The sequence below is a fragment of the Emys orbicularis genome, chromosome 4 (assembly GCF_028017835.1).
Source record: "Emys orbicularis isolate rEmyOrb1 chromosome 4, rEmyOrb1.hap1, whole genome shotgun sequence".
NCBI lineage: Eukaryota > Metazoa > Chordata > Testudines > Emydidae > Emys > Emys orbicularis.
This window is the reverse complement of record NC_088686.1, coordinates 29,904,947-30,049,125: the sequence shown is the minus strand read 5'-3', so window position 1 is coordinate 30,049,125 and position 144,179 is coordinate 29,904,947. Positions and strand designations below refer to the sequence as shown.

At 40.9% G+C, this 144,179-nt stretch overlaps 1 protein-coding gene across 1 annotated transcript; it reads left to right on the top strand.

The window, feature by feature from the left end:
* The first annotated feature begins 26,221 nt into the window (after positions 1-26,221).
* Positions 26,222-141,911, top strand: PPP4R4 (protein phosphatase 4 regulatory subunit 4). Its single transcript, XM_065403997.1, has 25 exons — positions 26,222-26,332; positions 26,832-26,905; positions 67,039-67,141; positions 80,116-80,263; positions 80,985-81,058; positions 83,026-83,132; positions 86,896-87,003; positions 92,515-92,636; positions 109,991-110,113; positions 111,242-111,411; positions 113,199-113,318; positions 115,522-115,599; positions 117,604-117,687; positions 118,534-118,716; positions 121,345-121,450; positions 122,310-122,457; positions 125,261-125,405; positions 128,314-128,355; positions 128,461-128,535; positions 132,002-132,077; positions 132,501-132,581; positions 132,937-133,030; positions 134,738-134,808; positions 137,153-137,303; positions 141,887-141,911. The coding sequence occupies exons 1-25, from the start codon at positions 26,243-26,245 to the stop codon at positions 141,909-141,911; spliced, it is 2,598 nt and encodes an 865-aa protein (XP_065260069.1). The 5' UTR covers positions 26,222-26,242.
* Positions 141,912-144,179: the final 2,268 nt, after the last annotated feature.

Below are 144,179 nucleotides of genomic sequence, written 5' to 3'. Positions count from 1 at the left end.
CATGGCGTGGTCAAGTGTCCTACCATGGAGGACGGAATAAGGCTGCACTGCCCAGAAACCTTGTGGCAAGGCTTTTGGAGTACCTCCAGGAGAGCTTCATGGAGATGTCCCTGGAGGATTTCCGCTCCATCCCCAGACACGTTAACAGACTTTTCCAGTAGCTGTACTGGCCGCGAATGCATCCCAAGTCCTCAGGGCAAAGTAATCATTAAAAAACGCTTGCTTTTAAAACAAGTTTTATATTTTAAAAGGTAAACTCACCTGAGGTCCCTTCCATGGGGTCATGGTCTTGGATACTGGGTTGGGAGGGTACTTCAGTCAGGCTGAGAAAAAGATCCTGGCTGTTGGGGAGAACGGAGTGCTGGGTGCTCTCTGCAAGCTCGTCCTCCTCCTCCTCCTCCTCTTCCCCATCTGCAGAATCCTCAGGTGTAGCTGATGAGACTATCCCCGACCCGGAATCCACGGTCACAGGTGGGGTAGTGGTGGCGGCCCCCCCTAGAATTGCATGCAGCTCGGCGTAGAAGCGGCATGTCCGCAGCTCTGACCCGGAGCGACCGTTTGCCTCCTTTGTTTTTTGGTAGGCTTGTCTGAGCTCCTTGACTTTCACGCGGCACTGATCTGAGTCCCTATTGTGGCCTCTCTCCATCATGCCCTTGGAGATTTTTTCAAAAGTTTTGGCATTTCGTCTTTTCGAACGAAGTTCTGCTAGCACTGAATCCTCTCCCCATATAGCGATCAGATCCAGTACCTCCCGTACGGTCCATGCTGGTGCTCTTTTTCGATTATCAGCCTGCATGGTTACCTGTGCTGATGAGCTGAGCTATCTGTGGTCACCTGTGCTCTCCACGCTGGGCAAACAGGAAATGAAATTCAAATTTTCCTGGGGCTTTTCCTGTCTACCTGGCCAGTGCATGCGAGTTCAGATTGCTGTCCAGAGCGGTCACAATGGTGCACTCTGGGACAGCTCCCGAAGGCCAATACCATCGAATTGCGGCCACACTAACCCTAATTCGAAATGACAAAATCGATTTTGGCGCTACTCCGCTCGTCGGGGTGGAGTACAGAAATCGATTTTAAGAGCCCTTTATTTCGAAATAAATGGCTCCGTTGTGTGGACGGGTGCAGGGTTAATTCGATTTAACGCTGCTAATTCCGAATTAAAGTCATAGTGTAGACCAGGCCTAAGAAGAAGCTCTGATGCAGTACTGCAATACAGCAGAGGGAGCAATACGCAAATCTGTTTACCTTTGGTATTTTTATTTGTAAGAAGCTTTTCAAAACCCACAGTGTGTGTGTGTATGTATATGTGTATATATATAATTTAAAAAACCTTCCATCCACCATTAAGAAAGCATGCATAAAGGGCTCTTTGGATCTAGTATCTAACACCAGCAATACTATGAGTGTAAATGTCACCAGAACCGCTCCTGCAACAACAGCCGTGTTATTTGCGCTTACTTTTCTATTACTCAGTTCTTTTCCTATTGTGCTCCATTTAAAAGAGTGTCATGGACAAAGTAACTTGATTTGAAGAAATAACTATAGATGGAAAGCATACCACAGAGGTCACAGTGTGCTATTTTCTCTCCTATGTGATCAAGTGCTCTTTGCAGGTTGGCAAGGAAAAAGTACTGTATAAATTCTCTGTTATAATAATAGAAGATTTTTAGTTCTACTTAAAGATTGGCAGATGGTCGGAACAGCTTCTTTTGCTATGAGACATGCAGACAGATAGAAAACAGGAGGTTTCTGGGTGAGAGAGACCAGGGCTAGAAAGTGAAGCACAATTATTGCAACGATTGTGATTATTTCCTCTCAGCGGTGTCTGCAGATGCTTGTTGGCTATGGTGAGAGGACTAGAATAATAGAGGATTATTTTTGAATGCATAGTGGCAGAGGGCAGAAGTAAGAGAGGCAAACTTGGTATCTCAAGGACATTTCCAGTTCCAGGGAATCATTATTGTGTTAGTGGATTTGCAGTTGCACAAGGGGATTGATTTCAACTTTTTTCCTACAGAATAAAAGGATGAAGTGTCAAATTCCGCTTGGCTTGCTCACAGGAGTAGCCTAATTGGGGACAATGGGAGTCCTTGTGTGTGCTAGGTGAACAGGATTTGACCTGATGGCTGTAGGGCTTAATCCTGCAAACCTTATACATATGCGACAGTCCTTACTCACAAGTGTAGATACACTGAACTGGGAAGTTCTTGGTGGCTTACACATAATTGCAAAGGGGTAGCAGGTGTGGAAGCTGGGGCCCAAATGTGATAACCCTCCTGATGAGGAGCTTCATTGACTCCAATGGGACTACATGCATTTGTAAGGAACACTTACTTTTTTTTTTTCTGAAATTGTTTTTAGTTTCTTTTCCAACCAAAACAATTCTACAAAACCGACACAAATTCATGAAATGTTAGTATCACCAAAACTTCCAGTTTTTGCTGAAAAAAGTTTGGGTTGAAACATTTTGCCCAGCTTTACCTGGAACCTTTTATTGACACTAAAACTTTGGGTTCAGTCCTTCGCTCACAGAAATGACTTAGTGTGCACAAAGGCTGATTGGTGTCAACTGGCAAAGAGTTCACTGCAACTCCTAACAGGCCTGGCATACTCTCTACACCAGATGTGGGCAAACTTTTTGGCCTGAGGGCCACATCTGGGTATGGAAATTGTATAGTGGGCCATGAATGCTCAAGAAATTGGGGTTGGGGTGGAGAAGGGGGTATGTGCTCTGGGGTGGGACCAGAAATGAGCTCAGGATGTTGGCTGGGGAAGAGGGTTGGGGTGGGAGGGGGGTGAGGGCTCCGGCTGGGGGTGCGGTGGCTGGGGACGAGGGGTTTGGGTGCAAGAGGGTGCTCTGGGCTGGAATCGAGGGGTTCGGACAGTGGGAGGGGCTCGGGGTGCAGGCTCCGAGCAGCGCTTACCTCAAGCAACTCCTGGAAGCAGTGGCATGTCCCCCCTCCAGCTTCTACATGGAGGCACGGCCAGGCGGCTCAGCCCACTGCCTCGTCCGCAGGCACTGCCCCTGCAGCTCCCATTGGCTACAGTTCCCAGCCAATGGGAGCTGCAGGGGCAGCACTTGGGGTGGGGGCAGTGTGCAAAGCCCCCTGGCTTCCCCTAAGCTTAGGAGCCGGAGCGGGGACATACCACTGCTTCCAGGAGCAGCACGGAGCCGTGGCACGCACATGCGGCGCGGCCCCCCATGCCCCAACCCCGTTCCCTGGCTGGAGCGCGGAAGCGGGACTAGCCCCAGACCCCACTCCCCAGTGGGAGCTTGAGGGCCGGATTAAATTGGCTGGTGGGCCGGATGTGGCCCGGGGGCTGTAGTTTGCCCACCCCTGCTCTACACCTAGCACACTGCTTTCATTATATTTATCCACAAATTATGTCATGTGAGGTCTCTAATAAAAGTTTATGCCATACTTACTGATCCTCATGATCAGTGCAAGTTATATGCATGGATGATATGTAAGGAGTTGTGTATATGTATTGAAAATATGTTTTAAAGTCTGTGTCCAAGGCAGAGCTGATAAGTGTGTTTTAGGTAAGACAAAGGATGTTGATTCACATCTCTCTCTCTCAGCCATGTAGATAAGCATTGCAAGCCAACACAATGGAAACTCCATCTACATATATAGTCAACTGGAAAGGAGCACTCAGGAAAAAGCAAGCTTCGGGGGCTAGTGTGGCCATGTGCAAAGACAATGAACTTGGGGGATATAGTTAGAGGGCAAGGAGACACCCCTTTATTTTGCATTGAGGAAAGTAAACAGACAGCATGTTTACATTCATGAAAATGGGATCCCAACCAGCCATGGTTGGAAGCGCTGCAAAGGGCATTTGGGGTGAGATAAGCTTCTTTAGACAGATGGTTAGCCTATTAATGTTTAAATTTAGTCTCTAGGAATTATGTTATGATTTTGTTTTATTTGCAACCCTTCTGTTTCCATTATCCTTACTCATTGTCTCTCAAATCTTAATCTTTGATATTAAACTTACTGTTGTTTTCACTATAAACATGTCTCAGTGCTGTAATGTTATGTATGAGCTGACCCTGAGCTGAATCAAACAAGCTGGCTATTCCTTTAGGCACAGCATACTTGGTATTAGGGTGACCAGATGTCCCGATTTTATAGGGACAGTCCCGATTTTGGGGTATTTTTCTTATATAGGCTCCTATTACCCTCCACCCCGTCCCGATTTTTCACACTTGCTGTCTGGTCACCCTACCTGGTATTACTGTGAGTGTTCAGTGGATAAGGGGCTGCACACTACAGGGGGATGCTTAAATGAGGCTTGGGGAATGGGGTACACCTACTGCTAATCTGCAAGGCAAAGTAAGAGCTGGCATAGCCCTGAGGAGATTGTTAGGGAGCTGACACCCCATTAACCACCAGCACCCTCTCTTGTGCTGGAAGCTGAGAATAACAAGGTGATTCACAGTCCTGGGCAACTTGAGAGCCATCACACTTAGATATAATGGAACTTTCATGTGAATCAACCAACCCTGGCTTTGATTTGGCCTCCTTGGTACATCTCTTGTTTCTTCTCTTTTGTCAGGGAGTTGTATCTATGCTTCTTAGTTTAAACTGAACCACAAGGGGCTAATAAATCATGTCATACACAGTGAAATCCCTTTGTATTAATCTTAAAATTTTCTGGCTTGTTTCAGACAAAAAAGACCTAGGCATCCGCTGATCGTTGAAGCCCTGCAAGCCTCCTGTGCTCTGCAGGCTGTAAAGGCTGTCCCCCTTGTGAGTTTCTGTGGAATGGCAGATTAGGCCTATGATGGATTCATAGATTCCAAAGCCAGAAGGGACCATTTTGATCATCTAGTCTGGACTCCTGTATAATATAGGCCATAGAACTTCCCCAGAATAATTTCTAGAGCACATCTTTTAGGTAAACACCCAATCTTGATTTAAAGATTGTCAGTAACAGAGAATCCACCATGTCCCTTGGTAAATTGTTCCAATGGCTAATTACCTTCACTGTTAAAAATTTATGGCATATTTCCAGACTGAATTTGTCTAGCTTCAACTTCCAGCTATTGGATCATGTTATATCTTCCTTAGCTAGATTAAAGAGCCTATTATCGAATATTTGTTCCCCTTGTAAGTACTTACATTGTGATCAAATCACCTATTAATCTTCTCTTTAACTTAAATAAATTGAGTTCATTGAATTAATCACTATAAGGCATGTTTTCCAGTCTTCTAATCATTCTCATGTCTCTTTTCTGAACCCTCTCCAATGTATCAACATCCTTCTTGAATTGTGGAAACCATAATTGGACACAGTATTCCAGCAGTGGTTGAACCAGTGCCAAATACAGAGGTAAAATAGCCTCACTACTCCTATGTGTTTATGTATTCAAGGATTGTATTAGCTCTTTAGGCCACAGAATTGCACTAGGAGCTCATGTTCAACTGATTATCCATCACGACCCCCAAATCTTTTTTCAGAGTCATTGCTTCCCATCCTGCAAGTATGGCTTATATTTGTTGTCCATATATGTATATGTTTACATTTAGCTGCATTAAACCTGTGTGGCACTTCTTGCTGTCTGCCATCTCTGACAGAAGCATGGAACCCACACAGCTCTGCAGTATTGTCATGAGTGTTGCAAACACAGGACGAATGATCTTGTGTTTGCAGAGCTGCAAGAAGAACCCTAGCAGTGGTGGACATGATGATTTTATGGAGGACAGATTGCTGTGGGACATAGCAAAACCCAAGGATGTTTGTGGTGTTCATGGAACAGCTGCAGACAGTGGAGTGCCACCTCAGGCCTCAAGAAACAAGCACTGACTGGTGCGATTGCATCATAACGCAGGTTTGGAATGATGTGAAAGGCCCCATTCCTAGGTCTGTGTACCAAACTCAACTCAGTCCTCCAGTGCAGGGACTCTAGAGTGAGAGCTGCGCTGACAGTGGAGAAGCAAGTGATGATTGCATTGTAGAAGCTTGCAATGCCAGATTACTACTAGTCAGCAGAAAATCATCATGGAGTTGGAAAATCCACAGTTGGGGCCATTGTCATGCAAGTATGCAGGGCCATTTAGTCATCTGCTACGCAGGCCTGTGACGCTCAGTAACGTGCAAGACTTGGGGATAGATTGGCAGCAATAGAGTTCCCTAACTGCAGTGGGGCAATAGATGGCATGCATTTCCCTGTTTTGGAATTGTGTGGCCCACAGCCCATAAATAGGAAAGGCTACTTTTCTATGGCTTTGCAAGCATTGATGGATCACCGGGGACGCTTCACTGACATCAGTGGTTGGCTGGTCAAGGAAAGTGCATATGACGCTTGCACTATTAAGAACACAGGACTGTTCAGAAAGCTGCAAGCAGGGACATTCTTTCCTGATAGCTGAATTAGCATTGGTGATGTTGAAATGCCACTAGTGATCCTGGGGGACCCAGCCTACTCCTTGCTCCCCTGGCTTGTGAAGCTGAATACCAGCCAGCTCAACAGCACCAAGGAAAGATTTAACTACCAGCTCACCAGGTGCAGAATGACAGCTGAATGTGCTTTTGGTAGATTGAAGAGATGCTGGCGTTGGTAATCACCAGATTGGATCTCTGTGAGAAAAATATGTCAATGGTTATAGCTGCCAGTTGTGTTCTGCATAGTATCTGTGAAGCAAATGTTTCAGCAATGTGGAAAGCTGAGGTTTGAACAGCCAGACCAGACAAAAGGATTATTAGTAGAGCTCAACGCAGAGCTGTGTGGCTGAAGGAGACCTTGAAAGAGCATGTCATTGTCTGCATTTAGTCACAGTGATGTGGTGGGCTGGGCTGTACCTGGCCCTAAAGTTTTGGGTGGCTGTTAGGAATTGTGTGGTGCTTGCTGTCTGTTAATGCAGCTATTGATTGTGTGGTGCCTGCAGTATATGTATAATAATTACATATTTGTCACTGATCCTATGAGCTCTGTCGCCTGGCACAATAACAAGCAGTGGGCCCTTTCAGTAGTGCTTGGCATTCTGCAGCATATGATGTAATAAAGATTAATTATTTTCCCGTAAAAAAATATTTTTATTGCATACCAAAACCAGTACTCTTCCATTTGAAGTATCTTTCCACCTCATTTGCTCTCCATCTATTTTTAAGTCTGATCTAAAAACATCTTTTCTCCTTTGCCTGTACCTCTTACTTTCTCTCTCCCTACTTTTGTTCTTTGTTTTATTTTTGCAACTAAGTTATTTATTTAACTTGGCAAAGCATGTTGGGATACAGCTCTCCTTGTTAAAGATTCAACATGCTGCCTCCTTTAACTAACGGCTGAGAAAGTTCCCAATCTTCTTCTCTGTAGGCCTGATCCTGCACCATCGAACTCATTGGATTTTTACCATTTATTTCAACAGGAGCAGAATCAAACCCCTAGGTTCTGCAAGGGAGAGCTCCAGCAAAAACAAGAAAGACAATATTTGACATTTATATTATATCTAAATTAAAAATATTCCATTAAAACAAGAAACAACCTTCTTTATGTTGGTACATTTTAAATAGGTAAACAAGGATTTCCCTCCCCTCTTTTGCAGGTGATTTTTAAAGTAAGAGGGAAGAGTTATAATTTCACCAGGACTTTATTCAAGTAATCTCATAATAGATCCTTAGAGATAACATAATCAATCAAGCAAACAAAACCCCCAAATAAATATTTTATGTAAAAAATGAAAAGAAATTGTTTGGCATTTTCTATGCTAGTATAAACAATCTTTTCTTTAACATCTTTCCTTTTTCATGTTATATTAGAGGGTACTAGACTATAGAACAGCAAACAGCAAGCCAACAGTACAGGTGATGAAAATTTAAATTATATGTTCCGTTATTTTCCATTATGTTCATTCTAATTATGCTGTTATAATGAACTGACACAAAGTGGCAAAGGAACAACCAGAATTCTGCAAATGACAATAAAACTTTGAAGCAGCAGTTTCTTAGCAACAAACTGGAAACTGTGTTAAGTAGTATTTTTATTTTTATCGAGACGTGTGTGTACTAGCTTCCAGGTATTTTTCTAATATATATGCAGATATTTCTATATGTTGTTTTCTTCTAGTTTAACATCCCTAATATCTATTTTATTCTGTTGTATGGAATGTAATGTGAAAACCCTAAGGAGTCAAATCTGCTCCCATTCATGGTTTCCAAGGCCAGAAGGGACCATTCTGATCATCTAGTCTGGACTCATGTATAATATAGGCCATAGAACTTCCCCTAAATAATTCCTAAAGCATAGTTTTTAGAAAACCATCCAATCTTGATTTAAAAATTGGAGTCAAAGGATAGAGTGAATGGTGATGTGGTGACTGGGAGAGGTGGCTCAGGACAAAAGGTCAAGAAAGAAGACAAGGGAAAGGAGGTGAGGCTTAGTGAGAACATTAAAGCAAAAGTCAGACAACGAGGAAGGTGGATTGTGAGAAGACAGAGAGACAGGTGTCAAAATCAGAGGAGAGAGGTGGGGAAAAAGGGAGAGGTAGGTGGCAGAAGACAGCTGTCACAGGTGTGGCTGTGGTTACAGTCACCCTGAGGTTACAATCACAAAGGATATGAACAAAACAAAGGGAATTCATAAACTGACAAATTCCCCAAACTGTCACAGCAGTGTGGAATGGGGAGTCTCATGTAGTGTGTCTTGGAGGAAGAAAATGACTGGAAAGGGTGAGGAGAAGGAAAGAAGTGTGAAGCCTCCCTGCAGTCCTGTGGGGACAATTCAAGGTGAAGGAGTGAGAGGACAGACCATTAAGGGAGAAAGTGACTGAAGAGTGAATATCAGATGGGGAAATGCTGTTTTGTTTTGTTTTGTTTTTGTTTTTAAATTAGAGTTTGGAACAAAACCTGCAAGCTTCACTGTTATATCTGGCAGGTGTACAGAGTTTTCATTCAGAATAACAACATAAGAATGGCCCTACTGTGTCAGACCAAAGGTCCATCTAGCCCAGTATCCTGTCTTCTGACAGTGGCCAATGCCAGGTGCCCCAGAGGGAATGAACAGAACAGGTAATCATCAAGTGATCCATTCCCTGTCACCCATTCCCAGCTTCTCGCAAACAGAGGCTAGGGATATCATCCTTGCCCATCCTGGCTAATAGTCATTGATGGACCTATCCTCCATGAATTTATCTAGTTCTTTTTTGAACCCTGTTATAGTCTTTGCCTTCACAACATCCTCTGGCAAAGAGTTCCACAAGTTGACTGTGCATTGTGTGAAGAAATACTTCCTTTTGTTTGTTTTAAACCTGCTGCCTATTAATTTCATTTGGTGACCCCTAGTTTGTGTGTTATGAGGAGGAGTAAATAACACTTCCTTATTTACGTTCTCCACACCAGTCATGATTTTATAGACCACTATCATATCCCCCCTTAGTCGTCTCTTTTCCAAGCTGAAAAGTCCCAGTCTTCTTAATCTCTCCTCATATGGAAGCTGTTCCATACCCCTAATCATTTTTGTTGCCCTTTTCTGAACCTTTTCCAATTCCAATATTTATTTATTTATTTATTTGAGATGGGGCAACCACATTTGCACGCAGTATTCAAGATGTGGGCATACCATGGATTTATATAGAGGCAATATGATATTTTCTATCTTATTATCTATCCCTTTCTTAATGATTCTCAACATTCTGTTTGCTTTTTTGACTGCCGCTGCACATTGAGTGGATGTTTTCAGTGTACTATCCACAATGACTCCAAGATCTCTCTCTTGAGTGGTAACAGCTAATTTGGACCCCATCATTTTATATGTATAGTTGGGATTATGTTTTCCAATGTGCATTACTTTGCATTATCAGCATTGAATTTCATCTGCCATTTTGTTGCCCAGTCACCCAATTTTGGGAGAGCCTTTTGTAGCTCTTTGCAGTCTGCTTGAGATGTAACTATCTTGAGAATGAGAGATGTGTATTGACTGTGGCCAAGCTAAAGCATTCTTAGATGAACATTGTGGCTGGTATTTATTTTACTGTGTTATTTCATTATAATAAGTTATATTATACTCTTCTCACCTACTGGATGTTCATGCAGTCCTGTAAAAAAAAAACTATTCATTCTAAAGTTAATGGGAATTATAGTTGCATAAAGTTTACAGGACTTGACCTTTAGGGCCAGATTTTAAGAGGTATTTAGGCACCTAAAGATGCAGATAATCGCTTTTGCAAATCTCACTAGACTAGACTCTTTGAGACAGGCATCTTTCTGCTTCTTTAGGTGCCTTAATGCATTTAAACAGCTGTCCCTTAGTGTCTCATAACATTTTATAATAAAAGTAAATTGAAAAGTCAATCACATTATACATTTTTAAACTTTGGTCTTTAATTCAGTCTTGAAAACTGGGTTTTGAAATGCTGAATATTAAAAGGCTGCAAGTTCCAAAAAGGGAATGGTCTTAGTCTCAGAGGAATCTTTACAAGCTGAAATAACTGAAACTTGGCTGTGAAAGAGCTTACAAAAGGATTTTCTTAATTAATTAGGACTGGACTCTGAAGATACCTTTCTAATACTTTATCATCAGCAGAAGCCTGGATGTCAGAATCCTGAAAATTTGGGAACAGAACATTTCATGTAATTTATTTTCTTTCAGTGGCTAATTAATGAGCTACACTGCAAAGGGCTTAAATTTGGTGCACCTGTATTATATTTGATGTTATTAATTTTCCTTACTTAAAAGGACACCATCAAGGAATTTTTCAAAACACCATCAACATTTTTTTCAAAAATTTTCAAAAGGAATGTTCTTTATTATACTGCCTTGTAACCATGACATTGAAATCTGTATCCCTGTTGGATGTTTTGGTCTTCTGCTGCATCTACACAATAGTTTATTGTTTTATTGTTGCTCGTAAGTGCTTGAGATGCGGGCATTGGGCCAGACTCTCATCTCAGTTACCCTGGTGTAACTTTGAAGTCAGTGAAGTTATTCTAGATTTTTACTGGAGTAACTGAGAGAAGAATTTGGTCCATTTATTTTATACAGAGAGCCAAGAAGCACTGTGGGGTTTTTTGTTTATTTGTTTTTAAATAAATACAGAATTACATACAGAAAAACACAAGATAAAAAGTAGATCAGATTTTGAGCAACACACCTTCACACTTATTTGAACATAAAACGCCAATAGATTCTTGGGAATTATTGTCACATTTTTCTTATATTAAACAAAATCTAGCAGATGATACCTTTGTTTTCAAAGTAATAGTAAAGTATTTTCATCCATTCAATTGTTGGTAGGTAGAGCTTTGTGCAGTATTTTAAAAAATGTTTTTCATTACTATCGCCATTGGGTGTTTGGATCATATGAATTCTTTATAACTGTGAAGACAGTTACACTGAAGTCAATGGGACTAATCAGGTTAGCAAGTTTTGCACCCAGTAGTAAGTGTATGCAGAATCTTGCCCTCAATACATATCCTATCCCTATCAACTGTATATAAAACACATTTTATCATATGAAAATAATTTTTAAAAGACATTTTTCCGTAACTCAGACTGATAAACTTTAAGGCCAAAAGGGACCGTCGTGATCATCTAGTCTGACCTGCATATTGCAGGCCACAGAACCTTACCCACCCACACCTGCAATAGGACCACAACCTCCAGCTGAGTTCCTGAAGTCTTCAAATCTTAATGTAAAGACTTTAAGTTACAGCGAATGCAGCATTTACTTTGGTTTAAACCAGCAAGTGACCCATGCCCCATGCTGTAGAGGAAGGCAATACCCACCCAGGGTCTCTGCCAATTCGACCTTGGAGAAAATTCCTTTCCAATCCCAAACATGGCGATCAGTTAGACCCTAAACATGTGGGCAAGACCCACCAGCCAGACACCTGGGAAAGAATTCTCTGTGGTAACTCAGAGCCCTCACCATCTAGTGTCCCATATCAGGTTATTGGAGATATTTGCTAATAAGCAGGTGCGAAAGGGCCACATACCATTGTAGGCAACCTCTTCGTACCATCCCCTCCATAAACTTATCAAACTCTGTCTTGAAACAAGTTAGGTTTTTGACCTCACTACTCCCCTTGGAAGGCTGTTCCAGAACTTCATTCCTCTGATGGTTAGAAACCTTCATCCAATTTCAAACTTAAACTTGTTGATGGCCAGTTTATATTCATTTGTTCTTGTGCCAACCTTTGCTCTTAATGTAATTAACTCCTTTCTTTCCCTGGTGTTTATCCCTCTGATATATTTATAGAGAGCAATCATATCTCCCCTCAGCTTTCATTTTGTTAGGCTAAACAAGACAAGCTCCTTAAGTCTCCTCTCGTAAGACAGGTTCTCCATTACTCTGATCATCCTAGTAGCCCTTTTCTGCACCTGTTTCAATTTGAATTGAATTCAGTTTCTTGAACATGGGACACCAGAATTGCACACACTGTTCCAGCTGAGGTCTCAGCAGTGTCTTGTATAATGGTAATAACACTTCCCTATCTCTACTGGAAATAACTCACTTAGTGCTTCCTAGAATTGTATTAGCCTTTTTTCACAGCCGCATCACATTGGTGGCTCATAGTCATCCTGCGATGGACCAATACACCAACGTCTTTCTCCTCCTCTGTGGCTTCCAACCGGTAAATCCACAGCTTATAGCAAAATCTCTTGTTAAGAGCCACAATGCATGACTGTACTGTTAAATTCATCCCATTTATATTACTCCAGTTTTCAAGGTTGTCCAAATCTTCTTGTATGATATTCTGGTCCTCCTCAGTATTGGCAATACCACCTGACTTTGTGTCATCCGCAGATTTTATTAGCCAACTCTCACTTTTTGTGTCAAGGTCATTAATGAAAATTAGGGCTGTTGATTAATCACAGTTAACTCACACGATTAACTCAAAAAATTAATTGCGATAAAAAAATGAATTGCACTGTTAAACAATAGAATGCCAATTGAAATTTATTTAATATTTTGGATGTTTTTCTACATCTTCAAATATGGTATATTGATTTCTATTACAACACAGAATACAAAGTGTACAGTGCTCACTTTATATTCTTATTTTTGATTTCAAATATTTGCACTGTAAAAATGATAAAAGAAATAGTATTTTTCAATTCACCTCTTACAAGCACTGTAGAACAATCTCTTTATCATGAAAGTGTAACTTACAAATATAGATTTTTTTTTATGTAACTGCACTCAAAAACAAAACAACGTAAAACTTTAGAGCCTACAAATCCACTCAGTCCTACTTTATATTCTGCCAATCACTAAGACAAACAAGTTTGTTTACATATATGGGAGAATTCGTGCTAGCTGATGAATTCCTTCATCAAGTAGTTGCTGAACCGACGAGGGGGGATGCCATTTTAGATTTGGTTTTGGTGAGTAGTGAAGACCTCGTTGAGGAAATGGTGGTAGGGGACAACCTTGGCTCGAGTGATCATGAGCTAATTCAGTTTAAACTAAATGGAAGGATTAACAGAATTAAATCTGAGAATAGGGTTTACGATTTCAAAAGGGCTAACTTTAATAAATTAAGGCGACTAGTTAGGGAAGTGGACTGGACTAACATATTTATGGATCTAAAGGCGGAAGGCGCCTGGGATTATTTCAAGTTAAAGTTACAGGAGCTGTCGGAGGCCTGTATCCCGAGAAAGGGAAAACGGTTCGTAGGCATGAGATTTAGACCGAGCTGGATGAGCGAGCGTCTCAGAGGGGTGATTAAGAAAAAACAGAAAGCATACAAAGATGGAAGAGGGGAGGGATCGACAAAGAAACCTACCTTATTGAGGTCAGAGCATGTAGAGATGGAGTGAGAAAGGCCAAAAGCCGTGTAGAGTTGAACCTTGCGAGGGGAATCAAAACCAATAGCAAGAGGTTTTATAGCCATATAAATAGGAAGAAAACAAAGAAAGAAGAAGTGGGACCGCTGAAGACTGTAGATGGAGTGGAGATTAAGGATAATCTAGGCATGGCACAATATCTAAACGAATATTTTGCATCGGTCTTTAATGAGGCTAATGAAGGGCTTAGGAATATAGGCAGTGTGACAGAGGGGAATAAAGGAGGGGGGGTTGACATTACCGTATCCGAGGTAGAAGCCAAACTCGAACAGCTTAACGGGACTAAATCGGGCCGACCGGATGATCTTCATCCGAGAATATTAAAGGAACTGGCGCGAGAAATTGCAAGCCCGTTAGTGATAATTTTTAATGAATCTGTAAACTCGGGGGTGGTACCGTTGGACTGGAGAATAGCTAATGTGGTTCCTATTTTCAAGAAGGGGGAAAAAAGTGACCCGGGTAACTACAGGCCTGTTAGTTTAACATCTGTAATATGCAAGGTCTTGGAAAAAATTTTGAAGGAGAAAGTAGTTAAGGACCTTGAGGTCAGTGGCAATTGGGACAAATTACAACATGGCTTTACGAAAGGCAGATCGTGCCAAACCAACCTGATCTCCTTCTTTGAGAAAGTAACAGATTTTTTAGATAAAGGAAATGCTGTGGATCTAATATACCTCGATTTCAGTAAAGCGTTTGATACGGTACCTCATGAGGAATTATTGGTTAAATTAGAAAAGATGGGGATCGATATGAAAATCCAGAGGTGGATAAAGAACTGGTTAAAGGGGAGACTGCAGCGGGTCGTACTGAAAGGTGAACTGTCAGGTTGGAGGGAGGTGACCAGTGGAGTTCCGCAAGGTTCGGTTTTGGGTCCGATTTTATTTAATCTATTTATTACTGACCTCGGAACTGAATGTAGAAGTGGGCTGATAAAGTTTGCGGATGACACAAAGTTGGGAGGTATTGCCAATTCGGAGAAGGGATATCCTGCAGGGAGACTTGGATGACCTTGTAAACTGGAGTAATAGGATGAAATTTAATAGTGAAAAGTGTAAAGTGATGCATTTAGGGATGATTAACAAGAATTTAGTTATAAGCTGGGGACGCATCGGTTAGAAGTAATGGAGGAGGAGAAGGACCTCGGAGTCCTGGTTGATCGCAGGATGACTATGAGTCGGCAATGTGACGTGGCCGTGAAAAAATCTAATGTGGTCTTGGGATGCATTAGGCGAGGTATTTCTAGTAGGGATAAGGAGGTGCTGCTTCCGTTATACAAGGCGCTGGTGAGACCTCATTTGGAGTACTGTGTGCAGTTCTGGTCTCCCATGTTTAAAAAGGATGAACTCAAACTGGAACGGGTGCAGAGAAGGGCCACTAGGATGATCCGAGGAATGGAAAACCTGTCGTATGAAAGGAGACTCGAGGAGCTTGGTTTGTTTACCCTAACCAAAAGAAGGCTGAGAGGGGATATGATTGCTCTCTTTAAATATATCAGATGGATAAATACCAGGGAGGGAGAGGAATTATTTCAGCTCAGTACTAATGTGGACACGAGAACGAATGGATATAAACTGGCCGTCGGGAAGTTTAGGGTTGAAATTAGACGACGGTTTCTAACCGTCAGAGGGGTGAAGTTCTGGAACAGCCTTCCGAGGGAAACGGTGGGGGCGAAAGATCTCTCTGGCTTTAAGATTAAGCTTGATAAGTTTATGGAGGGGATGGTTTGATGGGATAACGTGATTTTAGTCAATAGGTCAATAACGTGCCATCGCAGGTAATTAGTATCAATGGTCAATGCGGGTCTGGCTGGAGAATCTTGCCCGCATGCTCGGGGTTCTGCTGATCACCATATTTGGGGTCGGGAAGGAATTTTCCTCCAGGGTAGATTGGCAAAGGCCCTGGAGGTTTTTCGCCGTCCTCCGCAGCATGGGGCAGGGGTCGCTGGCCGGAGGATTCTCTGCGACTTGAAGTCTTCCAATCATGATTTGGGGACTTCAACAGCTGAGTCAAGGGAGAGAATTATTCCAGGAGTGGGTGGGTCAGCTTTTGTGGCCTGCATCATGCAGGAGGTCAGACTAGATGATCATATTGGTCCCTTCTGACCTTAAAGTCTATGAGTCTATAAAAGAGATAGTGCTGCCCGCTTCTTATTTACAGTGTCACCTGAAAGTGAGAACAGGTGTTTGCGTGACACTTTTGTAGCTGGCATTGCAAGGTATTTACGTGCCAGATATGCTAAACATTCGTATGTCCCTTCATGCTTCGGCCACCATTCTCACAACCCTGGGTTTAGCAGGCCAATGCTCAGACCACTGAGCTATCCTTCTCCCCTAAATTCAACTTTCATGATAAAGAGATTGCACTACAGTATTGTATTAGATCAATTGAAAAATACTATTTCTTTTGGTTTTTACAGTGCAAATGTTTGTAATAAAATAAATATAAAGTGAGTGCTGTAAACTTTGTATTCTGTGTTGTAATTGAAATCAATATATTTGAAAATGTAGAAAACATCAAAACTATTCTGGTTTTTCTTCCGTAAGTGTAGCATCTTATAGTTGTCTTTGCTGAATTTAATTGTGTTGTTTATAGACCATGTGATGGGTTCCCCCCAGGGTGCCACTTGGAACTGGGGTACCACTGAGCTTGCCTGCCCCACCAGCCTGGTTTCCCATTATACTGTATTGCTGAGGCAAGCCAGCCAAGCCCTCCCTCAGGCTTCAGACTGCACTTTACCAGCACACATACAGGTAGGGACACACCCAGCTGCAGCTATACATACCGATGCTGAGATCAGCTCTGCTGCATGGGAAGGCTCAGCTAAGGAATTTCCCAGCACTCAAGTGCACTCCCCCTGTGGAGTGTAAACCCAAAATTGTACTGTCTTGCACTTCACATAGAACTATACAGCATAAGCTCATGAACTTTGCCCCCTCCCTCAATGTGGAGGAAGATATGCACAGCTTTTGCCTCCCGGTTATGAATTCCACAAACTAGTTTTAGAGAAAACAAAAACAAGTATATTAACTACAAAAGATAGATTTTAAGTGATTATAAGTGTTAGCAAACAGATCAAAGTAGATTACCTACCAAATGAAACAAACATGCAATCTAAGCTTAAGATACTAAAGAAACGGGTTACAAGTAGTAATTTTTCATCCTAAAAGTTGTTTTAGGCAGATTGCAGAGATTTTTGAAGTCCAGCTGTAATTGCTTGCAGCTTAAAACTTCAGATATTTCTTTCACAGGCTAGACAACCTTCCAGCCTGGGCTCAGTCCTTCTCCCCTCGTTCAGTCTTTGTTTCTTAGCTGTTTCCAGCAGTCATCTTGGGCAGGGATTCAGTGAAGAACGACCAAGATGATGTCACTCTCCTGCCTTAAATAGTTTTTGCATATGGCGGGAATCCTTTGTCTCTCAGTGTGATTCCCACGCCTGGTCAGTGGAAAAATACTAGTATTGCCATGGAGTCCAGTACCAGGTGACTCGACCACATGACCTTGCTGTGTCAGAGCAGCCATGAGTCAGAGGCTGGTTGTAAGGTCCACAGAAAGCCTCCCCCGTTGGAGATAAACATCTTCTAAGACCTATTGTTCTCTCTAATGGCCCTTCCCATCCAGCCTTTTGCCTAGTGGGTGTTCTTTTGCCTAGTGGGTGTTCACCAGGTGAAAACACTTTTGTAACAGATGTATAGTCAATATTTCTAACATCAGATACAAAAATGATGCATGCATACAAATAGGATAATCATATTCAGTAAATCATAACCTTTCCAATGATATCTCATATGACCCATCTTGCATAAAACATATCCTAGTTATGCCATAATCATATCATATTTCTATGAAGAATATGCGGTGTAATGTCACAGACCAGTTCTCCAATTTATCAAGATTCCTCTTAATTTTAGCTTTATCCTCCAAGGTTTTGGCAACCCACCTAGCTTTGTGTCGTCTGCAAACTTGATCAGTATGCTCTCCATAACTACATCCAGGTCATTAATAAAGATGTTAAACAACACTGGACCCAGAACAGATCCCTGTGGAACCCCACTCCAATCTGACACCATTCCATTAATACTCTTTGTTTGTGGTTGTTTAACCAATTATGTATCCACTTAATGGTCATTCTATCGAGCCCGGATTTCTCCAGTTCACGTATCAGAATGTCATGTGGGACTGTGTCAAAAGCTTTGCTGAAGTCCAGGTATATTATGTCCACCACCTTCCCCCATCCACCAAATCAGTTACCCTGTCAAAGAAGGAAATCAAGCTGATTTGGCATGATTTGTTCTTGGTAAATCCATCCTGGCTGCTAGTGATTACCCCTTCATCCTCCAGGTATTTGCAAATTGAATGTTTGATACATTGCTCTAGTGGCTAACCAGGAATCAAAGTCAGTCTGACTGGTCTATAGTTCCCTGTCTACTCCTTTCCCCCCTTTTTAAAGATGGGCACTATGTTAGCCCTTCTCCAGTCTTCCGGGACCTTTCCTGTTATCCATGAGTTGGTAAATATTATTTCCAGTGGCTCCAAGATTTCTTCAGCTAATTCCTTCAGTACTTTCAGGTGAATAGCATCTGGCCCCACTGATTTGAATTCATTCAAATTGGTCAGAAGATCTCTGACGTGTTCTTTACTTACCTTGATCTGCATCCTCTGCCCTTTATTGTCTAAGGTAAGCTTGCTAGTCGTCTGGTCACATGTTATTTTTTGTGAGAAGACTGAAGTAAAGTAGGCATTGAGCAGCTCTGCCTTTCTGTCATCTGTCATCAGCTCACCTTCTCCATTGAGCAGCGGACCTACCCCATCTTTAATATTTCTTGTTTGTCTGACGTATTTGAAGAATGCCTTCCTGTTGTCTCTAATATTTCTTGCCAGCTGTAACTCATTCTTTGCCTTGGCTTTCCTGATTTTCTCCGTACATGCTCGTTCTATTCCCATGTTTACTTCTTTGGTGACATGCCCCTCCTTCCATTTCCTGTATGTATCCCTTTTGGTTTTTAGATAGCTAAAAAGCTCCTTGTGCAGCCACATTGGCCTCCTGTACCTCTTCTTATTTTTCTTCTGCTTCAGAATAGCTTGATGTTGAGCCTCTAGTACAGGGGTAGGCAACCTATGGCACGCATGCCGAAGGCGGCACGTGAGCTGATTTTCAGTGGCACTCAGACTGCCCGGCTCCTGGCCACCGGTTCAGGGGGCTCTGCATTTTAATTTAATTTTAAATGAAGCTTCTTAAACATTTTAAAAACCTTATTTATTTTACATGCAACAATAGTTTAGTTATATATTATAGACTTCTAGAAAGAGACCTTCTAAAAGTGTTAAAATTTATTACTGGCATGCGAAACCTTAACTTAGAGTGAATAAATGAAGACTCGTCACACCACTTCTGAAAGGTTGCCGACCCCTGCTCTAGTATTACATCTTTTAAGAACTGCCAGTCCCCTTCGATTCCTTTTCTTCCTAATTGGTCTTTCCATGGGACCTTGCCTACCATTTCTCTGAGTCAGTTGAAATCTGTCTTTCTGAAGTCCAATGTCCTTGTTTTGCTGTTCTCATGTCCTCCTTTCCATAGGATATTGAATTCTATCAGATCATGATCACTTCCTCCCATGTTCCCGACCAACTTCACGTTCGCAACTAATTCATCCCTGTTGGTTAAAACCAGATCCAAAATGGACAACCTCCTACTTGTTTCCTCAGCTTTCTGAATCAGCAAGCTGTCCCCTACACACATTAAGAATTTGCAGGATGTATTATATTTTGCTGCAATAGTCTTTCAACAGATATCAGGGAAATTAAAATCCTTTATTAATATACTCTTGGGGGAATTCTGTGCCACTGTGCTTGTGCAGAATTCATGTCCCCCACAGATTTCTTTGTTTCCCTGCAGAAAAATGACTTTCTGATTGGAAAGCAAAAGGAACCCAAAAGAACAGTCAGACACCCCTCCCCATTAACAGCTGCCAGAGAGGTAAATCAGTGGGGGGCGACAGGACTGGGATGCTCCGGCCAGTGGCTTCTACCCTTCGTCGGGCTCAGCTGCAGTCCTGGCTGGACTGGGGGAGGGGAAGGACAGGACTTCCTTTTTCCTTGCAAGGAGCGGCAGGAGCTGGGTCAGACCCACCCCAGAAACCTCCCCTGGCTGTAGGAAGCTCTGCATTCCCCCCCCACACACTTCCTGCCCCCATCGCTCCTCAGCGATGGGGGGGAGAGGTCGCTGTATGGAGAGCTGCTCCCCCATCCACCCAATCCCCGTGCATCTGGACCCCTCAGACCCTGACCCCCCCCCACTGAGTCTCACCCCCCTGCATCCAGAAATCCCCCACTGAGTCCCCCACACCCAAACCTCCACTGTACCAAGCCCCACCCCCTGCATTCAGAGCCCCCCTGCACCTGGAACCCTCCTGCTGAGCCCCAACCCTCTGCACCCAGACCACCCCCCCCCCACTGAGTGCCCCTCACTCAAACTCCAACCCCAACAAGACTCAACCAGCTGCACCCGGCCCCCCACCAAGCCCCACTCCCCCAGCACCCTCCTGCTAAACCCCCAAAATGAAGATCCCTCCTGCCAAGCCCCAACCACCTTCACCTGCCCCCCCGGCGGAATCCCATTGCCCCTGAACCTGGAACTCTGCAATGAGCCCCTGTGCATCCAGATCCCTCCCATCAGGGCCGGCTCCAGGCACCAGCTGAGCAAGCTGGTGCTTGGGGCGGCAGATTGTTCGAGGCGGCATTCTACCCAATCCTAGGGCGGCACGGCCGCTTTTTTTTGTTGTTGTTCCGCTCCGGCTGCCCTGTAGGGGGCGGCGGCGCAGAGAACCACAGCGCCCTGCAGGGCAGTCCTCTTCCTTCCCTCCCTGCCGACTGGAACGGAGCCCTCGCGGCAGGCGGCAGGAGGCGGCACAGCGGGAGGGGCTGCGTGGCAGCTGGTCCCCCTGCACCCGCGCTCTGGCCGTGCTGCAGGTTTTTGTTTTTGTTTTGCTTTGCCGTTCTGGCCGCCCCGTTTTTTTTTTTTTTGCTTGGGGCGGCCAAAAAGCCAGAGCAGGCCCTGCCTCCCATACCCATACCCCCGTATCAAGCTGCCCACAACCAGATTGCCCCACACAGAACCCTCTCACCCCACATTTGGATCCCCCCACACTAAGCCCCTCTTCTCTTGGATCCTGCCAGGCTGAACTTGCCTGTCCACACCTGGTGCACCTGTCGCAGAGGGGCAGGGCCCCAGGGTGTTTCTGGGGCAGGCCTGGCCTTTGTGCTGTGTTAGTGTCGGGTGCAGCCTCATCTCTGAGTCTGTGTCCTGGTGGGAGGGCTGCAGGGTGATCTCTCACCTTTGTGCAGCCAGTGGCCTGTGCTCCCCAGTGTCATGCTGGAGCCTCCACATTTATTTATTGACAAATAAAATTTGGAGAATTTTGCAGAATTTTAAAATATTGTGTGCAGAATTTTTATTTTTTTGATGCAGAATTCCCTTGGGAGTAATTCATATTAGCTCATGTGTGTTAGCTAATCTTGTTACCTGCTTGTAGAATGGCTATAATAGACCCCCACCATAATATTGTTACTATTCTTTTCCCTTGTTATCCTCACCCAGAGACTCTCAGTAGGTCTGTTGCTCACTTCCCCTTGGACCGCGGAGCAAGTGTATACATTCTTGACGTCAGCACAACACCTCCTCCTTTTTTCCCACACCAATCCTTTCGGAACAAGCTAGATCCCTCAGTGCTATACTCCAATTATGGAAGTTGTGCCACCAAGTCTCTATGATGCCAATTAAGTCATAATTTTCTTCATATACCATGACTTTCAGTTCATTCTGCTTGTTCCCCATACTCCTTCCATTTGTGTACAGGCATCGAAGATATTTTGCAGACTGACCTGGAATACCTGTATGCTAGTCATGACTACTATTCCACCATATTTCCATTATCCCTATAATACAGGGGTCGGCAACGTTCGGCACGCGGCTCACCAGGGTAAGCACCCTGGCGGGCCGGGCCAGTTTTATTTACCTGCTGACGCGGCAGGTTCGGCCGATCGCGGCCCCCACTGGCCGCGGTTTGCTGTCCCGGGCCAATGGGGGCGGCGAGAAGCTGCGGCCAGCACATCGCTCGCCTGCGCCGCTTCTCGCCGCCCCCATTGGCCCGGGACGGCGAACCGCGGCCAGTGGGGGCCACGATCGGCCGAACCTGCCGCGTCAGCAGATAAATAAAACTGGCCCGGCCCGCCAGGGTGCTTACTCTGGCGAGCCGCGTGCCGAACGTTGCCGACCCCTGCTATAATATCTGATTTCATTTCCTGCACTACAAGTTCTAGTTCCTCCATTTTGTGGCCCAGGCTCCTTGTAGTGGTATACAAACATCTTTGTTCGTTCTGATTGGCCTCACCCAGATTCCTGGCCTGATTAGGACAGTTATTTTACTGCCAGTATTGCCTACCTGACTGTTTCTGTCATTGGTACTATCTTTCCTCCTATAGTCCATTCTGCTACCTTCTGTAGTTCCTTTCTCCACTTCTGTATACTCTGATTTGCTTTTCCTTCTGCTCAATATTAGAGTCAAGCATGGAGATTACAAGAGCATCTCCCAGTCATCATCCCCGCCCCCAGATTCCTAGTTTAAAGCTCTTGTATTAAGTTATGCCAACCTGCATCCCAGACGTCTATTATCCTTCCTACTCAATTCAGGTGGAGTCCATCCCATGAGAACAGACTTCTATCATGAATGCCTCCCTATGATCGAACATCCCAAAGCCCTCCTTATAGCACCATTGCCTGAGCCATCTGTTGATCATCATAATCTTGTCTTGCCTTTGCTCTCCTTCTCTAGTGATAGGTAGAATCCCACTGATGTTCACCTGGGCCTCTGTTACTTTAAGCATCTTCTCCAGCCTGATGTAGTCTTCCTTGATGCATCCCAGTGAGAATGTAGCAGTATCATTTGTTTCCATGTGAAGCACAAACAGTGGTTCTTTTCTGCTCCCATTAGGATCTTCTTCAGCATCAGGTCCCCATCCTGTATCTTAGATACCGGCAGACAACACACCCTTCTGTTCTTCAACTCAGCTCTGGTGACAGGTCTATCTGCTCTTTTTAGTAGAGAGTCCCAATTAAATCAACTAGTGATTCTCAAGCCTTCCCACCTCTCTTTTTTTTTCTTGCTGCAAGTCTTTTTGTCTTCTCTTCTCACTTGCAATCTTCTGTGAGTGTGATGGAGGAGAGAGCCCTGACAGTTTGGCAATTTGCCCATCAGCTATATCTAAAAACAGGATGCTATTATTTCAAAATAATATTGAATATTCTTTCTCTCCACCCAAATATGTATTTGTCAGGCAGAATGATAAATTTTACTGTAAGTTGAGAGTGCTTATAAAAATCAAGTAGTACAATAATAAACTCTGCCTTATTATTGTATGATTAAGTATGAACAATATCTAACCAGAGCCAAGGGAAAAAAATAAATAAGGAGCTGAATAGTACAAGGTATTATTACTGGAGATCCCTTCCATTCTCCATTGCAGACCTGGTGCCAAGTCCCGTTTATCTGAAGATAAATTCCTTGAATGGAGATTAATTTTAAGGGAGCTTTTAAAAGCTTCTAGCATAAAAGGAATTTGCTGCATATTTCATGACACGCTTTCACAAACATTTCTGAAAATCTGATCTCACTCATAAAGGTCTATTTTGAAATAGACCAGACATTGGGCTTTTTATTGGGACACTCCGGTGTGAGATGGAAGAACAGCCCTGACATAGGAGGAAGAGGGCTTATGAATAAGGCTATGACTTAGTCGGGTATTTTTAGTAAAAGTCATGGACAGGTCATGGGCAATAAACAAAAGTTCACGGCCTGTGACCTGTCCATGTCTTATATTAAAAATATCGGTGATTAAAATTGCGGGGGGTGGGGAGACCGCACTGGGCCACTGCTGGGGGATGTCTGTGAGGGGTGCTGCTGGGGGGGGAGCATCCGGGGCCAGTGGCACCAGCTGCCTGGGCCAGTAGACCGCAGCTACTCCAGTCAGCGGGCCAGCTGGCTGGGGACCGCTGCCCGGGCCAGAGGACAGCGGCTGCTCTGGCTGGCCAGCCAGAGACCACTGAAGGGGGTCACCAGAGCAGCAGCTGGTGTGGCTGTCCACTGGGCCACTCCAGCAGTGGCTGGTGTGACTGTCCCAGGGGCCACCTGAGCAGCTGGCCCCAGAGTCAGCCACACACCCTGCAGAAGTCACGGAGGTCGTGGAAGTGACGGATTCTGTGATTTTCATGACCTCTGTGACAGACACAGAGCCCTACTTGTGAGGAACACTCTGACGTTGAACATAAGAATGGCCATACTGGGTCAGACCAATGGCCTAGCTAGCTCAGTATCCTGCCTTCCAACAGTGACTGGTGCTAGATGTTTCAGAGGGAATGAACAGAACAGGGAAATTTATTGAGTGACCCAGTCCCTATGGTCCTGCCCCAGCTTCTGGCAGTCCAAGATTTAGGGACACCCAGAGCATGGGACACTAGGTGTGTGATGGAGGAGTACTGACATTGGTGGGAAGAGGGGTATGATGGGTCAGAGCTGTGCCATTGGGGACATGAGTCCTATTGCTGGTGGTGGAGTGATCTATAATATATAATATAATATACGACAGCCCTCATGCTCTATGTGTGTGCATGTGTTGGAGGAGAGAGCCCTGGTGTGTTGTGTAAGTGTGTGTGTGGGAAGAGAGCCCTCACACTGGTGTGTGTGTGTGATTGAAGAGAGAGCTCTCACACTGTGTGTGTGTATGTGAAAGAGAGATGGAGAAGAGAGCTTTGACACTGGATATGAGGGGGGTGTGACATGGAGGAGAGCCGTGAAATAGGGGTGTGTGATGGTGGAGAGCTCTGACGTTATTTGTGTGTGGTTCTGAGGTGTGTGATGGAGGTGAGAGCCCTGACACTGTGTGTGTGTGTGTGTGTGTGAGAGAGAGAGAGAGAGAGAGAGGTAGGGGTGGGAAGAGGAAAGAGCTCTGACATTTCCCTTGGGGGCACGGGGGGGACGACTTAGACAATGTGTGGGGGGAAGGAGGATGAGACCGAACGAGGAAAGAGCCCCGACACGGTGCGTGTGTGAATGTGAGATGGCGGAGAGAGCTCTGACACTGGGGTGCGTGAGGGAGAAGAACCCAGACACAGGTGTGTGTGGGTGTGCGATAGAGGAGAGCCCCGTCATCGGGTGTGGGTGATATGGAGGCGAGCCCTGACACAGGGCTGGGGGTGGGTGGGTGTGAGATAGACGAGAGCCCTGCCATCGGGTGTGAGGAGAGCCTTGACACGGGGCTGTGTAAGACAAGCGGGAGCCCCGCTCCTGGCCGGCGGGGGTCGCCTCTCTCCTGGAGATCGAGCCCTGCCATTCCGGGGTGACCTGCGGCGGGGTGGTGCCGCCGGCGCCCCTCCCCGTATCCCCCAGCGCGTTTGGATATTGCTGTGCTCGGGCAACTCTTTTGCCCCGCGAAGGCTGCTGTAGCGGCGCGTTGCCCCGGCGACCAGCTCCGCGGTGCTGGGGGCGGCTCCTGCCCTGCTCTCGGTCGTTGAGCGGCGGCTCTGCGCTTCGCGGGGGCCTCGCCGGAGAAGGGAGCGCAGCCCGGCGCCTGGAAAGCCACTGTCCTGCCCGAGGGCCGTCCCGGGGCGATGGCACCGCACCCCCCTCACTGATGACCTACCCTGGCGGATAACGACCCGGGGCTCCGGGGATGCGCAAGGGGAGCGGGGCCTAACCGCGCCCGCCAACACCTCCTCTTGGAGGAGCTGCTCCCCATCCACCGCTCTTGGGGAGCCTGCGGCAGAAGGACCAACTGCCCCCCAACCTGCCCCGTTTCGGGGACTTGCCCCCATCTGCCCCCTTTACGTGGAGGCTCCACAAACAACTGCGCCCTTCAACCCGATCCCTTGAGGGGGCGACACCCACGGGCTGCTGCCTACCGGAGGAGAGGGGCCGCCGCCCCCGGCATAGCTTGCCTCCTCCTCCGCCTCCCCCCAGCCTGAAGACAAGAGCATCGCTTCTGCGTGGAGGAGAAAGTCGAAGCAACCGCCCCCCTTCAACCTACAGCAGGGCACGCGGAGCAAAGGGTGGGAATATGCTGGTGCCTGCCGCTCCCTGCAGACGCTGGAGAGACTAAGGGAAGTAAAGCAGCTGGAGAAAGTTTCCTTCCAGGAGGTTGTGTTGAGAGTGGAGTGATGCTCACAGAGAAGCAGCAGTAGGTTGTGCTGGTGCCGCATTGTGTTTGCTGAGGCCCCTCCTGGGTGGTGTGGGCTCAGCAGCTTCCTATGAGGAAGAGGCAGTCACTGCTCGACACTCAAGTGCATCGGTGGAAGGGGGTGTTGCGTGGACTCCTCTCCTACTGAATGCAATGTGAGGCTTGGATGGATCATGGTTTGCCAAGGGCTGTAGTTATTACGTGCATCCTTTAATCATCTCCTCCAAAATGGATTTTAGTCAGAACAATTTATTTGGGTACATAGAAGACCTGCAGGAACTTACTATTATAGAAAGGCCGGTGCGCAGGAGTTTAAAGGTATATACTTTAAAACCAGAATGATGCTTTAAAATCCAGCTGGAATTATTTCAGGCTTGTATTTGTGCGTAGCTGGCTGCTCAGGCAGCACCTTATTTTTAAAAATTGTTTTCAATTGTGGTGAAATTAACATCCTTGAATTCTGTTTAGTAAAGCCTTAATGTTTCTAGGTATAAACAAAAATGTAAGTAAGAAAAAATAGAGAAAAGGTAGTTGGTGTTTACAGTAACTTTCATATGTCTATGTTAATTATAAATATGCATGAAATATATATTATAAGAATAACTGTTAGAACAGAATCTTATTAGAGTCACTAACATATTTCTGGCTAAAGATTTATCTGACTGTATTTTAAGCCTTATTTGAGATTTTAAGGGTTAAATTCCTATTAACCATGTAATTATCTCTGGAGGTTGGGAGAAAGGGTTGTTATAAGACAACTAAAACAGGGAAATAGTAAGGTATTTTAAAATCATATTTTGTATTTCATACTTGATAGACACCAGAAGAAATAGAGAGATTGACAGTTGATGAAGAACTCAACGATATTGAAAGGGCTGTATATCTACTCAGGTATGACCTAAAATATTGTTGTGAAATGTTGCTGTCCATATTGACAACATCCAGTTTTTATTTTAGTCCCCTATTTCTGTTACCTTGTGTTTTCTGTCTCTAATGTTTCTTGGTTTTATTCTTCTTACTGTTTGGATGATTACAAATAGAGGCAAGATAAAATAGGTGTGTTACCCTATCATTTTGTTAAACTTACACAAACTGGCATTGGATAGTATACCCCTATAGACCTACAAGTGTTTATTTGCTGAGTAAGTTCCTGAGATGGCCCTCTCCATTAATGAGTTGTACTTCATATTTTTTTTTCTGAGTGTTGGTATTAAAGAGAGCCTTCAGCGACTAACTTCATATTCACTCTATAGCAAGAGCAATGATTATGCAGACATGGAACAGAGCTGTTTGAGTTTATTGCATGCTTCTTGGCAGTATAAAAAGGGGTACTGTTTGAGAGATCAGTCTCACAGTCCTAAGAAAATACTGTGTAACAGATTATTTTAATATTTAACTATGCTCTTGTTTCTCATTTTACCCTCCTCTTCCAGTTCCCTAAAGTGTCTAGTTACTGTTGCTTAATTGTTTTAAATTATAATTGTTTCAAACCCAGATCTCTTTTGACTCTACTGCAGATGTCAACTTTGAGGGGATAAGTGTTCTGAAGGATTTTGATTTGAATATATACTTTTATACAATACTCAGTAATTGGAGAGCCAGCTGCTAGCTTCCTCCCAATTTATCTATCCGCTGTCTTTAGTGCTCTCTGAATCCATGCTTGTCTTCAAAATTTTCAGTATGTTTTTCAGTTCCCTAATTATTTTTTTTTTGGTCTGGTCTGCTTGGCAGTATTGTTAGGCCTGCATTTTTGGCCATCTGCTGTACTTTTGGTAATAAATTTTAGCTATGGCTTATTTTTTTAATTTTGAATGTTCTAATTATTAAAGGTCTGATCTTGCAACGTTTACTAATGCAATTATGTGAGTAGTCCTATTGATTCCAATGGAAGTACAAGAGAATAGGGATCAGAGCTCTAGTTTGTAGTTATACAGTGTTTTAGGTCATTATCTCATAACAATCAGTAGTTTCTTTTCTGCATGATGGCAAAATTTTTTCTTCCTTTCATGATTAAAGATCATGTTTCCAACAATATGTCATTATTGGAACACTGTCTGGCTAAAGGGTAAGAAAAAGGCTCATTTTCATATCTTTCATTTTACTAGTTGCTTTTCAACCTGGCCTTGGACTCTTCTTGACTTTCTTTTCTCCTTTCTCTGTGACCTGCACAGCTGTTCCAGGGACATACTTTTTTGCCTTGAAAAGATGTTTGTATGTCTATCTAATTGTAGTCCTTATATTGTTGAAAGTAACTTTTATCTATACTTGATAAGCTTTTTTATGAAATGGTTTCTCATTGTAATAAAACTGTGCGGGGTATATATGTTTATCCAGTGGAAGCTTTTGTCATTTGATACTATGGAGGAAATTTCCCCTCTCATGCTGGGTGGGCTATAAGTGTGGGGGAAAAGAGCTGGAATGGCACCCAGCCTGTAGCAGAAGTGGCATCCTCTCTATATCACACAATGATGTATTTTTGTCTCCAATATTCTTATCTATTATATCACATTGTCTCTTCCCCCGTCCCCCCCGTCCCCCCCGTCCCCACCTATTCCTCTTTGCCAGTGATGTCAGCTTCTCACCCCAAGGTCTGTGTACCTTCTTCTGTGCTGGTCCTTGCGCATAGGCACTGATACCTATGAAAAATTAATCAATTTAGTGAGGACTGGGTTGAGTTCTAGATGGAGATAGTTGATGCTTTGTCTGTTTATAATAATTTAAGAAATTCCATTTTTATGTGTGTATATATGTAAAAGTATATTTTATATTATGATTGTATCCCTCTTGCTCTATCTTTCCTATTGTCAACTTATCTTCTTAGGGCCCTGATCCAGCAAACACATGCATGGATGCTTAACTTTACTAAAGTGAGTAGTTCTTGTTTGTACAACACCTAGCACAATAGGGCTCCAATCCTGCCTAAGGCATTTAGATGGCTACAATAATATAAATATTTGATAATAATAAAAAGCACCTGAAAGCGAGAGTCCTGTCTGAATCCTCACATTACAACATACATTAGTCTCTTAAAACAAAACAAACAATATTTTTTTATATTATTTCCTACATGCTAATGTAAGTTTTGTTGTGCTCAGTTATTTTTCTCAAGTCATTTGCTACTGAATCACTAGTCTGCAGTTAGATGTCACCTTTCTTGTGGAGAACAGTAGTAACATTTTAGTTGTCTGAGATTTTTGATGCATGAATTACTTTATTTTCTGCTATTGAATTTCCCCGCATACTCTATGATGATGTCTTAATTCCTCAGCTTTCTTATCAGTCTCATCAGTCAGTGCCTATTTTTCAGGTCTTGTTATACTTGCTCCCTTCATATTTTAGGCAGAACTGATAGGAGTAACATTAATATGGGTTTGAAGTGCAGAACTGATGATGGACTGTAAAGGGCAGGATTGATTTTTGGGGTGCAATTGCTAGGCAGGGAGCATGGGTAGATGTGTGGGTAATGAGACACTCCACACACTTTTTTTCAGGTTGCTTTAAGCACTGATTGTGTGTGTGTGTGTGTGTGTGTGTGTGTGTGTGTGTGTGTGTGTAGTGCATAATATACTGGAGCCCCAATCCTTGATTGGAGCCTCTAGGTGCTACTGCAATTCAAAAAAACACTGATCTGCTTTTGGTGAGGTATTACTTTCATGAGGATGTTGTTTTATTTTAAGTATAGTTTGATCACTGCCTGTGAACAGATTTTTGTTTTGTTGACTCAACAATACTGTTTTTTTTTTTGTAACTTTGATTGTCTTGTCTACATTGTTTCTACAAAGGTTGCAGGTAAATCCTCCCTTACCCAAGTGACTTTTGAGAACAGTCAAATTTTGAAGAATGAAATTCTGGTGTTAAGGGGATGTTTTATAATTTCAGATAATCAGTGTTTTGGAGAACTGGGTTTGAATAACTGGTGTTACTTGTATTTTTAGAGCAATAATTGAAAGGCAGCATGGTCTAGTGCAGCCATGGGCAAACTACTGCCCGCCGGCCACATCCGGCCCATGGGACCGTCCTGCACGGCCCTTGAGCTCCCAGCTAGACTGTCCCTGCCCTAAGGAGCTTACAATCTAAGTTTGATACAAGAGACAACAGATGGACATAGACAGACAAGAGAGCCCAGCTAAACAATGAGACTGTATTGGTCAGCATGATATGCAGTGATGGATTATGACTGTTAAAAGGTACATATTGTTTGTTGCAAAGATATATTGATTTGGTATTGGGATAGTATCTATCACTGGCATGCACACTGTTCTGTGATTATTTTCTGAAGCCTTCTGTGATAAATTTCCCTAGTGGTCTTACTTTACTGCATGTAGAGTATTGTATTCAGCTACTCTGGTTTGTTTCTTTATGCTTGCTTATTTTTGAAAGCTTCCAGGACTTGCCATTTCTGTTGTATTGAAAACGACAGAGGAATAATATGTTATCAAGTTAGAAGGTTCAATTATTCACCCTTTTGGGAACATGCTTTGTAGTAGGAGGCATCTTGTCTCACAGTTTTAAAAAAATCACTATATTTTAGCAAAGCATTTAACACAGAAGACTATTGTAGACTAAGTAAAACCTGCTATAGATATGAAAGAATGCAACTCTTAGAACCTTAGCATGTTTATATAAGCACAATAACTGCTGCAGAAACACTACCTTATCACAGACATCTTAGATCAACTGGTGTATTTGCAAATTTTAGTGAACTTTTATAAATTTACATTGTTGCTAACATCAAGCAATTCAAAAATCATGAGATTTTACTAATAATAAATCTTGGGTTTTTTCTTTGCCTTCTGACTTTTCAGCTTTTAGGGCTCCTCTGCAACTGTGAGGGCTAGCACTTTACTTTTTGTTGTAGATGAGAGCTGAGATTTTCATTTAAGTGTACAGCTCCAGTAGCTGAAGATTTTAAGATAATTTCATTGCAAGTCTTGCAGTATTTGAGGTTATGAGAACTGGTAAAACTGCTTCAAAACATAGGACTTCACATTTTGTGGCCATGGTGCCTACACAGGATTTTGAAATATCCAATTGTTGGATTCAGCAGTGTAGCAAAATATTCTGTTATCTGCATCATTAAGCTGCAAATATTAACATTACAAACAAGACTTTCTTTCTCTTCACTCTTCCTTTATGTTCTTAGGCATGCTTGTGATTGTAGCCTAACAGCTTTTTGTTCTTATTTTGTAAACTGCAATTTAAATTATATTGAAGTTGAGTTATTGACCCATTTATTTGCATAAATTAGTTGTCTGACATTGTTTCTGTTATGCAAATAAATTCACTGATAAGAAGTTAGTGAAGCAAAAAATCCAAAAAGAGAACTTTTTTCTGAGTTAGTGCTAAGTAGCTTTTTTTAAATTCAGTTCTGTGAAAATATTATCTTTGCTTATATTGACTACTTTAAAATATTTTAAATGCAACAAACGAGTCTGTAAAAAGTCAAAGGTAATTAAATATTTGTCATATCTGAACTTTGAAAGGTAGTTGAGAGTGACTCAGCTATACAGAGTGGAGGGTAGCACCGTGCTCCTGAGAAGCCTCTTAACCCTGAGGATAGGGAAGAGGTAAAACTGTTGCAGACTCTCCCTGCTCTCACAGACATTGGATGGCCTTCTGTACAATCAGGAACTGGTGAGATGGAGTGGGGAAGATGGGGCAGCAGCTGTTCTGTACGCCACTATCCCCCTTGAGAGACAGAAGCTTCCCAGGCTTGAGAAATAAAAGAGCTTCTAATAAAAAAATTAATGCTGCAGTGACATCTTTAGCCAAAGATATGGTTATTCCCTCAGAGGAAGACTTGTACAAATACCATATTGAATGGAAGGTAGAAAAAGAACTTGGCATCTAGATACCACTGTGATAAGATCACTAGAAATGTGTAAAACTCTGCGATGTTATTTCCCAAAGTTAACATTTTAGTGGTATTCTAAATTTAGATTTCAGAGCTCTTTCAAAACATACTCGCTTTTCCATATCAGCCTTTGGATAGAACTTGCCAGTCTGAGACCTAGCTTATGTTCTTCAGTACTTAGCCTTACCAGTCTTTGGAAAGATGGGACTACTGAGCCAAATGTCTCAATTTATTAAAACTTGCTTTCTCATGGCTGTCATGTCCACCAGAGTTTATGAAATCACTGCTCTCGCTGTAACTAACTCTGCTGTATCTTCCATAAGAAGATCATTTTAAGAACACACCTTTATTTGCCATTGAATGCTAGCTGTGGGGTACAAAGAGTAATTTAAATTGTGTTGAATGTCAAGTAATTTTATCTCCTCCCCAAATACTAAAAATATTTAGTCTAGAGAAACAAGAAATGATAGGCCAGCTCTTAGTAAGGGCACGTCTTCACTACCCGCTGGATCGGCGGGTAGCAATCTATCTATCGGGGATCGATTTATTGCGTCTAGTGTAGACGCGATAAAATCGATCCCCGATCGCTCTGCCGTCGACTCCAGAACTCCACCGCAGCGAGAGGCGGAAGCGGAGTCAACGGGGGAGTGGCAGCGGTCAACTCGCCGCCGTCCTCACAGCCAGGTAAGTCGACCTAAAATATGCAACTTCAGCTACGCTATTTGTGTAGCTGAAGTTGCATATCTTAGGTCGACGACCCCCCCCCCCCCCCCCGTAGTGTAGACCTAGCCTAATTGTCTCTCTTACTGACCATTTAGGGATGTTACTCCCATTCTTCTAATCACAGGGGGTCTTTTACATATCTTAGACTCATAGACTTTAAGGTCATAAGGAACCATCATGATCATCTAGTCTGACCTCTTGCACATTGCTGGCCACAGAACCTCACTCACCCACTCCTGAAATAGACTCCTAACGTCTGGCTGAGTTACTGAAGTCCTCAAAATAGAGACTTCAAGTTACAGAGAATTCACCATTTACACTAGTTTAAACCTGCAAGTGACCTGTGCCCCATGCTGCAAAGGAAGGTGAAAACCCTCTAGGGTCTCTGCCAATCTGATCTGGGGGCAATTCCTTCCCGATCCCAAATATGGGAATCAGACCCTGAGCATGTGGGCATGACCCACCAGGCAGATAACTGGCAAAGAATTTTCTGTAGTAACTCAGAGCCTCCCCATCTAGTGTCCCGTCTCCAGCCACTGGGGATTTTTGCTACTGGCAGATGCTGATGGGCCACGTGCCGTCGTAGGCAGTCCCTTCATACCGTTCCCTCCATAAACTAATCAAGCTCAGTCTTGAAGCTAGTTAGGTTTTTTGCCCCCACAGCTTCCCTTGGAAGGCTGTTGCAGAACTTCACTCCTCTGATAGTTAGAAACTTTCCCTTAATTTCAAGCCTGAAGTTGTTGATGGCCAGTTTATAGCCATCTTATTTATACATTAGTGCTTAACTTAAATAACTCCTCTCTGTGATGGGTTTCTCCCTCCCCCCCCCCAGGGTGCCACTTGGAACTGGGGTACCACTGAGCCCGCCTGACCCACCAGCCTGGGTTCCCTTTACACTGCACTGCTATGCAGCTTGTCAAGGCCTTTTCCAGGCTTCAGACTGCACTTTACCAGCACACATACAGGTAGGGACACATCCAGCTACAGCTATACACACAGATGCCGAGATCAGCTCTGCATGGGACAACTCAGCTAAGGAATTGCCTAGTACTCAAGTGCACACACCCCTCTAGAGGGTAAACCCAAAGTTGTACTGTCTTGCATTACACAGAGAACTGTACAGCATAAGCTCATGAAATTCGCCCCCTTCCCTCAATGTGGAGAGGGATATACACAGCTTTCTGCCCCAATTTATGATTTCCACACACATTGGTTTTAGAAAAAACAAAACAAGTTTATTAACTACAAGAGATAGTTTTTAAGTGATTGTAAGGGACAGCAAACAGATCAAAGCAGATTACCTAGCAAATAAAACAAACATGCAATCTAAGCTTAGTATACTAAAGAAACAGGTTATAAGTAGCAAATTCTCACCCTAACTGTTGTTTTAGGTAGATTGCAGAGATCCTTGAAGCCGAGCTGCACTGGCTTGCAGCTTAAAACTCCAGATATTCCTTTCACAGGCGAGACAACTCTCTCGCCTGGGCTCAGCAGTTTTCCCCTAGTCCAGTCTTTTTCTTCTCAGGTGTTTCCCTCAGTCCTCTTTCTTGGGTGGTGAGTCAATGAAGAATGAACCACGATGATGTCAATCCCCTGCCTTAAATAGTTTTTACATATGGCAGGAATCCTTTGTCTCCCAGTGTTATTTCCACCCCCAGTCAGTGGAAAAATACTAATATTATCATGGAGTCCAGTACCAGGTGACTTGGTCACATGTCCCTGCAGCCATAACTCAGAGGCTGTTTGTAGCGTCCCCAGGAAGACTTCCTGGTGGGAGATTAGCATCTTCAATTACTTATTGTTTTCCCTAATGGCCCTTCCCAACTGTTGTCAGTAGCTGCTGGTGTGGTGCTCTGCTCTCGTTCAATGATGATAACAGTCGGCTGCGTGCGTGTTCCCTCTGTATGCTGCCCCGGCTCTGCGCAGATAGCTGACATAGCAAACTCCGAGAGAACCCCCAAAGACCACAGACTCTAGTAAGGTACGAAGGAACCCGAGCCAGGTTTATTGTCAAACGAAGCACAGTAATAGTTTCCCGTAGACTCTACAAGACATACTACGAATTTGTGCCCCCTGGCAATGGACCGGCTCAGTCAGTGGCGGGACTTTCCACTGCTCCCTAGGCCAGACAAAGATGCGCACTCTGGGACCTACTTTTATACAGTTACAGGACAGATTACTCATCCCTACTGACGTATTGAAGTACAGCCCCTTGACTCATTGGGGGCTGTCTCCTCCTTTGATCATGTTGTTTCAAACAGATCTATCCATCATGCTGTCCTTTTGACCCTGTCTTTAAGATGCACCTGCTTCTAGCAGCCCTCTTCTTGCCAACTTCTGTGAGTGGGGCCTGCCTCTGCCAGACTGGGCCTCTGACACAAGAGGTTATGTTTCAGGGTCTCATCTTACTACACCAACCGGCTATGCAGACTAATTTCATTCTGTCTAGTGCGCGTTCCCTTGGTGTAAACACATTTGTAATAGATGCATAGACAGTATTCCTAACTTGAGGTACAAAAATAATACATGCATACAAATAGGTTAATCATATTCAGTAAATTCTATCCTTTCCAATGATATCTGATATGACCCATCTTGCATAAAATACATCTTAGTTATGCCATAATCATATCATAACCATATCTCTATGAAGAATATGGGGTGTAGTGTCTCACACTCCGTCCCTGGTATTTATCCCTCTTATGTATTTATAGAGAGCAATCATATTTCACCTCATCCTTCTTTTGGTTAGGCTAAACAAGCCAAGTTCTTTGAGTCTCCTCTCATAAGTTAGTTTTTCCATTCCTTGGATCATCCTAGTAGCCCTTCTCCACACCTTTTCCACTTTGAATTAATCTTTCTTAAACATGGGAGACCAGAATTGTACACGGTATTCCAGATAAGGTCTCACTAGTGCCTTGTATAAGGTTACTAGCACTTCCCTGTCTCTACTGAAATACCTTGCCTGATGCATCCTAGGACAGCATTAGGCTTTTTCACAGATCACATTGACGGATCATAGTCATCCTGTGATCAACCAATACACCCAGGTCTTTCTCCTCTCCTGTTGCTTCCAACTGATAAGTTCCTAAATGCATGACCTTGCACTTTGTACTATTAAATTTCATCCCATTTCTATTTCTCCAGTTTACAAGGTCATCCAGTTCTTCTTGTATGATATTCTGGTTCTCCTCCTTATTGGCTATACCTCTCAACTTTGTGTCATCCACAAATTTTATTAACACACTCACACTTTTTGTGCCAAGGTTATTAATGACAATGTTAAATAAGATTGGTCCCAAGAATGGTTCTTGAGGAATTCCAATAGTAACTTCTCTCCAACCTGACAGTTTACCTTTCAGTATGACCCATTGTAGTCTCCCCTTTAACTAATTCCTTATCTACCTTTCAATTCTCATATTAATCCCCATCTTTTCCAATTTAATAATTTCCCATGTGGAACTGTATCAAATACCTTACTGAAATCCAGGTAGATTAGATCTACTGCATTTCCTTTGTCTAAAAAATCAGTTATCTTCTCAAAGAAGGAAATCAGGTTGGTCTGGTGTGATCTATCTTTTGTAAAACCATGTTGTATTTTATCTCGATTACTGTTCACTACTTTCTCTTTCAAAATTTGTTCCAAGACCTTTCATACAACAGAGGTCAAACTAACAGGCCTGTAGTTTCCTGGATCACTTTGTTTCCCTTTCTTAAGCATAGGAACTATATTGGCAATTCTTCAGTCATAGGGTACAACCCCCGAGTTTATAGATTCCTTAAAAATCCTTGCTATTGGGCTTCCAATTTCATGTGCCAGTTCCTTTAATATTCTTGGATGGAGATTATCCAGGCCCCCTGATTTAGTCCCATTAAACTGTTTGAGTTTGACTTTCATCTCGGATGTGGTAATTTTTATCTCCATATCCTTGTTACCATTAGCCACCCTGCCACTACCCCAAGCTCTTCATTAGCCTCATTAAAAACTGAGGGAAAGTATTTGCTTAGGTGTTGGGCCATGCCTAGATAATCTTTAATCTCCACCCCATCCTCAGTGTTTAGGGGATACTGTGATTGAAAGCAAATAAAATAATCACCGTTTTGGCTATTTTATTAATATTATATTAAAGAAAGAAAAATAAACATTAAACAACATAAATAACAGAACACAAATGACTAGTTACTTCAGTTACAATCTCTTTTCTGTGCTTCTCTGAGGAGAGCTTTTCACGTGGATTACACCTTTGAGAGTGGGCCTGCTTTTGGTGGGGCACTTCTTTCTTGGTAAATCGAAACCAAGGTCTTATTTCCCAAAATTATTGAGAGTCCAGTCTTAGTATTTCATAGATAATAAGGTTATTTTTGGGTAAGCAAAATAATTGTTTAAGGACATGTAGATCATGTTGGTTAATTATTAATAACCAGAGAGTTTATGGGTGGGCAAGGTAAGCAATCTTAACTAAATTGTATGAAATAGAAAAAAAAAATCAATCATTTACTTTAGAAGAAGCTATTTAAAGAACTGTCTTAAGAAAGGCCAATTAATGAAGGAATCTTAAATAAAAGTAAATCTCACTATTCTCTGTTTACTAGTGTTTAGTCCCTGTCTCCTTTCATGTTTGGCCCCTCTGTGCTGTCCTCACATACAGGTCTAAACATTTGGTGATTAACAACAGTTAATATTGTTACACTAATTGGAGTGGCTCACAATTGTGAGTTCCTACCTCAGGGCAGACTTTCAGAAACAGAGCACATACCCAAAACTGGTGATGTGTTCTATCATTAGATTTCACCAAGCCAGTACCAAATATGAACTCCTGGATCACTATACCATTCTTACCATGGAGTCACAGACAGTCCCCTTAGACTGTCCATCCTATCTTGCCATCCAGAGAAACTGGACTTTGTGATAAAACAACTTAAGCCAAAAATTACACCACATCATGTTTCTCCCAGTCCCGAGAGACCAGTCACTTACCCCATATCAATTGGTACTCCAGATCTTACACCAGACAACACTAGTAAACTAACTAAAGATTTATTAGCTAAGAGAAGGAAATGAGAGCGATTGAGAGGTTAAAGCAGGTAAAATATATGTACAGGTGAATCACAGTTTGTAATTCCAAATGATGGCAGAGTTGTAATAAACTGCCAGCTTCCCCAAAGTCTTTACAGGGTACCCAGATTGTCTCTGGGGATCTCCGCTTTGCATCTGGTACACTTCCCTGTAAGAGTCCAAACAGTTCAGAGATAAAGGATCTTTCTTTGAATCCCTTCTTATAGCTTCTTCTCACAGAAAACAAGCTGACAATCTTTCTCTAGCCACATGGGCTTTTCCTTTGATAATGGTGAGCGAGGAGTGCACTTTGTGAGTAATGGCCATTTGCTTTGGAATTAGCACTTTATCAGAAAAAGTCCTTCATTAACATTCCTCAAGGCTTCTTTGATGTCTGATGGTATTTAGTTACAGGGGTATTTATAATGTAAATATTTGTTATTACATTATGACAGGACACAGATAAGTAAAACCAATGCATATAACATCTGTGACACATCATGTGCCAGCAATGCCCCTCTGCCATGTACATTGGCCAAACCGGACAGTCTCTACATAAAAGAATAAATGGACACAAATCAGACATCAGGAATGGTAACATACAAAAGCCAGTAGGAGAACACTTCAATCTCACTGGACATTCAATGACAGATTTAAAAGTAGCCATCCTGCAACAAAAAAAGTCATAAACAGATTTTAAAGAGAAACTGCAGAGCTACAATTCATTTGCAAACTTAACACCATTAATTTGGGCTTGAATAGGAACTGGGAGTGGCTGGCTCACTACAAAAGCAATTTTCCCTCTCTTGGTATTGACACCTCCTCATCAATTATTGGGATTGGACCACATCCACCCTGATTGAATTGGCCTTGTCATCACTGGTTCTCCACTTGTAAGGTAACTCCCTTCTCTTCATGCGCCAGTATATTTATGCTTGTATCTGTAATTATCACTCCATGTATCTGAAGAAGTGGTTTTTTACCCGCAAAAGCTTATGCCCAAATAAATCTGTTAGTCTTTAAGGTGCCACCGGACTCCTTGTTGTTTTTGTGGATACAGACTAACATGGCTACCCCTCTGATACTTGACAATGAATACTGTTTCTTAGTCATTACATCACTGCAAAAGGATTGGAAAATATGCCTTATGGTGATAGACTCAAGGACCTCAATCTGCTTAGCTTAACAAAGAGAAGGTTAAGGGGTAACTTGATCACAATCTATAAGTACCTACATGGGAAACATATATTTGACAATGGGCTCTTCAGTCTAGCAAACAGAGGTATAACAATGCAATGGCTGGAAGTTGTAGCTAGATAAAATTCAGACTGGAAATAAGGCGTATGTTTTTAACGGTGAGAGTAATCAACCATTGGAACAATTTAACAAAGATCATGATGGGTTCTCCATTACTGACAATTTTTAAATCAAGATTGGATGTTTTTCTAAAAGGTATACTCTAGGAATTATTTTGGGGAAGTTATATGATCTGTGCTCTACAGGAGGTTGGACTAGATGATCACAATGGTCCCTTCTCACCTTAGAATCTGTGAAAGCCACACTGTGAGTGATCATAGGAACATGGTACAGTGTGGATTTAATACTAAAATTAAAAAGTAATATTGTATAATGCTCTTTGTTCATCTCTAACTTTTACTCTTCTTTCTAGCTAGAGGGCATGGAACATCAGATTCAAGCCTGATGCAAACTAATTCACATGAATGGAGTTGTACCTACTTAGAGGAGGTCTGGGTCCAGAGGATAAAGACTGTTACTAGATATCTTGTAACGAAACTTCCAGTTTTGTTCTTAGTTTAGCTACGAAAGTGTTTGCACTTGTGCAGACCTTTTCTTTCACTTTCTTTTCTTTGAGTTATGTATTCTTAGGTGCCCATTACTATGGAATCTAAATAACTTGCAAAAACTAGGGAGCATTGACTGCACCCTCAGAGGGCTGTAATCTCATTCTCTCCTTTCCCATCTGATTGTTTTTTTTGGGAGGGATGGGGATGGGGAAGGAGAGGAGTTATTTATCCATCCTTCTGTCTTCTGTCTTCTTCCTTCTTCTCTGCCCCACTCTCATGGATCTGCTAGTTTAGGTAGACCACTTGTTCTCGTTTTGGAAATTGGTCTCTGTAGCCAGTTTTCTTTCAGTGAAGCCTGTTTCTCTTTGACTTTTGGAGGCAAGCCACCCATCTCAGAATGGATATGCTTCCCAGACTATTTCCCAGTTCCTCTTTACTCAGAAGCATGTCATAAAGGTTTTTGGGTATTTTTGTTGGTTTTTTTTACTAGAGATGCACTAATTTATTTATTTTTTGTGGGGGAAACTATAGCAGCTGCAAATGTAGTGAGTACTCACTTCTAGTGCAAGTTCAAATTACTGTTTTGTTCCTTTCATGTTGGAAAGAGAGACAGTTAGTGTTAGTTGACCACAGTTGTCTGGCCTGGGTGTGCTTGGACCAATGGTAATGTAATACTTGTTGTGTCTCCTTGGGACAGGACAAGTTCAGAAAACAGGTGACTTATAACCACTCTGGCTAGTGGCTTTAGATCTAATCATTCTATATGTCACCTGAATATTTACTGAGAAACAGCCATGTTTTTTTCCAAAGGAAAATCTTCAAGTAGCCATAGATGATACACCTTTACCAACAATAGCTCTGGGATATTGGAAAGTTTTCTTTTGTGGATTTAACTTGGTGAGAAATAACTCCAGCTCAGATTCTTTTTCAGGAAAAAAAAAGAGAACTCTGTAGGTGCATCTTAAAAACCCACCTTGTCAAGATAGGAAAAAAATATAAAAAATACTTCAGATATTTAAATCTTGAGGATTTACATAGAAAGAGTTCTAGGAATCTGGTTTATGAAAAAAGAACATATCTCCTGGTGTGTCTTCAGCTAACTAAAGCAAACATCCATCCCTCCAAGAGAGGCAGAAGTGCCACAATATGGGAAATATATGAATGTTTCTATTAATAATCATAAATAGTAATACCTTTTCTGTAACTTTATTAAATAGCTCGTTTTGGATTAGGGAATGCAGCTCCCTACCATATCAGGAGCTGGAAGAGTTATTTAGATTATAAAATCTTCAAGGCAGGGATGTCTGTTTTTTGTGGTTTTGGTTGAGATTTTTTTTTGGACTAGATCAAGCACAGTCTGTGCTAAATAAATACATAACAGAGAAAAGGAAGATGACAATTTAAATAGGGGTTTTAATCTATTCTGTCTTTAGTATGCACTTTAATGAGTAACTATATGGTATGCATCTCACATTATCTTTATCTCCAGATTAAAAACCTAACTGTAACTGCTTTTTAAAGGTGCACAGCAAGTTTTTAGACCTCACATGTTTATAGTATTCTACAAGAAAATAACATTTATAACATGATTTCATAATGGATTATCCGGTGGATTTAAGCATGGGACACATTGCTATGGGCAGACATAATATGGTCCTTGCACTTTTATCTCTTAATATTTCAGCCATTTGAAGTGAGGTTTTCTAAGAGCAGTTAGTTGTTAGGGCAAGAGAGTGGTAATTAGGATTCCTGGATTTTATTCTTTGCTCTTTCACTGTATCTCTCTCTGATCTTGGGTAAATTACAAAAGTTCTCTTTGCCTTGATTTACCTGTCTGTAAAATGGGGATGATGATCTTCCTTTTAATGGTATTGGGAGGTTTTCTTCATATTATTAAAATTCTTTCAGATCTTTGATGAATGATATTTTGTAAGTGCAAAGAATCCATTGTTATCCTATTACTCAGGCTCTACAGAGAATATTAATGTTCTTTTCCTGAACTCTGTTCCTTCACTGACTACTGCTTAATTGTTGTTTTTCCTTTCTCTCTGTCACCTGAGCACTTTCCTCTGCTAGCGAGTTTGGTTAAGCTGATGCTGTTCAAAGCAAAATGCTGGTTATAGGACAGTGTGGAGAACCCTTTCTGTCAAGTCTCATGGCCGTAACAGCACAAATAAATATTCTATAAATAAATGAAGGTCTCTTCAGTGCACACATGGAACTCTGGAGCTCTCTATGCATTGAAGTAAGACTAGATCACTAAGTACAGTATGTCACTTCTAAGTTAAATCTTGCCTCAGAAAGTCCACCGGCAAGCATGCCAAGTCAGATCCCAATACAAGTATTCTGCATTACAGCGTTTCTCAGTCCTGAATATGTATCATTGTGCTGTCTCAGTGGCTGTTTTACTGGATTCTTTCCTTTTTTCAGTGCTATTTTTTCCCCTATAGACAGATGTTGATATTAGCACACTGAATATGTGGGCCAGATCTTCAGGTGTTTTAAACTGGCATAACTCCATTGAAATCAATGGAGTTGCACCCAGCAGAGGATCTGGTCCACTGAACTTAATCATCATGCATCCAAAGGAAAGATGCATTCATTTTAAAGAAGATGTCCATCTAATTTTAGTATATGTGGGTGAGATTACTGTCTATGCTTTATTTATTCTTTCCACTGCAAAATGTCACACTCCTTTTGGGATAATCATACTGTTAGGAATAATTTAAAATAATGGTATGTGAGAGGAAAATAGTTTCACAAAAGACCATTTAAGATCAGTGTAGTTGACATGTGGATCACAATCAAGACCAGGGCCTGAGATCAGGGTTGTTTAAACTTGGTTGGTGCTAGACAGATTCCGGCATTGTGTTCATCACCATTGTGGATGGGCTTAATGGGAGAAAAGTTATATACATTTCTATTTCATATTCTTTTAGGTGAAGTTCCTCAAGGGAGAGATGGGAAGTTAAAGTATATTTGCTTGTTCCACTGAATTTCTATCTGTCATGTTCATTCTGTTACCTGCTTTGCGGCCTGATCCCAAGTCCAGTGAAGTCAATGGGAGGACTCTTGTTAACTTCAATGGGCTTCGGATCAGGCTGTTGCACCATCTGACTTCCAGACTGAATATGTATCAGGCACCCCACTCTTTCTTTTTGAGCTGACCATGAATCAGCTGCGGCAGGAAATGGAAATAATTGTAAATGATTCACACTTTGCTGAGGAAAAGCTGTCCTTGATCTGTGTGTGTTTCTGACAGATGAGGGAACATAATTGCAATCAGCTGTTTGATACAGTGTATCTGCTATTTCTCACTGCTTGAACCTGACCTGGGTAGCTAAGACTATTGAAACTATTTGAATAACAATTAGAGGATGAGAGAGTCTTATTACTTACATTCTGCTTAGCAAGTAGTTTATGCAAGGTACAAGTTCACCATTTTTCAAAAATCTGAGCCCGTTTTTGGTTTTGGGATCACTGTAGAGACAACACATTGCACCTGTAATCCGCAGGAACTGTTTCTGGGTTCAAAACCCTCGAAAGTCCTATCCAGCCCTCTTTTGGTTTGAATAAAGGTAGTTTCACTCCACCATCTCTAGGGCCAGAGTTTAAAAAACAGCCTTTAAAATGGCAAGGCTCTGTTTTCAATACCCAAGTTTTTGCACCCACAATTTTGGAATTTAGATTGAGATCAGTGTTCCCTCTAATATTTATTTTCTCCTGTGTGGAGGGGGAAAATGGCTGTCCGAGCTCAAGTTTTTAAACCTCTGAGAGCAGTCTCTACCTCTTCCATTCTCTTCCCCTCCTTACTTTAGCCCCCCTTTCATTTAACCTACTTCTTCATTCACTCATTGACCTGCTGTCTCTCTTCATTCATTCCATACACAATATCCATTATTGCTGCCTCTTTACCATTCACTCTCACTTTTTCTTCCCCTTTCTCCCTCTCTTCTGCAGCAGTGAAAACAGGATGTTCAAGTATGTGCAGGCAACATTTGGATACAATACTCCTCATGTTGTTGTGCACTGCGTCAGCCACCACAACCTATTCTGGATTTAAAAAAATATGTTCTCTATCTTAAACTGTAAAATTTCAAAGCATCTTTCAAAACTCATTCATACTTTTTAAGTCCCAAAAAATAGTGTCAGTATCAAGCTCTGGCTGTTGCCCTTGAGGTTACTGTCATATGTTTTGGAGATATCTTCTATATAAATAAATAAATGTATAAATTAATGGAGATATCCTAGAACTAGAAGGGACCTTGAAAGGTCATCAAGTCTAGCCCCCTGCCTTCACTAGCAGGACCAAGTACTGATTTTGCTCCAGATCCCTAAGTGGCCTCCTCAAGGATTGAACTCACAACCCTGGGTTTAGCAGGCCAATGCTCAAACCACTGAGCTGTCCCTCCCCCCCTAATGCACTGGGTTGTTCATCAGGCCAGTGAAATCTTTGGAAAGACAAGTAACAGTGGAAGCCAGTTGGTCCAGTATGTATAATGGCTCATATTTGTGCAGTGCCTTGAATTGAAATAGACCCTAAAATATATTTAGCGAGCTATAGAGATTTTGTTTCATTCGTGACCGAAATGGAGCCACCTCTGTGGATAAACTTATTGGTATAACCATTTGGACAACAAGTGAAAACAGATGCTTTATGTAACTCATTCTGCAAGAGGAAATTTAAGTGTGCAGAATATACTCACTGCTGCTAGTATTTGTGTATGAGCAGGGATGCAACCAGAATTTTCCTAAGGAGCGGTCCCAGAGCTCTTCCTCCCTGGGCCTGAACCAAGCCTCAAGCTCTCTCCCCCTGCTCCCAGGCCTGCATTCCCTCCACTGTTGCCTCTGTGCCCAGCCCTGCACTCTCCCCTCTGCACCCAGCTCTACATGTGTTTTTCTGGTGTCCCACACCCAGCCTCACAGTCTTCTTCCCCCCCCCCCATAGTCTTGCACCCACTTTTGAGCTCTCTTCCCCCTGCAACTAGCTCCATGGTCTCCCTGCCCCACACCCAACCCCAAGCTCTTACCCAGAGAAGTGTTCAGTCTGAAGAGCACTATCCTCACCAAGGGACAGATGGCTCTTGGAGTCCCAGACCTCATCCTCTGGCATCTCCTCTTCCCCAGGAAGCACCCAAATCCCAGATCCAATCCTCCTACCATCCTGGGGACTGAGGTTCCTGATGCCCCCATGCCGCTTCTCCCCAGTGGCTGGGGGTGCTTGGTTCCCAGGGGTGCTGGAAGGACTGTACAGGTGAGGGGAGCAAGCAGGCTCACAGGGTTGCAGAGCCAATCAGATTTGCTGACAGAGGGGCAGCTAGGCCAAATTTGAGTGAGTGGCATTGCGACTTGTCATGTGTGTCCTTTTAAACACATTCACATTTATGTTCCTGAAGGTTTTTCTAAAATACAAGTTTTTGAAATGTTGTTACCCCATAGTAATTAATGTTTAAAGTTAGTTAAAGAAATTGATTACTCTTAGAAGAATGAGGTTACTGTAGTACATTTGCTTTGGCAGAGTCACAAAATGGTCACTTGTCTGAATTATAATTCCTTTTGGCAATTTTTCAATAAGAAAACAAAATAAGAAAGTTCAATTGAGCAAACTGATCTTGGTAAACATGGTTACTATGAATACATAGCTACAATATTATCCAGTTAAGTATTGTTTTTCTAATCATATTTAAACTCCATTGGATTGTTCATACACCTCTACCCCAATATAACGCGATCCAATATAACACGAATTCGGATATAACGCGGTAAAGCAGCGCTCCGGGAGGGCGGGGCTGCGCACTCCGGTGGATCAAAGCAAGTTCGATATAACGCGGTTTCACCTATAACGCGGTAAGATTTTTTTGGCTCCCGAGGACAGCGTTATATCGGGGTAGAGGTGTATTTAGTAACACAAGTTAAATTAAGCAAGGCACTGAAAGTTAGTTGACTCATTTATTTTTTCATAGTTTAAAGTCTATGTAGATTTTATCGAGATTCACTGTAAAACAACCCAGAGGCACATTTAGTGGAAGAAGTAGAAGAGCAGGAAGGGAAAGTGTTTTTGGAAAACCAGATATTCTATGGAAAAAGGGTTGCAAATTCAAATGTAAAAAGGCAAACATGGCTATCATAATTGGGACAACTGTGTTTCTTATAACACTGGTCTACAATTTTTGAGAAGTCGTCTGCTTCAGAGATAAAATGTGCTATTTATTATGTATTTTGATGTGCTGAATTCAAATATGACAATTAAAACAACTGGCTACTGTTTCTAAGATATTTAAGTTTTTACATTTTATGTCTATGTATATTGTGTAGATAGTAGAGTTTTAATCATAAATTGTAAACCTAGGTCTTTTCATGTGTTTATGGTTGCTTTACATGATAATATTTCACCTGTCCTGTCTCCGCAGTTCGGTGGAAAAAAATCTAGATGAGAGTGCAAAAAATGTGTCTGTAGTGACATGTTGCAACCAAGGCTTTTGTATGCCTTGAGGAGGTTTTCCACCAACAACCTGTAATTGTCTGCCTTGTTGTTTCCGAGAAAATTTATTGCCACTAACTGGAAGGCTTTCCATGCCGTCTTTTCCTTGCCACGCAGTGCGTGGTCAAATGCATCATCTCGAAGAAGTTCACGAATCTGAGGACCAACAAAGACACCTTCCTTTATCTTAGCTTCACTTAACCTTGGAAATTTTCCACGGAGGTACTTGAAAGCTGCTTGTGTTTTGTCAATGGCCTTGACAAAGTTCGTCATCAGACCCAGCTTGATGTGTAAGGGTGGTAACAAAATCTTCCTTGATTCAACAAGTGGTGGATGCTGAACACTTTTCCTCCCAGGCTCCAATGACTGTCGGAATGGCCAATCTTTCTTGATGTAGTGGGAATCTCTTGCACGACTATCCCATTCGCAGAGAAAACAGCAGTACTTTGTGTATCCAGTCTGTAGACCAAGCAAGAGAGCAACAACCTTCAAATCGCCACAAAGCTGCCACTGATGTTGGTCATAGTTTATGCACCTCAAAAGTTGTTTCATGTTGTCATAGGTTTCCTTCATATGGACTGCATGACGAACTGGAATTGATGGCAAAACATTGCCATTATGCAGTAAAACAGCTTTAAGACTCGTCTTCGATGAATCAATGAACAGTCTCCACTCATCTGGATCGTGAACGATGTTGAGGGCTGCCATCACACCATCGATGTTGTTGCAGGCTACAAGATCACCTTCCATGAAGAAGAATGGGACAAGATCCTTTTGACGGTCACGGAACATGGAAACCCTAACATCACCTGCCAGGAGATTCCACTGCTGTAGTCTGGAGCCCAACAGCTCTGCCTTACTCTTGGGTAGTTCCAAATCCCTGACAAGGTCATTCAGTTCACCTTGTGTTATGAGGTGTGGTTCAGAGGAGGAGGATGGGAGAAAATGTGGGTCCTGTGACATTAATGGTTCAGGACCAGAAGTTTCATCCTCTTCCTCGTCTGACTCAAGTGAGAATGATTCTGGTGCATCAGGAACCGGCAGTCCTTCTCCGTGGGGTACTGGGCGTATAGCTGATGGAATGTTTGGATAATGCACAGTCCACTTTTTCTTCTTTGACGCACCTTTCCCAACTGGAAGCACCATGCAGAAGTAACAATTGCTGGTATGATCTGTTGGCTCTCTCCAAATCATTGGCACTGCAAAAGGCATAGATTTCCTTTTCCTGTTCAACCACTGGCGAAGATTTGTTGCACAAGTGTTGCAGCATATGCGTGGGGCCCACCTCTTGTCCTGATCTCCAATTTTGCAGCCAAAATAAAGGTGATAGGCTTTCTTAAACATAGTGGTTATACTGCGCTTTTGTGATGCAAAAGTCACTTCACCACAAACATAGCAGAAGTTATCTGCACTGTTCACACAAGTACGAGGCATCTCTGCTCACTTTGGCTAAACAGAAATGTGTCCCTTGGCAAAATCAAACACTGACAAATAAGAGAGCACGACACTGTCTGATTTCTAGAGCTGATATAGGGCAATTTGTTCAGCAGAGTGATGTAAGCTTCGTTATGATTGCATCATCCATGACTTCTAGGAATAACATGATGCAATTCATATCATGTATGACGCAATACCAGCTTCAGATTGCATCATTCATTGTTTTGCCTAAAAAGCAAGTACTGTCCAAACCCAGTCATAGATTTATTCATAGATCCAGTCAAAGATGTATTTTAGTCATTTCTGGTTTAAATTGAGATCCCTTCCCTTTATAACTCACTTATCCTCCGCCATTCCCAAGTCAAGGGTCGTATATACTGACCCAATAGCATATCTTGAAAACTAGAGCCAATCAACAATTTTAAGCATCATTTTCGTTCTCAGTGACCCAGAATTAGTAAAGTTTGACTACATTTATTTCAGAAGCATTTTGGCTGTAGAGCAGTGTAATAGAGCTCAACTATATTTTATAGTTTCAGATTTTTTGTTGTCTCTTATTTACAACACCCTCTTAGAAGCTTAAAAATACAAGTCCAGATTCTTTTGTCCAGTTGAGCTTGTTATGGGAGGACAAGGTGGCTTTACACCATTTTAGTAACATAACAATCCTGGGGCTAGCTAGAGACATGTTTGGGCCCCAACCCTGGAAATATTTGTGTGTTCTTAACATTGTGCATTTGGTAGTTCCAAGTTAATGGGACTACTTGCATGCATAAAGGTAAGTGTGTGTAAGTATATGCAGAAATGGGCCCTTGGCTCCTGGAGTAATTTAAAGCAGCTTTAAGGGTGCTTTAAATTATATTTGGCTGTTTATGGCCCCAAAGTTCTAGTTCTGGAAGCTAGGAATTGCTGCAGTGCCAAGGTGATCTGACTCTGCCCTCTGTCTTATGAGCACACTCCTAATGCCAGGGAAGCTGGATCTCAGGGGCCCATACATATAATACAGCAGTATAATATCTCTTAAATTTGATACCAATTTTATATGAAGACAGAGTCTCTTCTATTTCTTTACTATCATTTACCATCAGAAAATTCTGCAATTTAATAGATATACTGACATCTGTCTTTTTAATAATTTGCTCCCAAATCTCATGTATAGCCTCCGTTTCAAAATCTATCAAAAATTCTTAGTAAATTCCCTTTTTGTTGGGGTTGTTTTTCTTCTATCCCCAGATGTCTATTTAGTATCACGGTACAGCTTGTGACATGTAGGGCATAACCCACTTACTAGTTTCCTTCAAGAGCTGTATTGTCTGTAGAGTCTCCCTGGTAATAGGTGTGTTTATTTTAGCAATTCAATTTGTAGTTCTGCTTCTTCTCATTCTTTGCCCAACTTGTGGTCTTAAGGTGAAGTGATTGTATCAGAATGATAGTTCCTTCTATGGGATTGGGTCCAGTTTTCATATAGTTATTACAATGTCAGCTAAGTAAATTATTAGATACTTTTATTTCTGTTGTTGTTACATAATAACTTCTATTTATAGCTCTATAATTAAAATGTGAGCATAGTTAACGTTTCCTGACACGAAAGAAAGAACTATTGCATAGCAGATGTGCGTTGCAGTGGTGGAAGGAACAGATGTCTCTTCTACAGAAAATATCATTTTCTTATGTTAAAGGAACACTAGAAATCTAGTCTTGTTAAAAATAGTCTAAAGCACCACATCTGTCAATATATCTGCAGGCTGACGACAAGCATATTTTCCTACTTTTAAAAAAGTTTTTCTTTCCTCTATTGCTATATTAAAATAAACAATGTCAAAAGTACAAAAAACCCTTCTACTAGTTAAGTAATGTTAGATGTTACTTGTAATAATAATAAGTTTAAAAATTAGACAGAAGTGTAATGATTTTTAAATCATTGTAAATGTTATATCAAAATCTTAAAATTAAAAGTAAATGAAGACTACATAGAATCATAGATTAATTTTACATAACTAGTAACTAATCTTTGTACTGCATGAGGAAGCTTTGTTGACCATGCGGTTGCTATTATTGACAGTGATATTTATCTGCTTTTGTTGTTTGCCTTGGCAACCAGTGCACTTTAGAGGAGGAGAATTGAAAACTTGGAAAGGGAGTTGATGTTCATTAATCCCTATAAGGGCTGAATCCTGCAAGGTACTAAGCCCTCTCAATTTCCCATTTATATAAAAACAGAAGTCAAAGGGGTTCAGCACCTTGCAGGATTAGGCCCACCTGGAACAGAGTAGAAATTATGTCGAAAGGATCATGTAGCAGGATACACAGTCATAACGAAAGCTGTACATACAGCACCCCTTGAATGCATTGAGGCACTAACCCTGAGGCTACTGATACTGATAGCTTTCAGTATCCAACAAGATATAAATTTCATAAAGATTAGGAGAGGGATTTTCAACAGCACACCATGTTGGCCTAATTTTGCTCCCATGGAAGTCAATGGTGTTTTACCATTGATTTCCATGGGAGCAGCTTTAGGCCAACATGAAACACTTTGGAAAATCTCATTCTACTATTTTAGTGTTATTTGTTACTCTTACAATTCTTTAAAATAATTTTATATGTAAATGTTAACACTTGAATGGTGACAGATCAACAGCCGTAGAGACTTAATGTCCTACATGTCTACACAAAACAGACACAGTGTTCCACCCATGTCCTCACCCTTGAACTGGGTTGGCCACCTTTCAGTGTACAAGAATAGTTGAAGTTCATTCTCCATGCCCATTCTGTTAAGGATTGCCAGTTGTGATGATGTATGGGTTTTTTTTGTTTACTTTCTCTCTTCTTTTAGTGGACGCTTGTCTACCAGGAATTTGACTGAGACCACCAAACTCATTTCCCATATGCCACTGAGCAGCCATCAGAAAAAAATACAACTTTTGGTTACTACGTGCTGCTTAACAATGTCTTCCTTTACAGGTGAGGAGTCAAAGCGGAGCTCATGCCCTCCTTATATTGAGAACTATAGTCTTGGGCCCTAAACAAACAAGGCCTCTGGATCATGCCCCATACTCTTTCTACCACCTTCCTCAAGCCTACTTCTGTCATCTCTCTTTCCCGTATAGCCAACCCTGTCCCTAAGTTTCTTCAGCACAGGAGTAAAGACACAGTTCCTTAGGGTTTCTTCCCTCTTGGTACAGAGTAAATAAAATACACAATAAAGCTCCCTTTCCTTAAAGTTCAGAGGGAGGCCAGGTCACAGTCATTCCAAAAGACATCCCTCCAAGGATGACTTTCCTCCTCCTCATACTGGTCTGGCTGTCTAGCCACATCTATATCCAGGATCTTCCAAGTCTCTGGGCTTGATTTACACAAATAGCCCCCAGCTGTCTTCCTATTTCTCTTTTAATATTGTTCAGGCTTGTTCCCTGGAGAGCTCATGAGCTGTAGGCGTGTCTGATCTTTACATCTTCACCCTCTTCTTTCCACAAAAAGACTGGACCAGGATCTCTGGTCTCCCTGGCAGGCTCTAGATGACACTGTGTACCCCTGCTTGGATTTGAACTGGTGTTTTAGAGACAAAAGGTGTGAGTGTTTACAGTTTGACACAATTTTCACAAATTGAGTAGAACTGTCAGTCAGTAGGCATGCTTGCAAATTGCACTATGCTGTCATAATTGGTTGATTTGCCAGTATAAGATTCCTTCACATTCAACGCTTCTTTTGCAGAAGTGCAAATTAAATAACCAAGACACAAAATACACAACACATGGCTTCAGAGTCTTCCAAACATGATATTCTCTCATCCAAGGCACTGAATCACTATTACAGGCTACACACGCATTCGTTAGAGCCTGTGGGTTTATAAGAGTTACTAAATTTAAGAAATAATAATAGACGTAGAGCACAAAGTAATTCATCCGTAACCAGCTGATGAATCTTTTGAGCTAGGTTGCAGCATTTAGCCACAGTCCTAAGTAAGGGGCAGTATGCAGTTGCACTGGCTAAGTATGAGCTTGGGGAGACATTGTGCCTCATCATTCTCTGGTATGCAGCATAAAGCAGAATGCACCACACTCTTCAGGCCAGTGCAGAAGGGAGGTAGGGTCATGGACCTGCCCTCACTTTATCTATCTTTCTGCTTTAGGGTAATATGCACCTCTTGGGGAGCATATGGGTAGCAGTTCTTGGCCTTTGCATGATGCCCAAGAGAGAGAAGATTTTGTACCCTCTCCTCCTTCCAGAGACACATGTACCTGAATGAGGGCCAGGGACTATCAGACTCTTCATTTTAAAAAAAATATTTCTGAATGCACTTTAAAAATATTTTAAAAGATTAACAATACAGTTAATATATGACTGATTGCTGCAAACCTTCTCTCATATGAGAGAGGACTACTCCCCATAGGAAAGATTTGTTGGATCTGGCCCAGATTTCCAAAGATTAATACAATATGCACACTAAATGTCTACAGGGGTTGATGTTTAGTAGTACTGTATTAGTAGATACAAATATTTAATAGTTCTGATGTTCATTTTCTAGATAACAGGTGCATTTAATTTCTCTAAGGACTTTATTTCCTTTAAGTTATGCCCAGGTTTGCTGTTTGTTTTTTGTTAAACACCAACAGTGTATACAACACCATTCAAGACCACAAAGAAAACATATTTTGTGCCCTGAGGAGCTTCCATAGTAAAGGTCCAAACCTGGAAACACTTAGTTCTGAGTGCAGACTATGATTTCAATGGGACTACTCAAGTTAAAAGCAGTTATTTTTTATGTCCAGTAGAAAGTGTTTGTAGCATCTGGCCTCAAATAGATAATACAGAAAATACATGGAGACCCACAAGAGGTTGTCTTACTTTTTAAAAAGCAATGTATTTGGTGATGGGTGATTACCCTTTTTTTATTATTAACATTCACATTTGGGGGAATCACAGGAGAAGTGTGAGTTAAATCTTGATTTTGTTTTGATTTTTGTGAACTATAAGTATATGAACATTAGATATTCTGGATTCAATTTCTTAGCATTTAGTATAGGACGTGGTGACGGATGTACTGGTCATCTGCAGTATACAGTGGTAATCCACAATTATTAATGAGCTTCCTATGTAATTTTGCTTTTCTTATTTTCTTTCTTATTTAGGGCCAGATTCTGAAACCCTTACTCATATCAATAGGATGTTCTTGTGTGTGATTAAATACTGTTCAGCATTAGTAAGGGTTATAGATCTGGCCTTCGATAATGTGACTCTTCTAGATGTTTATTTTCTTTAAGCTGCTTCTTTAAAAATTTCATATCACTTGCTGTTCAATGTCAGGAACTTTCTCAACCTTTTCAGTAAAAAAAGAGCCCTATCTCTTAAGTTCTCCCTGTTGACTTCAACTGGAGTTCCATGTGAGGTGGGCTTGCAGGATTGGATTCAAAGTTCTTCTGCACATGTCCCAAGTAGTAACAATGCAATAGTTTCAAGTTCTAAACATTTTCTATAATTTTGTTTCTCTAAAATACATGGTGAAACAAAACAGATGATGTGATATAAAGATTTTTATCTTTACTTGTGATGTCATTCCAAACTCAGACTAATAATAATAATATTATTCACACAGTCACATTATGTTATATACACATAAGGCTGTACAGTTGTGCCAAGTTTAAATTTGGCCATATTTTCTGTCTGCACAATCTGCATGCAGGATTTTTTTATTAATGTTCCCAACATTATATTTTGAAGATGCAATTTTAGAGAGTTTTTTTGAAAATTGGACCCACAATGTTGTGAATATGTCCATGGTTACAAACTGAAGAAAGATGGGAAAAATACCCAAAGATTTAGTTCTGAATTTTTGTACATAAAATGATATTGTCTGCATGAAGTTTGCTCACAAAAAAGGGTGATCTAAATTGCCTTAAAGTATAGGGCTCTGACAGAGCTTTCCTGCAGTTAGTGCTATTAATAAAGGAACAGTTTCTCTATAACATTGCATTTACTGTGACTTCTGAAGGAAATAACTATGTAGCATTTATATTGGTACATCATACAGTATTAAAACTGTCTTAATCTGAACATTTAGAGACAATTCACTTTAATTCTGGAGACCTGAATAGCTAAAGAAAAGAATCCACAATGCTACTGCTTCAGTAGTAATATAAGAAAAATCTTCCACAGTTGGAAAATTACAGGCTGTGTGGAGGTGTTGAAATGCCTCCAGCTCCAAATTCTGAATTGGCAGTGAGCCACTCACTGTGAGTAGTTCTCATTTAAAGGGGAAGGCACTCCTTTTCTTTAAGTTTCTTATTCACAAAGCTGATTGTATTTTGTCATAGTATCTGTTGATTAAGATGTACCATTAAATTCCATTTTGCTGAATTTCAGAAAGCAAATCACTGTCCTTCAGCCAGGTAATGCTTTTGTTTCTCTAAGATTTTGTTGGAATTGTGCAAGTAATGTGATTAGCATGTGAGCCTTCGAAGAAGTATTAAACAAATCACTAACACGCACATAATGAACATTAGACACATTAGTGTTATTGCTTGAAATAAAATAAAGAAATATTGATGTTTGATTTAAAAGAAAAACAAAGCAACAAACCACGTCCATCACAAAATAACTAATCATTTAATGTAAACTCATTCATGGTAACTGAGTTAATAACATCCTTTCATTCAGTTTTAAATAGAGGTTTAAAAACATGTTCTGGAAACTTTGTAAAATTGTACTTAAATTGTCTTTTTAAATTTTCTGTTCTATAATCTAGTTCACCCTAATTTTGAATGGTTTTAAAAAAAAGATTTGGATATAGCTATGAGCTGTTGAAACTGGCTAACATAACTGTGTTTGTGGACAACATTCTTAAACCAGGGAACACTAGTGCAGATAAGACACTTAATGAGACCTCCTGCCTTCTACTGGAGCATTACGTATTTAAAAGTGATATGATAATTAGACATACAAGTGGGTCGTAATATTTTTAAGAATGCCATCCTAATTTCAGTTAGGGAAGTAGCCTAGTTATTTTAATAGATGTATTTAAAAAAAACCCAAAATGTTGATGCACTTCTCAAGTTGGATGTTATTGTAAACTATAGTTGCATTCTTGGTAAAATTACAGTCTACATTCTTGAGATAAGGTAGAAAGAAAGAGGGAATGAGAAAAGGAGAAGAGTTGGATAGCCAACATGCAAAATCTTTATCATGAATGTTATTTTTCTATATCTTATTTGTCAAACTATTTCTATTAGCGTTTAGACTAATTTGGCTCCAAAACAGTTTCTAGATATCACTAAAACTGTCTGTTATTCTGAAGATTAATTGTCAACCTTTAATTTGATAACATTTTAGTTAATATTCTAGTATATACTCATGTTGTGGAATTTCAGTGTCCTTTGTATGTATTTCAATGTGGTATTCTGAAAGATCAGAAGATGAAAAAATATATACAACTGAATATTGTAAAATAAAGTTTTAAATTACAATTAACATTCTTAAACCTGCTGCTGTGAGAGGAAAGTGACATTATGGAGTCATAGAATATCAGGGATGGAAGGAACCTCAGGAGATCATCTAGTCCAACCCCCTGCTCAAAGCAGGACCAATCCCCAACTAAATCATCCCAGCCAGGGCTTTGTCAAGCCTGACCTTAAAAACCTCTAAAGAAGAGATTCCACCACCTCCCTAGGTAAACCATTCCAGTGCTTCACCACCCTCCTAGTGAAAATGTTTTTCCTAATATCCAACCTAAACCTCCCTGTACAGGAGTTTGCCGGGGCTCGACCCGTTCCGGGGGGGCGGGGAGCCACACCGACTCACTACCCATTGGGGCTTGGGTGCTTTGTCCGGCTGCAGGGTCTCGCCCGGCAGCCCTTGCAATCCTGAAAGATACAGGAAGCCCACCCTGGCTCAGGGCGGGCACCAACGTTGTGTCAGGGCTCAGACCCTTAGTCAGGGTCGAGCAACAGTAAATAAAGTATTTAAGCCCAGGCCCTAGGTCAGGGCGGGGCAACAAACGCTGAGGCAGAGCTCAGGCCCTCAGGCAGGGCTGAGCCACAGTAATAGGCCTGAGCCTCGACAGGCCTGGGAGAGGGGGAGACTGCCACCCACAGGTTGGGTGGCAGGGGGGACGCAGGCCCTCCCACTCCACTGCATCCCAGCCCGGGGCCCTAGCAGCGGCAGAAGACCCGCTGCTTCGTCAGTGGGGATCCTGGCCGCAACACACTGACATCGGCTCTGGCAGTGCTGCAGCCAGACTGGGGTCGGCTGCCCCCAGGCTACTTCCAGACTCCCCCTCTGGGCCTACCTGGGTGTTGGCGTCGGCCTCGGGGGGATCCTGGACCATGGGTTCGTCCGGCCAGGGATAGTTTGGCAAGTCCGGGAGCTCCTCCGGATAGGAGGCGCAGGGCAGGCCCGGCGGCTCCTCTGGGTAGTAGGCGCCAGGCAGGCTCGGCGGTTCCTCTGGGTAGCGGGCGCAGGGCAGGCTTGGCGGCTCCTCGGGGTAGCGGGCGCAGGGCAGGCCCGGCGGCTCCTCGGGGTAGCGGGCGCAGGGCAGGCCCGGCGGCTCCTGGCGGTCACTCCGGGCCGCGGAGGTTTCCCAGCCCCGAGCTAGGCTGGAGACGTCTGGTCTCTCCGGCTGCTGGGCCCAGACTGAGTTCTGAGGGCCCGGTTTTATACTTCCGGGTCGCCGCCTGACCCTCTGAGGGGCGGGCTCAGAACTCCCTAGCTCCGCCCACTCCGGCCTCCGGATGGGCTCTTCCACTTCCGGGGCGGCGGGGAGCCACACCGACTCACTACACTCCCCCACTGCAACTTCAGACCATTACTCCTTGTTCTGTCATCTGCTACCGCTAAGAACAGTCTAGATCCATCCTCTTTGGAACCCCCTTTCAGGTAGTTGAAAGCAGCTATCAAATTCCCCCTCATTCTTCTCTTCTGCAGACTAAACAATCCCAGTTCCCTCAGCCTCTCCTCATAAGTCATGTGCTCCAGCCACATAATCATTTTTGTTGCCCTCTGCTGGACTCTTTCCAATTTTTCCACATCCTTCTTGTAGTGAGGGGCCCAAAACTGGACACAGTACTCCAGATGAGGCCTCACCAATGTCGAATAGAGGGGAATGATCACATCCCGCGATCTGCTGGCAATGCCCCTACTTATACAGCCCAAAATGCCGTTAGCCTTCTTGGCAACAAAGGTACAGTGTTGACTCATATCCAGCTTCTTGTCCATGGTAACCCCTAGGTCCATTTCTGCAGAACTGCTGTCTAGCCATTCGGTCCCTAGTCTGTAGCAGTGCATGGGATTCTTCCGTCCTAAGTGCAGGACTCTGCACTTGTCCTTGTTGAACCTCATCAGATTTCTTTTGGCCCAATCCTCTAATTTGTCTAGGTCCCTCTGTATCCTATCCCTACCCTCCAGCATATCTACCACTCCTCTCAGTTGAGTGTCATCTGCAAACTTGCTGAGAGTGCAGTCCTCGCCATCCTCCAGATCATTAATGAAGATATTGAACAAAACCGGCCCCAGGACCGACCCTTGGGGCACTCCGCTTGATACCGGCTGCCAACTAGACATGAAGCCATTGATCACTACCCGTTGAGCCAGACGATCTAGCCAGCTTTCTATCCACCTTATAGGCCATTCATCCAGGCCATACTTCTTTAACTTGCCAGCAAGAATACTGTGGGAGACGGTATCAAAAGCTTTGCTAAAGTCAAGGAATAACACATCCACTGCTTTCCCCTCATCCACAGAGTCAGTTATCTTGTCATAGAAGGCAATTAGGTTAGTCAGGCATGACTTGCCCTTGGTGAATCCATGCTGACTGTTCCTGATCACTTTCCTCTCCTCTAAGTGGTTCAAAATTGATTCCTTGAGGACCTGCTTCATGATTTTTCCAGGGACTGAGGTGAAGCTGACTGGCCTGTAGTTCCCCAGATCATCCTCCTTCCCTTTTTTAAAGATGGGCCCTACATTAGCCTTTTTTCCAGTCATCCACGACCTCCCCCGATCGCCATGAGTTTTCAAAGTTAATGGCCAATGGCTCTGCAATCACATCCGCCAACTCCTTTAGCACCCTCGGATGCAGCGCATCCGGCCCCATGGACTTGTGCTCGTCCAGCTTTTCTAAATAGTCCTGAACGACTTCTTTCTCCACAGAGGGCTGGTCACCTCCTCCCCATGCTGTGCTGCCCAGTGCAGTAGTCTGGGAGCTGACCTTGTTCATGAAGACAGAGGCAAAAAAAGCATTGAGTACATGAGCTTTATCCGCATCCTCTGTCACTAGGTTGCTTCCCTCATTCAGTAAGGGGCCCACACTTTCCTTGACCTTCTTCTTGTTGCTAACATACCTGAAGAAACCCTTCTTGTTACTCTTAACATCTCTTGCTAGCTGCAACTCCAAGTGTGATTTGGCCTTCCTGATTTCACTCCTGCATGCCTGAGCAATATTTTTATACTCCTCCCTGGTCATTTGTCCAATCTTCCACTTCTTGTAAGCTTCTTTTTTGTGTTTAAGATCAGCAAGGATTTCACTATTAAGCCAAGCTGGTCTCCTGCCATATTTACTATTCTTTCTACACATTGGGATGGTTAGTTCCTGCAATCTCAATAAGGATTCTTTAAAACACAGACAGCTCTCCAGGACTCCTTTCCCCCTCATGTTATTCTCCCAGGGGATCCTGCCCATCAGTTCCCTGAGGGAGTCAAAGTCTGCTTTTCTGAAGTCCAGGGTCCGTGTTCTGCTGCTCTTCTTTCTTCCTTGTGTCAGGATCCTGAACTCGACCATCTCATGGTCACTGCCTCCCAGGTTCCTATCCACTTTTGCTTCCCCTACTAATTCTTCCCTGTTTGTGAGCAGCAGGTCAAGAAGAGTTCTGCCCCTAGTTGGTTCCTCCAGCACTTGCACCAGGAAATTGTCCCCTACACTTGCCAAAAACTTCCTCGATTGTCTGTACACCGCAGTATTGCTCTCCCAGCAGATTTCAGGGTGATTAAAGTCTCCCATGAGAACCAGGGCCTGTGATCTAGTAAGTTCTATCCCCCTGGTCTGGTGGTCTATAGCAGACTTCCACCACGACATCACCCATATTGCTCACACTTCTAAACTTAATCGAGACTCTCAGGTTTTTCTGCAGTCAAGTCAAGTCAAGCTTTATGCTGCTCTGCAATAATAAAAGCAATTGTATAATGTTTTACAAATTCAAAGTGCAGTACATATTAATTCACACCACAGTCTTCTGAGGTAAATAGATAAGTATTATTGTTCCCATTTTACTGATGGGGAAAGTGAAGTGGAGAGGTTAAAGCAATGACCGTTCAGTTTATTGATCTGGATTTAAGACCGCACAGCAAGTATTTTTTAGGGATGGGATTAGAATTTAGGATGTGCTGGACCTCAACCCTGTGATCAATCCTTCAGGTCTTGCTGTCTCTGCCAATCAGAAGAAGAAATTTAAGCAATTTGTTAGAATATGAAATAATCATCTTTAACAGAAAAGGTCACCTATAGATTGTTACTGTTGCAGCCATAACTCAACTTTATTTAATAATTTTGGATCTATATATATCTCCATCCCCAACAAATCATAAAATCATAGAAAATGTAGGGCTGTAATCTCCCATAGACTTTTCTGTTTCCTCAGTATTACCCTCCCAAGAGTCACAGATCAAATCTAAGCGTCCCCTGACCTGCCTCCCATACAAGAGATCAAAAGGAGCAAACCCTGTGGATTCTTGGGGGACACTATACGTGAACAATAAATATGGGAGCAACACATCCCAGTTGCCCTCATGCCTGGAAACATGCATTCCAAGCAAGGCTTTTAGAGTTCCATTGAACCTTTCTACAAGTCCACTAGTTTCAGGGCGGTATAGTGCAGCTTTCAAATGCTTTACCCCACACAACTCCCATAACGTCTCAAAAACTACAGATATAAAATTAGTACCATAGTCTGTTAAAATTTCTTTGAGAAAACCTACTTTGCTAAAGATAGTGAACAAAGCTGTGGCCATGGTCTCAGCTTCAAAGTTAGACAATGCTACGCCTTAGGGTACCTAGTAGCAAAATCTACTACCACAAGAATATATTTCTTTGCATTCCTGGGAGGTTTAGTGAGAGGTCCAACAATATCTGCAGACACTCTGGCAAATGCCTCCCCTTTAATGGGTAAAGGCTGCAAGGATACTTTTCTAGGTCCCTTAAATCCTTTGCACTTCTGACACAAGTCACAGCTCCTACAGTAGGCCCTCACTGAGTCATACATAAGTGGCCAATAGGAGTTTTGCTTCAACCTGTCACATGTTCTTTGACCTCCAAAATGGCCTGTTATGGGCTAACTGGAGCAAATCTCTCCTATATCCTTAGGGTATAACTATTTGCTGACACACTTCATCAGGAAGCCTCTTTTCCCCTAAATAATAGGGCTGTTGATTAATCACAGTTAACTCAAAAAAATTAATTGCGAATAAAAAAATTAATCACAGTTTTAATTGCAACTGAAATGTATTAAATATTTTGACTTTTTTCCTACATTTTCATATATATTGTATTCTGTGTTGTAATTGAAATCAAAATATATATTATTTTTGATGGTAAATATTTGCACTGTAAAAATGATAAACAAAAGAAATAGTATTTTTCAGTTCACCTCATACAAGTGCTGTAGTGCAATCCCTTTTTCATGAAAGTGCAACTTACAAATGTAGATTTTTTTGTTACATAACTGCACTCAAAAACAAAACAATCTGAAGCCTACAAGTCCACTCAGTCCTACTTCTTGTTCAGCCAATCGCTAAGACAAACAAATTTGTTTACATTTACAGGAGATAATGCTGCCCTCTTCTTATTTACAATGTCACCAGAAAGTGAGAACAGGCATTTGCATGGCACATTTGTAGCCACCAGTGCAAGGTATTTACATGCCAGATATGCTAAACATTTGTATACCCCTTCATGCTGTGGCCACCATTCCAGAGGACATGCTTCCATGCTGATAACACTCGTTTAAAAAAATAATGCGTTAATTAAATTTGTGACTGGACTCCTTGAGGGAGAATTGTATGTTCCCTGCTCTGTTTTACCATCATTCTTCCATATATTTCATGTTATAGCAGTCTCGGATGATGACCCAGCACATGTTGTTCATTTTAAGAACACTTTCGCTACAGATTTGACAAACCGCAAAGAAGGTACCAATGTGAGATTTCTAAAGATAGCAGCAGCACTCGACCCAAGGTTTAAGAATCTGAAGTGCCTTCCAAAAATCTGAGAGGGACGAGGTGTGAAGCATGCTTTCAGAAGTCTTAAAAGAGCAACACTCCGATGTGGAAACTACAGAACCCAAACCACCAAAAAAGAAAAACAACCTTCTGCTGGTGGCATCTGACTCAGATAATGAAAATGAACATGTGTCAATCTGTACTGCTTTGCATCGTTATCGAGCAGAACCCATCATCAGCATGGACACATGTCCTCTGAAATGGTGGTTGAAGCATGAAGGGACATATGAATTTTTAGCGCATCTGGCACGTAAATATCTTGTGAAGCCAGCTACAACAGTGTCATGAGAATGCCTGTTCTCACTTTCAGCTGACGTTGTAAACAAGAAGCGGGCAGCATTATCTCCTGCAAATGTAAACAAACTTGTTTGTCTGAGCAATTGGCTGAACAAGAAGTAGGACTGAGTGGACTTTGCAGGCTCTAAAATTTTACATTGTTTTATTTTTGAAGGCACTTATTTTTGTACATAATTCTACATTTGTAAGTTCATCTTTCATGATAAAGAGATTGCACTACAGTACTTGTATTAGGTGAATTGAAAAATACTATTTCTTTTTATCATTTTTACAGTGCAAATATTTAATCAAAAATACAGAGGCTTCCCGACTTACGCAAGCGTTCCATTCTGGAACTCGAATTTTGCGTAAGCCGGAAATGTATACCCAACCATTACGCAAAAAAAACAAAAAAACAAAACCAAAAAACCCTCCTATTTCTAGCTTATGGAACTTTTTCCGTAAGTGCGGATTTGTGTAAGTCGGGTTTGCGTAACCCGGGGGGCCTCTGTAAGAATATAAAGTGAGCACTGTACACTTTGTATTCTGTGTTGTAATATAAATCAATATATTTCAAAACATAGAAAACATCAAAAATATTTAAATAAATGGTATTCTATTGTTTAACAGTGTGATTAATTGCGTGATTAATCACGATTAATTTTTTTTTATCGCTTGACAGCCCTACTAAATAATATTCCCTCTTTCACAAAAGATCTTCCCCGTCCTTCCCCAGTTGGGGGCATTATTCTGCGCATTAGCCCTGGCCTGCTTTAATGAAATATCACTCTGTTGAGTGACAATAAATTTCTTCTGAGTTTTACTTAAATCCAGAATTACCTCTGGTGCATCCATTTGCCTGCAATGAGCCTTTTCCTCAGTAGTGCATCCCGCTGTTACATGCACCTCCTATGCTCCTCCTTTTCCATCTCAGCAATCTTTTGCTTCTCCCTTAATTGAAGTTCTATCATTTCTTTTTCATGCTCAAGATGCTGCTTGTCTTTCACTGTTTGCATTCTGACTGCTTCTGCTGTAGCTGCATCTGGGGCAGGTGAAGACTGAGGCCCTGCTTTCTGGTCACTGTCCCTGAGCAAATTTTTCAGTTCTTGATCTGGGGCTTTCTTCTTAAACGATAAACCCCTTTGTGAGCACAAATCTTCAAGGGCTTTTCTATCAAGATCCTCATATGTTCATGGCTCACTCATTGTAACTAATCTTTAACCAGGGGTAGGCAACCTATGGCACTCTTGCCAAAGGCGGCACGCGAACTGATTTTCAGTGGCACTCACACTGCCCTGGTCCTGGCCAGCGGTCCGGGGGGCTCTGCATTTTAATTTAATTTTAAATGAAGCTTCTTAAACATTTTAAAAACCTTATTTACTTTACATACAATAATAGTTTAGTTATATATTATAGACTTATAGAAAGAGACCTTCTAAAAATGTTAAAATGTATTACTGGCACACGAAACCTTAAATTAGAGGGAATAAATGAAGACTCGGCACACCACTTCTGAAAGGTTGCTGACCCCTGTCTTTAACCCTTAAAACTCTCAATATCAAAATTAAATTTTGATTAGTATGAGGGTTCTGATCCAAACCCAATTAATCCGTGGTAATATGTGTCCTAACCAGACTACACCAAATGTGTCTGGGTGACTGCATGAGCCACACTGAGAATGCCACACTCAGGGAAGACTACAAGGAATAGGGCAGGCAATCCCCCAAACTGGTGGTTTATTCTATAATTAGATACACCAAGCCAGTAACAAATCTGGAGTACCATACTGGTTAACAAGAAGCCAAACACAGTCCCCTTCAGGCATTCCAGCCCTTGGCTCCCATCTAGACAACCAAGTCTAATATAGTGTGGGGTTTCTGAAAACTCTGTTCACCATACTTAAATTTATACCTATCCCAAAGTATTGGACACTTACCCTCAGGTCAGTATGAATTTAAAATCTTACCCAAATATCACACTGTCAGCCAATCCTTAGTAAACTAACTAAAAATTATTAATAAAGGAAAAGAAAAGAGTTATTAATGGCTAAGAAATCCTATACATACAAGTGATTTTCAGTGTTCATATAGCAGTGATGTTATATATGTTGGCTTGCAAAAGTTTCTTTGAAATTATTCCAACAGGTCAAAATTGAAAAGCAGCTTATATTTAAAGTGTATTAAAGTCTTTCCATACTATTTTCCAGGGTGTTCAAAATAAATATTTGGAAGATCTCAGACCAAAGCTTAAACTTTCCCTGTTCAAAGTTCAGCAGACTAGAGATGCAGGATGAGGCCCCAGGTTCCATTTTTTTTTATAGCTGAAGCATGCTGGCAAGCTGACAGGCAACTTCACCATGTGGACTGGGAAGAAAAGCATATGCTGATAACACTGCTCTACAGCCAAAATGCTTCTGAAATAAATGTAGTCAAACTTTACTAATTCTGGGTCACTGAGAACGAAAATGATGCTTAAAATTGTTGATTGGCTCTAGTTTTCAAGATATGCTATTGTGTCAGTATATACGACCCTTGACTTGGGAATGGCGGAGGATAAGTGAGTTATAAAGGGAAGGGATCTCAATTTAAACCAGAAATGAGTAAAATACATCTTTGACTGGATCTATGAATAAATCTATGACTGAGTTTGGACAGTACTTGCTTTTTAGGCAAAACAATGAATGATGCAATCTGAAGCTGGTATTGCGTCATACATTATATGAATTGCATCATGTTATTCCTAGAAGTCATGGATGATGCAATCATAACGAAGCTTACATCACTCTGCTGAACAAATTGCCCTATATCAGCTCTAGAAATCATACAGTGTCGTGCTCTCTTATTTGTCAGTGTTTGATTTTGCAAAGGGACACATTTCTGTTTAGCCAAAGTGAGCAGAGATGCCTCGTACTTGTGTGAACAGTGCAGATAACTTCTGCTATGTTTGTGGTGAAGTGACTTTTGCATCACAAAAGCGCAGTATAACCACTATGTTTAAGAAAGCCTATCACCTTTATTTTGGCTGCAAAATTGGAGATCAGGACAAGAGGTGGGCCCCACGCATATGCTGCAACACTTGTGCAACAAATCTTCGCCAGTGGTTGAACAGGAAAAGGAAATCTATGCCTTTTGCAGTGCCAATGATTTGGAGAGAGCCAACAGATCATACCAGCAATTGTTACTTCTGCATGGTGCCTCCAGTTGGGAAAGGTGTGTCAAAGAAGAAAAAGTGGACTGTGCATTATCCAAACATTCCATCAGCTATGCGCCCAGTACCCCACGGAGAAGGACTGCTGGTTCCTGATGCACCAGAATCATTCTCACTTGAGTCAAACGAGGAAGAGGATGAAACTTCTGGTCCTGAACCATCAATGTCACAGGACCCACATTTTCTCCCATCCTCCTCCTCTGAACCACACCTCATAAAACAAGGTGAACTGAATGACCTTGTCAGGGATTTGGAGCTACCCAAGAGTAAGGCAGAGTTGTTGGGCTCCAGACTACAGCAGTGGAATCTCCTGGCAGGTGATGTTAGGGTTTCCATGTTCCGTGACCGTCAAAAGGATCTTGTCCCATTCTTCTTCATGGAAGGTGATCTTGTAGCCTGCAACAACATCGATGGTGTGATGGCAGCCCTCAACATCGTTCACGATCCAGATGAGTGGAGACTGTTCATTGATTCATCGAAGACGAGTCTTAAAGCTGTTTTACTGCATAATGGCAATGTTTTGCCATCAATTCCAGTTCGTCATGCAGTCCATATGAAGGAAACCTATGACAACATGAAACAACTTTTGAGGTGCATAAACTATGACCAACATCAGTGGCAGCTTTGTGGCGATTTGAAGGTTGTTGCTCTCTTGCTTGGTCTACAGACTGGATACACAAAGTACTGCTGTTTTCTCTGCGAATGGGATAGTCGTGCAAGAGATTCCCACTACATCAAGAAAGATTGGCCACTCCGACAGTCATTGGAGCCTGGGAGGAAAAGTGTTCAGCATCCACCACTTGTTGAATCAAGGAAGATTTTGTTACCACCCTTACACATCAAGCTGGGTCTGATGACGAACTTTGTCAAGGCCATTGACAAAACACAAGCAGCTTTCAAGTACCTCCGTGGAAAATTTCCAAGGTTAAGTGAAGCTAAGATAAAGGAAGGTGTCTTTGTTGGTCCTCAGATTCGTGAACTTCTTCGAGATGATGCATTTGACCACGCACTGCGTGGCAAGGAAAAGACGGCATGGAAAGCCTTCCAGTTAGTGGCAATAAATTTTCTCGGAAACAACAAGGCAGACAATTACAGGTTGTTGGTGGAAAACCTCCTCAAGGCATACAAAAGCCTTGGTTGCAACATGTCACTACAGACACATTTTTTGCACTCTCATCTAGATTTTTTTCCACCGAACTGCGGAGCAGTGAGCGACGAGCACGGCGAGCGATTTCACCAGGACATTGCAACAATGGAGAAACGCTATCAGGGCAAATGGAGCCCATCAATGCTTGCAGACTATTGCTGGACAGTGACAAGAGATGCTCCATTTAATGAATACAAGAGACAAGCCAAGAAGCGCCGAGTAGACACTGAATAGGACTAAACTATGTACATAATAGTTTTTTGCCTTTTGTTTCATAATACATTTTATTTATATAACCCTTTTGCTGATTTTTAAAGTGTTACATAAACAGGACAGGTGAAATATTATCATGTAAAGCAACCATAAACACATGAAAAGACCTAGGTTTACAATTTATGATTAAAACTCTACTATCTACACAATATACATAGACATAAAATGTAAAAACTTAAATATCTTCGAAACAGTAGCCAATCAGTTGTTTTAATTGTCATATTTGAATTCAGCACATCAAAATACATAATAAATAGCACATTTTATCTCTGAAGCAGACAACTTCTCAAAAATTATAGACCAGTGTAATCTGTGATCTTTATTCAATGGGCCATTCAAAGATAATGCCCTTTGCAAGAGCCATAAACTACTAAAATAGTTTACAGATGTTTCACAATCATAAGTTTCAAAGAGACATGAGGACAATAACATTATTACTTCCAAAGCTTCACTTAAATGTTAATATCCCTCTTGATCTAGAGACAATTGAGTATAGTAATAATAGTATTACAAGACTTGAAAAAGAATTAGCATCTACAAGCTAATTTGTTTTCTTCTAACAGGACATAGGTAAACCACAGACAAATACACTTAGCAAGTATTTTTTGATCCTTATCAATACAAAGTGAATGAGTTGGGGATTGCTAGCCTAATTAAGATTTCTTTGATAACCATACATAAGTGGATTCTCTTGATTACAATTGCAGTGCCTCTTGTTAAGCTGTTATAGATCAGACACTGGTTGACTAGTCTGCCAGTATCACAAATGTATTCGAGTTGCTGGGCACTAACAAAGTAATTCTGATGATCAGCTAATACCTTCTTGAATGTTTCTAGTGATGCACCATACTGTTTTCTATGCACAGAAAAAAGAAAATCTTTCCTGTAACATCAGTGTTCCAATGCAGACATTCTAGACTCCATTGAATGTAACCACAATAATTACATTTGTTTCCAGTTTATTGTAGAAACTTTTACCAGGTAGATATCTGTTTTTTAAAAGCATTGTGGTATTTATTTAACAGAATAGAGTTAAATAGAGTTAGTTGTCTGTAGCTGAATATAGCAACTAATTTATGTTTATTCCTCAAAAAATGTTAAATGTTGATAGGTGAAATTAGAAATTCTAGTGGAACTCTTGAAGATCTTTTCAGCTCTAACTGCTGTAATAATAGTTTGACTCTTAACTTCAGTACTCTATGGAACTTTTGGTACCACTTAGAAACAAAACTGTAAATTCAAGCCAAAACAAAAAGTTTATTGAGATCATTATATTTGCTAAATGGTTGCTTATTTAATCCAGCTCATTTTGTGTGTGACTTATCTTCAGCTATCTTCTTAAAACTAAAAAAAACCTTCTTCAGGAGATATATATATATATATATATATATATATATATATATATATAATAGTTGTTGTATGAATAGTCATTGTCCTCACTATGAAATCTGTGACCTGAGGACAGCTTGTACTATAATACTTAAAATGTGTGTGTTTTTTGTAAGTTCTGGTCAAGACATCCAAGGAACAAGTGTGGTTGCAAATCTTCCAGTCCTGATGCAACAGAATCCTGCAGAGACACTTCGGAGGGTTTTGCCAAAAATCAGAGTAAGTTACTAAATGTGAAGTTATGAATATACCCTTTTTCCTAATAAAATATTGCAATAAAGGCAACAAGAGAAACAACTGCTTTTGTAAGTATGATTTGAAGATCATGTTGTATCAATATTAATTAGAAGGGGATTTTCCTTATTGATCTTCCACACCAATTCACTGTATACATGGAACATGTATTTTAATTGTTAATTATCACAATTAGTATATTTTTTCCAGAAAAATGTTCTGCATTCTTCTGTAAAAATCTCAGTACTATAAAGTTTACCATTCTCTGCCAGCCTATGGAGAAATTTTTAGCCAATCAATCTCAATGGTACAAATTGGCAGGCATCATTTCCTCAGCCTCATTCCATCTTCTGTGAGAGAAGCATTGAGGTTTTTATGCTACCATCCAGAATTATATATTTTGTGTTTAGTTTTCCATGGTGTATGTAATGCCCTCAAAAGTTTAATCAGCTATTATTAGTTGTTTGGTGAATTCCCTATGTGCATGGTAGTCAACCAATATGGGTATATCTTAATGGGCAAAAAAGGTGTTTGTTAGTTCAATTGAGTTAACTTAAAATGATTGAGAAGCCCCATTAAGATGTGGGTTAACACATTTGTAGCCATGTACGGCTACAACACAGCCAGGTTCCATAGCTTCAAATGCATTGGCCTGCATTTTGCCGCTCTTTTCAATCGAGTTAAACTAACTCAGTTGAACTAACACTATTAAACAACACATCATTTTTGTCCATCAAGAGAGGGCCTAATTTATTTTGAATGATGGGATATTTCTGGTGTTTCATTGGTTCAGTGTGTTGTCATTCAGTTGAAGTTGTAGAGTAAGCCAGAACTTTAATTCAATTTCACAAAAAGCAAAGAACAAATCTGTTTTAATAGTCAGAGCTTTCAGATTAGCCTCTGGTCTCTTAAATGCTGTTCCTTCAAACATATTTCCATCTATTTTTGTTGCTGCATTTTTTTGCATTATTTGCTTTATTTATTTATTTTTAAAGTCCAACAATAACTAGTGGCTGCTCATCGCTATTTAGACTTTGTGATAAGTAATACTTAAATTGGACTACTGCTGCCTAAGACTCAAAGGAAATACTCAGATCAAAGGGAACTGATTGCTAGCAATAAATAAGTTCTTGCAACAACCTAAGACCAGCAATGCTGATAGTTTTAGTCCTGTAAAGAATGCAATAGATAACAATATTACTGACTCAGCTCTTTCAAAGATCTCAGGCTCTCTCAAGCTCTTGTTGGTGTAACCCTTCTGTCCAACGGAGTTGGCAGCAATAAGGGCCGGGTTCAGTATCTAGGGGTTCCGTTTCAATAACACAATGCAAAACCAGCTCGAGCCCCCACCCAGTGACCTGGGACAATTACATACCACCCCCCGGATGCCTCTAAGAGGCAATACTTCCCCTCTTGCAAGCAAGGAGTCTGAGTGTAGCAAAATCCTTTTAATAAAGGAAGGAAACAATGCGGCATTATGTTGGGGAAACACCACAAACAGGATTCATAACACAAACCATGAGCAAAAGACCCACCCCCAAGTAAGTTTGGCAGTGTCCTCTTCCCCTCAGGGTCTTAAGTCCAGCAACCCAAAAATCACCCAAAAGTCCAACAGACCAAAAGCCTCTGTCCCTGGTCAGGGCAGCGCCAGAGTTCAAAAGTTTATCTGCAGAGTTTTACCTCCCAGCCTGGGGGGGCACGGGGGTGTTAAGGGGCACCTTATGTGGTCCGAGGCCAACTGCCCTGCCTCTCTGTGGGGTTTTGCAGCTTGTAACTAGACTCCTAATGGAATCAAAATTAGCTCTGATATTCCACAGTGGAGACAGGAGGAGGAGGTGCAATTGGTGTTTCAGGCCCTCAAAAGGGGCCCAGACCATCAGGTACAAATGCCTGTCCCCAGCCTCTCTCAATTCACTGGGTTTTGGAACCCATATCCCTTGTCTAGCGAATGCTACTTAGTTAATGGCGAGTCCCTCTGTCATAAAACAGTTCCACTGTCCTTGATTCAGATAATCAGGGTAACAACACTTTATTCTTCCGGCCCCAATAACAGAGAAACTGGGGATCCCACAGCAGCCAAAGTGACCATTTGGGCTGCTGTGGGCTCATGCTAGGCGGGGTGGGTGTGCCTATGCAAACAAGATCAGCCCCTGAAGTTCTTTTCCACAGCTCACCACAATTCACCACCAGATGTGAGGGTAGAGCTCATTCGGACTCTGCTTATATCGAAATAAAGGTAGGAGGAGTGTCAACTTGCTCAGTCTGAAACTGCATATGTTTTGAACCTGTTTTAACATGGCCTAAACAGTCTCTCCTCAGGTACATTTTTTTTAACTTAAATAATCTGTTAGTATGCACAGTATTTAGTATCTGTTCTTTAACAGGGGAATTTCAGAGCTCCTAAGAGTCTATTATGACTAAATCCCAGTATAAATTGTACTCCTATGTCTGTTAAGATAAGGATCCCACTCTAAGAAAAGTGAATGTATCAGAAGAGGAAAAAGATGATGATTCAGCCAGAATTTTCACATCACAAAATGTGTTGTTTCAGTTCATGATGGTTCGAAAATGTTTAAGATCCGTTACGAACCTAGAGGTTGATCTATCCTTCCCTTACCTGTTTCCGGTGTTTACCTAATGGTTAAGGCAGTGAAGAACATTGACAGAATGTGAGAGAAACTAGACTACAGGTCACCTTTGTCTAGGTCCATTGTACAGCCTCTCACTAAAAAGCAATCTGAATTGGTCTATAATTAGTAGGGTGGGTATGTCTGTATTGGACATAAAGAAATGCAACGCTAACTTAAAGACTGCTGCTGGAAAATTTAGTTCTGAAGAGCTAATTTGTGGCATATCTAGTGATTTTGAGGACAGCTTCATTTTCAACATCATTGCAACAGCTCTTTTTCAATGTGTGTAATTTAATGCTTGAGTAAGGTGCCAGACTGAAAGTCGTGGAAACTGAAGTGCTATATCCATGGAGTGCCTTAGTGCCTGAGGATTAGAAATTAAGTTTCTGCCAGTTTCTTTGACAATATGACTCATCCATCCATAGTTTGAAGGGGACCATGTGTAGAAATGAAGTTTCTTCATATCCTTGAAATCTTTGTTTTTAGCTGAATGTGCCAACATATGCGTCATTTTGATGGTGATCTTCTTGATATGGTCAACTGTCTTCTAAGAAATGGATTGATATTGCTTATTTCAGACTGTTGGAAACAAATTTGGCTCATTACTGACCTGAGCTGTATTTGAATCACTGACCTCCAGTAAATATGAAAAGTTTCATGTTCCATTAAGAACATTCTAAGCAATCCAATCCCAGAAACCTTTAGAAATGAGGTGAAAAAAATGATTGTAACAGTTGCAAACTATTTTCTTTCTTGAATTTTTCCTTATATTCTCAGTGACAGGGGTAAGGTAGTGGGTAATATAGGAAGAGTTGCATGGCTGAGGCTCACAGGTTTTCTTATATTTTTGTGATAGTTTTTTCTGTACAACAAGGATGTATTAAAAAGGGTTGATGTCACAAGTTGACACTGACCCTTTAAGAAGGAGCAGGGCCAGTGCACCTGTGCTTCAACAGCTCACTCCAACTGGGTTTAAAAGAGGGCACCTGGACCCAGTGGGGGGGACCCAGTGAGAGAGAGACTTGGTGAGTCAGGACTGCCTGAGAGCAGAAACTGGAGAAGCTAGGAAAGGGGGAAGTGAGAGCTTCTTGGGAGAGACAGTTTGTAGAGAGTGGAAATCTCTGTAGGCCCTTCTTGGGAGGATGGAGGAATTGGCTAGGTCGAGAGCAGGGAGGATAGTTTGGTGACTGTTCTGGGCTAGAAGAGCTAATGCTAGGAGGCTGAGAGCTAGGAGTCAGCAAAAGGGGCTAGCCTGCTGACCTTCCTTAGTCAGAGAGACAGTGATGGGAGGCTGAAAAGGGCTGAGGGCTAGTAGACCAGCAGAGGGTTAGTTTTAGTACCTTCCTAAGCTGAATAGTCAGTACTGGGAGGTGGAAAAGGGCTGATTTGATAGACTGTGATTTAGGCAGAAGAATCATGGGGTTGGTCACTCTCAGGATGATGGCCTAGAGGTGTGGGACCCTGGAACAAGGGCAGAAGGAAACAGGAAACAGTACTGTGAACTCACTAGCAAGGAGCTTGGGAAATCACTGTACATTTCTATGTTTTACTATGGGAATTGGGAGAATGGTTTTTACTGTGAGGGTTCTATGTATTATTGTATGTGTATCTGAGTAAATTATGCCCAAAGATGGGATTTTGAGTGGAGACTGGGAAAGACTGTGTTATTTTTATGGCCAGACCTAGGAGAAACTGAGGCAGGTGCACTTGTCATACAATGGACTACTGTAGAAGGATGCTCCAAACAGGGCCGCCTTCTTACAATTGGTTTCTATTCTAGAACATCTGACCAGTTCAAAATAGGATTTTTTCCCTCTAGAGAAAACTGGATATTAGCAAAATGGTCCTTCATTTCTTTTTTTCAACAATATTTTTTGTGTGTGTATTTCACTCCTCTCATTATTTTATTTTTGCAGAGACTAGCTATTTATACCAACATACTATGTTTATAGCCTTCCCTTCAGCTTTATCTGGTTTTCAGTCCACCCATTTTATACTTACTGTGTTAACAAAAGTATTCCAGGAAAACATAGACCAGGGAGCAAGACAGTACTCATAACAAATTACTCCTCTCATATTTTATCAAATTGCCCGAGGAAATAGCCTCATAGTGTGCCCTCTTTTTTCCAGTCTACTAAAATAAGAGTCTGTTTGAGAGAAAATACAATATTTGTTAGAAATTAAAGCTATTTCATTTTGAATCTGTGATGCACATATTCCATCTAGTTCATTATGAGCTGTTAGATTAAAAGTGCAAGAACAAATATAGCAAGCCTCCTGCTCTGTAGTATATGCAATCCAGCAACGTGATTACTTGGCAGGTATTATCCTCTAGGATACTTAAATGCATGCTCCAGTACACCCTTGTCATGAGAAGTGCCTTTGGTTCCATATTGCAGAGATGCATTTATAATATTGAGCATCATAGGTCAACTTGGTCTTGTCTTCCTGGGCTTTTATAAAAGAGCTGTTTTTCTCTTATTCTCTGATCTGAACAAATGGCCACAGAACAAGAGGTGTTCAGAACTGAGGAATAAAATGGATTGACACATTGTTTAAAAAACAGCGGAGTCAATTCCATTATCAGATTCGGTGGTGTTAAGTCCAGTTCAATAGACCCTTTTAATAAAAATAAGCAAATAGCTTTGGGAAAATAAACAAACAAAGTGACTTGAGGATGCAAAATTATTAAAAATTCATTAACTTTAACTCTAGTTTTTCCACTTAACTGCCACATAAGCTTCCAGTCTCTCATTCCAGGCCCCTTTCTAAACTAACTTGCTGACTTGAAGAATTTCTGGAATTTGCTGCTTAAAATACTGAATCCAATTACATCTGAGATGTTCTTGATCCTATGATATGCTTTGGTAGAGAGAGACTTCTTGAAATGAAGGTGCACTAAAAATCAGCAACTTAGATTTATTTTTTTTCTTAAATTGTGTGACACTTGAAAGTTGAGATTCTCACTTCCATAAAAGCCATTTTCTACCAAAGTTCATTAAATGTTGCTGGCCTGTTGGTTGCTGGTACTTCTTCTATTGCTTTTATATACTTACTTTCTGGCAATATATAGCAAAAAGGAGATTTTGTTCTTATAAATGTAGGGGTCATAGTGGATAAGCAATTATCGTGAGCTCCCAATGCAGTGCTGTGGCGAAAATGGCTAATGTGATCTTTGGATGTATAAGGGGGAGCAGTGATTGTACCTCTGTATATGGCATTTGGTAAGATTGATAATAGAACACTGCATACAGTTCTGGTGTCCGCATTTTTAGAAGTATGTTTAAAAATTTGGAGAGGGGTCAGAAAAGAGCTGCAACAATGATTCAAGGGCTGGAGAAAATGCCTTTACAGTGAGAGACTTAAAGGACTCAGTCTGCTCAATTTATCAAAAAGAGATCTGAGAAGTGACTTGGTGTCAAGGCTGTATCCCCACTTTGAACTTTAGGGTACAAATGTAGGGGCCTGCATGAGGACTTCTAGGCTTAACTACCAGCTTAGTTCTGGTCCGCTGCCACCATTCCCTACCCTGGGAAGCTTTTAGAAACTCTCTCACCAATTCCCTGGTGAATACAGATCCAAACCCCCTTGGATCTTAAACAAGGAGAAATTGACCCTTCCCCCCTCCTTCCTTTCACCAACTCCTGGTGAATACAGATCCAAACCCCCTTGGATCTTAAAACAAGGAGAAATCAATCAGGTTCTTAAAAAGAAGGCTTTTAATTAAAGAAAAAGGTAAAAATCATCTCTGTAAAATCAGTATGGAAAATAACTTTACAGGGTAATCAAACTTAAAGAGCTCAGAGGACTCCCCTCTGTCTTAGGTTCAAAGTATAGCAAACAAAGATAAACACTCTAGTAAAAGGTACATTTACAAGTTGAGAAAACAAAGTAAATCTAAGACGCCTTGCCTGGCTTTTACTTACAATTTTGAAAATAAGAGAGACTTGTTTAGAAAGATGGGGAGAACCTGGATTGATGTCTGGTCCCTCTCAGTCCCAAGAGCGAACAACCCCTTAAAACAAAGAGCACACACAAAAGCCTTTCCCCCCCCCCAAGATTTGAAAGTATCTTGTCCCCTTATTGGTCTTTTGGGTCAGGTGTCAGCCAGGTTACCCGAGCTTCTTAACCCTTTACAGGTAAAAGGATTTTGGAGTCTCTGGCCAGGAGGGATTTTAGTACTGTACACAGGAGAGCTGTTACCCTTCCCTTTATAGTTATGACACTTGGTTACAGTGTATAAATACCTTCACAGGGAGAAAATACTGGGCTCTTTAATCTAGCAGAGAAAGGCATAACAAGAACCAATGACTGGAAGCCAAAACCAGACATATTCAAATTTGAAATTAGGCTCAGATTATTAATAGTGAGGGTAATTAACCATTAGAACAAACTGTTAAAGAAAGTGGTGAATTCTCAATCCCTTGACATCTTCAGATCAAGACTGGATGCCTTTCTGGATCATATGCTTTAGTCAAAAACAAGTTATTGGGCTCAATGCAGAGGTAACTGGGTGAAATGTTATGGCCTTTGATAAACAGGAGGTAACACTAGATGATCTCATGGTCCCTTCTGGCCTTAAACCCTATTAAACTCTGTGAAATACATGTGAGTTTTGTTAATGTCTATAGACATTAGTATAAGCAGTTCCTCCAACAGTTGCTTTACTATCTGTTTACTTTTATTAAGAGCTTGTCTAGATGGAGAAAAAACAACGAGGCGTCCTTGTGGCACCTTAGAGACTAACAAATTTATTTGGGCATAAGCTTTCTTGGGCTAGAACCCACTTCATCGGATGCATGGAGCTGAAAATACAGTAGCAGGTATAAATACACAGTACATGAAAAGATGGGAGTAGCCTTACCAAGTGGGAGGTCAGAGTTAGTGCATGGCAAGCTGGGGTGTAAATCTACAGTGCATTAGCATGCCACACACTAAGTGACTGTGTGGACCATGGGCTGCATGCTAGAAGTTCCCTAGTGCGCTTTGACCTACTGCTGTTTGAAACAAGAGAGGGTCAAAGCACACTAGGAAATTTTTATCGCACAGTAGCAAGGTCCACGCAGCCAGTTAGTGGGCCGCACACTAGTGCGCTGTAGATTTACACCCCAACTTGCCATGCACTAACTCTCCATCTAGACAAGCCCTAACACAGGGATAGTTGTATTTTCCTACTTTTGCTGGGTGGGTTGATAAATGCTCTTATTGGTTTTGATTGCAAATATTTTTTAGCATTGACAGGCTTTTGTTATGTTTGATTTTTGTTTATGTCTGTTGAAGAAATATTACTGCTATGAACTGACCAGTAACTGGAAATTTTGTATAGCTGTCACTTGATCTAATTCCCATTGAAAATAGTGGGAGTTGTCTCACTTCAAAGGGAATTGAATTGTCTGTTAATCTCTCTGCACCTCTATTTCCCATATGTGAGATGGAATAATGATGTTCACCCACTTTTGTAAATTTGTATCTACAACTGTAAAGTGAAAGACATAGTAATTGCTATGTGTTTCTGCAGCTTTTTATCACCCTGAGCTAATTGGGTAGTAAACTCAGCTTCCGCATTTGGTGTTTGAATGTATTCGCAGAACTCACAGGTAAGAACAAATGCTCCTTTTGTCAATGCTGTGGATAAAATAGACTGAGGAAAAGGTAATTGAAAGACATTATGACTGTCTGGATTAAGAACTTTATCTCTACTTGTTGGCAGAAATTGGTAAATCAAACCTGGTAATCTTGCCTCTGCAATTGCAGAAATTATACAGGTAGGAAAATTTTTCCATTGAAATTCTATATTTGTCATTTTAAATATTCAGAACAAAACAACAACTAAATAAACCATCAAACAAAAAACTTTCACCTTTTACCATACAGATTTTAATATTGGGATAAACAAGATTAAATTTATCAGACCCTTTTAATATAACTCAGAGAAAGTATGGTCAAGTGTGAGCATCAGTATTGTGTTCTATTGGTTAAATCAGCTATGATATACATAGTTCAGAAATTAAAATAAAATCATGTATATGAAATTTTTGTACATTCTCTACAGTTGAAAAACACTGATGTCTTGTTATGGTTCTCCTATGTAGATCCCCCACCCTCTGGATATCTGCATGCACCTCCTCATGAACCTTGGTAATCACTGAAATGCAGATTCATAGACAGCTTAGATATATTCCTCAGTGTATGTTCTGTGCACCTAATGACTCCTTTGTATTTGGCATTGACAGCTCCTTTCCTTTTTGATCTCCATGGTTTGGTGGATCTCGGTGCCACCAGAATGAGGTTTTTTGAAGGCCTTTATTTAGCTGAATTTTCTTTATTAAGAGCTATTTTTCCAAATGTTGCGGTGTCAGAATAAAATTCAATTAATTTTGATCTAGAACTGCAGTCAGTCACCTAACATAAGTGTCTACATCCTTCTAAGGAAAGAGAGCCCAAATCTTGTCAAGCTTACAATACTCTGGCTTCTCAAAATTGTGAACGTCTTTGTTTCTTACTTCAGTTATATATTATCTGGCTCCTACACACCAGGCCCTTTCCCTGTGCTATCTGATCCATTCTAAAGCCATTTTCAAAACAAATTATTTTGTGATCTATGAAACTATTTTTTTAATTTGCTATCCACCAACTTGTCAACTTTGTAAGCTGCAGTTGCTATTGACAAATTCTTCTCTTATTGTTTCCACAAGGTTAGGAAATGATAGGGATGGTGCTCTTAACCCTTGCTTACACTGTAAAGTGACTTTGGGTTCAAATCTAATCAGTCCTTTCTTTCTTTCTTTCTTTCTTTCTTTCTTTCTTTCTTTCTTTCTTTCTTTCTTTCTTTCTTTCTTTCTTTCTTTCTTTCTTTCTCTAATTAAAAGGTTATGCCATATTAACACAAATACAAAGTTGATAAACTGCAGCATTCTTTCAAGGAAAATCTATTCCAAAGGGACATAAATCACATTTCACTAGAGATGAAATTTCATCTGTTCCAATTGAAGAAATCTGCAGTGCTTTCAACATTTTGGAGCTATAGCTGCCCAAACTTAACTGCTAGACCGTAGTCTTTTTCATTCGACAGTTCACCAAAACCAGCTAGTTTTTTTGACGTCGCACTGAATCCCTCTGAGTTTGCTGGTTAGTGCTTTTTTGCCACTGGAGAGTGGGAATCTGTGAAGGAGATCCCATGACTAAAAAAGAAGTTACTTACCCATAATCATAATTCTCCAAATGGGTATCCTCCTCAACAGATCTACACTCACAAACCTGATGTCTTTTGTCATACATTTTTATGTCCAACTTAAGGTCTATGGAACTGAAGTGGGGATGGGAGCCAGACACATTTTAATAGGTGGAACTCTACAGTTCTCAGTGCAGACATCAATTCAGGCACATGTTTAAGCAATCTAGAAATTTACATTTCAATGTCTCCCGAGGTCCATGAGGAGGCACATCCAGAGAATGTGGCTCTCACACATGATTATCCAGAGAGTGTGGATCTGTGGAGGAGCTACCCATTTGGAATCTTGAGTTGTTGGTAAGTAACCCTATTTATGTTGTGTATCCAGTGAACATATTTAAAACTGAAATCAGATGCTTTCTATTCCAACAATATCTATGTTGATTTTTTAACTTCAGCTGAACATTGCAGAAACGTACGTCTCCAAAGTGCCAATTCAGCCCACAATTAAAAAACCTATTAAGTTTGGAAAGTGTGTCAGATAGATAAAATCAACAATCCCACATTCTGTATTGCACTGTTTGCAGATAGCCCTTTTGTAGTTAGAATGTACTAACAATCTTGTCTTTCACTTAAATCTTAGCACAAGGGGCGGGAGGTGAGATGGGAGCTTCTTCATAAATAACTCTAAAAGGGGCCAGAATTATCTGTGCTGTCTTTAAAGCCTATCTGTATCCTGGAACTCATGTTTTGATTCATGCTCTTTAGGTCCTGTTTCTTCTGCCCTCTTTCTTAATTGTTTGGCAAAGTCCTCTCTCTTTTTTTCTTTTTCTTTTTTTGAATGACTGTAAGAGGTGTAGTTCAAGAACCAGATGTTTATGTGCTTGCTTATTCTGATCCCCCAATACCATTCTGTTATAAGGCCATATGCTGACCTTGTTCCTTGGCAATACTCCCAGTAGTGTTGATGGAAGTTGTACAAGGGCAGTATATGACCCTTAATGACAAAAAAAATGCAACCTATCCTTATTAAGGAATATGAACATTTTATTATACTGGTAGTTGGTAAGCTGCCCAGCAAAGCTTAATTTCCATTGGATAATGGGCATCCTGGTAGAAACATCCACAGCCATAAACGCCCACAGCCAGCTCTTGAGATGAATAACAGTTTTCCTTTAGCTCAGCTACTCTGAAAAAGGGTACTTGCACATACAATCTGACTGGTTGACATTTCTGTACTGAGACTTCTTTCTTGTTCACCTCTTATTACGTAAATGATAAATGTACTAATCATCGCATGACAGTTGTAAGCAAATCATAAACCAGGATCATCTTTTGTCTGTCACATTTATGCCTGTAATTTTTTTTTTTTTAAGAAAGTCTGTTGGAGGCTTGTTTTTGGTTTTTACTAAAGAGTTAGATAATATTCTTTGATCTTTCGTTAAATATAATTTGTCTCCCAATATGTATGTTAAAAAAAGAACCAAAGAAGCATCTGTGAAAAATATCAACGGGCAGGTTGAGCTTGATCAGTCTAGAGAGAAAGCTAAGTGTTACTAAGGTTGGATTCACAAGTAAAACATGCATAATATTTTAATAGCAAATTAGGCAGTAAAACCACTTTAAAATGTCATTCTAGTAATACCCAGCAAAATGTACATATTGGTAGTGAGTAATGTGACTCATACAGGTTACACATAGCAGATGTTATGATATGTCTAAATAACTTTGAAAGATCTAGGTAGATATGGCCTTTAATTTTCATTCTGACAGCTGTCTACAAATGAACACCTGTTCACATTTTTGCTACCATATCATCATCATTAGGGTCCTACCAAATTCACGGCCATGAAAAACGCGTCACAGACTGTGAAATCTAGTCTTTTGTGTGCTTTTACCCTCTACTATACAGATTTCACGGGGGAGACCAGCGTTTCTCAAATTGGGGGTCCTGACCCAAAAGGGAGTTGCAGGGGGGGATCACAATGTTATTTTAGGGGGTGTAATGATATTGCCACCCTCACTTCTGCGCTGCCTTCAGAGCTGGGCAGCCGGAGACTGGTGGCAGTTGGCTGGGCACCCAGCTCTGAAAGCAGCACCCCCCCCCCCCCCGCCCCGAGCAAGAGTGCAGAAGTAAATACCATACCGTGCCATCCTTACTTCTGCGTTGCTGCTGGCGGTGGCGCTGCCTTCAGAGCTGGTCTCCCAGTCAGCAGCCACCGCTCTCCAGCTGCCCAGCTCTGAAGGTAGTGCCGCCTCCAGCAGCAGTGCAGAAGTAAGGGTAGCAGTACTGCAATCCCCCTTACAATAACCTTGCGACTCCCCCCACAACTCCTTTTTGGGTCAGGACTCCTACAATTACAACACCATGAAATTTCAGATTTAAATAGCTGAAATCATGAAATGTGTGACTTTTAAAATCCTATGACCGTGTAATTGACCAAAATGGACTGTGAATTTGGTAGGGCCCTAATCAACATTATTATTAATATTTGACTTTGGAATAGGCACTCTGAAAGAGTTTCTAATAAATGAGATTGGTTCATGATAAAGTTGAGTATCCATAAATAGAAAAGTGTTTAAATAAATAACATAATACATCTTTGGCTGTTTTTATTTAGAGGCTAAACTATAAAATTTTATTTATGTTCGGTATCAGTTGGTGATGGAAATTTAAATAACTTTGTGCAATTTGGTATCACTTCCCAGGGGGTACAAAATATTTCTCTCTCTAAGCCATGAATAACTGAAATGAATGCTGGCTGGTTTGTTATGACATTTTCTTACTATACATAAAGAAAGCATCTGCACCTAAACACAGAAATAATTGAACAAGACATACAACTAAAAAGCTTAGTAAAATTGTAATGTGTGCTACATTTTTTCCTTGCTAATCAATGTCAAACATTATGATCCACTTTAATTTATTTGTCTTGAAAGCTTTATATTATTATGATTTGTAAAACATCTGAATTTGTGAAGATGTAGTTTAAAAGAGATTAGAGTATCTAATCTGTTAAGAGGAAGTGGTTGTGTCAGGATAGTTTTGTATCTAACTTCTTATATACTGATTCCTAGGATCTGAATAAACATGGGAATTTTCTTTTAATGTACTTCTGGCTCATCCTTTTAAATAAATACCCTTTCTGATTATACAGGAAGTCCTGCATGTTGCAGGGGTGGAAATGCAGTTAACAGCTGCTGTTGCATTTTTGACTATTCAGCAAGAGGAGTCCGTGTCCATTCATACTTATTCCCACTCCTTCCTACACATCATTCTACAGAATCTGGAACACAGGGATGCAGGTCAGGATCATGATGCTATGCTGATAACCGATTGGTTCTTTGTGATTTATGTTTCCTTAGTGGCTGTACAGTACTATTTAAAACAATACATGCAATCTATACCAATTTGTGAGTTTATTAATTGATGGTGGTTTTTTGGAATGGCTTGCTGTATGTAAGGTTTTCTATATATTGACCTTCCTCCAGACTTATTTAGCTGAAAGTTTCCTTCAATTTGAATAAAACAAATACATACATTTCTGTTTGGTGCACGAAATCCTGCAGTCCTTAGTCCAAATTTCCAGTGGATTAATTGGAATCTGTGCCTGAGTAAGCACAAGTACGGATACAGTATTTTCTTCATAATGTTGAGATTTTCTTTTAACTTCTTGAAAATTATTTTCTTAATACAGGAAAAATAAAAAATGACTCTTGCAGCAAAAATAGAAAGTTTTACATAAGTAAATTAAAGAAAATAGCATGTTATTTCTAAGCGGAGGAAACTGTCATCTTCAAACAGTTGTTCCAAAAACAAGTAATAGAATAATTCTCCCCTCCCCAAAATGCAGGCAAAACTTGCTTTTCTAATGAAATATATGCAAACAGAAGTGTGTAACTATTTTTGAATGTTACTGTATGTCATTTAGAAGTATAGTTCATTGAAGAGCTGACTGCACCAAATCAGAAGTTGTTTCATACAACTGACCTATAATATAACATATAGTCCATTTGTGTCTAACAGGTGTCAGTAATGCGTGGCTAGAAACTCTTCTTGCTGTAATAGAAGTCTTGCCAAAAGAAACCATCAGACATGAGGTAATGTTATTTTTTCCTGGAAACATTAATGGAGAATAGATTAAAGATTTTTATGAATAATGATCTGATTTTCAAAAGCTTGGAGTACCTGCAATTCCTATTTGCTTCAACAGGAGTAATGAGCGGTCAACACCTGTGAAAATCAGGCTATTATGTATTGTAGAACATAGTGTAGTAAAGGAATGTGTTGGGGGTGGATGGGAGGTCATCTTAAAAGGCTTTTGTATACATCAACAGACAATGACTACAGTATTTTTAAATGAGGTATCATCAATAAAGTGCTTTGGAGGGTCTGTGTTTTCATTTTCGGAGATGATAGTAAAAGTGGAAGAATGTTCTAACAAAAGAATTTTTGTTTTAGTAACTTAAACTTCTGGATTGGCACTGAACTTAATTTTATGCTATAGGTTTAGTAGACTTGAGGGTTTAAGTTCCTCTCAGTGGATCAAAGCCTGAGGTCTTTATTTGGAGGTCAGCCTGCAAACACTGTGTATTTTGTGTCTACATTATGGCTCTGGGGGTAGGGAAAAATTCTGTCACCTGCCCCTTAATGATCATTTGTACTTTATAAAAACATTTTTAAAATGTGCTTGTAAATGAAATCCATCGTTGCTTTTAAAATAGCTTTTAAAGGGTAAAAGGCTAACAATAACAAAATAAATTAATTTTGCTAGAACCAATGTGTTTCTGTAATGTAATTTTAAAAATGATCACTTAGGGAAAATGTCAACTTGCTTCCTACTTTTTCCTTAAAACACAATAAAATGATAGGATGTCCTCATAACAATGTACCTTGTGTATAATACAATTGCTGAGGCACTTTTAGGACAGCAGTTGGATAAGACCACATGATATAAGGCTTTTCTTAATTATTTCATTTTTGTATTGTGACACTTAGATTCTTCTCATTTTATTTATTGTAATGGAAATTGGAGGACTGTCTTAAATTCAGAGCACTTTAGGGAAAAGACTGTGTCTTGCTAAATATTTGGAAAGTGTCTGACATGTTCTGGGTGCTCTCCTTGTTCAGATATTAAATAATAATAATAATATATGGTACCTACAAAACCTGTATGACTTATTTCCTCACTAAGTGTTATGATGGGTAACACATTCTGTGTACTAATTCTAGCTTGTTCATCTGTTCACATTTTCACAGTAAGATGATGGGAAGGGCTGCTTCTGCAGCACTGCTACCCTTTCTGGCCTGTGTTCAATTCCGCTGGGGTTGTGCATGAAAGGTTGGATGAAGAGCTGAGGCAGAGCAGGGGAGGTACCCTTCTTTGCAGCACCCTGCCCTACTCTGCACATGGGTTTCCATGGCGATTTCTCATCAGGCGATAATACAACTAGGCATATTATCTTCCTCTGGCTCCCTTTGACCGCTGATCCTCTGGGATCGTGGAGGAGATCCAGCAAATGGTCGCACAGCTCCAGCAGAAGCAGCAGTGGGTCATGGCTGCACATGGAATCCCTTCCCTATGGATCCCAGAGATATTCAAGGTTGGGAGGGTATATGGCCACCAGAGTTCACATCAAAGGGGGTGTCCCTGGAGAAAAATTGGCAAGAAGAGATTCATACTATTTCCTTTCCCTCCTCCTCTTCTGGGTTTTTCCAAGAAGGGGGCCCTTTGTGTGAAAATTCCCCAAATAATATCTATAAATATGCTTATAGAATTTATTCTCTAAATAAAAACACAAGAAGATAGATGTAATGTTGCAAAGGTGTAATGGCTATAACTGTGATGTGAATCATAAACTAGAACTTGGGCCAAGATACATTTGTTATATACTATAGTTGGCACTAAAATGCAAGGTTCTTAGTAGTCTTAATGTGTGCATTATTATGATCACAACCTAATTTTGTGGGGAAAGTAATTGACATTTGTATTATGTACTTCTAGACTTTTTAACAGCAGGAATACATTTTTTACTGTTAAATGTTTCCTCCCATTTTTTCCATATAGATCCTGAACCCACTTGTTTCCAAGGCACAGCTTTCCCAAACACTTCAGTCTCGCTTAGTTAGCTGTAAAATATTGGGAAAATTAGCTAACAAGTTTGAAACTCATATGTGAGTAGTTTGTGTGTATGTGTTTCAGATTTAATGTTTATCACAATGTCTTTGCCAGTGGATAATATTACAAGAAGTAGATTTACATAATTTTCTCTATTGTACAAAAATTGAATGCTTTTGTTCTTACAGATCCATCCATCATAATACTAATTAGCTATAAGCGATGTTCATTAGGTAGGTCACAGTACTCAGCATGTTCAAACATTGCTGTTGTCATCAGATTTCAACTTCCCTGTGTACATTCTTCGACCAGTCAAGAGGTTACCTTGGGAGCACCATTTTTCATGTCATTTCTCTAGATTATTGTTCTGTGTAGGAAGGTCCACAGATCTAAACAATGGTTTTTCAGCCTGCTTGCAGCTTTTGGAGGCATAACCATGCCTGCTTATCAAAAACAACAGGAGAGCATCCACACTCCTGATGAGCCTGCCGGTTTAATTCTGTCTCCTCACGTGCAGTCAGACTCTTCCAAGCCTTCCTGATGCATTTCATTAAAATCTATTTTAAAATCTCCAGTAAAGGAATTGGTAAACTTAAAACTCTCTTGTCTTAAAGGCAAAATCTTGTTTCTAAATTTTGAGTTGTGTGGCCAGATTTCAGAATTCTTTGCTTGGGATTTTCTTCTTGTCATAACTGCATGGGGGACACAGCAGTAGCCAACTGCTGTTGACCTGATCTCCTCCACCTCCAAGACCGAAAGTCAGTGATTTGGACAGCAGTGCAGAACCTAGAAATACCTAACAGAAGTAAAAGCCCTAGAAACTATCTGCCCCACAACATCCATACTACCTTATTTACCTTCTACCATCAGTTTAATCAGCCCTGTATTAAATAAGCCCTTTTCAGCTAGCCTTTCCTGTGCAGGCAACATTAATAACCGTGCCTCAGGACTGTCTAGATGAGACATTAGTGTCCTCAGAGCCTTTTCAGGGTCTTATCAGACTCCCAGAGTCTCAAAGTTTAAAAAAAGGGTTCCCTTGAGATTACCTTTCTGGGCCAAGTTCCAGACCCCAGGTCCCTCTACAGCAGGGATCTCAAACTCAAATCACCACGAGGGCCACATGAGGACTAGTACATTGGCCCGAGGGCCGCATCACTAACACCTTTTCATATAAAGGTACAAAAGCCCCCACCCTCTGCCCCCAGCCCCGCCCCCACTCCACCCCTTCCATGAGGCCCTGCCCCTGCTCCACCTCTTCCCACGTAAAACTTGCTTAAGTGGGCAGCTGAGTGTTCCCTGTTGTAGGGGAATCTTTAGATGACATAAGGTTGGTATAGCTGACTCTATGCAACCCCCTCATTGCAGTACCTGTCATTGGGATGTGGGTGGAATCTTTTCTTGCGGATAGTTGCAGAGTACAGCTCCTGCTTAGGTTCTACACTAAGCATAGTTTATGATGACCTGATGATTGTGCAGTTGTTGGGAGGGCTACTTATACTTCGATGATTGGCTGATTTCTGGTCAAAACTTTTATTTTACCAGAGCCAGTTAGGACTGGGTAAAAGAAATGGGAATGATTACCTTTACCAAGCTGTTGTTTTTAACATGAAAAAGGAAGTCTAAATAGTGTGTGCATTGGCCTTGGCCTTTTTTTGTGAGGCTGCTTTTAATCTAGCCAAGATGCTACAACTTAGCATACCATGAAAGGTAAACAAGTGGGCCATGTGGCGGTGTACTTGAAGTGAACTGCTGTAAATTGTTCCTAATTTCGTTCTGTTAAATGAAGTTATTTGGAAGACTAGATGCAACCATAAAGAAGACTTCCAACCTCAAAAGAACCTTCATTTGTACATAGAACAGAATGGGGCTTTCTGTCGTACTGTAAGCATGCACAGACCATGGCTTACAGAGGTTCTAAATCTGATTCCTGGAAATCTGAAATCTTAGAAAGATCAAGTAAAGCAGCTCATAACTCCAGCTGCAAGGAAAGAATTGGACATCAGAATCCTTACGTGAAGGGGGGGGAAGCTCCTATGGTTCCAGATTGACCACAATTTTTTATTACCATTAATAACAGTTGACTTGGTATGGATGCTGGGTCAATCTGCAAATAATCAATTTGCAAGATTGGAGCCTTTGTTATGTATGTGTTTGTATAGTGCTATGAATATCTATGTTGCTGTTTTAAATAATGATAGACTCTATTAATGAATATTGTAATCTAGAGTTAGACTTATTATTGTCTCCTGGAATCTGATTTTGATTGTAACCTTTCCGAAGACTAAACGGAATTGTACTATTTCATTTTCTTCCATTTCAAACATCCCTTCTTGGAAATACTTTCTTGGCTAGAAGAGCTTGGATACTAGAAACGCTTGAGCAGGCCTCCTTTTTTTATTTTATTTTATTTTATTTTATTATCTGTATTGTGATAGTGTCCAAGGTCCCACTCAGGATTGATGCCCTGTTATTTTAGATGCTGTGCAACCACAGGATGACTTGGACCTCACCTTGCATAAAGACAAGTTCATCTTCAAGATTTTCTTCCCAAAGTGGGCACAAGGTTTCCATATCAGCCTGGAGATTTCCTTTCCTTCTGTATTCTAAGAAGTTTTTCAAGATTCCTTAAATTCTATCTGGACTGAAATAAGGATTTTTTTAATATATACGTTCTGCTGTTTGAAACCTCCTCCAAAGAAGGGCCAAAGAGCATCCAGGACTATGTAGGTCAGGTCTTGCAACAGAGGTCCAGTGTGCACTTATTCCTACTTCATTGGGGCTTCTTTCACCTTAAGGAGTGAAAGAGATGGAAGACATAGCAGCACAAACCAGTTGTTCTGATGTTTTGGAAATCCATTCCTTCGACTTTGCATTTGGTAGGGTCTTAGAATATCTTAAAGGCCATGTTTATTATGGACAAGTGGTTGGCAAATGGTTTCCCACTCTACAGTGGGGTGAACTGCTCAATAGTCTCTTCAGATTAGATTGATGGATCTGCAAAAACAAATTAAAAAAAAAAGAAGCTGTTTATCTTACAAACTAAGCTTCTGTGTTTCGTGCCCACGGTTGGGATAATGCTATCCTGTTGAGTCCATTCACATTGTGTGGATTGTATATTTTTAGGACAGAGCTGTCTGTATGCTGTAGCAGAATCTGTTAGAATGTAATAGAGAACTGGCCAACAACAAAGTGTATAAATACTGATTTGGAGGGTCCTGTTTGATTTACTGGATACTAGAACAGATCAGTCTAATGTCCGGATTAGTGGACTTAAGTTATTGCACCCTAGTTTTTAATTTTAAAAAACAGCCATTTACATTAAAATTAATATTTTGTTATGTTTGCAAGCAGCTGATGATGACAAAAATAACTAGGACTTTCATTTCAATTTATACAATGTATATGTATTCATACAGCAGCTGTCTAAATATTGTACTGAAGTTGATTATTAAGTATCTTTATTAAAAGTAACACTATACTTAAACAGTATTTTCAAAGGTTTGAAAATCCTTCAAATGAAATACTAACAAATTGCGGTGAATATGGATAATACTCTTCTGTGAAAATTCCATTTTGTATTTTAGTTTAGTTATAAAAATATGCTGTAAAGTTCTATACTATTTATAATTATAAGCTTCAAAATTGTCAGTTGTACTTTATCACCCTGCCCTACAATACCTGCTCATAAAGGTTATAAATGTTGCTGTATGAAGGGTCAAGTTAAGAATACTGTGAACCATCTAGAATCAGATGTGTTCATTAAATAGAGTTTACAAATACTTAGTTCTTCATATTAATTTAAAATGTTCAAATTTTTAGCATTAAAAGGGAAATTCTTCCACTGGTAAAATCGCTCTGCCAAGATGTAGAATATGAAGTTCGATCCTGCATGTGTCGGCAACTGGAACATATAGCTCAAGGAATAGGGTGAGTATAACTTGCAAAATTTACTACAAAATGTAAAATATAACTCTAAAGTATTTAGTAGTAATCTAAAAACTCTTCAAAATTTAAAACGTGTATCCCTGCATGTTAAATTATTTGATATTCAAGGCGTATTGCAGTCTTTCAATTAATTGTCCACAGCTTTCACCCACTTACGCTTTATGTAATTCAGGAATGTATTTTTGTAACTACCATGTGAACAAAAACCATTTTTCTGAAAAGGGTCTGATTCAAAGCCCCTTGAAATCAATGGGAAGATTCAGCTGATATCAGTTGTTTAATGTGTAGGTACACAAAGATGGAAGACAATCTGGAAGGAGTCCTAGTTCTTAAAACTAACTGCCACTCTTTGCAAAAGGATGATAAACATGTTTTGATTACTTATAGTAAATGTAAATTCTGTGGCAGCTGTTTATATAAGCTTGAAAGCCTCTTCATTTTTTTAAAGTTATAAATATAGCACTAGAGAAGGCTCTGTTGAACTTATAGACAAGTTAAAACTTATAGTGTCTTGTCTTGATCATACAACATATAAGGTGCCACAGAATCAGGGCACAAAGATTAATTTTTTTACCCTCTGAAATTCCTATCAGAAACGCAGATGTAGCTGTCTACCTCTCTGTTCTTGTCTAGGAGATATGAACAGTACATAACATTATGGGCTTGATGCACAAGTTACTCGGTGAGTTTCGCTGGCTTGTGTTATGCAGAGAGGGATCATATGAGATCAGGGGAAGGCAAACTACACCCACGGGCCGAATCCGGCCCGTCAGCGCATTCAATCCGCCCCACGGGATTGCCAGCCCCATGGTGCAGCAGGGCTAAGGCAGGCTTCCTGCCTGTCCTGGCCCCGTGCTGCTCCCGGCCACAGCTGGCACCAAATCCCTGCGGCCTCTGGGGGAGGGCTCGGTGCACTACCCTTGCCTGCAGGCACCACTCCCCGCAGCTCCCATTGGCCAGGAACGGGGAACTGTGGCCAATGGGAGCTTCGGGGATGGTACCCACAGGGAAGGGCAGTGCGCAGTGGAGCCACCTGCCCTACCCCACCCCCAGGAGCCATTGCTGGACATGCTGGCCACTTCCGGGAGCGGTGCGAGGCCAGGGCAGGTATTGAGCCTGCCTTTTAGCCCCGCTGTGCACTGCTGCCGCCCCGGAGGTGCTTGAGATAAGTGGTGCCAGGCCGGAGCCCACACCCTGAACCCCTCCTGCACCTCGCACCCCAACTCCCTGCCCTGAGCCCCCTAACCTCCTGCCTTGAGCCCCGTCCCGCACTCTGCACCCCCTCCTGCATCCCAACCCCTTGCCCTGAGCCCCTTCCTGCACACCACACCCCCCCACACACACCATAACCCCCTGTCCCAGCAATACATTGATGGACCTGCATGCAATTTCCTCACCCAGATGTGGCCCTCGGGCCAAAAAGTTTGCTCACCCCAGGACTAGATGATCATAAATGGTCCCTTTTGGCATTAAAATCTATGAAGAGCACTAAGGGAGGGGATGAAATTAAAGCCTATCTTTGAAAGGTACTGTACAAATGCAGTTTGGGTTTTTTTTTTTTTTTTTTTTTTTTTTTTTGGAGTACCAACATGTGTGGAAATGATTCTTCTTTGTGTCTTTAACCCTTTTGAAGTTGGGTGTGATGAACTGGGCTGTGTAACTACTAAGCGGTTAGAGTAAAAGATAAGTATTAGTAGCATGGTTAAATTAACACTATTTCAATAAAACCATGCAGTGCAAGGACTGCCAGATTAATTTGCCAGTTACCTTTTATTTGAGATAGGAAATAAAATTAACTAGAAGTGCTTTGAATAGTTGCTGTGTAAGGGCTTTGTCCTGCAAACATTTAAGCACATGAGTAACTTTAGAAGACATTGAGCTTATTCAAATTACTCACTTGCTTAAGTGATCAGGTCCTGTATTATCCCCTTACCTCCCTCCACCCCAAAAGACAGTTTAGCATAAGTAAATAGTTACGATGTTTTATATTAAAATACATTTTGTTTTAATATATTTTATTGGACCAGCTTCTGCTGGTGGAAAAGATAAGCTTTTAAGCATTAATTGGTCACTTAATTTTTAAGTGGTTTCTTGCAACAAGCATTAATGCTTTATGCTTAACAATCTATCCCAACTTGTATTTTGCTATGACACTCTACTTACCTTTTCCAGACCTGAAGAAGAGCTCTATGAAGCTTGAACCTTGTCTCTTCCGCCAATAGAAGTTGGGCCAGTAAAAAATATTACCTTACCCACTTTGTCTATCTCAATACAGAATGTAAATTTTAAGATCATTTTATTATAGTCCACTCTGATTATGTTATATGTCAATATATGTATATGTATTAAGAGTAAAAATTGCATGGAAAATGTACGGATTGGTACCGCACATTGGTAGCTGCATCATCTTTTGGAAATGACATGCTTTTATCACAAATTATAAACAACTGATTCTTTTTTCTAGTTGTCATATTTGTTTTAAATCTTTGTCAAAAATTAAGTATATTTTTAATGGTTCCAAAATGGAAATCCACAGAAACACATTTTGGAAATGTCTGTTTCAGCTTTCTTCCTGTTCCCCATCAGCTTGTGATTTCATTTTCTCTCTTTCTCCCTGCCTTCCTGGGTCTCATTTGGATTGCATTTTTACCCCCCACTCCTGACCATATGTTCACTTATTTCCTTCTTAATGCACCCTTCCACCTGTTCGTTGATATTTCTTTCCTTTGGGATTCAATCTATTGATTCCAGTAATTTTCTCACTGAATTTCTTTGGCTCCATCAGCAGGTAGGATGCCATTATGATGCATTTGGTGTTGACAATAATGTATAAGTGACACACACTATTGTAAAATGTTATTTCCTTTGTGGGAGGGTGGATTATAAAATAATCTAATCTAATATCAGTAAAACTAATTCTGATTTATGGTATGTGTGGAAAGGAGGTTACACGGCAACATGTAACAAAGTCCATCAAATAATCTGTTTTATTTATTAAAATGTATGACACTACAGTGGCTATATCACACTTTCAGAATCTCTCACTTGCTGTGACAACCTATAGAGAGGAGGCAAAAAATAAAGTTGCTAATGCCTTTTTTGTGGAGGCAAAAAGTGGCTCCTATAAAGTGACATAAAAGAAGTACGAGGATATATGGAAAAGTGTAGAAGATTTATTTTCATTCTTTTCTTTTAAATCCAAGTTAGCTATAATAGGTCCTGATGAAAAGGAGAGAAGGAAAATATGGACCTTTACCTTGTCTTCCCCCACAAAAAAAGTCCAAGGCCAGTACGTTAAGTGAAGCTGAAGAAGGAAAAATGCTGTTCTCTTTGGTATCAAAAATGGCTTGCTCTTGTATTACAAAATCATACTCTGAGAAAGGAAATGAAGAAAATTTCATCATCTTGTGGTCTCATTTTTAGCCCAAGCAGGAACAAATACACTATAAATGGAAAAACTGAAGTTTGCATAAAGTGATAGATTCTACACCAAAGCCAACTGGTGAGAGATAACAGCGTCGCTAGTGGCTAACAATCTCCACAAAGGCGGTTTAATAAAGAAGGAAAAACATTTCATAAATAATTATCAACTGGTGAACAGCTGTTTCTTTCTCTCTTCCCCCACCTCCTTTATTGCTTGTGTATCTGTATCCGTAAGCTGTGCTCTATGTCTAAGAGTATCTCTGCCTGGTCCCCTCTCCTGCTTTCTCCATGACTAAGACTACACTGTAAGCTCTCTAATGTAGCGGCTGTAAGCCGATGGGAGAGAGCTCTCCTGTTCGCTTAACTGCTCCAGCCCCTGCGAACAAGGATAGCACAGTTGCCAACTTTCACGCAGTAAATAAGCACCCGACTTTCACAATAAGCCAAAAATCAAGCTAATCCCATTTCAAAACAAGGCCAGACCAAGCCAATCCCTAAGAACCCCAACACTTTATGTGACTAGATCCCCCCGGCGTGCAGTCTGGGACTTGGTGGGCCCACTGTGCATCCTGACACGCTCTCCCCTTCTTGCCCCTGCTTGCTTACCCTTGCCCCTGCTTGCCGGGAGCCGATCAAAAAAAAAGAAGCAACAAGCTGCAACAAGCTACAAGCCAAAAACTAGCCAACACGCAACTCTCAAGCCAATTAAGCCAAAAAGAAGCCCAATTTCTGCGGGGGTTTTTTTTTTTTTTTTTTTTTTTTTTGCGGGTTTGGCATGTCTGGAGGATAGCTATGTTGGCAGGAGACGCTCTTCTGCCGACACAGCGCTGACCACACTGATTATGTCAATGTAACTTATGTCACTCTGGGTGGTTGTTTATTCACACCCCTGAGCAACATAAATGATGCCGACATAAGATGTAGTGTAGACATGCCCTCAGTTGTCATCTTTAATCTCACAGGATCTAGTTATGAGTGTGTGTATTTACGGAGAGTAAATTGTAGCAGTGATCTGTATTGAGGATGGCTTAAGAAGTAGTGGAATCAAGGCACTGCTAACAAGATATATCATTGCATTTATGTAAATATTGCAGCCATGCATGACATCATTCCTTTTCTTTACCATTTATTGATGCTCATTATTTCATAATCATAAACAATTTCCCAGTCATGCCAAATGATGTTGACTACCCCCACTTTAGTGTCATTGCGCAAGGAAATGGATCTCTCTCCCATTTTGCTCATACCACCTCATCTTTCTGTACAGATGATCTCATTCCATGAAATTCCATGCCATGAAAATGTCTCTCCCCCTTCAATCTTCAAATTGATGAAAGATTGAAATCTCATTCCAGCCCTTCATATTCCAATCCGTAGCAGATGTTGAGACTCAAGTTGCCGAGACTACCTTCAACAGATATTGTTAGCAACTGGGAAAGAAGGATCCCCTTCCCTCACTTCCCTAGAACTGGCTTTGAAGAACCCAACACTGATATTGGGTCAGCCAGTCAGGCAGCCTCACAACTCCTCCAGATAATGGCAGCAGGCCTTCCATGTAGAAGGGCTTACCTTTGGCCAGTGCCATCTTATGTAGTGAGGACAAGTTATTCCCATGCATCTTCAGTAGTCATGGCTTATATTTTGTCATTTACATTTAAGACCTTGCTCTTTTGTAACAGTGAGAGTTTCTGAATACTCTTGCAGAGAACTCTTCTGTGTGACCCACATTAAATCATCATAACTCTTTGCTGTTTGTACATAAAGTGCAATCTGGAAAAATCTGTTATTTGAGATAAGCTAAGTAATTTTCTTTAGTCATGAGAGGGGATGATTTGTATTTTAAACTTTAGTCTGTTTTTTAGCTGGCTACAAAATCTCCGGAGGTTGTTTTGTTTTGTTTTTACTTTAATTTTTGTTTTCCTGCAGTTTTTTTCAGTTTTTCCTAATTAGGAAATTGAAGAGTAACTATACAGCCTTCAGGAGAAAGTTATGTTGGGTGAGATTGGGTTTGATGCTATGTAAACATTGTTTCGTTATTTGTCTTCCCTAACCATTTTGCTTGCTTTGCAGGACAGAACTAACAAAAAATGTAGTGCTTCCTGAATTAGTAGAACTAGCGAGAGATGAAGGCAGCAGTGTGCGTCTTGCAGCATTTGAGACTTTAGTTAATCTGCTTGAAATGTTTGATGCAGGTAAGGTCAGTTTAGAACTACTGAGCCCAATTCTGCAGCAGTTTTTCTGGATTATAGAATCTGTCTGATTGTATTTCATTGTTATCATTGTGTAGATGATGATAAAATTATGCTTAAATTTCCATGTTCTGTCCATGTCATTAGGATCTGACTTTGTTTTATTTAAAACTTTGTTCCTTTATTTTTGTATGGTCCTTGCCCTGGTTGATTTTGGGCACCTTAACTTTCAAGTAGGAGTGAGCCTGCTGTCGCACCTTATTATCTAATGCTGTGTTGGGGGGGTATAAAATGGCTAAATAAAATCTTCAGAGCAGCTGATAGGAATGTTGGATAATTATCATTATTAATTTAATTCCATAAGTGCGCTAAACACTGTGCAAAACCTGGAGAAATACATAGTCTTTGCCCCAGGAGCTTACGTTGTCAGGGTCAGATTCTGATATCCTTACTCATGTTGGCTAATACCTTACTCTTTGAGTGCTCCCACTAATTCCATTGGAAGCATTTGAGGAATGAGATACTACTCACCATGAGTATCTGGCCCTAAATCAGATAATACAGGTTGGGTATGTAATACAGATAATGGGTTCAAAATGGTGTAGGCATATTATTTAATTTTTTCCTTAAACTCACTTCTGTTGTTGATGACCTCTCATTCACCAGAAACAGTATGTTTTAGGAGGAACTTCAATGAGGTCAGGGAAGTCATTTGGCACACAATGTAAAGGAGTGAATTCAAGGAATAAAGGCTAGTAAGGAAAGGCAAAAAGATGAAAATAGGGAGATTTAAAAGGGATATTAACTAGAGAGAAAATCAGGCAGAAGGAGTAAAAAAGGGAGGAGGTGAGATTGTGCAGAACTGGAATGTGGCAGAGTTGTGCAGAACTGGAATGTGAAGACAAGACATTTGGTTTTGCTGCATGGGGAAAGTGGCACATCAAATGTTGATACAGATGGATTTTTGTACCAAATCACAGTCAAGTGTTCCTCTTCAAATATGTGTCAGTGTGGATCCTACTGTAGATGTGAATGCACCTCATGTGCAATGAGATCAGCCTTTTGACTAGCAGTGTCTGTTGGGGCTGTGCCTGTGCCATCTTGTGCTTCTGTAGGAGGGCATAAAAAATGGAGCAGGTGCAGCCTTTCCTTAGTTCCCTTTCATCCCCTGTGGCAGCGAGATGGAACCCAACAGTGACAATCTGCTACTCTCTTTTAGTGTTTGCTAACCTTAGTGTTTAAAAGAAAACAGTTAATTGAAGAATTCTTTTTTCTGTCTTCAAAAATATACAATCAAATTATACTTTTCAAAAGAAAAAGGAAGGTTCAACAACTGTATGACTGGAGAATTGCTAACATAGTTCTTATTTTTAAGAAAGGGGAAAAAATGTGATCCGGGTAACTACAGGCCTGTTAGTTTGACATCTGTAGTATGCAAGGTCTTGGAAAAAATTTTGAAGGAGAAAGTAGTTAAGGACATTGAGGTCAATGGTAATTGGGACAAAATACAACATGGTTTTACAAAAGGTAGATTGTGCCAAACCAACCTGATTTCCTTCTTTGAGAAGGTAACAGATTTCTTAGACAAAGGAAACAAAGTGGATCTAATTTACCTCGATTTCAGTAAGGCATTTGATACGATTCCACATGGGGAATTATTAGCTAAATTGGAAAACATGGGGATCAATATGAAAATTGAAAGATGGATAAGGAACTGGTTATAGGGGAGACTACAAAGGGTCATACTGGAAGGTGAACTGTCAGGCTGGAAGGAGGTTACTAGTGGAGTTCCTCAGGGATCGGTTTTGGGACCAAGCTTATTTAAACTTTTTATTACTGACCTTGGCACAAAAAGTGGGAATGTGCTAATAAAGTTTACGAATGACACAAAGCTGGGAGGTATTGCCAATACAGAGAAGGACCAGGATGTCATACAGAAAGATCTGGATGACCTTGTAAACTGGAATAATAGTAATAGGATGAAATTTAATAGTGAAAAGTGCAAGGTCATGCATTTAGGGATTAATAACAAGAATTTTTGTTATAAGCTGGGGACGCATCAGTTGGAAGTAACAGAGGAGGAGAAGGACCTCGGAGTATTGGTTGATCACAGGATGACTATGAGCCGCCAATGTGATATGGCCGTGAAAAAAGCTAATGCGGTCTTAGGATGCATCAGGCGAGGTATTTCCAGTAGAGATAAGGAGGTGTTAGTACTATTATACAAGGCACTGGTGAGACCTCATCTGGAATACTGTGTACAGTTCTGGTCTCCCATGTTTAAGAAGGATGAATTCAAACCGGAAGAGGTACAGAGAAGGGCTACTAGGATGATCTGAAGAATGGAAAACCTGTCTTATGAAAGGAGACTCAAGGAGCTTTGCTTGTTTAGCCTAACCAACAGAAGGCTGAGGGGAGATATGATTGCTTTCTATAAATATATCAGAGGGATAAATACCAGGGAGGGAGAGGAATTATTTAAGCTCAGTACCAATGTGGACACCGACAGTGGCCAATGCCAGGTGCCCCAGAGGGAGTGAACCTAACAGGCAATGATCAAGTGATCTCTCTCCTGCCATCCATCTCCACCCTCTGACAGTCAGAGGCTAGGGACACCATTCCTTACCAGTCCTGGCTAATAGCCATTAATGGACTTAACCACAATGAATTTATCCAGTTCTCTTTTAAACTCTGTTATAGTCCTAGCTTTCACAACCTCCTCAGGTAAGGAGTTCCACAAGTTGACTGTGCGCTGCATGAAGAAGAACTTCCTTTTATTTGTTTTAAACCCGCTGCCTATTAATTTCTTTTGATGACCCCTAGTTCTTGTATTATGGGAATAAGTAAATAACTTTTCCTTATCCACTTTCTCCACATCACTCATGATTTTATATACCTCTATCATATCCCCCCTTAGTCTCCTCTTTTCCAAGCTGAAGAGTCCTAGCCTCTTTAATCTCTCCTCATATGGGACCCGTTCCAAACCCTTAATCATTTTAGTTGCCCTTTTCTGAACCTTTTCTAGTGCCAGTATAATGGATATAAACTGGCCATCAGGAAGTTTAGACTTGAAATTAGATGAAGGTTTCTAACCATCAGAGGAGTGAAGTTCTGGAACAGCCTTCCAAGGGGAGCAGTGCGGGCAAAAGACATATCTGGCTTCAAGACTAAGCTTGATAAGTTTATGGAGGGATGGTATGATGGGATAGCCTAATTTTGGCAATTAATTGATCTTTGACTATTAGTGGTAAATATACCCAATGGCCTGTGATGGGATGTTAGATGGGGTGGGATCTGAGTTACTACAGTGAATTCTTTCCTGGGTGTCTGGCTGGTGAGTCTTGGCCACATGCTCAGGGTTTAGCTGATCGCCATATTTGGGGTCCTCCAGGGCAGATTGGCAGAGGCCCTGGGGGGTTTTCGCCTTCCTCTGCAGCGTGGGACATGGGTCACTTGCTGGAGGATTCATTGCACCTTGAAGTCTTTAAACCACAATTTGAGGACTTCAATGGCTCAGACATAGGTTAGGGGTTTGATACAGGAGTGGGTGGGTGAGATTCTGTGGCATGCATTGTGCCGGAGGTCAGACTAGACGATCATAATGGTTCCTTCTGACTTTAAAGTCTATGATTCTATGAACTACTCCCCGCCCCCCATACACTGGGGTCAAGCGCTTTGCTCCAACCACCATCATCATGGTGGACTTCGAGGCACCCAGCTTCCCATGATGTGACATTCTTGTTCTGCTTACACGGGGCCACAATCACTGCCTGTGCTGCCTGGTGGGAAGTCACATCCTGGACAGATGTTTGGTTTGCCACTCCTTTTTCTTCAGAACCTGTAAATTCAGACACACTACTCTCAAACTGCATCTATTAGTGCAGTCTATGTGGATTGCTTTCAACTTGTAGGAAGTGGCAGCTACCAAACTGGAGCTGAAAAAGTCATTTTGGTTAGTGCCTCCTCAAGCAGGCACTGCACATCAGAGTCTGGCAGCAGGAAAAAGGCAATGAAGAAGGAGGTGAGAATGTCAGGACTGGCATTCTTGGCATCAACCCCGTTACCAACAGACCTGGTGTCCAAACCACCAATGCCAAAGACACATCAAGAGGCACGGCCAGATGTAGCACAGGCAGAAATGGAGCTCTGAACATCCCTTGGGGTCATCTCACAAGGAAGCTCAGAAATACCAGTCTTCCAGAGACAAAACCTCTAAGCCCTCTATGGCTTCAAGAGCTGGACACACAAGCTCAACCACTGGCACAACTCAAAGAAGTAGTGGCTTGGTGCCAACCTCAGTGCTAACATCAAATCATCCACCTTACAAGCATCAGGACTGGTATTGAAGATTGAACCTGTTGCAATCCTGAGATACATACTGGTGGTATTTCCACCTGACATATTCTCAGTTGCAAGATCATTTTCAGTGCAGTTTCCCCCTGGCACCAAGGTTTCACTACACCACCAGTTGAGGAAATATTCTGCTTGTCATCTTCTCCAAGCCCATTTGTTCTCACCACCTTCGAGCAGAGACCTGTCTCCCTTGTGATCAGAAGAGGAACCTACAAGAAGTACTATCAGCTGCCTAGTCAGGGCAAATAAAACATGAATACCAGTGGGCTGGCAAACCTCAACCTGGCCATACAACATGCTGCCTTGGCTATTCTGAGGACCACATTTGCATGTTTCTTGCACCAGATCATCCTTTGACCTATCATGCCAAAGAAGGAGAAACATCATTAGCTATAGCTCCCATGCTGGAGCCAGATGTCCCTCTCTGTAAGCAGGTGGACATGGCAAGGGAGAGACCCCAACAATCTCCTTCCACACCAAAGGAATCAAATTGGCACCAGACAATCTCAGACGTTTAGGAACTTTTGACCCTCATTGCAGAGACCCTAGACATAGATACATTGGTTATCCAGAAAAAAACAACACTCTTTGATATCCTGAGCTCACCAATCCCAGCGAGGATTGCTCTCTCCATTAATGAGGGTATACTCAAACTAGAGAAGAGATTTTGGCAGACCCTGGCCCCTTTCCCTCCTTCATCAAAGAGGGTAGAAAATAGGTACCAGGTATTACAGAAGGGCTACAAATATTTATAAGCCCATCCTAATCCAGGTCACTGATGACATCAGAAGTACAAGAAAAATTGAAAACCACTAAGGGCGCACCAAAAGAAAGAGACCCTTAGAAGCTGGATCTCTTTGGGCATTAGGCATATTCCTCTGCCTCAGTACAGTTCAATATCATGAACTGTCAGGCTCTGTTCATGATATATAATTTTCTTTCCTAGGAGGGAGTGACCACCTTCTTAACCAAACTGTGACAGGACAGTAGGGAAGAATTGAAAAATGTTAAAAAGGAAGGCCAGATGGAAGCAAAAACAATTCTGCAAGTTCCTCACGGATGCACAGAGATGGCCACCAGGTCAATAACCACTGCTGTCACCAGGAGACAGGCCTCCTGGGTACAAGCATCCGGCATCCCTAAGGTTAGGAAAATGGTTTAACTTAAAAGTCCTGTACACACATTTTCTTACCTAGGCTTAACCTCTCTATCTCCATGACACCACTGATTTCCTGAGAAAACTACAATGCATTGGTGATCTCCCAGAAAACACCATCCTAGCCACCATGGATGTGGAGGCTCTCTACACAAACATCCCACACACAGATGGAATACAAGCTGTCAGGAACAGTATCCATGATGATGATACAGCACAACTTGTTGCTGAGCTCTGTGACTTTATCCTCACGCACAATTATTTCAAATTTGGTGACAATATATACCTCCAGACCAGTGGCACCGCCATGGGCACCCGCATGGCCCCACAATATGCCAACATCTTTATGGCTGACCTGGAACAACGCTTCCTCAGCTCTCGTCTACTCATGCCCCTTCTCTACCTACGCTACATTGATGACATCTTCATCATCTGGACCCATGGGAAGGAGACTCTAGAAGAATTCCACCACGATTTCAACAGCTTCCACCCCATCATCAACCTCAGCCTGGACCAATCTACACGGGAGGTCCACTTCCTAGACACCACATTCACGTTAACACCACCCTATACCGAAAACCCACCGATCGCTATGCCTACCTTCATGCCTCCAGCTTCCACCCCGGACACACCACACAATCCATTGTCTACAGCCAAGCGCTGAAGTACAACCGCATCTGCTCCAACCCCTCAGACAGAGACCAACACCTACAAGATCTTCACCAAGCATTCTCAAAACTACGATATCCACACAAGGAAATAAGGAAACAAATCAACAGAGCCAGACGTGTACCCAGAAGCCTCCTGCTACAAGACAAGCCCAAGAAAGAAACCAACAGAACTCCACTGGCCATCACCTACAGTCCTCAGCTTAAACCTCTCCAACACATCATCAGTGATCTACAACCCATCCTGGACAATGATCCCTCGCTTTCACAGACCTTGGGAGGCAGGCCAGTCCTCGCCCACAGACAACCCGCCAACCTTAAGCATATTCTCACCAGCAACCACACACCGCACCATAACAACTCTAACTCAGGAACCAATCCATGCAACAAACCTTGATGCCAACTCTGCCCACATATATCTACACCAGCAACACCATCACAGTACCTAACCAGATCAGCTACAACATCACCGGTTCATTCACCTGCACGTCCACCAATGTTATATATGCCATCATGTGCCAGCAATGCCCCTCTGCTATGTATATTGGCCAAACTGGACAGTCACTACATAAAAGGATAAATGGACACAAGTCAGATATCAGGAATAGCAATATACAAAAACCTGTAGGAGAACACTTCAACCTCCCTGGCCACACAATAGCAGGTGTAAAGGTAGCCATCTTGCAGCAAAAAAACTTCAGGACCAGACTTCAAAGAGAAACTGCTGAGCTTCAGTTCATTTGCAAATTTGACACCATCAGATCAGGATTAAACAAAGACTGTGAATGGCTTGCCAATTACAAAAGCAGTTTCTCCTCCCTTGGTGTTCACACCTCAACTGCTAGCAGAGGACCTCACCCTCCCTGATTGAACTAACCTCGTTATCTCCAGACGGATTCTTGCCTGCATATTTATACCTGCCTCTGGAAATTTCCATTACATGCGTCTGACGAAGTGGGTATTCACCCACAAAAGCTTATGCTCCAGTACATCTGTTAGTCTTAAAGGTGCCACAGGACTCTCTGTTGCTTCTCTCTATCTGTAGTTCAGGTATGTCCAGCATATTCCCATCTCTGGGTTAGGAGAGCCAATCCGCTTGCTGCAGTCACTGTGTCTCTCATTCAGTTTGGGTGTCTATCTCAGTCTGCCGATAACCCACTCACCCCTCTGCCTCCCTCTTGAGGCCAGCACCTTTAAGGTTTAGGATCCCCTTTTATACTAGGTTTTGGTCTGGGAAAAGTAAACCATTCTAGCCTGGATGGAGCCAGCTAGATACCTGCTTCCCAATTGATGGCCCAGCCGTTGCTATCTTATCTCCTTTGAAGCTGTTTACCCCAGGTGTCCTGTCTTTACTATTGTTTCATTTCTTGTTCATTTCATTTCATTTCTCCCTTTAACTGCCCCCTTCTATTTAACTCCATAGCAAGTAACTCATAACAAACATACAGGGGCATGCACCATATTCATAAAAAAATACAGATATTTCCAAGTTTGTCACGTTCTTCCCCCTTTCCCATCCATCTTCAGGGACTCTTCTCATGAGGACCTACAAACAAAAGTGGCCTTTGTTGCTTCATCTCGGAGTTATAAAAGAGGTACCATAGGAGTTCAAGGGAGAAGCTCCTATTCCTGGTATTTCTTTATTCCAGAGAAGAAAGAGGGTCTTCGTCCTATCCAGAACCTAAGGAGACTGAACAAATATTTATGCTGTTTCAGATTCAGGATGGTAACGCTTGTCTCCGTCATTCCACCTGATCAGGTTCAAGACTGGTTCATGGCTTTCATAAACTTACAGGATGCCTACTTCCACATAGCCATCCACCCAGCACACAGGAAGTACCTGAGATTGACAGTAATGCCCAACCATTATCAATATAAAGTATTGCCATTCACACTCTTCAGGGCACTGAGGGTCTTCACATGATGTCTAGCAATGGTAGCAGCACATTTGAGGAGGCCATTCACGTCTTCCATTATTTGCACAATTGACTTATCAGAAGCAAATCCCAGAAAGAGATAATGGAAAGCATGGAATATGCTATCTATTCATCTGGGTAGGTCTCATGGTGAACAATGAAGAATCCTCTCTTATCCCATCGCTGATGACAGAGTTCATTAGAACCACAATTGACTGCTGGTTGGCAAGAGCTTATCTTCCAGAAGATAGATTCCTGTCACTGTGGTACAAGCTTGCCGTGGACTGTTAGGCCACATGTCAGAGTTCACTTGCATGATGTCACTTGCCAGACTTCGCATGTGGCATCTTCAACTTTAGCTCAGGTCTGTCTACTCCCTGACGAGACACCAGATGAGCCGTAAGGATGTAGTCCCACCTCATCATCTCACTGCTGAATTCATGGCTAGCCCCCAAGCTTCCAGACTTCCTAGACCTGTCATAAGAGAGACAAAGTAGGTAAGTAATAACTTTTATGGACCAACTTCAGTTGGTGGAAGGGACAAACTTTCAAGCTTCGCAGAGTCTTCCTCAGGTCTTGGGAAGGTGACCAGAATGTCTGAGCCAAATAGAAGCTGGAACAGATTGTAAACCATAAGGGATTCACATATGCTGTAGGAGATGACTTAAAATGAAGTGTGCAATTAAGGGGTAGCAGGCAGTAGGGTGTGTTACAAATTGTTGTAATAAGCCATAAAACCCATGTCTCTGTTCAATCCATGTTTTTTTGTGTCTAGCAGAGTTATGAATTTGTTCCTAAGCTCATCTTTTGAGGTTGTGCAAGTTTCCTTTGAGGAAACTGAGAGGTCTGATATAGAGTGATCGCTTTGTGAAGTGATCACACACAAGTGATACAGTGTTTTTTGTCTTTCATCATTTTTCTGTGTGAGCTCATTCGAGAGCATAGTGATTTTCTGATTTCACCCACATAGTTGTTGTTAGGACATTTGATGCACTGGAAGAGATACACCATGTATGGTGGTCAGCACGTATAGGATCCATTGTTCTCGAAAGGTGTGTTATGGGGGGTATTGATCATTGTAGTAGAGGAGGTATGTCTGCAGGTTTTACATTTGCTATTCTGGCAGGGCCTGGTGCTGCTTAGAGTTGGTTTGTCCCAGTCTGTGCAGAGCTTGCTTCTGATGATGAGCTTAGTGTGGTTGAAGGGTTGTTTGAAGGCCAGAAGAGGGGGTTTGGGTAAGATTTCTTTCAGGATGTGGTCCCCATCAATTATGGGCTGTTATTGTTTGATGATGTATGGGTTCCAGTGTGGGGTGGTGGGAGACAACAAGGAGTGTGTGGTGAGTGTTTTCCCCCCCTGTATTGAAGCAGGTTCTCCTGGGGTATTTGGGTGGCCCATTCACTGACTGACATCTCTGATGGAGTGTCCTTGTTTAGTGAAGGCAATTTTAAGTGTGTTTAGGTGTGTATCCCAGACTTTCTCTTTGAAGCAAATTCTGTGGTATCTGAGGTTTGGCATGTAGATAACAGATTTCTTGGTGTGTCTGGGGTGGTTTCTGGATCTCGGATGTTAAGTGTGGTGATCTGTGAGTTTCTTGTTTATGGTTGTCTGTGGGATTCTATTGTTGAAGCTCATTGCGGTGTCCAGGAAGTTGATGCTGGTGTGGGAGTGTTCTAGATAGAGTTTGATGGATGGGTGGTGGTTATTGAAGTTGTGGTGGAAATCTATGAGGGAGTTCAGGTCCTCTGTCCAGAGGACTAAAATATCATGGATGTATCTCAGGTATATCATCAAGTTTGTGATGCATTTTCCCCCCAGAAATTCTTCCTTGAGATGGCCCATGCAGAGGTTGGCATATTGGGGAGCCATCCTAGTACCATGGCTGTTCCCATGATTTGGACCAAGTGTTTGTAGTTAAAAGTGAGGTTGTTGTGGGTGAGGATGAAATGGATGTGTTTGGCAATGTGTTTAGGTTGGATTTCTGAGCATTGCACATTATCTAGGAGGAATTTGAGGCAAGCAATGATGCTGTCTTGGTGAGGGATGTTAGTATATAGGGACGTGACATCTGTGGGGGCAAGAATAGTGTTGTGGGGGAAGTTGATGTTGTGGAGTTTCTGGAGTGAGTTGATATTGTCTTGGAGGAAGCTGGCCTTTTGTGTGGTGAGTGGCCTTTTGAGGATGGCTTCAGTGAGTCCTGATATTCCTTCATTAAGAGTGCTGTTGCCAGATATGGTGGGTCTGCCTGGCTTCCCTTTTTATTTATCTTGGGAGGCACATAGAAAGTCCCAGGAGAGGGTTCCTGGGGGATGAGGTTGAAGAGTTTTTCTCGGAGTTGTTTGGGGAAGGATTTGATGGTATATTTGAGTCTTCTTTGAGTTCTTTATAATAGGTGGTGTCAAAGAGTTGTATGTTGGCCTCGTTGATGTAGTCATCATGATTAAGGACTACGATGGTGCCCTCTTTGTTGTTTTCATCGCTATCTAGTGGTTAGATTTCAGGGACTGTATAGCTATCCTCTCAGTGGGAGAGAGATTGTGGTGGATATGTTTGTTAAGGATTTAACTGATGAATCTTCCTAAAGCAGTTGCTGTAATGATCCAGTGTGGTTTCATTTGTTGGGGAGTCCAGTTAAATGATTTTTTTTTCTTATGACTTGGTGGGGTTTTGGTAGTTGTGGATGGTGTTGTCTTCATTGTGAAAGAATTCATTGAGGCAGGGTCAGCGGAAGAATTCTTCTAGTTCTTCACGTGTTAGCATAATATCAGGTTCTGTGGTGAGGCAGAAATTCAGCCTCTTGGGGTACGTCTATACTTACTTCCTGGTCCGGATGTAAGCGATCGATCTTCTGGGATCGATCCCGGAAGTGCTTGCCGTCGACGCCGGTACTCCAGCTCGGCGAGAGGAGTACGCGGCATCGACGGAGGAGCCTGCCTGCAGCGTCTGGACCCGCGGTAAGTTCGGACTAAGGTACTTCGAATTCAGCTACGTTATTAACGTAGCTGAATTTGCGTACCTTAGTCCGAAGTGGGGGGTTAGTGTGGACCAGGCCTTGGAAAGTACAGATACTTCAGTTCTGGTTGGGGCAGTCTTGATAGGCTAATGATGTTGGAGTGTCATGTAATGTCTGTGTAGTGGGTCTTGGTGTCATGGTTTCTCCTGGAGGTGGTGTACTGTTGGCTGTGGAGTTGTAGTTGGTTCCACTTTTGGTTTTTCTGTTGGATGGCTGTCATCTGGGTGTCCTGATAGCTGTTTTGGGTTTCCTGCATGTTCTTTTTATTCCAGTGTGTGAAAACATGTGATCATTTCTTGTTTGAGGTGATCCCTTCTGGCATATGTAAGGTACAGGAGATGATTCCTGTGTTGTTGTTGTTGTTGTTTTTTGAGATCCTTCTGCAGAGCCATTCAGCATATTTGGAGTTGTAAGTAGTGGTCAGAGGGTTATAGATGTTGAGTCTTCCGGGGATGAAATTTTGTTTCTTGCATCTGTTCAGGAAGTAAATGTTGTTCAGTCTGGCTCCCTTCTTCATGTTGTGAAGATTCAATTTTAAATAGCAAAATTTTATATCTTCCATAGTTTGATATGTTGTTGTAGCGGTATTGGTCCAAGCATATATGAGAGACAAGGTAGGTGAGGTAATATTTGGTGGTGTCCCTCCACCAACAGAAGTTGGTCCAGTTAAATATATGTCTCTTATATCCTGTGATCAACATGGCTACAACCATGCAAACAGACCTGTTATCACAGAATTATTGCCAGATGCTGCATCCAGATCCGAAGTCACTGCATCTGACAGCATGGCTGTTGACTGGCTGAATACTACTGAAAGAGACTGCTCCTTACAGGTTCAGGAGTTCCTGATACAGAGCAGGAAGACATTTATGAGAGAGACTTATTCCTCTTGGAAAAGGTTCTCAATTATAGGAAGCCCAACACAACTTGTGCTCAGTGCAGGCTCCGACACCTAAGACCCTTAACTGCTTATTGCTTTTAAAACATTCTGCCCTTTTGATAAGCTGTGGTTCCTCAAGATGTCAGCAGTGTGGATCTTATGATCCAACCTCTGTCTCTACTTTATGGAGCCCTCCACAGCCACAGTCTTTGCATTGTGTGGGAACTGAGGGAGGGTCATAGGCACTCTGCCCTTTATGCACGAGGAGGCACAGGGCCACACTGGCTGCCTTGGCAGACACTGCTATTCAAAAGACTCCAATCTAACATGCATGAAGTGCATGCACACCTACTATGGGATCCACACTGATGACAACATCTCAAATAGCCATAGCTACTGTAGGGTAAGTAACCATTCCTTTATAGGATTCAAAAACCTTTGGGGTTGTTGTTGCCTTTCAGTTGGACAAAGAGATGAGTTATGATCCATCTTTGCCTCTCACACAAAACCACAACTTTTATTATGCCAAACCACAGATCCTAGTCTCTATTTGGAAACCACATGAACTATTGCACTCCCTAACGTAAAATGTAAGGCACAATAATGCCCGTTCAGTTACAGTAATTAAAGCAGCTAGGTGAATAATACTTATGGGAACTTACTTTCTAGAATGCTTGTTATTTAATTAAAAACACTGCTATGCTGGCTAAGTGGCTTTGCTGGCTCTCCCCCACCCTGGCTCTATTCTGGCCATGACCAGGCTCCTTTCCAGATCTTACAAATTTCAGCCAAAGGCTAACTGGAAGTATAAAATTTAAGATTATCAAGCCCAATTTGTGCAAGATGATTCGTGGCCAGGCCCAGATTAACCAATGTGCACCCTCCATTTGAGGAGGGATCCCGACAAACAGGGCAAAAAAAATTAACAGTGCAGTAGTGCAATGCCACTCACTTAAATATGGCATAGCTTCCTCTCTGTCATGACAGAGGAGTAGCCAGCCAAACTTGAGCAGCTCTGTGACCCTTTCCAGTCCGTGTCACAATGCCCTTCACTGAAGTTTGGCCCAGTTGCACCAAACCTGAGCAGCGTGTGTGGGTTACATGTGGCTGTGTGAGTGTGGGAAGTGGAGTTGAGCAGTCAGGATCAGGAGGAGCCAGCTTAGTCCAGGACAGGAATGGGATGGTGGGGTGTCAGTGAGTGGCCAAGAAGGTCCCTGGGGTGGTGGGTGAAGGATTGGGGATGAGAATTGTTGGTGGGCTGTGGGATGAGAGGTTGGGGGCAAGTGAGAGATGTTGAGGGATGGTGGGGTAAGAGTTGGGGTGAGTGAGAGATGTTGGGGGGCTGATGTAGTTGGGGGTGAGTGGGGAATGTTGGGGGTTGTGGCTGATGAGGCTGAGGTATTCGGGGCTGCAGTGATGTATGTCAGGTCTGCTGGGATGTGTGTGTGTGTGTGTGTGTGTGTGTGTGTGTGTGTGTGTGTGCTGTCAGGATAAGTGGGGGCCGGTGGAGAGTTATTACATTTGGGTGTCTGTGTGTGGATGGGGTAGAATGGAGGTCGGTATGGGGTGAGGTATGTGTGAGAGGAGAGGGGCATTAGGAATATCTTGCCTTTCATCTCCCTCAGGAGTACCAGACACTTTTTTTTTTCAAATGCTTACAGCCTGTACTTGCCTGTAGAAAAGTGATTCCCATAAAATAAAACCGCAATGATAATTAACTACCACACTTCCATTGCAATAAGAGGATCAAAGTCTCTATTTTGTTTCTAGAATTTTATTTTTTTCTCTCTCCCCTGCTTCCTCTCCATTACTCAAAGTACATTCTAAAGCTTGCACTGATGTAACAGTGAGAAAAAATGAGACCATTGACTAGATTCAGTCCAGGGTCTGTGCTGACAGAAAGTCTGATTAAGACTGGGGGGATTGCAGTGGCACAAATACTTGCAATCTTCTGTCTGTCAGGGACCATGCAACAAATCAGTACACTCTAAAAGTAGGCAGTGCTTGCCTGGCAGGCAGGATGTGTCCAGAGTGGCTGATGGACATGCTGAGTCAGCACCATTGTCTCGGCAGCCTCTGCTAATGGCACTCCTACAGAGTGTCTGATGAAAATGAAATCTGACCTTGACTGGTGGACAGGGGTGCTGGAACAATTTTTATAGTGGGAGTGCTGAGAGCCATTGAACCAACTGTAAACCCTGTATTTAATGGAAATCACTTCAAGATAGAGGGTGCTGCAGCACCCCCCGCACCGTTAGTTCCAGCACCTAGTGGAATTCTGTCTGGGATGAAGGAGCCAGGTTGGTCCAGGGATGCACCATTTATATCTGTAGTAATAAAATGAGCATAGCAATTTTTGACATATGATCTTATTCTCATGTATGGCAGATACACTAAGTAAATTATTGAAGCAATACCCAGTCTTGTTCTGTGTTTTATAAAGCACGATATAGATACACAGCACTGTATACACTGGCATTGATTTTAAGTGTTGAGGATCAGCAGCGCCTGTTGACATCACTTAGATCTGTAGGTGCTTGGCACCGGGAAAATCTTTTTCTTCTGATTACAGAATTAATGCAGGTGTTTTGTATGGCTCTTTAGCATGTGTTTGTGATGGGTTTCCCCCTGTGGTGCAACCTGTAACTGGGGTACTGAGCCCTCTGTCTCACCAGCCTGTCTTCCTCTAACTCCGTGATGCTGTGACAAGCTACAATCCCCTCCAGGACTTGTACTCACACAGACACTCACACAGGCAGGGAAACACCCAGCTGCAGCTACATGAAGGCTTTGGCCATTCGCTGCATGAAACAACAATAGAGAGGCTGCAGCCAATTCTTCACAGCTCCCCAGCCTAGGACCCCAGAGCTGTACTGCCTTGCCCTGGTCAAAAGCCTGACCAGTATAAATTTATTACCCAGTTTGCCCCTTCCTCGATGTGAAGAGGACAATGCTCCAGCCCCTGTTCCTGAGCAGATTCCCTACGCACTTCAAGCAAACCACACTGTTTTAGGTAAAATATAAAACAGATTTATTAACTACAGAAAGATAGATTTTAAGTGATTTATAAGTAATAGCAAACAGATCAAAGTAGATTACCATAAGAAATAAATCAAAAACACAATCTGAGTTCTCTAAACTGGACAGGATTTGAATCAAGCAGTGTCTCACCCTGTTAGACAGTACAAACAGTCCACCAAGCTTCCGTACACAGGCAGGCTTCCTTCTTTCCTGCCTGGGACCCTGCTCCCCCAGTTCAGTCTCTGTTCCTTAGGTGTTTCCAGGTGTTGTGTTGTATGGGCAGTGAGGCCCAGCGGTCATGTCAGTTCTCCTTTTTATAGCTTCTTCCATCTTGCTGGAAAGATCTTTTGCTGTGATCTGAGTCAAACAGTTCCCATTGTGTAGTGCTATCTCTGAGAGATTTCCATTGTTCACAGTTCCTGGGGTAATCCTTGTGAGTGTTTGTATTCTTCTCCAGGGGCCATCAACATTGATTGGCATTTTATGGTTGTACCTGAAAGGCTGCTTGTGGGTGTTCCCAACCTCACATGTTTCAGTGGCACATACATAGCGAAACTTCATATACAATGATAGCACATACAACTTAAGAGGATATTAATGTTCAACAAATTAAGACTTTTAAAATGATACCTCACAAGGCATACTTTGTACAGAACATATGATGATTATATCACCAATGAAGAATATGGGGTGCAGAGTGTCTCTTTGAGGCACAGAGTGTCACAGTGTTCATGTTTCAGCTTTTCAGGAAAAGACTTGTTGAAAAGAATATTGAAATGATATTTTAAATGCAGTATTCTTTCTCACAATGTATGGGTATGTGATCTTGTATCTTTAGGAAAGTAGAGCCAGATTCTCTGTTAAGTTCATTTGGCTCAGTGTGGGGGCCCAGTTATGCATCCATCATTCTCTTCCCAGCTTTGCCTCAGCAGAAGCTGGAGAGGCTTGAATTGCACGTATTCTAGCCAGCAACAATTGTCTCCATGGGAGCATCTTGGTTAATTGAAGTGCACTGTTTTCAGCCATGTTCCCTATACTGAAGATTGCTGGGGTTAAGGAAAGCAATAGGAGCCAGCTACACTGGCTCTACAGTTGCAGATAATCTCCACTGCTTTTTCACCATCAGAGAGGTACAAAAGATCAAAGTGGGCCAGAAACCTGGCCCACAGAGAGTATGCAAAAGTATCCTAATATGTCTGTGTGATGCAGCAGTTGTTATAGTCACTGTTCATTATTTACCAGTTAGTACTGTATATAGTAATATTCTTTTTTTTCTTCAGAGCTGTTCAATTGTTTATCTTCATTAGCAGCCCCGTATTTTGCACAACAGCTCCCACTCCCACTCCTGTTTTTCTGACTTTACTGCACCTTCCTGGTACATAAGAGAGGAGCAAATATTTACTTAACAAGGAGTTGATCACGAATTATCAAAATAATCAACATATAAACCATATGGAAAGCTACATAATGAAAAGCAGATAGTTTGGGGAGAATACCAATGAATGCAATTGGATTGTTTAACAGATAGCATTTGTTGGAATGGGTTACCTAAGGAGGTGGTGGAATCTCCATCCTTAGAGGTTTTCAAAGCCCAGCTTGACAAAGCTCTGGCTGGGATGATTTAGTTGGTGTTGGTCCTGCTTTGAGCAGGGGATTGGACTAGATGACCTCCTGAGGTCTCTTCCAACCCTAATCTTCTATGATTCTATGATTTGTACCATTGGATACAGTAGTAGATTTATTTTCAAACTGTTGAGACTATCAATTTCACACTTCTGTTTGAAGTTTTTTACTTACTATTGCTGCAACAGCTGTTTTGGCTGTTGGAAAGGGGTTAAAGAGTGGTCAGAGGTTATGCACAGCCCTGCAGATGAATAGGAGGGAGCTCAGTAGGTTGAAAAGCTTCATTTCTAGCTGACCTTGAGATCCAAGGCAGCAGAACTCGCCCTGTCCCACCTTGACAAGCTCTCCCTTTATCCTCTTGCTCACCATATATCTTCTCCCTCTATCTCTTGGCTACTAGGTGTGTTGGTGGAGGAGAAGATGGGTGTGCTTCTTCACTTACCCACACACTGCAGGTGCTCGGAGAGCTTTTGTTGTCCCATCCTGTACAAATGAGGGTCCTTCCCTAGAAAAGGGGGGGTGACCCATAGAGGCCTCAAAAGCTTCTACATTAAAATAAATAGATTTCACTCATACTCTTACTTAATTAAAATATGGGTGTCAGCTAAACAAGAATCCCAGCTGCACTTTAAAGGACCTTGACATTTTTATCATGAAAGGGACATATGCTCTTCTTCAAGTGATTGAACATGAACAACTAACTTTACACATTTGTTTTGTTTTTCAGATGACAGAAGTCAAACTGTTCTCCCTTTAGTGAAATCATTCTGTGAAAAATCCTTCAAAGTGGATGAATCGATTCTTGTTTCTTTGTCTTTCCATTTAGGGAAACTATGTAATGGACTATATGGTATGATTTAATGATTCTTTTAAATTGAGTGACTCAATGTATTGTGAAGTATACAGATTAGAAAATGTCCAGATAGCCAACATTTATCAAGTGGAATGATAATTCAGAGTACAAAAACCCTCTGAAACCATCTGTAACATAAAGATTGGATTGTCTTTTTTCTTTTTAATATTTTCTCTACTTTCGTTGTTTTGTTTTGATGCCTAGTTTTGTTGCAGATTTCATCTTGAAGTGAGTGTGTTAGTTGTGGTTAAACTATAAACCTTTGAAAATAGGGCATGATATTAGTAATAAGGTGCTAGATGCTGTGCTATGTCTCCTCAGACACAGTACAAAGGGTTAGCCCAGGAAGAAATGGTAGCAAAGGAGGCTTTATGCCACTTTTGCACCACTTGGATTCCTGGCTGCTCTCGGGGCTGAATCTGCAGCTCAGAATCCTCAAAGCAGTGAGCTGTACAGATGCTCCCCTTGCATCACCAGCATGTGTCCTGCACTGGGACCTATGAGGCTACGGCAGTGTAGGGCCACTTAGTTTAGCTGTAAACTGGTCCTGTATCATGGGATTTCTCCTCTAACTTTATGGTCCCTATACACCTATAAACTGGATAGGGGCTGGATAGAGATCAAAATCCAGCCCATTGATCCTTTAAGTGTAAGGTGAAATTCACTGTACTACAGGTGGCCCAGATAAACCCCTCCATGCTACTTAAACCCTTAAGGTCCCAAAGGCTTAATTTGTGCAGAGGGCTTTGTCTGAGCTCAGTGAGAATGGTGGTGGTGTTCAAGGATTTGGAGGCAAGAAGGGGAATAAACGTGACCCTACCACTTTTAAAATATATTCGCAATCCTCCTAAATGAAACCCTTAATATTCTAAAAATGATATATTTCTAAAATACAGAAGTGAAGATTCCTTCTTCTATGGGTAGGTTTAATTTTTCTGTAATCACTATTTCTCCCTATCACTTGCAATAAGGAAATGGTTCCTATTGGAGTCCTTATATGAGAATGAATAGGGGAAATGGTTTATTTGATTGCTCTGGAAATAAACTCAAGTTGTTGGATATTGTTAGCTTTTTCCCTGATATTCTGTAACAAAAAACTTAAGCATTAGTGTTGTATTTTTAAAGGAATTTTTACTCCAGAGCAACACTTGAGATTTTTGGAATTTTACAAGAAACTTTGCACACTGGGCTTACAGCAGGAAAATGGACACAATGATAATCAGATACAACTTCAAACCCTAGAGCAAGAAAAGAAGTATATATCAGTAAGGAAGAACTGTGCTTACAACTTTCCAGTAAGTTAACTACTATTTTATAAAACTTACATTGTGCATATTAGCCACAAAACAGGAATAGATGTAAGATGTAAAATCTGTTACCATATAGTATATTGTGAGCCAAATCTGAACTCCTGTGCAAAGCAAAATTAAATTGACTTAGTGCAGGGATTCTCCAAGAAGGCTTTGAGTAAAGCTAAGTTCTTGTCACAGATATTTTTAGTAAAAGCCATGGACAGGTCATGGGCAATAAGCAAAAATTCATGGAAGCACATGACCTGTGCAGGACTTTCATTAAAAATATCCCTGACAGAAGAGAGAGAGAGATGAGTTCAGCGCCCATCGCTTCTAGGCGTTGGGGTCCCCTGCCACTGCAGTGAATGGGAGCTCTGGGGTCCCCCCACACAGCAGCTGAGCAGCTCTGGGGGGCCCCTGCTGCCTGCAGTGGCAGGAAGCTCTGGGAGGATCCCTGCCACCTGCGGTGAGTGGGAGCTCTGGGGTCTCCTGTCGCCCATGGGAGCTGAGCTGCTGTGGGGTCTCCTCACCCCCTGCTGCGGCTGGGAGTTCCGAGCGGTCCCCACTGCCCACTGTGGCTGGGAGCTGCAGGGTCTGCCCACTGCAGCCAGGAGCTGCAGGGTCCTGTCACCGGGGGGAGGAGGGGGACTGGGAGCTACAGGGGGAGGGGGGAGCAGGAGGCTGGCTGGGAGCTCCAGCCCTGGGGCTGAAAATATCACAGGGGTCAATGGAAGTCATAGATTCCGTGACTTATCTTCATCCCCAAATCACAGAAAACCAGTGGTGAGTTTTGACCAAGACATTCCTGTCATCAAAGATCTCTCACATACACTGTTCCCTCAAAGCCTCTTGTACAATGGCATTGAAAGAACAGCTGTTTTGTAAGCTCTCCATAGCTGGGACCTCCCCACCCATTCTGCACAACTGGCTTTCCAAGGGGCACAGGATTTAGCTCTGAATGAGCTAGATATGCGTCTAACTCATGTACCCTCATGTATTTGCTAAATAAAAGGTCTTTTCACATATATAGAAATGAGGCTTTTATGCCTAAAACTATTGTTTCTATTAATCTGCCTTCTATTTTGAATGTTTACAGGTATCCTTTATATTTAAAGGAACATTTCTTTGTAGTCAACCTTATCAGCCACATTTTTTTAAGTTGGCTTAAAATATGCACAAAGTACATAATTAGATATCTACTGGTTTACTTGAGCAAATACATGTTTTGTGCATACACAATGGTAGCCAAAATTTCAGAGATTGGCTTTGTTGCTGGCTAAACATGTAATTTATTTATTTGTTTTTAAAAGCTCCAATTGAAGGTTTTAGTTGTTTAGAGAATAATTTAAAATATGTAAAACTAAAGGATCCATATTCACAATACCAAGACTTTTTCCTGTCCTCCTGGAACTGACCCAATCACTCAGAATATAGACTGCCCGTTAGTTAACTCATCATGAAATAATAGGTTCCTGTGCAAACTATCCTGTATTTCTCAATCTATCTCTTCAGAAGAAGCCTTGCAGCATGTCCAGAAGTTAGCTGATCCAAATTGTATCAGACCATGGGGGTAGGAGAGAGTTCCAGAGTTGAGGACCAGTCACAGAAAATGTCCTATCAGCAGCTCCCCCATTTTTAAATCAGTGTGTATTAGCTCAAATGTCCTGCTGATTACAGCAGCAGTGGTATCACACAGAGGAAGAGGTGATCCGTCCAGTAGCTGGAATCCCAAACATTTTGGCCCTATATGTGTACATTTGGATTAAAGACTCCATCTTATTTGTCCACAGGCCATGATTGTTTTTGTGGATCCGAAAAACTTCCATTTGGAACTATACTCTACATTTTTCTGTCTTTGTCATGACCCTGAAGTGCCAGTCAGATACACTATGGCTATTGGCTTATATGAAGTAAGTCCAGAAAGTTTTTTTGTTAGTACTTCAGATTTTTTTTTTGGCTTTTTAATATTGTATGTGGTTTTGATACTTGTCTGCTTAAATTGATATTTGTTATATTTTAACTACGGAGGGCCTCAGTGAGAAAGCTTTGGAAAATTTGCTAAAATTCTTCAATTTATTGAAAGTCTTCTGATATATAATTATAATCCACTACACACCTTTTAAATATGTTTTAAGGGACTGGAAATTTAACTAGAAGGAGGTTGTCATTGATTTTGGTGAGGGAAGTTTTGGTGTGGTGGATTAGGAGGACAGCAGATAGGAGAGACTCCAGGACAGGAAATTTAAGTAGTGTAAATAAACAGTATGATCCAAAATTTTGGAGACAAAGGGCCAGAGGACAGGAATTGGGAGAAATAAGTGGGATTAAGGGAAAGAATTCTTCTCCTCCCCTTCTCCCCTCCACACACACATCCCAAACCAGTGGGGAGAGAGTAGATTTTAAAAAAAGCGAGAAGGATGGTATGTGAGGGACACATGAGTGAGAGAAAGCGAGAAAGGAATATGCTGCATTTGATCTGATTCTGCAATCCTCTAGGACTGTAGGATTTGGGGCTTAGTTGACAGTGTGTGGAAGACATTGTAAGCACCAGGTCTAAGCAAAACATTGACTGAATTTTAATATTAACAGTTAGAAAGTTATAGAAATGTAACAAGTATGTATATTATAATTAACTGCTTGGTTTTGTATAAGCTGCACTGTATTGTTTTATTAAATATATTAGATGGCGTGGTTTTGTAGGTATTAATGATTTTTAAATGGAATGAATTGCACAAATGAATGTAAAATCCCCTTCCTCAATTTAATAATAATCCATACTCTTCAGATGGTGACTTTCATCCAAAGATTGCAGAGCTTTACTGTAAGCCTCAGAACAACTCAGGGCTCACTCTTATTATCCCCAATTTATAAACGGCAGAGAATGAGGCTGAGAGATTAAACGGTTTGTTGAAGGTGTTACGGTGAATTTCTAGTAGAGTTAGAAATAAGACCAGTGTGTCTTGACTCCCTGCTTTAACCTCTACACAACATTGCCGTAGAAGGAGATAATTGAAGCTAGTAGTCGAAATTGTATAACTAGCATATAATTCTGCAAAATCCTGTACTTCATGTGTCTACCCCCAGACACCTTTAAAATGATATTTGAATAAATAAAAGAAGATTATTTTAGCCCTGTAAAAAGGACTCGTGAGATTACACTTGAAATGCGGTGCACAGTTAGGGTATGTTAATGTGTTGTTATCATGTCATCAGTGTAATTAGTCAGCCAAATGTCACACAGATATCAGTAATTTATGATGCTCACCTCTAGTTGGATATATTTTTGATTTAATATGCTCTGTAGCCATTTCCTAAAATAAATTATATCCTTCCTCTTAGCTGGAAGTAAACAGATTGTTAGCATGAGCTAAGTGAAACAAAGAAAATGATTAAAGAGTATCAAGTATTACCTCCAAAGGAAGCTATGATTTACCCCACATGGCTGAGAAGTCCAATTTCTTGACACTTTTCTCTTATTTGTTGCCATATGTTCTTACTGATTGTTTTAACATTGACATCAGGCTTACTGCAGAACTTTAAATGTGACTTGTGAATGCTAATCAAAAGTGCCAGCAGCCTTGGAGTTTATGAAGTGAGAACCTCAAATAGCAAAGATTAGGGAGGCTTAAGGCCCATAGCTGATGCCAAACCAACCTTTATTTCTTCAATTCAGCTGTCTGACTCTGTTACCTCTGTTACTGGAGCATGCAGCAGGCTGTTTTAAAAGCCCGGAATGTTTCTCTAAGTATTTGCAGGCCACCTTTAAAAAAAACAAAACAACAACAACAACAACAAAACCACCTTTGGAATATAAACGTTAGAAAAGGAAGCTCTTGTTAACCCAGTCTCAATGGCATGTTTAATAGTTATGCAACAGCCCTGGTGTTCATTTTGCATGCTGTTATAAAAGCAATGTTATATGCTAATGGCAGGAAAGTACATAACCTCAACAATTTTTAAGTGCAATTTGTGGATGTTAGAGATTTGTTCAGCATCCCTACTTTCATATTTCTAGTCAAACCGTACTGAAAAGTAAATGCAGCTATTTTAACTGTTGTATTTCCATGAAACTAAAGTGTATTGTTGTTTGTTTGTCTTACTGTCATTTTTTAGGTTGCTAAGCTTTTAGATTCGGGTGTGTATGTAATACATAAAGAACTGGTAACACTACTACAGGATGATTCATTGGAGGTAATATACTATTTGCTCTTTTTTATTTGTTGGTTACGTTAATAATGCTTACCAACAATACAATAAACCAATATAATGAATGTTTGAAGTGAAAAGCTTTACTTCTGGTTCACATATTCTATAAAGATTCAAGGAGTCATTTTAGACTCAGATTTATCTTGGTGCCTTTGAAGGTGATGACTGTTGGAAAATAAAAGGGGAAAAAATAGGGGAATATTTCAAGTCAATAACCCTCCCCTGTTTTTATCATATTCAAAATTTGGTTGAACATGGTATAATTTATCAGAGGTGGCAGAAGCTCTCTTTGAATGGATACATACATACAGGTACATACAGAAATCTAAGCATACTAAGCATGGAGAATGGGGAGAATCAAGGAGCAGGAGGAAGTCGGAGTGTCAGAGGAAGTCCAGGTGGGTACTCTGTATAGGGAGGGGGGCGAAGTTGGGGTATCAGGATAGATGCTCTGCATGGAGAGTGGGGAATAGTTAGACCGTCAAGGAAGGAGTGGGAGTGGGATGAGTGTGCTCCCTGGGGAGTGAGAAGAGCTATGGGGACTTTGCTGGGGTGGAGCAGCTGGCTCCGGGCTGGGAAGTGGGGGCCCAGTGGCTTGCACCAGAGGTGGCTGATCCCAGCCTAATCACCTGGTTTCCTACCTGCGCCCCAGACCAATCCTTGGCACTGCAGCAGCCGCTCGAGCCCCTCCGGGTCTCGCTCTTGCCTCTGCCCTCTGCACTCCTGGAGCCCTGCCTGGCTTGAGCTCACAAAACAACTTGCTTAAGAAGGATATGCAGGGTCAGAAACATAGATCACAATAATATTTCTGTTGCAGGGGCGCTAGCTCCCCCAACCCAGATTCCACTGCCCCTGTAATTTATCTAGATTGATTAATTTATAAAATTACATGTAAATCGATTAATTTTCAGGATACATAGATTATGGTTTCAAGTTTTGGGGTTATTTTTCTTTCTCTGACTGAATGGAAGGTATGATAGTGTTGTGATTAAGGGACAGGACTTATAGAAAGGAGACCTAGATTTTTGTCCAGGGTCTGGCACAGACTCTGTGTAACCTTGGGCTACTTACCTAAATTTCATGTGCCTCAGTTTTGCCATGTGTAAAATACTTAATCATCTTGCAAAGATGTTGTGAGATTTTTGGTTCTCCATTGAAATGGCCAAATGATTAAATAAGAAAAAAGCAATTCAGTCCCAATGCAGTAAAATACTGAAGGAATTTCAACTCTCATCTTTAGCATGTGACTACTCCTTTTGAATTCAGTGGAATTATTCCAATATCTGGACCACTTTGTTTTGTATAGGGCCATTGGCCAAGATATTGAAAATTGAATATGGATTTTGGGTGCCCAGCTTGAGACACCTTAAAAGGGCCTGATTTTCATAAAGCAGGTTCTCAGCACTTCTGAAAATTAGGCCCCTTTAAGATGTCTCAAGTTGGGCACTCAAAAATTGAGGATCTAAAACCATCAGTCATCAATTTAGGAGTTGTCCCTACAGTGTGTTTAATAGTGTTATTTCTAGTCTAGTTTTAAATGCCCCAAGCTTTCAATGGCATGTTATTCTGCATTTCCAGTGTATTATATTTTACTCTATCAAGTGCAGTTTTGCTAAAGCTGGATAAAAAAAGAGTTTTAAGTTTTGTCTGGCAAAAATTGTCCAAAATATATTTATTTGCTTTCATATCTGATAAAGTTCTTACTAAACTGTCTTACGAAACTGCTGAGGTACATAGAAAGATAGTTACATTTTAATATTTTATATTGTGAATACTTTGGTTTAAAAGATCTGACTGTATTATGGGTATGATCTTAGTAACATCATCAGAACAAATAATGGGACCTGATTCTCCTTTCATTTATGTTGGTGTAAAAGAATAGTAATACCACTGAAGTCAGGAGGGACTTACCAGTGTCAAACTTGTGCAAGAGAAGAATCAGGCCAAGTAAATTTACAAACATGATTAATCCAACATTTCTTTAAATAGGTATTAGATGCACTGATAAGTCACCTTCCTGAAATTCTTGAACTTATGACTACTGGAGGAGAAAACAGTGGATCAGAAAGCAAGGTAAGCAACCTGTGTTTTGTAGTTTAGTTCTAAACATGAAGGAGGTTAGTACTGAAGTTGTTTCACATATGTAATGCTCATTGAAATCACTGAGAGTCTGTTTTCAGAAGGACTATGGGACCAGATCCTGACACTGATAAAACTGCAAACTGACATTTGTATTTGTTTGTTTATTTATATACATATCAAGAGGGAGAGATAATTATATAGATATAAGGCCCTTCTGTACAATGCAAAAATTTTCAGTTTACACATACCTTCTTTCTGAATAAATAACCACAAAGTTTCCAAAAGGGATCAAATTTTCAAACATAGTTGCTAAGTTGCATCTAAGTTGTGCAATTGCATCTTTGTGGTTTCATAGTCAAAGTACTGTAGTTGCATATGTCTAATAGTGATTTGTATGCACATCTGGGTAACTTTATGTAGAATTGCCCTTTCAGACAGTTAATCCTTTTAGGAGGAATGATGGCCTTGTGATTAGGGTACTGAACAAGTAATTGGGGGACCTGGGTTCTACTCCCAGCTCTGCTACATACTCTCTCTGTGATCATGGGCAAATGCCTCAGTTTTCCCATCTGTAAAATGGGGATGATACTACCCTACCTCACGGGCATGCTGTGAGTACAAATTTATTAATGTAGTTTGTCCATTGCTGGGGGGCCATATAAAAACATGACTGGATAAATGGATTTTGCATATGCAAAAACACAGGCTATCATCTTAAAATAGAAACAAATCAGTCTTGTAGATTTCTAAATTAACATAATTTTTAGGCTTCAATTAATACTGTGTCATAACAAATTGAGATTTTAAATTTTTAATGTTTTTATTTTATATTTTTAGTTATTGACTGTCCCTGACTTGATTCCAGCACTAACGACTGCGGAACAGAGAGCAGCAACTTCTTTAAAATGGAGAACTCATGAGAAGTTACTACAAAAATATGCATGCCTGCCTCATATCATATCAAGTGATCAGATTTATTATCGTTTTTTGCACAGAATGTTGACAATCATTATGACAAATGTGAGCCCCAAGCTCTCTCTATCTCTCTTCTATTGTTTTCATATTTGTTTCTGATGCTTTAGAATGACTAATGCAATATAAATAATACCTTTATGTACTATTTATTTTATTTAAACTTAGTATTTATTATATTATCTTCTATAGAACAAAGTTAGGTTGTTCACTGGTTTTATCACGTAAGACTAAGAAAATGCTCAAAGAACAAAAACACACCTTTCATAGGAAAAGTTGGACTTAATTAACATTTCATGAAATTGTCATGTATTCTTTTCTGGATTTCCCTTCCAATGCCATTGCTGATTCTCAATAAGTTTTTGTGTAAATCAAAATTTTCTCGTCTGAAAAATGAATCTTTTGCTTGATCCCTTAGCTTACTTTATATTACACTCTTTCTTATGTGACATTTAATTCCATGGAGTAAATTGTGCTTTAGAAAGACTGGATTGGGGCTTTGTTAAATTAAATTCAAGGAGGAAGAGTACTATAAAAGAGCAGCAGTTGTTGTTTATTTTTGGTAGCACTAGTAGTGTGCTAAGTGATTTCCAAAAACAGTAGAAAGTGCAGTCCCTATACCAAGGAGCTTAAACACACACACAAAAAGGATGAAGAGAGTAGAGAAAGTGGGTAAACTATATAAAAAAAGGTCAAAGTTGATGGGCCCAATTCACCATTGCATTACTCCAGTTTTAGATCAGTGATATGCCAGTGATTTCTGTGGAGTAATGCAATGGTAAATCAGGCCTCATATTGCTTACTAGCAATAATAGGAGACAAAATGTGCATGACAGTTAAATGATTTTAGTTAAAACTAATATATTTTAAAAAGAAAAGGATGTGGGAGCTCTTTATTATTTTCGCACACTGGGACATATGAATAAAATATGAATGGTAAACTTTTTGCAGTGCCATGACCTACTTCAATGTGAATATTTGGTAACTATATAAAAAGCTGACCCATAAACATTGGTTGTCGGGAAATGAATGCCAGAAAAGCAAAACATTTTTAGTTTTCACCCAACAACCAAAATATTTCAATTTGGTATGCTACTGTGCTGCTTCATGAGAGCTGTAGTTCAGTTGCTTCATGCTCCCAGTCTCCTCTCCTGTCCAGGCTCCTTGGTCGGACTACATATCCTATTATGCACCATTGTCTTCCCCCTGGGTGAGAGGAGGCAGTACATTATGGGAGTCCCACAGCCATGATGTATCATGGGATATGAAGTCCGGCTGGGGAACTCAGCCCCAAAAGGAGAATGAGGACATGAGGCAACTGAACTACACCTCCCATGAGGTATTGCAGTAGCAAATCCGAATCCAGATATTTTGGGTTTTGGCTGAAAATGTTTTGGTTTTAAGAATTTTTTTTAACCAAAAAAAAATCAAATTTTTCTGCAGAAAGCTATCGCTTTTCATGACTCTTTTGTGTGTGTCTTAAAGTTAAGCATGTGCCTAAGTGCTTTACTTGAATAAGGATAGAATTAAGCACATGCTTAAGTGCTTTGTTGGATCATGGATAAGGCTACGTTTATGTCACAGAGGTCATGGAAGTCACGGAATCCCTGACTTCCAGAGATCTCCATGACATTCTCTGCTTCAGTCCCAGGGGCTGCTGCACTCTGGAGCTGGCAACCAGTGGGGTCTTGACAGGGTTCCAGTGACAGGCCGACAGTGGCAACAGGTGACTGGGGGGTGGCCTGCAAGGTTCCAGTACAGGTGACAGACTCCTGAGGGGGCCCTCCTCAGGGTTCCAGTGACGGGTGACAGCCTCGTGTGGGGGGTGGGGGATGCCTCAGGCAAGTGGCTGAAGGTATCCCATTTTCTCTTTGGGAAATATGGTCACCCTGCAGCTCCTAGCTGCCCTAGGCAGAGGGCCCCCCACCCTGAAGCTTCCAGCTGCTGCAAGTGGAGGGGATCCCCACAGCTCCCAGCTATCACTGTGGCAGGGGAAACAATGGAGCTGCAGCAGCAAAAGTCACAGACAGGTCACGGCTTCCGTGAATTTTGGTTTATTGCCCGTGACCAGTCCGTGACTTTTATTAAAAATAACCATGACAAAATCTTAGCCTTAATCATGGGCCAAAATTATAGGTCTGTAAATACTACACACATCAGGAGCCATGCAGACCCACAAAAACTGAAATTAAAATGCAGTATACAGTAAGTTATGTTCTACATGCGCCTAGAGCACAATACAGGTTCAATGTTAAACATTCAGACCTTTTTAAACATCTGAATTTGTTCCTAAATTTTATGGAACCAAATTTTTTCAACCAGTTGTGCCTATAAATTATTGTTTGGCTGTTATCAGCCTGGAAAGTGACAATTGTTTGAATTAAAGAAGAGGTCTAATTAGATATTAATGGAGTGTATTTGTAAAAATACTTTATCTGAGTAGATATTAAAAAGCATTTTAACTTGAAGTGTAATATCTGTTAACCTTAGAATGAAAAAATAATGTAGAATATATTGCAAGGGGAAAAAAAGGAAAATAAAGCCACATGCCAAAATATCACAGTTTCAGAAGGAACCTGATGAGTTGTTGTCTATTTTTCTGTTGTAGTTGATAGTGTCCAGAAGTACCTATACATGCCTTTAGATGTTTTAACTGTATTTCCTGTTTCTTTTAAGAATGTTCTCCCTGTCCAAAAAGCAGCTGCTCGAACTCTCTGTGTTTATTTACGCTATAATCGCAAACAAGAACAGAGGCATGAAGTCATTCAGAAATTGATTGAACGTAAGCAGTAATTTTTTCTTGATTACTTTATGAGAAGCAAATTAATTCTGGTAAACGAAAAGGAGATGGTGCTTAGGGTTGTACTCTGTAACCATATAATCAATGAAGAAACAATATTCAGAAGACATACGGGACCACCAGTTTGGCCCACAGTGTCATCAGATAACACGTGTGAATATGTACCACAGCTATGCAAAGTACTCAGCAGGAAGAGTCTATGCAGGAAATCTACAATTTGCTGAAAGATCCTGTAAACCACACTGCTGGAATTCAATATTTTTAGCTGAAGGTGCTGTATTATACAAAGCACAGTTGTTCTTAGAAAATAGAACACTAGAGGCTGCATTTTAAAAAGTGCTGAATGATAAGTTTTCTGAAAAATGAATAATGTATAGAGGATTTAAATAATTTAAAAGCAGCTGACAAGTTTGACCTACTGATCTGTACTGTAGTTCCTCAAAAATTGCATAGAAGGATGAAAAGCCCTCATTAATGATCCTTAGTGTTTACACAGCTCTAGCTTCATGCACCTGATATGTGGTATGAAATGCACGAGTTTCTGTTCCATGAACCAGCTGTGTCACTTGGTAGTTCTGATGTTTCAGTGGGCTAATCAAACACAGAGGATGAAATTCTGGCCCCCATTGAAATCAGTGGCAAAACTGCACTGTCTATAGTGGGGACAGGATTTCAACCAGAGAGTGAATTTGAGATAGGCTGACATGCTGGGGTTTGTGACAAGTTTATTGGCCCCATCACAATCCTTAAAATCACTTTCAATCTCAGGCTAATCTTTGAGACATGAGCTATTTCATTCTGAAAACTTTACAGATAACCTTTTTGGGATTTTATTTTCCAGAGCTGGGCCAAGGAAAAAGTTACTGGAACAGACTTCGTTTTTTAGACACCTGTGAATTCATTATGGAACTGTTTTCCAAATCATTCTTCTGTAAATACTTCTTTCTACCTGTGCTTGAGCTTACCCATGATCCAGTAGCAAATGTGAGGTATTGTACCAATTGTATGAAATCTTATATGGAAAAAAACAACCCTATTAGTTTCATGGTGTATATTAATATAATATTAAATGGCTTCTTTAAATAAGTTGAGTAACAGGGCTAAGATTTTCTATGATAGTTTAGAAGAATATAAAACATCCAGAAGAACATGGTATGATAGGACACAAAAGCATGGTTTTTATAAAGTTAAATCTTGCCTATTAATCTACTACAGCATGTCAACATAATAGTGGTTAGAGGAGGACCATATGATATCACTTATTTGTACTTTTACAAAGACCTTTATAGGTCTATTAAAAAAATTAGATGCCTGATTCAAGACCCATTAAAATGAATGGGAGTCTCTCCCATTGAATTAATTGAACTTTGGATCAGCCCTCAGTTGGCACAATATGAAGGCTAAAGTACTGACTTAAATAGAAAATGTCTAGGACAGAAAAAAATAGGAATAAATTATCAATTTTCAACATAAAAGATTCACTGTGGGGTGCCTGCAGGTTCTGTGCATGGATCTTTATTGTTTAATACATTTGTTAATGATCTTGAAGCGAACTGAACAGTGCAGTAGTGAAATTTGTGTCAGTCACAAAGTTATGTAAGTTAATCAAGACGAGAAGACTGTGAGGAACCTCAGAAGGACTTAACAAAGTTAAGTCAGCAGAATGGCAGATAAAATTTATTGATGACAAATACAACTTTTTTTTTTAAAAAAGAGACACATTCTGTAATCCATTGGAATATAAAAATAAAACCTAAATATTAAATGTGAAATAATTTCTCTTTGAATGTTGGGAATATTTTTTTTACATTATGTATAAAGTTCTACACATGTGTACCTAGGGTTGTGTAAAAATTGTATTATTCTGATATTATATTGTATATTTGAGAAATGGTGATCATGTAACAACACTAACTCATTTGAAAAAATACTAACTCTGAATGTATGTGCAAAAGAGGGCACAGTTAAGGTTGCACAAACAGCCTTATCTTTGTCATGTCCAAACTTTAGAGTATTTCACTTTGCAACCTTAATATTCTTTTAATATAGTTTTTGCATGAGAATGGTATAGTGAAGGTAGTGGATCTTCTGTTTACTCTTACCACTAATACAAGAACAAAGGGATATTCAGTGGAATTAAAATGCGACAAATTTACCACTGATAAAAAGGAAATGCATTTTACAGAATGCATCAGTAGCCATTGTCACAAGTTATCAGCATGGCCAAAAGCTTAGCAGGATTCATAAAGTGAATATGGATATTGAGAGCATCCACAGTTGTATCAGTATGCTAAAAATAAACAGTGATTTAAAACCTCATATAAACAGTGATTTAAAACCTCATATATCCTGGCATAAATCAGCTACTAACTGGTGGGGTTAAGTAAAAACTTCCTCTGTGGACATCTTATTCCATAATTTTCTTCTTGGGGTTTATTTTAACTTTCTCTCAAACATCTGGCACTGGCCATTCCAATCGCCCATTGACCAGATCCGATACAGCATTTTTTATATTTCTACTCTTATATTTCAGTACGTACACAGTGTTTCAGATTCCACATTTTGTAATAATATAGTATACTATTTTTGTACTGATGGCATTATAGAAAATGCTTTCAGGGTTGTAAATATATTAGTTTTCTATATCCGAAGATGTGTTTGAAAATAAGGACATTTTGCTTCCTGTATTTATATTTATTTCTTTAATCAAACTGAATTTATATTATGAAATCAGAGAATCATTGAAGAAAACTGAAAAATGTTTAATTTGCTGTTTTGAGAAAATGGCCTCAAAAATTTAGTTTCATAGCTGACAAGGTACAGCTTTGTGTATATGATTCCATTACAATAAAACTCTTTTTTTAAAGAGTCTCTGCAGGCATTTTCTACTGTGTAAAATTGAGTTATTTTAGAAAGATATTAACAGTTTCATGCAGTATAGTAAGCCATTATGGAGAACAGTACTGGAAAGCCTATTAAATACTTTATAGAATTTTGAATGTTCAGTGATATTGTATCAGGCAGTGACAACTTTATCATTTCAGTGTGAGCACCTGCAAAACTGCTAGGAGTCAGAAGTGCAGCCACATTTCATTATCCCATCCAGATTTACCCTGAATTCTTTAGAGGGTCTCCTCCCCTTCAGCCTTACCTCCACCCGGTAGCCCTTTCATGTGATCATTCATCTTCAGGTCAGGGAGAGTTTGTTTAGACTAAATCATCTAGCAGTGTCACAATATAGAGCACTTCCTCTCCTGCAGTAGCCTGGAAGACCAGAGACCAAGAGTAACATTTCGAAAAGTGTCTAAAGTCCTATTTTCAAAAGGGACTTAGGCACTTAAGAGTCTAAATCTCATGGACTTTCAATGAGACTCAGGCTCCAAGATGCCAAAGAACCAGACACTTAAGGGAGTGCAGCACCTGCATGCTTTTGAGAATCCCACCAGGCACCTATCTAGACCTTTAGGTGCCTAAATACTTTTAAAAATCTGTCCCTAAGTCCCTTTTTTGAAAATAGGACTCCGGCTCTGAAGTCACTTAGGTGCCTTTGAAAATTTTACCCTGGGACTGGAAATAACTTACATTTTAAGTGTTGCTTTTCACATTCTTCAGCTTTGCTTTTCATTCTTACCTAGTCAAAGGACTTCATAAAAATCAAGTTTAGAGTTAGGCTGGAAAATAAAAGCAGATATGAAGTGGAGTCAAATTGGCTACTGCTTTTATTAAACAATGGAACCAAGTATTTGCTCACTATCTGCATTGGAAGTTAAATATGAATTCCTTTTCTTACAGAATGAAGCTTTGCTATTTGTTGCCAAAAGTGAAATCTACCCTGAAGGTTCCCACGGACAAACATTTACTTCAGCAGTTAGAGTTGTGTATAAGAAAACTTCTGTGTCAGGAAAAAGATAAAGATGTCTTGACTATTGTAAAACGAGTAAGTATTTTTCTAATCAAGGAACATTTTATGTTGCAGCTGTCACTGTAAATTAAGACTATTGATGTCCTGGCTTCAGTCTTTGCTCTTGAGGTTGGGATAGGAGGTCAAGGACTCTGTTATCCTTTTTGTCAGTTTGAACAATTGGAATCAGAGAAAATGTCAGATTGAAAGATATTATATTCTGCTGAATTTAAGACAAGGAGATATTTTCTTGGTTTCTTAAAATACAGTCAACTGCTTGACACTGTGAGTCAGGCTTTCTTGTTTAGTGATTGTCTCAGCCTGCTCCAAGGGTAGCAGTATGAATACAGGTATGGGAAGAAAGGTTCACATTGGTAAAAATAAGCAAGAATCCTTGAAGTATAAATGTTTTGCAATTGTTTCTATCCTTTAGTGACAAGATGCATTTTCTTAGTGCTAGATTGTACTTATTCCCAACACAGCCACTCAGGAAAGAGGTGGGAAGTAAAAATGGCCTCTTCTCCCAGTGCAGCCAGTTTAGGACTACCTGGATTGCAGTCTTTATGGATGCATGCCAGCTGTTTCCTCCTAAGAGTGTGTGGGCGGGGTATAGATTAAATATAGCTTTGCCTCCTCATATACGTCAGCCAGCAGAATGAGTATGCTACATCCCATAAAAGGCTGGGGGTCATCACAAATTACTCTACCTCTCCCCCACTCCTAGTTTAACAGGGGAGCCCCAAGAGATATTGACAGTGTCTGCATTACTCTCATGCCCTCACTTTAGCACAGTGTAGCTAACTTTAGATCATATATAAATGGCACAATTTAGCCCTTCCTTTGTGAATCAGAGTGGGATTTGGTGAGAAAACAGACCTCTCTGAGTATTTTCTGATTGCAGCATTAACTTCTCAGCAGATGGGTTGTTATATAAGCTCATGGAGGATGCTTACATCAACTATGGGTCCATCAACTTGGCTATTAGTCAAGATGGTTAGGCACACAAATCCATGCTCTGGGTTTCCCTAAACATGTAACTCCCAGAAGTTGGAACTGAATGACAGGGGATGGATCACTCAATATTTGCCTCATTCTGTTCATTCCCTCTGAAGTGTCTGGCACAGGACACTGTCAAAAGACAGGATATAGGATACAGACCATTGGTCTGACCCAGTATGGTCATTCTTATGTTCTCAACAATACAATAATGTTTCTTCAGTTTTAAAAAAATCCTTACAAATGGGACCCCTATTAAGGTATGTTAGCAACAAGAGGGAGGTCAGGGAAAATGTGGGACCCTTACTGAATGGGAGAGGCAACCTAGTGACAGATGATGTGGAAAAAGCTGAAGTAGTCAATGCTTTTTTTGCCTCGGTCTTCACAGACAAGGTCAGCTCCCAGACTGCTGCACTGGGCAGCACAGTATGGGGAGGAGGTGAGCAGCCCTCAGTGGTGAAAGAACAGGTTAAGGACTATTTAGAAAAGCTAGACATGCACAAGTCCGTGGGCCCAGATCTAATGCATCTGAGGGTGCTGAGGGAGTTGGCTGATGTGATCGCAGAGCCATTGGCCATTATCTTTGAAAACTCGTGGCGATTTGGGGAGGCCCTGGATGTTTGGAAAAAGGCAAATATAGTGCCCATCTTTAAAAAAGGGAAGGAGAATCCGGGGAACTACAGACCAGTCAGCCTCACCTCAGTCCCTGGAAAAATCATGGAGCAGGTCCTCAAGGAATCCATTTTGAAGCACTTGGAGGAGAGGAAGGTGATCAGGAACAGTCATCATGGATTCACCAAGGGCAAGTCATGCCTGACCAACCTGATTGCCTTCTATGATGAGATAACTGGCTCTGTGGATATGGGGAAAGCGGTGGACATGATATACTTTGACTTTAGCAAAGCTTTTGTTACAGTCTCCCACAGTATTCTTGCCAGCAAGTTAAAAAAGTATTCATTGGATGAAATGACTATAAGGTGGATAGACAGCTGGCTAGATTGTTGGGTAGTGATCAACGGCTCGATGTCTAGTTGGCAGCAAGTATCAAGCGGCGTGCCCCAGGGGTCAGTCCTGGGGCCGGTTTTGTTCAACATCTTCATTAATGATCTGGATGGTGGGATGGATTGCACCTTCAGCAAGTTCGCAGATGACACTAAGCTGTGGGGAGAGGTAGATATGCTGGAGGGTAGGGATAGGGTTGCCAAGAAGGCTAACGACATATTGGCTGCATTAGTAGGAGCATTGCCAGCAGATCAAGGGAAGTGATTATTCCCCTCTATTTGGCACTGGTGAGGCCACATCTGGAGTATTGCATTCAGTTTTGGTCCCCCCACTACAGAAAGGATGTAGACAAATTGGAGAGAGTCCAGCGGAGGGCAACGAAAATTATTAGGGGGCTGGTGCACATGACTTATGAGGAGAGGCTGAGGGAACTGGTCTTATTTAATCTGCAGAAGAGAAGAGTGAGGGGGGATTTGTTAGCAGCCTTCAACTACCTGAAGGGGGGTTCCAAAGAGGATGGAGCTAGGTTGTTCTCAGTGGTGGCAGATGACAGAACAAGGAGAAATGGTTTCAGGTTGCAGTGGGGGAGGTCTAGGTTGGATATTAGGAAAAATTATTTCACTAGGAGGGTGGTGAAGCACTCGAATGGGTTACCTAGGGAGGTGGTGGAATTTCCATCCTTAGAGGTTTTTAAGGCCAGGCATGACAAAGCCCTGGCTGGGATGATTTAGTTGGGGTTGGTCCTGCTTTGAGCAGAGGGTTGGACTAGATGACTTCCTGAGGTCTCTTCCAACCCTAATCTTCTATGATTCTATGAAGGTATTGAATGTCAGTATTTTAAGCTTTTCTACCATGACAAGTTTCCCTTTAAGCTAAAACTTAGCATGTTCTTGGAGTTATTGGACAGCTTAGGGTAAAAATATTATTTTAACTTCTTTTTTTATAGACGGTGTTAGAATTGGACAGAATGGAAATCTCTGTGGATGCTGTAAGTGCCTTCCAACTTTTACACTTGCAAGTGAGAGTTAAAAATGTATGGCATGATATATCGTTATTTCTATTACTGTTTTGTTTTATTTTAAACTTTAATCAGTTTCAGAAAAGGTTTTATGAAAATGATTTGTTGGATCAAGAGAAAGAAAGAGAAGAACAGCTCCTGTTGGAAATGGTATGTTTTTTAATATAATATGCCAGCCATAGTTTCATACTTAAAGCTAAATATTAATGTATGCTGTGGGAAGGTGACTCCAGGGTATGGGTGTAGTGAAGTGTGTATTATGGAGGTGCACTGGGGTCTACATAGTTTCCTTTTCAATTGTAAAGTAGGGTTAAATCCCTAAAAACAACATAAACCTCCCTCTAATTATTACCTATATTACACAATGTCAGTTAGGAGACTGAATTTTTGGAGAAATTTCACACTTGAATGCCCTGTAGCTTAAAAAATTTTAAGCACTTTAACAACACTCCTTTATGAAATTTTCCAAGAGAGCCTCATGTTTTGGCAGACTTTTGTAATGTAATGATCTAAATACTTCAAAATTCGCACTCAGCTTCAGTATGCAAAAAAGCTAATGTCATAACTTTTCTTGTGTGCCAAGAAAGCCAAAGGAGGCTGTGTATCTGCTGTAGGCTTTCTTAATAAGAAAGAAGGGGTTGGAGCCAGTGACAGCTGCAGCCCGGCAGGGGGGAGGCTCAGTGTGGGTTGCATGGAGCACAAGGGGCTAGGAGGCACTCAGGAGCCACTCAGTGTTGGAAAAGAAGGCAGATAAATGCTATTGCTTCCCTGCCGCTCTGGCTTCTGAATCTACTGTGGTTCACTGGAGCTGTAAACCTGGCAGAACTCTGCAGCTGGCACTCCCCCGGGTAGTCTACCATATCCCTGGATGCTCACACTCCAGCCAGTCAGCTCTCCGTATGCCTACACTGCAATGAGGGTATGTCTATACTGCAAATAAAAACCCACAGCTGACCCATGGGGCTCAGGCTGCAGGCCTGTGTCACTTCAGTGTAGATGTTTAGACTCAAGCTGCAGCCCAAGCTTTTGGATCCTTCCACCTCACAGGGTCATAGTGCCCTGGCTCCAGCCCAAGCACGGAAGCCTACACTGCAATTTCAACAGGCCCTTAACCTGAGCCCTGCAAGCCTGAGTTAGCTGGCCTGGGTAAGCCATGGGTTTTTAATTGTAATGTAGGCAGGTGCCAGTTGCTCCCTGACCTGTCTGGTGTGTGAGAGCTGAGGGCCTAATAGGTTTTGGAGGAGGATTGCCTGCTTTAGCACACCACCTCTTGTTCACAGTGGCAGGACTCCTCTCAAACGAGCCATCACAGGTTCAACACTGACCTGGAAATACTACCTTGTCCTTCCAACACTGCTACAGAGCCCTCATACCTGACCTTCTTTGTTCTCTGCAGACACCACTGAGCCTCTTGTGCTGGGCACTGGCATCCCCAGCTCAAGCTCCATTCACCAACACCTTAGGCAGCCTCTCTGCCCTGCTCAACTTCCTATGCTGATCTCAAGCTCCAGCCAGATCTAGGTAGCAAGGCTGTCTTGTGAGCTCAGTCAAGGGGTGAGATTGGATCAGTGCCTGGGCAGGAATGCCTAAGGGGCTTATCCGACTAATTTCTGAGCTGACTTCCCACCCCTGCTTTGCAGTTCTATACTCAGTTCAGTCCCAGTGCCCACCTCTACCCAGATTTCTTGCATTTGGAACAGGGAAGTAGGAGCTGGCTTGGGCACAGGTGCTTGTGGATTGGGACTAATTCAGACTCCCTGAGCTTCCCTATCATGCTTCCCCTTTATAGCATGCTCATGTTAGCTTGGCCTGGGCCTGGTGGGGCTATGCTGCATGCTCCTGACCACACCTACCTCTGTCGGAGCCCCATACCCTCTACTGCCACAACCCCACACTTGTATGTCCTCACCCGCGTCCCTAATGCACCTCTCCCCACTGAGACTCCCACACCTCCTGGTTGTCCCCTGCCAGAGTCCTGTAGTGTCTTACCTGAAACACACCTCAGCAGTCCCATATTCCCACCGCAGGCATATCCTGGCACCTCCAACTGGCCCCAAGCCAGAGCCTCACACTCCCCTCAAAGGCATTGCATGTATCCAATTGCTCAAGCTTAACTCCAGCCTCAGAACATTTTAGTTAGAAGTAACACATTCTACATTAGTATAGTAAAAATATGAGATGATGGTGAAATGTCTCAGTCTCACTGAGGCTGGAATTAAGTTGTGTGTTCGAGCATGGTTTTGAGGAACTTGATGTGTTCGGTGTGTGGTTGCATGAGGAGTGTGAGTACATCTGGTCAGTATGAACTAATCTGGTTGTTAATGGTGCATAAATTGGTGATTTTCTTGATTTCAATTATTTAGTTAATTGGAACTACACTTGAACAATCTTGACCATGATTTAATGAAGTTTTTTTGTGTGGATAGTAACTAGAACTCTAAATCAAAGAAAAAAATAGACCTTTCTAGGTTCAGTTGGTGTGTGTATTATGAGATGTGGTACAGGAAAGCAAAGATAATGTTACGTAGCTTGGAGGGGGAGGGATCATGCTTACTCTGTTTGGAAAGCACCAAGCACACTGAAGAAGTTACTAGAAATAATTTGACTGAAATGATATTTCATGCATAGATCTATAATTATGTGTACTATCTGTTATAAAACTAGCTAATAGTACAGATGTGAAAATGAGTTTAGTAAAATATGAGAAATTATTATATTTGGTTCAAATACCTTGTTTTCAATAGAGGCTTATTAACTCCAGTAAATACTGTAGATGCTAATTTTAGAGAAAGCATAAAGCTTGAAAAAATACATTGGTTATATCAGTTTGGATTTAAATATTGTCCATCTATGTTGATTTTGTATCTTCATGCTGTTCATTAGCCAGACCTTTAAATTCCATATGTAGTCTAGAATCATAGTAGCCACATTGCACAATAGATACAGCATTTCCATTTTAAACACCCAATTTCTGTGTTACAGCTTCTCATCTTTCTGGCTAACATTTCTCTTGCTTGATCTCGGCCTACAAGCATCTTTTTGAGATAGTTTAATAAAAATCAAGAAGCTTTTGAGTTGTAAGAATCTGAATAAATAGTAATTTTCATCTGTTAAGAAATTGTTCAGAGCCCTTCCTCTGCTTGGTTAATTCAAAAGCAGGTATACTTTAAACGTCGCACTTAGCTTGTGCAAAGTCATGTATGAGGAATTATTTTGTTTTGTTTGTTTTTGTTTTGTTTCAAGAAATGTGTTTTTAAAAGAAAACAATACATTGTCAAAACCAACATACTGAGCATAAATTAATTACCATTTTTCATGGAGGGGAACATTAAGACCAAATTTCCTGAGTCAACTTTACGTTGTGTTACCCTACTCTTTTGTTATGATCTCTACTACAGTAAAAGCACACTAGATCATTCAGAGTTTTTACTGGGTTCCAGCCGATATTCATTAGTGAACACATGACAGTGTTATTGATAGAGGGGGACTATGTTCAAATAATTGAGAGAAGAAATTAATTTGTAGGTTGGTGGGTTGGGAGCATGCTCATTTACAGGAGGTCTTCAACCTGTGTGGAGTGGAAATTCTCATTCTTATGAAATTGTTTCCATAATAGGAACAATTAGAAAAAGAGAAGCAGCAGAATGAGGGAAGGTCTACCAGTATCAGTGATAAAATATTCGAAAAGAAGCGTAAGTTTTTTGTTTTTGTGGGTTCTTGTTTTTATTTTAGGGGGGTGATTCTTGGTAAATGAAGTTAATATAGTATTGTTTTAGGAAACATGATGGTGGGTGTTTAACTTAGTAACGAACTCTTGTTGTTTTGTCATGCTTTTCTTAAAAAAGGGTGATTTATAAAAAATGGTTTTGGTGTGTTACATAGCATAGTATTGATTTTCATTAATAAAATACATGTCCAATACCATGTTTTCTGCTAAGAAGGTAGTAGTATAATTGTCTGTCTGCCTCTTATTTCTAAGGTGCCACTATCATACTATTATAGTATTATTACTATTTCACCCAGCATCATACCAGAGTTATATATAATATTTTACATCTTTATGTAAAGTAAGGCTATTTATCAGAGTGCAGTATTTACGATAAACTTTGTTTTAGGTAGAGACAGTAAAACATCATCAACTTTGTCAAAAAGTATATCTCTTTCTGTTTCTGGAAGCTCTTCAAGTGCATCAACAAGTAAGAAACAACTCTTTAAAAATTTTCTAGGATACTTGTATCTCTCCTGTGTAAGTTTGAAAACAGACAAAGATACCATTGATTCCCCTGGGGCCAGCCTTTCACCTGTTGTGCACATAAGAAAGCATTGCAGTTAGAGAACACGTGGTCTTTTTACACTTAAATATTTTCTTGATTGTTGTTTAGTAGTTTATGATGGGTGATATAAATGAGATTTATTGCTATATTATCTTCCAGCTCCTTTAATTAGCTTAGACTGAGAAAAAGTAATGTAAATAGACATTCTTACTACTGATAAAAGACAAATTGCAATAATTTCTGCACTTTAAATGTATTTGCTGCTTATTTGTTTCAGGCAAAGAAGGGAAGAAATCTAAGTTGGTTCGAAGCCAGTCTTTCAGTACTCAAGCACTGCATCCAAAATATGGCAACATAGACAAGTGTTCTAAGTATGTTTTCTTGGAATGGATTCCACTCTTAAGGTCAAATTCTGGCTACCCCTTATAAAAATATATATGTATTCTCCAAAACATGGAGAATATACACCCCAAAATGTACTCCTGAATTCTAAGGTGTAACACCCTAAACCATCTTGTAGTTATGCAAAGCAGGACATAACCTGTCCCATCTCAGAACTCTGAATAACCTATGGGGTATATTATCCATTATCACCTAATACTGGTTTGTACCTATAGCATACCTGCTTTTGGCCAAATCACACCACTTTTCCTATGTTGTGCTCTCATTTGCAAAACACTTCAGGATATATTTTCCATCTGGCTATTTCCATCCAGGACAATGGCACAATGAATACTCTTTTTGCAGCAATTGTTATCCACCTTATGCAGACACCCTTATTCCTTTTATTGTGCCATACCCCTACATGGACAACATGCCAGACTTCTGTACAGATGTAGTAAATGCTTAAGGCACTAGGTCAGCAGTATTCTTTAGTGCATGCCTAACTTTAAGCACGAGTCAGTAGGACTGCTCATGTGCTTAATGTTAGGTGCGTGCCTAACAGTGGTGCAAGTACAGTAGTACAGTCCGGTACACCATACCAGTAAGATATTTATAGCTGGTGTGGCATACCGGAAACACACAGGAGTAGCCCACCCCCAGCCCTTCTATGCAGCTGCGTCTCCTGAGTCCTCCTGCCTGGGATCTATACAGCAGCCCCACCGGAGGACAGGACTGGGGGAGGGGGCGGGGCTGGGGCAGTACAGTAGCCACATCAGAGAGGCTGCTGGTGTGGGGCCGCTGGTGCGGTTCCCGGGAGAGCACTGAGCTTCAGGGCTATCCCGGGAACCGCAGTGGTGAAAGGAGCAGAACATGGGGCCACTGCGCGGCCCCACACTGACAGCTCCTCTGGCACAGCCGTACCATCCCCAGCCTTGCCCGTGCCCCCCAGCCCTGTCCTCTGGCGGGGCTGCTGCACAGACCCCAGGCAGGAGGACTCCGGAGACATGGCTGCGTAAAACCGCTGGGGGCAGTGTTCAGGGTGGTACAGCAGCCGCGCTGGAGGAGCTGTCAGCATGGGGCCCCAGGCGGCCCCATTTTCTTCTGCCTTTCACCGCTGCGGTTCCGGAGAGCCCTGATTTCCTGAGAACCACAGCGGCGAAAGGAGCAGAATGTGGGGCTGCCGAGCAGCCCCATGCTGGCAGCTCCTCCAGCGCAGCTGTACTGCCCCCAGCCCAGCCCTTCCATGCAGCTGCGTCTCCTGAGTCCTCCTGCCTGGGGTCTGTACAGAAAAAGTCTCCAGTGCAGCGGGAGGAGGACGGAGTCCCCCCCCCCTCAGATAATGTGGGATGAACGTGGATCATGAGGAGGGGACGGTGAGAGCAAGGGGGCCCTGGGATGGGGGTGAGGTGGTCACATGCCCCCCCCTTGGTGTCCCTCCCATGAGTGCAGCATACTGGCAAGAAATGATTTCTACTTGCACCACTGGTGCCTAAGTACCTTGTTAAATAATGGCCTAAATCAGCAGTTTCCTATAATTGGGAAGGGTGTGAATTTTTTGTATTTGGGTGAAAAAATACCATTTTAATACAAATCTGGACTTATAAATGGCAAACATTTGAAGACCCAGAAACACTGCTTGTGACTTACTTAGTTTAATGTGCAATAGGTAATTTATCACCTAATTATTTTTCTAGTAAAAGTTCTGCAACAGGATATACTTCTTCTATACCAGGAGTGGGAAAGGGTTCTATGCTACCATTTAGTGGTAAGTGTTGTTGTTGTTATATGTATCAAAGTAGCTCCTAGAGGCCCTGGAGAAGATCAGGGCTCCATTGTACTAGGTACTGTATCAACACCTACTAAAAGAGAGACTTTCTGCTTTAAAACAATAGGACTGTAATTGACAAAAGGAAAAGAGCAGGAGAGGAACATTGATAGCAACACCCGGTTACGTAAACTAGCCATCTGATAACTATCAGGTTGCAAGTCAAAAAAAAAATTGATAATCCCTACTGGCCACCTCCCTAGCCATTATCAGTTTGGTGTTCTGTTGTAGTCCCAAATGAGACTTCGGAAGAATTTGAAGTAAAATTGTATAGGGTCTTTACAAATTAATTCTGGAAGAGTGTTCCAGGCATAAAGGGCAGCATAAGATAAAGCGCAAAGTGACTGGTTAGAGAAGTAGACAAGCCAGTGATGGAGAGCTGCATAGTTGGTGGACTAGGGAAAACAAGAAATGATGGTTAACAAGGTTAATCCCAGGAAAGATTAGTTTTCTATTATTTGAAATATCTCTTTTTTATTTTAGATTGCATAGTTTAATTTGTTTAGTTTCCAGATATGGAATGATCTTTAAAGATCATTACTACATTAAGTCTAAATTTCACTCTGGCTATGGACAAGTGGACAAGCATTAATTTGATTCATATTGTGGTCAAACCAAAGATCTTTTAAAATAGTAGTTACAGATATTTCCAATGGCAAATGCTTATACAGTACAAAAGCTATACAATAAAAAATGGTTCACCTAAGTGTAGTTAACATTAGACTGTTTAAAAATGTCGATGGCACATAAGATTTGAGACATCTATATACTAAACCTGCTTCATTTTACTCTCTGAATATAGGTTTGCAGAACTCTTGCAGAAGGAATTCCAGAATTGCCAACCCCAAGCATTCAAAAATCATGAGTCAGACCATAAAAAAAAAATCATAAGAATTAAAAATGATAAATGTAGAGTTCTTTTTATTTGTCTTCTGGTGTTGGAAACTTTAGGTTAATGTTGTCAAGCTTTTCTCTGCAGCCACATTGGCTCTAAACTTCAATTTTTAATTCAAATATGAGATTATCAAGTAATAACATGATTCCAGCTGTTGGGTGCTTTTTAAAAAATCCAAATGGTGACACTTGAGATAAAATCCTCAGAGTTGGCAGCACTGGAATTCTGTCTAGGTAGAATTGCCTGTTGCAAATGTTATGTCAGATATAGCTAAGCCTGCTCCAATACCCCTTACTAGTCAAACAGGCATAAATCTGACTGATTTCCCTCTGATAGTCATTTTAATCGGACAATTTAAAAATACCAAATAAAGATGGTTCATATTGACCCAAATGCTCTTCCTTGATTTGATCACCTTGTTCCTCAGAAGGCACCTGTGTTGCCCATTTTCACTGAGATCCTTTGAAATTTAATTAGAAGTAATAAGTTCTGACTTTTCCTCCATGCCCCTAGAGGAGCTTGACTCCATCCTGTCCAAAATGCTAATAAAATCATTTTGTTAAGCACCAATTAATATGCTCTTCTGCGGTGTTCCTAGGTTCTGATTCCACTTTAGGATTTTTGCATGCAAAGGCAATAAGAGGATGTGTTGCTTTTTCGAGGCTGGACTAAACAAAGACAGTGATCTTGCACTGCTACTCTATATCCTGAACATGGTCTAAACAAGAGGATTTCATTCTCCAAAACCGTTAATGCTGTACTTTTAGAATTTTTAATTTTTTTTATATACGTTTGTTGATTAGTGATTTGCAAGCATTTAGAGATGGGATCCTATGGAAAAGACAGCCTAGTACTCAGTAAATAGAGAAATATGTTCATATTTATGCATTGACCAATTCTTAATATACTTTTTTCATTTTTAGTTGCTTTTCCGTGTTGCACATTTTTCCAAAAACAATTTTTTTTAAGTAGTAGACACTTAGACATGCATTTGGACATCCCTGACTGGTGTTTTTAAAAATAGAAATTAGACCTCTAGATGGCATAAATTGTGCTTGCAATTATTTGCATTCACAAATTTTGTATGTAGAAAGGGAGACCCAGTTTTAAAAAGCTGCCTATAAGACATATATAATATCTGAGACATTTCATATATTAAAATTGATTCATTTTCTGTAGACCTTCTCAAAAAGTCTATAAATTATCAGCTATTTTTCAGTACTTCGCCACACAATTAACTTTTTAGTAAAAATCTTTAAATTAGCGAAGTTTTTTTTGTAAACAGGACAATTTTATGCTGTTCACCTGTTCAGCCTACTGATAGATGTGTTGTCACTGTGTTTCATTCAGACTTGATTCCCTGTATAATTGTCTACTGCTTTCTTTCAGATGATTCATTCCGGACTCGTTCCACCAATATTAGTGGGAATGCTGTCTTTTCTTCCACTGCCCCCCTAGCAACTTCCTCCCGTAATACAGCTAACTCAGTTGACCAAAAGAACAATGGGACTAAAGACAGTCATTCACGAAAGATGAGCTTGTAAGTGATTGATTATAGTTATGAGCACCTTAAGGGAGCTATTTACAAATGGAACTCAGAACAGCCTGTAAAATTGCAGGGTTTATTTTTGTGTGTGTCCATATCTGTTGCATGCAATTTTCCATTCCCAGATTTGGGGTTCTCAAAAGCATTTTTAGGACTATATTTTGCCCCTTTGAACAAGTCTTTTCATACTGTTCCTTAAATGTGTCTTTCCAATGTGTCTATCTGTTTTTGGGAGTAGTGTGTTGATCAGTATTCCCTTGTATATTGGCTATGTGTAAATATGTGTTGCTAGTTCAGAGGTCTTCATTCGAGTTTACAAATACAAAATGACTTATCTAGTCATTTCGTTACCTGAAATTATAATGATCTTCTTAACTGGAAGTGGTATTATATGGTTCATACTTTTGTGTATGCATACAAAAAAACCCTTCATTGCGAAGCAGTTTTTGGATTGCTATATTTGACATATTTCTACAAATTCACAGAAATGAAAGAAAAGGAAGGCCAGCTAATAGTATATACCCTCTACTCCTCCATCCACAAGAACACACACTATCATTACCACAATTAGCACGCAACAAAAACTGACATTTATTCTGCCTCCTCTTCCAACACAACCAACTGCTACACCAAACGTTTACAAATTACTAGCTGTTAAGTTAAGCTTCTTAAATATGCTCTGTGTGTGTAGCAACTCACCCTATCAGCTTCACAGTGAAGTGTTTTGTTTATTATAGGTGGAGCTAGCAGAAACACCTATTATTAAGGTTTTCTGACACTTCGCATTATAAAACCCTGATTTCAGTTTCTTACAACTTTGCTAGACTAATTGTTTGGCTTAAAATTTTCCATGCTAGCTGTGTGCCTCAGGCTGATTTTAATTTCAGCCAAAATAGTTCAGCTGTTTCAGAGAAAGAGATTAGAGGAAGATACATTGTTTTGTCCATGTTAAAAAATTCTGGCCACCTTTTTCTTTGACACCCTAATGCTCCTATGCGTTGGAGCAGGGGCTTGACATTGGACAAGGGGCATGGTCTTTGTGTCAGAGATGTGCCTTTTTCCTTGCCTGTGAAAATCTGCTCAAATTTGGCCAAGTTACAAGCCTTTGAAAAATTATAGTTTGCACAAGCAACTAAATGTCCCAAAGATTCCATCCACATTTGGCATGCTCTAGCCCAAGACTGAGCAGAACATTTCCTTGCAGTTGGTTCTGGGGTGCTATGGGCCATGATAGGTCTGGGTATGGTCACCTGAGCTAAGAGCAAGTCTGCTGATGACCCATATGGGTATCAGCATGATGCCACATGATGAAATTTCTGTTTTTTCAGGGTTTTTTTTTTAAACCTAGGAAATTACAAAAACAAAACTATGTTCAAAACATTATTCAGGTTGCAGGTGAAGGACTGAAAAGATTAGGAAGTGACAGAATCAAGGTTGCTTGTCCCTGGGAGTAAATCAGGTTTGTGCAGTGAAGGAGGCTGTTTATAGGACCCTAACGTAATTTGTTGCACAAGCTGGAAGGTTTTATAAATAAGGCAGGGGGACTGCAGGAAGAGAAGGGAGTGGGTCTCACAGTTAAGGCACTGGAAAACTGTATTCTATCCCCGCCTCTGCCACAGAGTTCCTGTGTGATGCCAGGCAAGTCTCTTCAACCACACTTTTCACAGATAGACACTAATTACATGTTCCTCATTTTCTGGGTGCCTGACTTGAGACTATTGGTATGTCTACACTGTAATTAATAACCCACGGCTCGCCTGTGCCAGCTGACTTAGGCTCGCGGGGCTCTAGCTGCGGGGCTGTTTAATTGCAGTGTAGACATCTGGGCTCAGGCTGATGCCTGGGGTCTAGGACCCTGCGAGATGGAAAGGTCCTAGAGCTCAGGCCTGAGACAGAATGTTTATGCTGCAATTAAACAGCCCCTCCCACAAGCCCGAGTCAGCTAGCACAGGCCAGCTGTGGGTGTCTTATTGCAGTGTAGACGTACCCTTTGGGGTCTGATTTGACGAAGTGCTGTGTACTCACTGCTGCAACTGAAATCAATGTTTTGAACATAGAAAGTGCTATGTAATGATAAGTGCTCTGAAAAAATCAGGTCCTAGATGTCTCAACTTGGGCATCCAAAATTAGTGGATACTTTTTACCTTAATCTCTCTGCGCCCCATCTGTAAAATGAGGAAAACAATACTCTCTCCTCTCAAAGAGGGGTTGTGAAGATAAATCAGTTAATGTTTGTGAAGCATTCAGATATTATAGTGAAGAGTGCCATAGCAAATCTCATGAGGAAATTAATAGTTCAGTCTTCAGAGCAGGGTTTGAATAGTGTGCAGTAATGAAGGCATGAGGTCACACATTGGAAAAAATAGTATATGATCAAGTAATCAGATTTTCTCTCAATACATATACACAAGCATGCCCAACTTTTGAGTGGTTGACTTTGCAACATTAATAATGTTCTGGTCGCATAGTTTTTGTGTGTAATTACGTCTCTGTTTTTATGTTTGTGTATATATGTAACTGAAGGATCAAGGTCTCTATAGATTAAAGATAAAAATCACAACTGGGTATGCTTCTGTTTAATTTATTTTTCATTTTAAATTAACATGTTGTTTCGATAAATTATTATATAATTACCTATATTTAATTGTTTCACAAACCTCTCTGAGGCAAATGAATAGAAGTTCACTGGTAGCATGACCAAAAATATGAGTGAATCATTTTTATGATTTGTAAATGGAGCCACAATCTTCAAGGGACTTTCTAATATCCACAAGAGGTACTTGGGTGCATAATTTTGCGTTGAAATCTTTACATTAGCAAAGTTTATAAACTTATGTTGGAGCTCAGTTCCCTCTTGGGCCCACATCAGAGATGAACATAGAGAAAAATGATCCATCTCATTCTTGGAATAATTTATACATCTTAAATTAATCTAATTTAAATCCTTATCCAGTTCTCACAGTAGTTAGTAGAAAGACACCCATTGACTATAGTGTGATTTGATTGGGCCCTTATGTAGTTTTCAGGCAATAGAAATTACATGAGTTGAGAATTGTGCTGAAGATGCCTCCTTTTGTATCTATGATGTCTTAATCACTGAAGATATGAGGCTCTGAATTTAAGTATATTTTGGAGTGGAAGAATCCCAAAGAACATCAATTAAATGCTTCAGCCCACAAGAGACCTCTCTTAAGTCAATTTTCAGAGAAAAGCATGTGTAGATCTGATTGTTACTAGCAAATAGACAATATTAGATTATGAGTCATCCTAGAATAGATATTGACTTGAATCATAAATGTTAGGAATGGTGTAAGAATCCAATCATATACTATTATGATGATTAGTTTTATTGTTTTCATATGTGTATTCCCTCATTTTTGAGGATTTTATAAATATTCTTTTAGCATAAGCATTTTCCTTACTTTACTATAACATGGTAACTGCTTCAAATACAGGAAAGAAAGTAAATATCTGTCTGTGCTCTATAGATGATTCAATAAAAATGTTGGCCTGACAGAGCGACAATTTAAGAAATCTGTTTTACTGTAGTACATGTGCATACAGATAATGAGAATTTTGCACTCAGTGGTTTAGAATCAGGCTCCTAAAGAGCAGGGGTGAAATCCTTGCCCATTGAAGTCAATAGCAAAGCTCTCATTGATGTCAAGGGGGCCTGGATTTCACCAAAATCTCAGTAACCAGTTTTCAGGCCATAGATATTGGTGTATGAACCCACAATAATATTGGTTTGCATACATAACTTGATATAGCATCTATCATCTTGTTTAGTGGGTTGAGCACAAGGCTGGGAGTCAGGAGCTCCTGACTTCTGCCCTCTTTCTGCCACTGACTTTCTGTATGGCCTTGAGCAGGTAACATAACTTTCTAATCAATGTTATCCTACTCCCATTTATAGTTAATGGCGGTATTAAAATCAATGGCAATCGGAGTTGGTTTGGGCCCTGTTTCCCCTCTTATAAAATGGGGTAAATGAATATTTTGATGTCTATATATTAGAATGTCCTAAATATATCTTTGATAGAGAGAAATGCCTTTTGATATGATGGGGTACCAAGAACCAGTGTTTGCATAGAGCTCTGAAATTAAGTGTTGCTCTTCCAAAGGTCTCTGTGATTTACATGTATTGATGAATTGAGCCTCACAACACTTTTATGAAGTTGGCAAGTAGTATTTTATAGATGGGTAAGCAAAGGAAATGATAAGTTGTGACTTGCCCAATTCACATGTTGAAATCAGTGGCAGAACCAGAAATAAAACCCAGGAGACCTTTAACCACTAGCTATATCATTCCCTAGGTGTGTTACAAATTTTACCAACCTAACTTAAGCGTTCTGGAGCAGACTTACTTAAAAAGTACCCCCTCACTATGTAATATATCCTAAATTATGAGTGAATTGACTTTTTTTTTTTTTTTTGTAACACGTGTTTCCAAGTAGCTCCTGCTTATCAGATATGCTTCATATAATGGCACTTTAATATGAAGATATTACTGAAATTACTGAATGCTTGAATATATCAACAATAATTTTTACATATGTTTCTTCTTTTGTATAAAGAAAAAACAGAAAATCAAACTCTTAGATCATCTGACAGAAAAGGAAGCACACCAAAGACTGCTGGAGGCAAAGTGATTTTGTGATAACAAAGGTTGGAGCTACAGCTGGGGAATCTGATGACTGGACAGGAGAGACTTAGTGCATCTTGCAATGTTAAAACCTATCTTTTAAGCAAATTCCTAAGTTGTAAAATAACTCCATATAAATAATGTAATGGTTGCAGAATTCCAATGTTGTAGTGAAGTGTTAATGAAATGTAACTTTAGCTATGTGCTTTAACTGCTGCAGCTAAAGAGATAAGGTTTTTGTTCTTCAATTATGCCTTTGTAGTTCAGATTCTTGGATTTAGGATGCAAGCGTCCTACTTAAATGTACTTATTTAGGGTTTTAGCAGTTCCTAACATCCATTTGTTATGGAAGAAAAAAATAGCTGAAATTGTTCTGTATATGGGATTAACTGAGAAATTAATTTCACCTTTTAAAGACTCTTCAAACTCAATTTAAACGAAAATCCAGAAGTACCAAGAAGCTGTCTTGAAGCATAAACTGAAATAAGATTGTGCTGTGAATTGGGATGTAGTATCACTACAAGTACTAACTCAAGTTTATACAAATCCTTTACAAGTTTTCCAAAAATGTTAAGAGCAAATACCTCCAAACAATATCAGAATTATTTCTTTTGTTTCATAGGACAATTTTGTTGTATAAATACATTGTTTAATTTTTAGTATTTCAGATTGTATTTTCTCTTTACCTAATAATTTTAAAATGATGAATCTAGTTTTTAATTAACTGTTATTCCAAGCTATCATGCTTTAGCTTTGTCAACATTTGTTTGTATTAATGTTTCTATCAAAATTTGCCTGTGAAAAACATGCAGTTCTATCTAAAAAGTTCTATTTATGCCAATACTTGAGAGATATTGTATGAAGCTATTGTCAGCTTCTCTATTTCAAAATGCAATCAGCATAACTATATTGATATCAGAAAATATCTGTTTTTTAAATCTATTGGTGTATGATAAAGATGATCTAATTTGTGAATGCATGTGTGTGTGGTTAGTTTTTACCATGTGAAATAATGAATGATTAATTTACTCAAAATAAAATTTAGGATAATGCAGTACTTGCATGTTTCTGGAAAAAAAGAGTTATTTTTTGCAATGTTTATTTTATAATTGAAGAGAAATAAAAGCATTTAATGATAGAAGTTATTTATTTTAAATGACACTGAAGCCAGTTTTATTGCTCTACTGTGAAGATGTGCATTAGCAGCTTGCAATGTGTTGTCATGTAATGTCTAGATTTATTAGCTCCTCGTAGTATATTTGAATTTTGGTGAGCCTAGTCACGTTTTTTTTTTTTTTTTTTTTAATTCACTGGCATTGTTTGGACTCTGTGGACATAAAGTATGGTGAGGCGTCTGCTGGAGTCCTGTGTCCAGTTGTGGGCACCAAACTTTAGGAAAGATGTGGACAAACTGGAGAGAGTCCAGAGGAGAGCAACAAAAACAATAAAAGGTTTAGAAAACCTGACCTGTGAGGAAAGGTTAAAAAAAGTGGACATGTTTAGTCTTGAGAAAAGAAGACTGAGGGGGCACCTGATGTGAACTCAAATATGTTAAGGGCTGTTATAAAGAGGACTGTGATAATTGTTCTCCATGTCCATTGAAGTAGGACAGGAAGCAATGGGTTTAATCTGCAGCAAGGGAGATTTAGTTAGAGATTAGGAAAACTTTCTAACTATAAGGGTAGTTAGGCACCGGAATCGGTTTCCAAGTGAGGTTGTGGAATCCCCATCACTGGAAATTTTAAGAACATGTTGGACAAACACATGTTAGGGATGGTCCAGATTTACTTGGTTCTGTCCCAGTGCAGAGGGCTGGACTTGATGACTTGTTGAGGTCCATTCCAGCCCTACATTTCTTTGACTTTATGATTGGTTCAAGTCTGCAGTATTTGTTCTGATGCCTGAGTTAGACTCTTGTAAATTGCATATTCTTTTTGAAAAGTCTGTTCTGAGTTTTCCACTCTGATCAACATTGTAGTAGTGGTAACAACAACACAAACATCACAAAGCAATATCAGGAGATCAGGCCGGCTTTAGGCCGATTCCCCCGAATTGGGCCCTGCGCCTGCGCCTAAGAGGGCCCCGCGCCCTAAAGAAGAGTGCCTAACTTAGGCGCCTTTTTAATTTTTACTCACCTGGCGGCGGTCTGGGTCTTTGGCGGCGGGTCCTTCACTCGCTCCGGGTCTTCGGCGGCATTTCGGTGGCAGGTCCTTCAGTGCCGCGGA

Coding starts and splice junctions, on each gene's coding strand:
- PPP4R4 (XM_065403997.1), top strand. CDS start 26,243: ATGGATTTTAGTCAGAACAATTTATTTGGGTACATAGAAGACCTGCAG. Junction 26,906..67,038: donor AGGGCTGTATATCTACTCAG/GTATGACCTAAA, acceptor GTTTTTTGTAAG/TTCTGGTCAAGACATCCAAG. Junction 128,536..132,001: donor AACAGCTCCTGTTGGAAATG/GTATGTTTTTTA, acceptor TTTCCATAATAG/GAACAATTAGAAAAAGAGAA.